At 34.9% G+C, this 144,179-nt stretch overlaps 5 protein-coding genes across 10 annotated transcripts; 4 read left to right on the top strand and 1 right to left on the bottom strand.

The window, feature by feature from the left end:
• Window positions 1–12,259: 12,259 nt before the first annotated feature.
• Window positions 12,260–17,659, top strand: LOC125660456 (uncharacterized). 2 transcript variants are annotated; one of them, XM_056148643.1, is made up of 6 exons: window positions 12,303–12,442; window positions 13,117–13,192; window positions 13,232–13,296; window positions 14,555–14,677; window positions 16,906–17,037; window positions 17,560–17,659. In XM_056148643.1, exons 1-6 carry the CDS (start codon window positions 12,388–12,390, stop codon window positions 17,598–17,600), a joined length of 492 nt encoding a protein of 163 aa, XP_056004618.1. In that variant the 5' UTR covers window positions 12,303–12,387; the 3' UTR covers window positions 17,601–17,659. The 2 variants fall into 2 exon arrangements, with proteins under 2 accessions (XP_048748251.2, XP_056004618.1); XM_048892294.2 differs by having other exon boundaries at window positions 12,260–12,442; window positions 13,117–13,296.
• A 4,949-nt stretch (window positions 17,660–22,608) lies between these two features.
• On the bottom strand, window positions 22,609–37,859 carry LOC125659114 (cytosol aminopeptidase-like). The gene is made up of 14 exons (XM_048890664.2): window positions 37,718–37,859; window positions 35,870–35,988; window positions 34,031–34,191; window positions 33,717–33,785; window positions 33,268–33,379; window positions 31,967–32,125; window positions 30,095–30,247; window positions 29,695–29,819; window positions 28,015–28,103; window positions 27,756–27,858; window positions 27,180–27,259; window positions 26,778–26,924; window positions 25,485–25,578; window positions 22,609–22,768 (listed from the first exon to the last, which is right to left on the bottom strand). The coding sequence occupies exons 1-14, from the start codon at window positions 37,829–37,831 to the stop codon at window positions 22,707–22,709; spliced, it is 1,587 nt and encodes a 528-aa protein (XP_048746621.2). The 5' UTR covers window positions 37,832–37,859; the 3' UTR covers window positions 22,609–22,706.
• A 185-nt stretch (window positions 37,860–38,044) lies between these two features.
• LOC125658819 (probable E3 ubiquitin-protein ligase HECTD2) lies at window positions 38,045–81,167 on the top strand. 2 transcript variants are annotated; one of them, XM_048890236.2, is made up of 20 exons: window positions 38,045–38,395; window positions 43,185–43,579; window positions 44,850–44,952; window positions 52,416–52,505; window positions 54,279–54,340; window positions 56,280–56,303; window positions 57,217–57,262; window positions 60,398–60,507; window positions 61,861–62,009; window positions 63,611–63,734; window positions 66,300–66,396; window positions 66,937–67,177; window positions 68,098–68,186; window positions 69,564–69,725; window positions 69,921–69,995; window positions 70,922–71,009; window positions 71,968–72,074; window positions 74,113–74,228; window positions 75,431–75,571; window positions 76,623–81,167. In XM_048890236.2, exons 1-20 carry the CDS (start codon window positions 38,183–38,185, stop codon window positions 76,741–76,743), a joined length of 2,553 nt encoding a protein of 850 aa, XP_048746193.2. In that variant the 5' UTR covers window positions 38,045–38,182; the 3' UTR covers window positions 76,744–81,167. The 2 variants fall into 2 exon arrangements, with proteins under 2 accessions (XP_048746193.2, XP_048746194.2); XM_048890237.2 differs by lacking the exon at window positions 56,280–56,303 and having other exon boundaries at window positions 38,054–38,395.
• A 2,983-nt stretch (window positions 81,168–84,150) lies between these two features.
• On the top strand, window positions 84,151–85,766 carry LOC125660232 (shematrin-like protein 2). The gene is made up of 3 exons (XM_048892066.2): window positions 84,151–84,571; window positions 85,002–85,092; window positions 85,309–85,766. The coding sequence occupies exons 1-2, from the start codon at window positions 84,151–84,153 to the stop codon at window positions 85,052–85,054; spliced, it is 474 nt and encodes a 157-aa protein (XP_048748023.1). The 3' UTR covers window positions 85,055–85,092; window positions 85,309–85,766.
• Window positions 85,767–91,362: 5,596 nt separating this feature from the next.
• LOC125658006 (ras-related protein Rab-24-like) lies at window positions 91,363–139,819 on the top strand. Of its 4 annotated transcripts, none has more exons than XM_048889018.2 (8): window positions 91,363–91,588; window positions 131,213–131,281; window positions 131,385–131,531; window positions 131,902–132,001; window positions 132,896–132,946; window positions 133,388–133,465; window positions 134,275–134,353; window positions 135,685–139,819. In XM_048889018.2, exons 1-8 carry the CDS (start codon window positions 91,460–91,462, stop codon window positions 135,686–135,688), a joined length of 657 nt encoding a protein of 218 aa, XP_048744975.1. In that variant the 5' UTR covers window positions 91,363–91,459; the 3' UTR covers window positions 135,689–139,819. The 4 variants fall into 4 exon arrangements, with proteins under 4 accessions (XP_048744975.1, XP_048744974.2, XP_048744977.1 ...); XM_048889017.2 differs by lacking the exon at window positions 91,363–91,588 and adding an exon at window positions 98,901–99,113; XM_048889020.2 differs by lacking the exon at window positions 91,363–91,588 and adding an exon at window positions 101,808–103,854.
• The last annotated feature ends 4,360 nt before the right edge of the window (window positions 139,820–144,179 follow it).

The raw sequence follows: 144,179 nt of genomic DNA, 5'->3' as shown, positions 1-144,179 counted from the left end.
GTTATCTGCAACGCGTTGTGTATACGTTTTAGGGTAATAAAATCCCGAGTATATATTACGATACCAAAATATATATACATCGGGTCCGTATTCTCTATAAGAGATTAAACTGAGAAGAAAAATTTTCTGTGAATATCAAAGAAATTGCATAGAATATAGAGAGATTTATGAACAATATCGTATGCTTCATGCGGCTTATTCCGTTTTACCATTTCTCTTTGAATTCAATTGTTTCTCTTTCATATATACATGTCTACATGTATATCAACATTTTAACAAAACATGTGCCCTAATTATCATAGGTATTTTTTACAAAATTAAAATATCACCATCATGCTACTATAGCATCTAACATCAAGACTTCCCCTTTAAGTACATTTTATATTGATTCTTAAACGGGGAAGTAAGAATCGTCGTCCTATATATATACTCCTGTTATTTGCAACGCTCTACGAGAAAATCGAGGATTTTACTGTGGCGCGTTGCATGCAACGCGCGAGTTATATAGAAGGACTTTCTTCCATCCAATAAACTTATTTAGTTTGATTCCCCCAAAAGAAACCAAGATCCGTTTTCTCTGATATTGTACCCCCCCCCCCCCCTCCACGAAAAACCCTCTTCCCATGGAAACTTCCCATTTATGTACATTTTATATTGATTTCTAACAGAGGAAATAAGAATCGTCAACCTATATATACTCCTGTTATTTGCAACGCTCTACGAGAAAATTGGTCATTTTACTGTGGAGCGTTGCCTGCAACGTCTTGATGTTAGATGCTGTAATAGAATGATGGTGATATTTTAATTTCGTAAATAATATTGATAATAATTAGGGCACATGTTTTGTTAAAATGTTGATATAGACATGTACATATGAAAGAGAAACAAATGAATTCAAAGAGAAATGGTATAAGTAATATTCAAAGAGAAATGGTATAACGGAATAAGCCGCATGAAGCATACGATATTGTTCACAAATCTCTCTATATTTTATGCAATGTCCGGCATTATCATGTTATTTGATTCGCGATAAAGTGTAAGAGTTATTTTTCCTTTAGTAAGAGTTATTTGCTCTTTAAATTTGGTTTATTCCGTTAAAGTACTATAGGAACATGCAAATTTTCAAACATTTGCATATGGCACAGGTGAAAGAAGTATAAATTAAAACAACCTTGTGGTTGGTGGTTTGGGATGGTATCCCAAAACGTATACGCAACGCTTTGCAGATAACAGTATATAGCCCTAAGTCCTTTCAATGACCAACATTTTTGCGGCGAAGATTTGTTTCTTACGCGATTTGACTTCATTGTACGACCAGAGGTGAGAGGCCGTGTGATTTTGAGCGCGATGCTCTAACCACTCGGCCCTTTTTGTACGAGCTTCCTGTGCTGTGTTGGCGCATGTAACAAAAGAATCAATCATTTATCGCAATTCACCTTTGAATTAGAACGCTTTACCCGATATATACTACTCAAAATTTGATAAGGATCATAGATATTTTTCTGTTTAAAAAATTAATAACTGCATAACTGATAACATAATTGTGTCCAAGTGAAATCAAAAACGTCTTCAACAAACTGTGTTAATGTAGTGTTAACTTAATCCACCTCCAGTACCTGTGTTAAGTCTTAAAGGCACTGATTCACGATTTTACCCAAAATTTTGTTTTTCACTTTTAATGATCAAAATCTACTGTCTAATATGTTTGAAAGATTTCACATGAAAATTAAGGTTATACATCATCACAGAAGCTCATTTTAGAGAGTTTATTATTTGTTTTGTAAACAAAGATTGCGATATGTTATTGTTTACGGAATTTTCAAAAGAAATGGATATCGATCTAAGTATTATTATATCTTTCATTTTTCCAGCATTTTTAGGGTGAAAAGTGTCATCTAAAAGTTAAAATTTGTGACTATGCAAAATTAAGATGCATTATATTACAAAATCAATATTTCACTTGTTTGTTTCTTTACATAAAAAGACTCGAGTCTTTGTTTACATAACACATATTTAAGGCTAAAATATTGCTTTCATTCATGCATTCAGAAGGTCAAAATTTTGGCTGTCAACATTAAATGAGTTATACCGAGCGAAGCTCGGACGGGCCGAAGGCCCGTCCGCGAAGCAAGGCTCTAAAGGTAACACGTATGTAAAAGAAAAAAGTCAAAATCAGCAAAAGAAAAAGAGATAATCTCTATATACGTTCACTGAAATTTTCGTGATCCATATGGGCGCCGCCATTTATTTTTTCATTACCTGCTTCAACAGTTATTCGTGTTTTATTTTGAATGCCAATAATAGAAGACTCTAACGTGCAATTCGTAATTTAAACACTCAGTTTGTTCAAAGTGAATAGTATAATTATCATTGTAACAGGTTTTAGCAAATAAATACATATAAAACCGTAATACGACTAAATAAATGAACGAGTTCATGAGTTTCTTTGAATAAGAATATACGATAAAATTACGGTTACTTTTTTACCATTTTTAATTTATTGGTTAATTTTACTTAGTTTTAACGGCCTTTTTCATTGCATACGGAATGTATTATTGTTGTTTATAATTGTTTGCTTTGAAAAAGAAAAAAAAGCCGAGGCTAAATGTTACGTCACAGTTTACGTCACCTTGCGTTTTATTTCCCGCGTTCAATGAATAGGCGGATCATGTAAAACTGTTGTCCCCATATAAACCCCTTTAATATTAAGATGTTACTGGGTGTTTAGCGCAAGGAAATTTCATTAAAAATATATATTTTTAAATGAATCATAATCTACCGTACTTAACGGAATTATGATTACCACTTGGGACAGTCTGATTAAAATCAGACCCCATACTCATTATCATATCGTTGGGTGTATATATGAGTATGGGGTCTGATTTTAATCAGACTGCACTTGGGACACTCCAATGACCATTACATGCTTCGCTCGGTCCAACGGTCACACCGTATACATATTATTTCTAATGTTTAACATCAAAAATGAAAAACATATTATCAAAAATCGTGAACCAGTCCCTTTAACACAGTGGTTAAAAATGGCCGCCGACTTCATTTTCTGTCCACCGCAGACCACAAATCCTGAAAATTTCAGAGGCTCAGACATTTTGAGGTGTGTACTGATGCTGAACTATGACGGTGTGTTGTTTATATTGTCATAAATTGATAGCGAGCGCAGCGAGCTCTAATGACTAGAACGCGGGAAATAATCCGAGCTAAATCTCAACCTCTAACAAGAATTTTTTTTTTTGACGCCAATCCCAGAAGTCCCTCGTACAAAATGGCGGATGGTTCGATTCGTAAAATAATAATAATAAAAAATCTTTGAAGTAGTGCAAACCTTTCTTATTTGAAAGGAAAGGATGACAATCATATTCTTCCCCCCTTTCTTTTTCTTTTTAAAATATTGTCTAAAGAAATGTAAACAGTCACAACTACCAGGCTACGTCACAACGCGCTCGTTGCATTTCCCGCTAAACTGGTTCCTACATTGGCGAGAAGAGCAAGACAGTAATCCTACGTATTGACAGTGAACGAGATCAGTTTTCCTTGTTTTCAATATAAATTTTTTGAAAATGTATTCAGATATGCTGCGCTCGCCCCAACGGTCACACCGTAATCATATTATATTCGTCAAATCTCATGAAATTTACCCAAGGGGAACAGCTAATGAAAAAACTAGTACAGTTGGATGATGGGGTCGGGGCCGGAAGTTGTCAATAAAACTCATATTATAGCGAGCAAAGCGACGCGACGAGCTCGCTCCAATGATTACGCAATTGAGTCACGTTGTTTGCTCTTCATCAGCTGGGGGTAGGGTGGAAAAATGATGGGGACTACCCATAATGCCTCCGGAAAAATGTCGCCGTCACTGCGGTATACTTCATTGACAACCTCGTAGATAAAACAAATGAACAGTTTGGAAAGTACCACAAATGATTTTAAATTCCAAACAAGCTTTCCCATACCTTCATACATTTTGTTGTGGATAATTGATTGGTTTGAAAGAAAAAATATCGCAGCTAATGATGACGTCACAATGCATTGTTTACATCAACCGCGTTAACTGTCCCGCGTTAAATGAATTGCATAAAGTCGTGTTGTAAGATGTCTTGGGTCTTCGCTCGTCTCAACGGTCACACCGTATACATATTATTCACTTATATGAAATCCTGCAACAGACCCCATGCTTAAGATGTAATTTTACCTATATTTTTGGCATTTGAAAGCCACAACTTTATGCATTGGCCCATTAATCAATCTCATAACTCCTATAAGGAATACAAAATAGAGCGTTGGGCATACACGGACCCCTAGCCACACCAGAAGTGGGATCAGGTGCCCAGGAGGAGTAGGAACACCCACCCACCCTACCCCCATCGACCTCAAAGAGCTATAAAGTACTGTTTTCATTTCACCTCTAGTGCGAAGGGTATGTCCGTCACGAAGAACGCCAAAAATTGTTATTTACGATATTGGAATTCATTGTACAGCCCCGACCCTGGCCCTCACCCTAACATGGGTGACACCAAAGACTTCCCCCTCAAACAGTCAAAGGGCTACACAGTCCTGTCTTCATTTCACCTTTAGTGCAAGGGGTATAGTCTTCACGAAAAAATCCAAGAATTATTACTTATGTGATTGGACTTAGTCCAGCTATATACTGTTATCTGCAACGCGTTGCGTATACGTTTTAGGGTAATAAAATCCCGAGTATATATTACGATACCAAAATATATATACATCGGGTCCGTATTCTCTATAAGAGATTAAACTGAGAAGAAAAATTTTCTATGAATATCAAAGAAATTGCATAGAATATAGAGAGATTTATGAACAATATCGTATGCTTCATGCGGCTTATTCCGTTTTACCATTTCTCTTTGAATTCATTTGTTTCTCTTTCATATATACATGTCTACATGTATATCAACATTTTAACAAAACATGTGCCCTAATTATCATAGGTATTTTTTACGAAATTAAAATATCACCATCATGCTACTATAGCATCTAACATCAAGACTTCCCCTTTAAGTACATTTTATATTGATTCTTAAACGGGGAAGTAAGAATCGTCGTCCTATATATATACTCCTGTTATTTGCAACGCTCTACGAGAAAATCGAGGAGTTATATAGAAGGACTTTCTTCCATCCAATAAACTTATTTAGCTTGATTCCCCCAAAAGAAACCAAGATCCGTTTTCTCTCATATTGTCACCCCCCCCCCCCCCCCCCCCCACGAAAACCCTCTTCCCATGGAAACTTCCCATTTATGTACATTTTATATTGATTTCTAACCGACAAAATAAGAATCGTCGCCCTATATATACATGTACTCCTGTTATTTGCAACGATCTACGAGAAAATTGGGGATTTTACTGTGGCGCGTTGCATGCAACGCGTGAGTTACAGAGATGGGCCTTATGCCGTCTAATAAACTTATTTAGCTTGATTCCCCCAAAGGAAACCAAGCCCCATTTTCTCTGATATGGTACCCCCCAAGAAAACCCTTTTCCCGGGGAAACTTCCCCTTTATGTACATTTTAGATTGATTCCTAACCGAGAAAATAAGAATCGTCGCCCTATATATATACTCCTGTTATTTGCAACGCTCTACGAGAAAATCGGGGATTTTACTGTGGCGCGTTGCATGCAACGCGTGAGTTATTGAGATGGGCATTATTCCGTCTAATAAACTTATTTAGCTTGATCCCCCCAAAAGAAACCAAGCCCCATTTCCTCTGATATGGTACCCCCCATGAAAACCCTTTTCCCGGGGAAACTTCCCCTTTATGTACACTTTAGATTGATTCCTAATCGAGAAAATAAGAATCGTCAACCTATATACATGTATATACTCCTGTTATTTGCAACGCTCTACGAGAAAATCGGGGATTTTACTGTGGAGCGTTGCCTGCAACGTCTTGATGTTAGGTGCTATAATAGCATGATGGTGATATTTTAATTTCGTAAATAATATTGATAATAATTAGGGCACATGTTTTGTTAAAATGTTGATATAGACATGTACATATGAAAGAGAAACAAATGAATTCAAAGAGAAATGGTATAAGTAATATTCAAAGAGAAATGGTATAACGGAATAAGCCGCATGAAGCATACGATATTGTTCATAAATCTCTCTATATTTTATGCAATGTCCGGCATTATCATGTTATTTGATTCGCGATAAAGTGTAAGAGTTATTTTTCCTTTAGTAAGAGTTATTTGCTCTTTAAATTTGGTTTATTCCGTTAAAGTACTATAGGAACATTCAAATTTTCAAACATTTGCATATGGCACAGGTGAAAGAAGTATAAATTAAAACAACCTTGTGGGTGGTGATGTGGGATAGTGTACCCCAAAATGAATACGCAACGCTTTGCAGATAACAGTATATAGCCCTTAGTCCTTTCAATGACCAACATGTTTGCGGCGAAGAATTGTTTCTTACGCGATTTGACTTCATTGTACGACCAGGGGTGAGAGGCCGTGTGATTTTTAGCGCGATGCTCTAACCACTCGGCCACGGAGGCCCTTTTTGTACGAGCTTCCTGTGCTGTGTTGGCGCATGTAACAAAAGAATCAAATTGAATCATTTATCGCAATTCACCTTTGAATTAGAACGCTTTACCCGATATATACTACTCAAAATTTGATAAGGATCATAGATATTTTTCTGTTTAAAAAATTAATAACTGCATAACTGATAACATAATTGTGTCCAAGTGAAATCAAAAACGTCTTCAACAAACTTGCACGTGCATTTCATGCCATGGGAAATACATTTCTGATCACAGTTTATGCTTTTGCTACCATTGCACGATTTTCACTCAGGCATCAGTGTCTGATTCTTTCTAAATTTTCAAACTCACTTGAGTGTTTACACTACGTTTATCAACACAATGCCCCCTCAACGTGTAAGGCGTCGTCTGACGACAGAACAACTGGGCAAATGTATTGGAATGCTTGACGCTGGCTATTCACAACGTGACGTTGCAAATGCACTAAACGTCAGCCAGAGCATTGTAAACAGGGTCTGGAACTGACAGCAAACTTTTGGTACAGCAGCACACCGACATGAGGGTGGTCGTCAGAGGTCGACAACCCAACGTCAAGACCATTTTGTGGCTCTTTAGGCCCGACGCCATCCATTCTGGACAGGAACCAGCCTACGTAACGACCTCCTGAACGCCTCAGGGGTGAATGTGTCCACTCAGACGATACGGAATCGGCTTCACAGTGCAGGTCTCAACTCGAGAAGGGCATGTGTTCGAGTCCCTCTGACTGTTCGACACCGGCGGGAGCGATTGGACTGGGCTGAAGATCATGTCACTAGGACACAGAACGTTTGGGTTCAAGTTCTGTTCACCGATGAGCCCAGGTATTGTTTGGACTTTACAGACAAGAGGCACCGAGTGTGGCGACGACAACGTGAACGTTTCCATGATGCCAATATCGTTGAACATGACCGTTGTGGTGGTGGTTCCATCATGGTCTGGGGTGGAATCAGCAGGGATGGAAGAACAGATCTTCATGTCCTGGAGAGAGGAACAATGACGGGGGTGCGGTACCGGGATGAGATCCTCGATGTTTGCGTCAGACCCTACGTTGGTGCTGTTGGCCCTGAGTTCATCCTGATGGATGATAACGCCCGTCCTCATCGCGCCAGGGTGGTGGAGCAGTACTTTCAGCAGGAGACAATTGTCCGTATGGACTGGCCAACGAGCTCGCCCGACTTGAACCCGATTGAGCATGTATGGGACATGCTGCAGGTTGCCCTTTCACGCCGTAGAGCACAACCCACGACTTTGGCAGAGCTCGGAAACGCCCTCGTGGAAGAGTAGAACAACCTTCCCATTGGAAACATCCGGGTGCTTATTGACAGCATGGCTCGACGTTGTCAAGCCGTCATTGATGCAAGGGGAGGCCATACCCGGTATTGACACTTCATCGACTAAGTGTAATGATGGACTATCCCCAAAAACTGTGTAATTCTTTCTCTGGTTTGCTGTTAACTTTTTGTAATGAAATGCCTTTTGGTGTTGTTATCAGTTTTCAAGCATTCCGTATTGATAAAAGTTCATGCCGTTCATGAATTTTCATTGATAACCTGAGTAAACACGTTTCTGAGTCAAATTTATGTCTTTTGTTATGTTAGTGGTAAATTACACACATATAACCTAGTGATCCTTATCAAATTTTGAGTAGTATAGTATTGTGTTGTGTTGACGACACAATTGAATGAGACGATCGAACAGTTTGAATGACATGTTTGATGTAATACAACAAGAGTTTTCATTTGTCGATTACAGCTCGCCCACTTTCTCGAGCTGATGCAGGTGACCGGTGATCTAATAAGATGGACGGAGTAGAAAAATACTACCTGGAGAACTGTAGCTCTCTGAAAAAATATTGTGACGGAACACAGCTACAAATCCAGCTCTTATAAAAACCTTCGATTTACGGGGCACAAAAAGCTGCGCACGGTTGAGGCCTGATATCATGTTATCGGTGTATTCTTGTGTTGCTGTCTCATAAATTCAATATAAAAAAATCTTAACACATATTCCTACTATACTTGTGTTCAAACATACCTTCAACTATTCATTAAAGACACACACGACCCGAAAACTCGCAGCTTCAAATGATTTCGTTTGTTGACGTAGCCATGTTAGGTAGCCGGTCAATTCGAACTCTGTTGCTATTGGTATCCATTCATAACATTGGTTGTAAGTTATGTATTCACTCTTCATTAATTATCAACACGGATAATTAATAGAAATTAAAAGATATAGTTTTTGTTAAGGTAAAATAAGCTCTTGATTAACGAAAATGCTTCATAAGCCCATTATGGTCCTTAACACTCGTGTGGCAGAGATGGAGACCGGCCCAGATAAATGAAAGCCGCATTGCCGTGAGTTTAGCTATTTGAATAATTATCATTTAATGGAACTGGGATAATATATTATTTAAAATATTTAGCTAAAATATTTGTACACATCTAGACGCTATTGTGCCAGTATTGAACCGGGATTCGAATTGACTGGCTACCTAACATGGCTACGTCAACGAACGAAATCATCAAAAGCTGTGAGTTTTTGGGTCGTATGGGCTTTAATAAATATTTGAAGGTATGTTTGGACACAAGTATAGTAGGAAACTATGTTAGAAATTTTTGATATTAAATTTAGTAGACAACAACACAAGAATACAAATTTTTCTCTTTCTTCGTTTGAAGTTTGTTTCCATATCTGGCCTTCATATTTTCCAATGCCGACTACTCTCGTATAAGGGAATTTGGGCGGACTTGTTTTACTATAACAGATTCAATTGTGTCGTCACACAACGCAATAATATATCGGCCAAAGCGTTCTAATTCAAAGGTGAATTGCCATAATGTGTAAACTGTCTATGTTGAATATGATGATCCATGTCTGGAGAACGATTCTACCCCCGTCATACGTACTCCCTTTGTGGGACCAAAATGCCCTCTTGGAGTTAGTGGTCCACAGAGGTGGGTGAAGCTTTTTTACCCTTCAGACTGAGATCCCCTTGATGAGGCCAGACCGGACCCTATGCGTGTGAAATATATTTGGGTCCCACTCTGGTGCCCCTTGGGGCCCAATTGCGACTAGAGGAAAAAACTTACCGTGACATGACTCTTCTCTATTCTGAGCTCTGGATACGGATGTGGTTTCGTCCGGGGATGATGGGTGATTGTCATCGGTGACGGCGGATGCCGTTGGTGAAGAGGTGCAAAACATTCAGAGAGAACTCACGCTAAGCTTCGGGGCGAAGCTTCCCCAGCGGGGGGAAAGTGTAGCGGACAGTATAAGAGGGAATTTATACTGCCTCGCTAGTGAGCTAACTTTTCTAGTGATGTAGTAGAGTACGAGCTTGAGTAAGTTAATCAACGGTGAGTGTGATCAACACTTGGATGAGTGACCCCTATACGTAACAATATCATTTTTCAAAGGTACCAACAGTAAACTGTGGATGATAGCTGGAAGAAACCTAAAGACACATCTCTTCATGTTGTACATTGTAGAAAAACGTTTATCATCCGAATTTACGTATAGACTTGCTGTTACGTTTCGAGCACTGGTAGGATTTGATACAACATTTATTTGTATTTCTATAATAAATCAAAGAAATCTGCAATTAAATTGTATACAGAAACAGCGATAAGCTAAAAAGGGCATATGCCTTCAACTAATAATGCATTAAGTATGAATATGAAATGGGCTCACTGCCAGCTGTAGAAACAAATACTTGTATTCCTAACCCCGCATTACCGTGCCCAGCTGTGTCGGGGTAGGTATTGAATGACGGTCGATTACTCCCGAGACTTGGGACCCTTGACTTCTTTCCGGATGCATGCCTTGAAATGATATTCCGCAACTACATTTCCGGGTGCAGAATAAGATGATTGCCCAATTTCATTGTATGGATTTATGAAAGGGATATATACAAGGTTGAGAGCATTGATGCAAAGAACAGTAAAACGGAGGAAAATCGAAATATTTAAGCAAATATAATAATTATAGTTCCACCTTTATGTACTTTCGGTCTCTGTGTTTTATTTTAGAAAAGATTGAATATCATAATTTCTCCATTAAATCAGCTTTATTAGGAAAATAGCCAAATCCAAACCGAAAAAAAACAAACTACCACTACTCTGAATCGCAATTCTGACCGACTTGTTGCCAATTTCTCGATGGTTAGCATATGTTTGGGATTCAGCATACTCCATTTACGTTAAATAATATGCTGGACAAATAATAATTCAGTTTTGATAGTACATTTTCCTAGCTTACTTTTTCAGAAAATGGGATCAAACTATTTTAAAATTAAGTCCGGAAAACAACTTCAAACAACAGTCTACATGTAGATACATGTACTATTGTACTGACTGTTGTTGAATTTTTCCAAACATCATTTTACATGCCAGGAGCCATCTTCTCAAGTCAAGGGTTTGTGATCCATCATGTTTGCGAGAATACCCGCTTTCATTGTACGAAGAAGTATTGAATTAATTATGCCCCCCCCCCCTCTTCAAAGAAGAGGGGCATATTGCTTTGCACCTCTCGGTCGGTCGGTAGGTAGGTAGACCACATGTTGTCCGCTCAATATCTTGAGAACCATTCACTTGATCGTAATGATATTTCATATGTGGGTTGGTAATGAGAAGAGAAGAAACCCTATAGTTTTTCAGGTCAAAAGGTCAAGGGTCAATCTACTCTCGACATAGGAAGACATTGTCCGCTCAATATCTTGATAACCCTCTACTTGACAGACATCAAACACGTTACACTGGTACATCCTAAACAGTAGATGACCCCTACTGATTTTGAGGCCACATGGTCAAGGGTCAAACTGGGCATAGGAATATACTAACCACTCAATGTCTAAAGAACTCTTTGCTTGATAGACATCAAACTTGGTACACTGGTACATCGTCAGGAGAAAATGTCCCCTATTGATTTTGAGGTCACGTGGTCAAAGAGCAAGTTTCAAACTGGACATTGTAATATATTGTTTTCTATATTTTGAGAATTAATTGCTTGATTGACATCAAACTTGGTACACTGGTACAGCATAAGGAGTAGATGAACCCTATCGATTTTTAGGTCACATGGTCAATCCACTCTAGACATGGGAAGATTTTGTCTACTCAATATTTTGAATTGTTGATACTACTATCAATTACATGTTGCATGTGTATAACCCTTTCCAATTTTGCACCATGGGCGGCATATATGTTTTACGAACATCTCTTGTTATAAAACTTCATGATTATCCACAACGTACGGGTAAAAACACGAAAATAAAACTGAGAGTAGCTTCAAAAAATGAAAAAATTTTGTAAATGAACTACATACATATTTTTGTATGGAGGAGGTAGAGATAGAGGTCCATTGGTCGCGATGGTTACCTGAGTCGCTGTGTTCTCGTGAGATTTAGATTCCTTCCCTATCACCCAACACCACGAGAAAGCATACAATTAATCCAAGAACAAATTGATGTAATTGACATGTACCAGATTTGTTTAAGAAGTTTAAAATGTTCAAAAGTATGCTACCAAACAATAATGGTGATCGAAATTTTCCCCAAAATTTGAACATATTTTATTGACACATAATATAATGAAATTGTTGTTGGACACAATTTTGAAAAACTTTTATCGCCATCTCCCTATATAAGTACTAATAACTGGAACTGTAACGGTTCAGACTAAATAACCTTATCAGATGTTGACGAAATAAATTGCGTACTATATACCTGCCTATTTATTGATAAGAGTTCCTTGCAGACACTAGTTAACGGTTGTCGTTTGATTGCTGTGGACCTTTACGTACACTGGAACCGTCTTACAATGATAAATCCCACTCTGACAACTGTTGCTGTACTTCTCGTTATATACAGCACAGGTGAGTTTATGTACAAGATCAAGATTTTAAGATTTTTATATATGGAATTTTAGTCTATCGACTGTATGTTTGGGGGTGGGGGTGGGGTAAATTTCACGTTTTAAGGATCTCGGCAAAATCGAGGGAAACCTACTTTGAAGCGGAATAAATCAGGAACAGTCTTGTTGCAGAACAACTCCAGGGAAATAAATTTCTCTACCCCACTAGTTGTAGCCCCCCCCCCCCCCTTGTAGTTGTACCACTAATCTGCGATCTATCATGAAAATACACCCTTCCCGTAATTGTGTACAGACTGTTCTTGTGAATAATGTTGAATACATATTATTGAGTGAGTATGAAAAGAGTGAACAGGCAATTATTTGGTTGGTTTTTTTTTTTTTGGTTTTTTTTTACAGAATCGAACTTTACACCAAAATACTCCTACTCTTTCTGCATAGAATATTTGATGATCAAATCAATTTCAAATGAACAATATTTTATATTTTATGATAAAATTCTTTTTTGTTACCAAATTTATATAAAAATTTCTAATTCAGAAACACCAATTTCTTGAAACATTCCAGATGTAAAAAAAAAAAAATATCCGTTTATTTGATAACAGAAAATAAAGTTTTCATGTCAAGAATTTAATCTGTTGATACATATCTATATACATTATTTTCTGTGTCTTTTAGCGGCAGACGTAACAGCTCTGCCGGACGTAAACTCAGCATCCCCAGGAGCCGATTCAGCATCCACCAGCATTAGTACGTCCACCAGCGTTAGTACTACGTCCACCAGCATTAGTACAACATCCAGCAGCGTTAGTACTACGTCCACCAGCATTAGTACTACGTCCGCTGAATCGGTAAATGGTACATAATATATTCATTACGTTAAACTGGAAATATTTGAATTTTAAAAACATTAGAACTACATGTATGTCTTGTCGATTCCTTAGTCTAAATAAAGTCTGTTAGTCGTATGAACACTGTCAAGCATGTCGTCTGCATCTCGGCCCTCATAAACCGATAAATTTGTAATGATAATAGTAGAGTCTATTCCATAACCCCCCCCCCTAATAAAATTATTATTACCCCTTATTAGGAGGTGGTATGGTACAGACCCTACTATCATTATTACAAACAAATTTAACAGTTTCTGTGCTCGGCCGCACGTGTGTAGAATGAAAACGAAGTTTTGTTGTTGTCCATTCCTGTCTCAGACAGCATACGTGTTAGTATACCCCATTCAATGCTTAGAGAAATTTATATTACCTTTAAGGTTTTTAATATCATCAAACAAAACACAAGGAATTAATTATTCCAAGTGCGAGGTTTTTTTAAATCAATTCTTCATTCAGCAATCGTACTTTCAATTTCTTCTAGTGACAACATGGCCGACTGGCACCTATACTGACTTATATACCTACGCTGTTTACAATTAGTTAGATATGAAAAGATATGAACTGTTTAAAACTTTGTTAATAATTTGATGCTTATAATATCTAATTGAAAATAAATTCAAGAATTGGACTACTAATTTTTTTTCAGTATTGCACACTCTTTTCTTTTACGTTGTAAGGTGTATGATCGGGTTCTTACAAGGGATACATATGTTTTTCTATTAATCTATCTGAGCTAATGATTGGAATGATTATCAAGTTGGCTCTATCTGAGGGTAAATTAGACCGTACTATATTTTTCTCTTATCTAGAGACTGGGACTGGGTAAGGGCTACTTCTTGCACCGTGTTTCTCCCCAAAGTCCCTATTGATAGAGAAGAGCTGGGTGCCTTCTTCAGATTCACTACACCCAGAAATTAACATCAATTCCCTAAGATTACTTGCCACTGATGCTTATAACTGTTATATATATATATAGATAGATAGAAGATATATATATATATATATATATATATATATATATATATATATATATTATAACTTGTTGAACATTATTCAGTTGAAATACAACATCATAACAACAAAACAAACTCCCAAATTAAAGCTTTTTGCTAAAATGTTGAACAGAAGGGTAATTCCATCCCACAACCCGTATCTAGTTCTACTACTGTACCAGGCGTTTTGTGATACTGTCGATCTACATGTACCTCCATTTTCTCTTTATGAAGAGTGTAAGGACGCTGAGGATTTCGACTGTGAGCTGTATAACCCCAAAGTGATATGTAATACCACTGGCATCTACTATCCCTGGTCCAGAGTCAGATGCCCGCTGTATTGTGGATTTTGTCATCGTAAGTGTCAAAATACGGAATAAGGACATGTCTGATGATTAGTGCCCAAACTTGGGTACCGAATTCATCCTCTCTCTCATTATAAAGAGATTTTTCAAACTCCAGAAGGATAGCTATTCATCGCTTCGCTAATGTTAGGTACAGGTATATATGGTAGGTCAAATGTTGTAATATTTAATTTTTTCCATCATATCCGATATAAACAGTCATTAAAGGCATAGGGCTAAGATATTGGTGAAATTTTGCATGTTCCAAAAAGGTGGCGAAATTTAAGATCATAACTAAAAATTAACAAAATGTTCTTCAGAATATTTACAAACACATTGGATACGATAGTAATTACAAAATAATTCCCTATTCTCATTTGCCTAAACTGGTACCCTGTTGACTTCACATCTCTTATGTTTGTGTGTAGCCACCAATCAGCGGGGTACCAGTTTAACATATTGTCCTCCAGATTTTTTTTATAAAGGGCTAAAACGTCAAAATGACTTCAATTTCAAAGCTCTGCAGCTATAGATAACTCATAATTAATACTACAAATTTGTCTTTTGGAGTACTTCTTGCAAAATATTGTGATGTCATTTTTTGAGATAAAGGGTAGACCCTATGCCTTTAAAAATTGCTTTGTTAAACACCACTCGAATTCCACGCACAAGTACTCTGAAGTTGAAATTAAAAATATGCTGAAGTTCCTCATTGAAAATATCTTCGTAGTCTTTGGTGATCAGGTCTTCCAAAAGTATGTTGGAATTCCCATGGGCACGAATATTTGATAGCTGACCTGCATGTTTTTATATTCTTATGAAGCAGAATTTATACAAAATCTTCTACATGAGAAGAAAACATCTCTTGCTGTGGCCTTCAATACGACATTTAGATATATCGACGACGTTTTATCTATTAACAATAACGATTTTCATTCATATGTCGATTCGATATATCCCTGTGAACTCGAAATAAAAGGCACCACAGAGTCGTTCAGTTCTGCTTCATACTTAGATATTTTATTAAAAATGAATATTAACGGTAAACTAACTCAACTATATGATAAATGGAATGATTTCAGCTTCTCCATCGTCAACTTTACATATCTATCTAGCAATATTCCATTATCACCTACATATATGGTATTTATATCTGTCAGACGATTCGGTACGCAAGAGTTCGTTCCGAATTTGATCAGTTTTTCAACCGAGGCGGGCTACTGACAAACCAGTTGATGGTACAGAGTTTCGTTTAGAGTCAGCATTTCGCAAATTCTATGGTCGTTATAACAATCTAGTTTGCCATTACAATCTATCATTGGGTCATATGCTGTCTAACGTGTTTCATACCGATTGTTAAGTCGTTCTTGCATGGCACTTTGTTTTTGACTATGGATAACTCCGTTTACCTGATCAAGAGATATGGGGCTCACGACGGGTATGACCGGTCGACAGGGGATGCTTACTCCTTCTGGGCACCTGATCCCACCTCTGGTGTATCCAGGGGTCGGGCCGTGTTTGCCCAACTCTCTATTTTGTATTGTTTATAGGAGTTATGAGATTGATCACTGTTCGTTATATTCACCTTACATGCGAGGCTTCTGTATTTTGATTTGTTATGAATGATTCCATTGGTCAACGTTTAGCCTGTATTGTATTGAAAATAAGCAAGATGTTACCGATATTCAACCACAAGATAAACTGGTCCCCAATGCCCATGCAAAACTAGTTAAACACAAAGTTCATAAGCGAATCTACATATAGCCTGTATAGGTAAACTGAGTTATGAATACGATGTAGCCTGTGACTTGATAATCGAACCATGGTTTAAACCAATGAAATCCGTTGTAACATATCAGAATAACAATCCCTCGGATACATATACACTGTACATGTACAAATGGTAAAGCATACATGTGCAATGCAAATAAAAATTATGCAATAGAAATGAAAACATTTACAATACAAATGGAAAATATACAATACAAAAGAAATATTATACATATACATGTAGAATATGATTATAAAATATACAATACAAATGAAATATTATACATATACATGTAGAATATGATTATAAAATATACAATACACATGAAAAAAAATATAAAATTTAAAAAGTAGACAGTACAAATGAAACATTATTATACAATACCAATGATAAGATTAAATATCGCAACTTTTGACATGCCATACTGATACGGTCATTGATCTTGGTATAACGCTTTAACCTTTTTAAAGGTCCAACGTTAACAATTCTTTGTAAAGACGAGATCCCAAACTGTGCTGATTACCAAGGGGACATGTGTACAAATCCATTCTATCGACTCTTCAGGGAGAAAAACTGCAGAAAATCCTGTAACATATGTAAAGGTACATTTTTTTTTAACGGTTTTATGTGTTAAGTATAATTTTAGCAATTCTAAGAATGTCAAGGACAAAAGCTGCTGGGTACATTCTATGTTAAACTGCTGGGTACATTCTATGTAAAACTGCTGGGTACTTTCTATGTAAAACTGCTGGGTATTTTCTATGTAGAAACTGCTGGGTACTTTCTATGTAAAACTGCTGGGTACTTTCTATGTAAAACCTGCTGGGTACTTTCTATGTAAAACTGCTGGGTACTTTCTATGTAAAACCTGCTGGGTACTTTCTATGTAAAAACTGCTGGGTACTTTCTATGTAAAAACTGCTGAGTACTTTCTATGTAAAAACTGCTGGGTACTTTCTATGTAAAACTGCTGGGTACTTTCTATGTAAAACCTGCTGGGTACTTTCTATGTAAAAACTTCTGAGTACTTTCTATGTAAAAACTGCTGGGTCCTTTCTATGAACAAGTTCTTCCGTTTTTATGCAGCTCTCGGATTTCTCATTGGCTATTTCCTTTGTTTTCAGGTTTTGATTCCATCCCGAATCTCGATTCCTTGTATGGGTGATTCATACCATTCACTGCTGAAAATGTATTTGACAGTACAATTAAATTATCCATAGTGTTTGAGTTGACTGTATAATGGACAAGCACGTTGAACATGGTGTATTTACAGAATACATACACGGGTATAATGACTTTGAAAACGAAACACTAGGTAAATATTTTGTCTTGTTTTTTATTTCATTAATTTGAAATATATCTCTGGTATATAATCTTTGATAAATGAAATTAAATTTAAAATACCACTGCTATTCCCCAAGAGGCTATATGTAAGATCAAAGGCGTTAAGGGTAGGCACAAATTCTTATTTGGTTTACGAATACCGGGTATGTCCATCGTTAGCGTTTATGGCGGCGCGTAGGCAAATGGTTCTGTGAAAAATATTCTGCCACTCTTCCAAAAGCGCTGTTCCCAGTTCTTGTAGATTCTGAAGCTGGCGCTTGTGCACATGTCTACCAAGCTCGTCCCAAATATGTTCGATCGGATCAATCAAGGACATTGGTGTCATTTCTTTGAAAAATATTTCGTATCAATCTCGCAGTGTATGCGCGCGCATTGTCCTGCTGAAAAACTAAAATGGTGTCTTGTCTATGCTGCTGGATCAATGGTGCCAACAGAGGCTGCAGAGTGTCGTCTATATAACGCTGAGCAGTTGAGTTTTCGTATAAAATGACCAATTGAGAGTAATGTTTATAGCGCCTCAAACCACTGACACGGTCTCTGCCAAATCTGTCTCGTTCAAGCACGTCAATGTAGTGGTCTATGTAACGTTTGTGCACACGTCGGTAAACTCGTATTCTGCGGTTTGTGTCAATGACATTGAATTTTAATTCGTCAGAAAACATGACCCGTGTCCAATTCGGTGTTCCGAGTTCACCGCTGTCGGGTCCACTGCACTCTGTAACGTAGATAATTGGGTTTAAGTTGTGAACCCTTGTAAGGTTTTTTGCAGAGAATCCCATGATGTTTCAATATTCGAGATCGCATGGGGGATTCGGGCTAAAATACGTCCTTGTCGTAAGAGGCGACTAAATGGGGTGGTTCTCAGATTATACCGCAAAAACCGAAGCTCCATGTCACAGCAGGTGTGGCACAATAAAAATTCCTCCCTGCTCAAAGGCCGTAAGCGCCGAGCATAGGCCTAAATTTTACAACCCTTCACCGTCTCCATATTCATGAAAGAAATATTCTCGAGTGGGACGTCAAACAATATAAAATATATCAATCGGTACATTAAAAATTCCCATCCAGTGACCTTGACCTTTAAAATCAAGATAAACTTTAACTGTGTTGTGCAAAGTACATGTAACATCCTTGCTAGTTTGGAATAAATTTACTTCAAAAGAAATACATTATATATTCACTGAAGCTACTATTATAAAAATCTAAATTCTGAGCCAATGATGTACAAGTGTTACAGAAATAAACACTGCAAGATATGACAACAGTAAGACGTGATAACTGTAAGATGTGCTAACTGTAAAATATAATTTTAAGGTAATTATAACTGTAAGATATATGATTTTGAGATACTTATAACTCTACGGTATGATTTTGAGGCATTCATAACTGTACAATATGATTTTGAGGTACTCGTAACTGTCCCGTATGGATTCAGGTCAGAATAGGTCCTAAGTACTCCTTGTTTGTCGTAAGAGGCAACTAAATGGGGCGGTCCTTCGGACGAAATCGCAAAAATTGAGACTCTGTACCACAGCAGGTGTGGCACGATAAAGATCCCTTCCTGCTCAAAGGCCGTAAGCGCTGGGCATAGGCCTAAAAGTTGCAGCCCTTCACCGTCAATGGTGATGTCTCCATATGAGTGAAAAATTCTCGCGCGGGACGTTTAAAAAACATATACAACCAACCAACCAACCAACCAACCATAACTGCAAGATATGATTTTGAGGTACTCATAACTATAACATAAGATTTTGAGGTACTGATATCTGTAAGGTATTAATTTTGATGAAGGTAGCCACATGTAGCATTGCAGAAAACGCGGTTAGACAAATATTTTAGGCAATGATTGCCACCTTCATCACCCAATGAAACAACAAAAGACATTTTATTGTTTATTCATAAACTAGAATTAAGTTCTAAAATATCATATGGTTGACCCATTGGTGTAAACAGAACAGTCAATGCACCCTTTGACCTTGATGACATTCCATATTTGGTCATGATTTTGCAGACAGGTGATACTAGAAAACCGGATTGAACTAGTTTGCAACAAACATGTATTCAATGTATGATGAAAGCAGTGTCAATTTCAAAAGAAATATAAGTCATTAATGCAAAATGCAGGTGTCAGTACTTGGCACAATGCCATACCACAAACCAGGCAGGTCACATTTCAACTCGTTGGAACATTGAAAATGATAGGCAAGACCAAAACATTGTTCAAGTTTAGAGGTGCTAATAATTGCAAGATATGAATTTGAGATATTTATAACAGCAAGAGATTTTAAAGTACTGATACCAGAAACGTATATGGTTTTGAGTAGCTGCAGAACTGTAGCTCTCTATGGTTTTGAGATGTTGATAGTTATTAGGGCTTTCCACCTTCCTGTGGAAAGTCCCATAGATATTGTTCTGTTTATTATTATTATTATTTGTCTTCTTTCTTTCCGCCGCGAGAAGCTTTTGACGTCTTAAGACTTATCGAAAATCAATGTAGACCATCCTATTCGACATTTAAAACATGCTCAGATTTGACCCTGCGTAACTGAACTTTGACCTTTAAAGGGACTGGTTCACGATTTTTGAAAAAAATATTTTGCATTTTTGATGTTAAACATTAAAAATATAACGCATTCAATGTTGGCAGCCAAAATTTTGACTTTCTGAATGCAAGAATAAAAGAAATATTTTAGCCTTAAATCTGTGTTATGTAAATAAAGACTCGAGTCTTTTTCTGTATACAAACAAACCAGTGAAATATTAATTTTGTAATAAAAAGCATCTCAATTTTACATAGTCACATATTTTAACTTTTAGATGACACATTCTACCCAAAGAATGCTTGAAATGTGAAAGATATAATAAACTTAGATCGATATCCATTTCTTTTGAAAATTTCGTAAACAATAATATACCGCAATCTTTGTTTACAAAACAAATAACAAACTCTCTAAAAGGAGCTTCTGTGATAATGTATAACCTTAATTTTTCTGCGAAATCTTTTAAACACATTAGACAGTAGGTTTTGATCATTAAAAGTGAAAAACAAAATTTTGGGGGAAATCGTGAACCAGTCCCTTTAACGAACTTGGAGGACTTTACGCGAAAAACCCTTGTTATCGATTCTTCTCGAAAACCGTGAATGATAGGAGCATCCAACCTTTTCTAGAACATAGAGGTGACTTGGTCCAATTGACATGGGCATTCAACGAAAGGATTCGAGGACCCTTTCAGGAAGTTAGTACCCCTCATGTTTTACGATTTCTGCGTAAGAAATTGTCGACTCCTAAAGTATTCGTCGTAGAGACACCGAACCCACTGGAACGGGTTTGGTGACCTTGACCTTGAAATATAGGTCAAGGTCAAAGTCATCCTAAAAGACCAGAAAATGGCACTTTTATACCCTCTTTCCCGCTTCAGATAGCAGTGAAATGCCATATGGGTCAGCATGGAATTCTGGATGGGTTTCCACATTATGAATTACAACTCTAAATTTTGACCCCTCTGCGAATTGTGGCGACGCGCGTTGAAAACCTTGTTATCGCTACTCCTACAGTACCGAAAGTCGTAGAGACACGAAACCTTCGCTGATGAGTTCCCAGTGAAACTCCCTTGCAGTGAGAAGTGAACCGAAGGGAACCGGAACCCCTTGAGCAGAGTTATTGCCCCTGAAAGTCTCCGATATCGTTATTTAAGCCTTTAACTTTGACGTTGATATACCTAGAGACACGGGAGCACTTGCAAAAAGACCGATTACCTTGACCTTCAAAATGAGGTCAAGGTCAAAGTCACACACATCTCGGTGCGAGTCCTTGGTGGTCCACAATTCAACACATGACTTGCGGTCTCTCAGTACGTCCTCCTAAAACCACACTATATCCATGCACATTGACGCCTGTGATACGTTCAAACACACATAAAAACAACATTGAAACCCTTGAAATTCCTTTATTTATTGTCTTTGGATGTTACGGCCTTTAAACAATGGCTTTCGTGGCCCTAAACAGTTTATAATTCACTTGGGCTTCTTCGTTATTAAGTAAGTCAGTCTAGTGTTGTGGTAGAGAGTCTGTCGCCATGATGGAAGTTAAGCAGCATTCATCGCGACGAGTAGTTGGATGGGTGACCGTCGGAACTTTTTTTTAAAAAGAATTTAGGCGTTCTCCGGTTAGGCGATAAAATTGAAGAAGTCTTGAAGATGCAAATTGTCAGGAAAAAGCAAAAACCACTGAAAAGGTGGAAAGTCCTCTAATTGTTCGCGAACAATTAGGATTACTAGTTCTGATCATTACTGTTATCAAAAAATGTTTACACCTTTCTAAAGTCCTAAACTTAAGAAGTCTGGGGGGGGGGGGGGGGGGGGGGGGGAGGGGGAATGTAAAATTGTGGAATAAAATTTGCATAACTCTTCCATTATATTGTCATTTAAAATTTTTTTTTATTTAATGAATTCGACCTTTCATAGTAATTCAGAGTTGAGATCATTCAATTCGTGACTAGGAGGTTGTGGGTTTGAGGCCCACTCGTACATTGGTCACGTCAAACCCAAGGCATAACAATAGGTATTGACTGCTCCATCCCCAAGCCCTCAGAATTGGGAAGTGAGAGTTGCAGGTTTTTCATATGACATATAAACCAAGATCTTGTGTGGCAGCAATAAAGAACCCTTAATGCTAATGGCTCTCAGTGTCCAGAAAAGGTCTAAATTTGTGACATTTTACTTACAGCTAGTGCTGTCTCAATGAGTGAAAAAAAAAATTCTGAGAGTGACATTAAAATAAAAACAAATTCTGAGAGTGACATTAAAATAAAAACAAATAAATCTTAAATTAATTTACAAATTTTAAAATTTATTATCACAATTTTTAAGGTACATGTACAACATTCATACTAATTCTATATCAAAGTACATTAATATTTGGCCCCATTAACTGGTAGAGTCATTGCTGGCAATGTTGATAAACTCTATCACAGTTCTGGTAGGTCTTCCTATAACAGAAATCAAATTCAATTATAAAACATGCAATTACATGTATAAGTAAACTCATTTCTTTCATATGATTCTGATCATCAAATATGTACAGGTAAACTTCATATCTCGAACTTGTTAGGACTGAAGAAAAACTTCGAAATATCCAAGGGTTCGAGAAATCGAAGTTAATGAATTTGACACCAATACTGTGTAATGTTTTATGTTGCATGATTGATTGGACAGGTAAATAAACATCCCTTTTAAAAGCGGTGAAAGTTTTAATTCAGAGTTGGGGATTTTTTTCATACGTCAGCATTTGCATGTATATTGTATATCTATTACTTTATTTGATACTGCAACACTTGCATTTTACGAATTTCGGTCATTATTATAGTGATAATCAGTTATTACGTTCGGTTCAGTATTACTGACATCCGGATGTGTGTTACATTTTGTAAATGATAAACCGATCACTGCAATAATGAGGACGACGGAAACGGGAAATATGGCTGCCTTGGATTCTGTGTCTTTTTCAACTTCTGTTATAGCCTAGAACTTTGTTTCGATTGTATGAACTTTAAGATTCCTTTTTATACCACAGCCAGATAATCCAACTATCCACCGGGTTGGATACCGTGTCCTTCGTTACATGTAGATTGCTTATCAGATACTGTTTAATTATCGTGACATCTTACGTATAAGTGTGCATTTCATTCTCACCTCCAAACACTCAGTCTGCAGAATTAGATACAGCTCCCAAATCAACAGCTTAGGGCTAATAGGGCGTGATTATCGGCAATAGTCCCATGAAGCCCGTGCTAGACCTAACAGAAACGTCCAACAGACCGTAAAATTAGCATAACGGGTTGATTGTGTACTTCAGATGTGAATTCAATGGAACAAACTTCTTGGACTTCGAGATAACGTATATGTTTTTAGCACTTGGGATAGTAAATCTACTTCGCGATAAGCCAGGTATTTGAAATTTCCGTGTTTGAGATATCGGATTTTTTAAAAATCATGAATATAGTAAAACTGGCCAGGACCGTCGACTCACTTCGAGACATCTGTGGTATTCGACATATTGGCGATCGAGATACCGAAGTTTACCTGTACATTAATTCAAAGTCTACATGAAATCTAAAGTCTTGGTGTTCAAGAATTTTCATTGTAAATATAAATATATGTGCAATCTGAGGTTGATATTCTGCAATAATGCATATCAAATGGTACAAAAAGACCACAGTTTTAAAAGTTTTGTACAAAAAGACTAATTTCCATTTATAAAAATAAACTTATTAATATTGATCTAAGTTTAACATCAAATAGTGTGTGCTAATGGAAGTCCCCGTAAATGTGTGCGTTCGTGAAACTTGTCAGAGGTGTCTGTAAATGTAATTCATCCATTAGCCAAAGGATAGACCAGAAACAGAATTAGAGATAAGCACAACTTATCAAAATAATCATATTCAATTTGACAGTCAAAGAAAATACACAGTAATATCCATGTAGTCAAAGAAATTTACATGTACACTGTAATATCCATGGGGAAAGAGGTCCTTGTCTATCATACTGCATGTGAATATAGTTTTGTGCATGGAAGGTGTTTTATATTTAGGAGATGTCTTGTACACACATGTTAGCAAAACTGCTCCTTCATTAGACATACTGTAAATTTCTTATCTTATGTGAGTAATTGTATATGTTAAATGGCTTGTACATGAATTCACATGTCATCTGTTAGTCAAAAGTTTTTACATGTATTTAATTAAAAGAAAATTAAAAGCGAGTAATTTTATTTCGCAAGTGATGCCTCTCAAAAAATTACAAGATGATAAATTTCTCGCATATGATTAGGAATCTACAGTACCTGAGCTGTCTGTTCTGAGATATAATACATCACTTTATTACACAAACCTGACATGTCTTTACCGAGGTACGATACATCTCTTTATTATATAGCTAATAAATAGTCTATTATAAAATCTGCGTAAAATCTAGAGAATGTTGGCGTTCAATATCCTGAGAATTTATTGAATGCTAACTTTGCATTGTGTAAATTGTATGCGCCCGAAACATTCCGAGTATGAGCGTTCAATATTGACGTTACCGTAACGATGTAAACAAGCCAAAATGGCAGACGGCGTTCCTCCGAATCTGACAGAGCCGGTATTTGATATTTACTTCAGCAAATTTTTACTGTACATAAATTATAATGTCCCCATTCACAAAATCACTTTGCTTCATGCATTAATGACGGGTTAAATATTGAACAGTTAACAAATGCATGCCGATATTGCACACCTTCACCTTAGATGCCAATATTGATGAATTCTCGTCTATTTTGGAGTATTTTGAGTGAAAAGGGATATAATTTAACAACTTAATACTGTAGCTATATAATAAAAGGGTTATTGAACTTATATAGGTGAATATTGGCATTCGTTGGCTGTCAAAATGCACTCGCAAGCTCGTGCATTTTCACAGCCAACTCATGCCAATATTCACCAATATAAGTTCAATAACCCTATAATATTACACATACCTGACATGCCTTTACCGAGGTATGATACATCTCTATATTACACATACCTGACAAGCCTTTACCGAGGTACGATACATCTCTTTATTACACATACCTGACATGCCTTTACCGAGGTACGATACATCTCTATATTACACATACCTGACATGCCTTTACCGAGGTACGATACATCTCTATATTACACATACCTGACATGCCTTTTCCGAGGTAAGATACATCTCCTTTATTAGACATGACACCCGCAATATCCAGATGTAGCCAGTTCTTGTTTGTCACAAATTCCTATCAAGAGATTTATAAGTAAGTCAAGCCTACAGAATTTCCAACTGTAATGCGAATAGATTTCAGTTATGATGTGAAATTTGATTTTTGTTTTATAATCTTTTGCCAATGGTTATTTTTCAACAAATAGAATTTGTATGATATCATAATAGTACATGATGTTGCAGATTTAAAATATTTACAATGAATGTGTTTAAAAATCTGGATAAAGAAGAAATATTTTAGAAACATATATGCCCCTCTGAGGCAAAATTGAGAAGTATCAATTTTAGAATGTCTGTAATATTATAGCGAAAAATATTGTTATCTGCTAGTCAGGGTCTACCACAAGACAACGCCATTGATTGCATTTTTGTTTGTAAAATTGTGCGCTTTATGAATTTTAATAATAACAATAATAAATAACCACTATATCAAGTTTGATCTCTATCAAGCAAAGAGTTTTAAAGATAATAAGCAGTATTTTATTATATCCAGAGTGAATTAATTAGCATTAGACATTTTAATCATTGAGGGTCATCTATTCTTTAGGAGATACTAGTTTATCAAGTTTGATGTCTGTCATGCAAAGGGTTCACAAGATATTTAACAGACATCTTCCTATGCAGAGTAGTTTGAACTTTGAACTTGATCTTATGACCTCAAAATCAATAAGAGTCATCTACTCCTTTGGAAAAAACAGTGTGCTATATTTGTTGTCTGTTCTGCCAAGAATTCTCAAGATATTGAGCTGACAATATCATCCTTTGTTCTGAGTAGATTGACCCTTGCAATTGATGTTCAAAATTCAAAGGGGTCATTTACTTTCTAAGGGGCACCAGCATAACAAGTGTGATGTCTGTAAATGAAAGCTTTCTCAAGATATTGAGCAGACAACACTTGGTTGATATACCAACAGGTGCAATTCAATATGACTTTTTTTTCAAAGGAGCATAAAATTTAATTATAACCCTGTAATAGCATATCATTTCATGTGGGCTGTATATAATGTACCCACGTGTTCGTAAATGCTTCAGTTTATGAAGCATAAATTACTCTAAACCATTTATACCAATCAATAAAACAGCTTCATTCCTTTAATAACTGGTTATTTTTATTCTAACAATACAATCTGTGTTGGACTATATGTCCCTACTAATTACAGTATATCATGCTCTAACTACTTTTGTTATGAATTCATTCAGTATGGTTCTACTGACCTTGAGAAAGGCAGCTGCTGTGCAGGCTCCAGCTGACCTTGAACCACCAATATTATTAAGGTCAGCTAGCTGGCATTCTTTTATTTGCTTTGTGTAGTGATTGAATAATGGCATTCTCCAAACTCTATCGCCTGTTTTTGTACTAGCCTGGATAAAAGATTGTCTATGCATTAAAAGTACATTATATATATATATATATATAGAGAGAGAGAGAGAGAGAGAGAGAGAGAGGTATAGTTTTGAAAATTGAGATTTGGTTATAAATCAGCTACAAGCAGCCCGAGTCCCATGAATTTATGAATTTTAAAAACATTCACTAATAGATGATTACAGTTTGTAGTCTCAAAGGTTCACCATTTTTATTTTCAGTTTTACATACTAGTAATTTTAAACAGTATTTACCTTCTGAAGTTTATTCCACATGTTTTCTGAGTTTGTAAACACCCCAGCAGCCCCTGCTCCAAGAGCTACATCTATAGCACCTGTAAACCATTAAATCATCATAAAATTTGTAAAGGGTGTTATGCAGGCTCGAAATAAAAGACTGTAATTCATGCATTGCATGTACACACACCAAGCACATGGAAAATACTGCATGACATCACAATTACTATAATTAAATTGACACATGTACTTATATACACAAGGGCCCACAGTATTTTCATAGAAGAGCAATTGACAAATTTGAATGCACCTAAAATTAGTTTCAATGCAAATATTACAGGTAAATTTTACAATTTTAGACAGAGAATATGAACTTACCAAATTTGGATTTTATTTCTGATCCCAGATATATAAAAAATAATCATCACCAGATAAAATGTTTTGCACATTGATCTTTCGTGATTGCACTACATTGTGTGGTGTTAATAATTCTACATGTGAATTAAATTATCACATTCTGGTTACCCGATTCAAAATGGGTCACTATAAGATAATATTCTAATCATAGTTTTCATAGAAAAATAATAGTCCCACCTGTTAGAGTTGCCATGTCTAAGATGAGAGATGGATTAAACTGTTCACTGTAACATAAAGCATCAGCCAGAATCAGTCTCCCCTCCGCATCTGTGTTGTCCACCTACACACGTGTATATCAAACAAAATACAAGTGTGATGTAGTGAAAATCAAAGGACTCGGAACATTCTCTTACAAATGTGTGAACATACTATCCAGAGAGAGAGAGAGAGAGAGAGAGAGAGAGAGAGAGAGAGAGAGAGAGAGAAAGAAACTTGCCTGTATTGTCTTTCCATTCATGGCAGTGACTACATCTCCAGGTTTGGTGGCAGATCCACTAGGCATATTCTCACAGAGAGGAATAAATGCTGTTTAAAAAGAAAGAACAAGAAATTTCTAAATTTCAGAGTCATTAATTTTTGTGGACTCTGAAAATTGCTATTGTATCACATTGATCATGCTCACATGTGTTATAGTAGATCTTTAGCTGCACATTTCGTAAGGTGCATACTTTACATTGGGAAATGTGTCTCTGATTTATATCAGCTATCCAGGTCCAATCAAAGATGGATGGGGATTTACCGTGTTGTATTCCATACAGCCTGAGCCCTCTGTCCTTTGGCCTTGAGATGTATGGAATACAACTCATGGTAAATCCCCATGCCCCTCTGTTTGGACCTGGATAACAAATTCATTTCTTATGTAACCAAATGATATCACATGTCATTATTTAAAATTCATATCAGATACATGTATCTTGTGTGTTTTACAAGTCAGGGGGAAATAACGTGACATCACGATACAATGACTTGTGACATCACGATACAATGACTTGTGACATCACGATACATCATGATACAATGACTTGTGACATCACGATACAATGACTTGTGACATCACGATACATCACGATACAATGACTTGTGACATCATGATACATCATGATACAATGACTTGTGACATCACAATACATCACGATACAATTACTTGTGACATCACGATACAATGACTTGTGATCAATACATTATAAGGTACAAACATCATTTAAGTTTTTTTGTAATTGTCAAAGCCAACCAGGTGAAATTGACAAAATGGCACAGTGTAGATTTAATATGGGATATTGCCATATATAAGCCATCAGGGTGAATTGCTTTCCCCATAAAATAAGTAAAATCCATATACATGCACACTGTTCAGTGACACTTGTCTAATCCAAATGTTGCCCAATCTGAAATCTTGTGTAATGAAATCATACAAAATTCATCAAAATTATGCACTACATTGATGAAACATACTCTATATCATTGACATTTCTATAGTAAATTGAAGATTTTTTCTAGAGCCAGGCACATCTGGATTATATGTTTCAGTGACTGTACATCTGTATCTTAATATAGTATTTCAAGCTATAGAGATTTTGATAATTATCGTCACATTCTACAGAACTGCAGATTATTGCATTTATCTGAAAAAAGTACAGCGCTGTATCACAATAGACCTTGAGATACCTAGTACAATCATGTTTTTTAAGATTGCACTGTACTGATGACTCTACCTTTTACATGAACAGGAAGTCCTTGTTTACTGATAACTCTACCTTTTATATGAACAGGAAGTCCTAATCTACTGATAACTCTACCTTTTACATGAACAAGAAGTCCTATCTACCTTTTACATGAACAGGAAGTCCTAGTTTACTAATAACTCTACCTTTTACATGAACAGGAAGTCCTAATTTACTGATAACTCTACCTTTTACATGAACAGGAAGTCCTAATTTACTGATAACTCTACCTTTTACATGAACAGGAAGTCCTAGTTTACTGATAACTATATCTTTTATATGAACAGGAAGTCCTAGTTTACTGATAATTATACCTTTTATATGAATAGGAAGTCCTAGTTTACTGATAACTACCTATTACATGAACAGGAAGTCTTAGTTACTGATAATTCTACCTTTTACATGAACAGGAAGTCCTAGTTTACTGATACTCTGCAGGCTGCCAACCACACAGGCTGCCCCTCCCATGTCTGCTCGCATGGCGTCCATACCTTGTGAAGGTTTTATAGAGATTCCACCACTGACAAATATAAATAACGAAACTCATCTATTTACTGTAATGAACATGTGCTTACAAATCAGATGGCTTCAGAATGCCGTCATTTCTGCTCAAAATGTGTTTTACTTAGTTTCGTAATTTTCAAGTGATGCTCCTAGTTTTCAGTCTTGGTATTCATTTCCATATTATGAAAGGCTAAGATTATGTTATTTTCACTGCAGTACTAATTTCAAAAGTTTATCCATTGATAGTGAATATTGCAAAAATATACAGGAAATGAAAATAGTGCATCTTACGTATCAAAGGTGACACCTTTCCCTACTAAGGCCATGGGGCTGTCTGATTGCTTTCCTTTGTACTCAATTTCCAAGAAAACAGGTGGCTCTGTTGATCCTCTTGCCACGGATAAAAATGACCCCATTTTCATTGATTCTGCCCAGCCCTTGTCCCTAACAACAAAGAAAAAAATTCTGTTATGGACACTCTTCATAAATCTTTTAATTCATAGGTGCTGGCTGCTACATATCTGCTAAATAAAACAGTGAAATTTATTTTCATAATCAAATACATAATTCATACAGATTCATGTACTTTAATTTGATTTGAACATATTTTATTGTATAAATATACAAAGAGATCGGTTACAAGTTCTAGCAACTTTTACATAAAGACAACCTCTCCAGAATTCTCCCGAATTCATGTACTTTAATCTAACTACAGGTGATTTTTGATAACAGGAAGTTCAAGGGACCTTGGTAAATGGGACTTGATAAAACTTTGCGAGATCGATAATTCGAGAGATCAAAATTCTGAAATTGTAGGTCCGACCATATGGTTAAGATTTAAAAGTACCCAGAAATGTTTACCAGGAAGATCATGGGATTGTTTTGACAAGTTTTCCTTCATGGACTGTTTAGCAAGGAGACATAACGAATTATCAGGTCTTAGTAGGGTTATTACCCGAGGGCGCATATCTGCCCGAGGGTGATAACCCTACTCAGACCTGATAATCTGTGATGTATACCTGCTAAACAGTCCAAAATAGTTTTAATATCCTGAAGAATCTGAATGTTAAAAAAACTATCACACATTTATTTGCCTTGTACCATGTATTTTTTTTAATATTCAAAATGTCAACAAATTTTTAATCTCTGCAGAAAATTCTGATAATTTAAAATTTCTAATAGTTTTCGAGGCGTGAAATAAATGTTTAATACCCACAACTACAAACATTATTTTGTTTTACACTCAATGTCCTACATTTATTAGATATATATGTTAATGAAAGCAAAACATTGAGGTTTGTGAAAGTTAAACGAGATAAAGCTTTCAATTGTGACATCACAGTACTATGATGCAAAAACATTATAACGTCAAACGTAAACGTTTCATAACGTATTTCAAAAAATATAAATTTATACATAAACATCAAGCGAAATGCAAAATTGCATTAGAATGGAAATATTTCTCTTCTCAATGTGTTATTTTTTACCGTTAATGTTGATGCCGAAGTTAATGATTAACGATCTTGAATATTTTCAATTATTTTTAATAGAACTTTCTCGCTTGTGCCAATAGAAGTTACCTTCTAGAGGGAGACAACACAGTTGTCACCTTGCACATGAGGGAGACACCATGGATTGTCTCCCTTCACATGACCAGCCCTCGACTTATGAAATTGACTGTATTATTCTGAAGGATAATAAACTCAAATGTCCACCTCCACAAAGAAGCACAGACAAAGTATCACCTATGCAAACACCTAATTACCACAATCACACTTTCCTCCTGCAATCAACAGAATCCAGGTGAGGTCCAAGCAGAAATAATTATAAGCTTGGGTAACGATGTGTATACCCTACCACCACTTTGAGAGATTGAGAGTGAAAAACAATGAAATATGTTTTACGGGACCCAACTTCATTTTGAGAGATCAAGAACGTTTGAGGGATCGATAGTAAATTTGCTTAGTTATATGGAGAAAAAAATCGGGACCACGATTTCACTTTGAGAGATTGAGAACTTCGAGAGTTCGAAGTTCGAGCCATCGAGAGTCACCTGTAAGAAATAATATTGTTACATGTTTAATGGTCTTGCTTCATTTTCCTTAATCTTTGCATTAATTAGCTTACCCAAATTAACGAATTATATGAATGTTTCCTGGTTACCTGACTATGACTTCACATTTTGAACCCAACTGCTCCTGGACAATTTCTGCAAACTTTGTTGGAGTAAGAAGATTAGATGGCATTTCCATCAGACGCCTGGAGAGATTTTGACCGTCTGCTAAAATGCTACCTCTTCTCCAGTCTTTTTCCACATTATTTCTACAAAGTTTAATTACAGAAATACATGTACATGAAACACTTATCATTCTCATAGAAGTAAACAAACACATGGCATTTTCTGATCAGAATTGTACACCTTTTACAGATATACGTGTACCAGAATCGTACACTTTTACAGATATACGTTTACCAGAATCGTACACCTTTTACAGATATACATGTACCAGAATCGTACACCTTTTACAGATATACGTGTACCAGTAGTTGCATTATATACATGTACCTGCACATCAATAACTGTTAGTGTCTTATGGAAAAAAAAAGTAGTCCATGGACCACAACCCTTATCTTGTTCATTGGACTCGTGGTTCCACATTAAAACTAAGATATTGGACAACTATATACTGTATGTCTTAGTGATGCTTACATACCATCCAAGAATTCAAACTGTAAATAATTTACTGGAAAGATTCCATAGCATTGTTAGAGGAACTCCTCGGATCTGACCTCTGACATTATAACATTGTTATCATTATTGGGACATTACCATGTCATTGTGATGGCATTGCAAGTTGTACTCAAAATAATCAAAACATATAGAAATGTACAGTATGTTTCAAAATCTTTTGGTTTGAAATTCCAAGATATATTTTTGAAAAGATTAAAAACTTTCAAAATTGCCTATGAAGCTAAGATATTCACCTCTATAAAGCATTATGTTCAACAGTAAAGTATCATATGATGGAATGTAAAAATTGAAATAGATACTGCATATGAGGAAGAGAAAAAAAACCCCAAAAGCTTTCAAAATTTTTAGGCAATGGTTTCCATTAGAAAATCTTTGAACAATCACATCAGTCCACCAAAATTGTACAAATGTTCTCCTGTAATCTAGCTACTCGGAGGTCAGAGTTGGTGGTACAAATGTATTTCCTTGTATAAAATTTACTCTTTTTTTATTGCTCATGGATGTTTTGTCAAATCTGGATAAATTTGGCCTCAAGGTTCTGGAGGTCAAAAAATTACAAACAGACAATGATCAGACAAACTTACTTGAGCTTAAAAATTACTGATATATATATAATTTTCAACCAATGTTGACTCAATTTCACTGAATGTTTAAAAAGTTTCACTGTGCAGATGATATTGTGACCTTGAGATCATCACTGATCCCCCCTTACTTGTCTTGGCTAAATCGAGATGCACAGGACACGCTGACTGGTGGTTTTCTACTTTTTTCAGCTTTCAGATCATCATAAGAGAATAGAGCAAGATGACATCCCTCTGCAGAAGCTATTGAGTGAAAGGTACCAACATGTTGCATCATTATAAATGTAGAAGATGTACATGTAATAAGTTTTATATAAGTTCCTCCTTCCTGTTTTTTTTTTCTATTCGTATGACATTTAAGAACAGAAAGACATACCGTGGTACTTTTTTAAATTTATAACTTTTCTTACTAATGTTTCTTTGATCAAGATACTCAATGATGAATGTCATCAATAAGAGATTAATATCATTGTAATTCTTCATTGGTTTCCACTTTGACAAATTAACAAGTTGCTCTCTTACATGCCCCTATTATCAATAAAAAGTATTGTCCTATAAAACCTTTACTTTGAACACATACCTTCAGTGTCTCCACAAGAATCCACTTCAATCTCACTTTCACCTAATTCTCTCAATTGAAGGACAGCCCCTGATGTATTCAAGTTAAATTCATTAAATCACAATGAATTTTAACATACACAAATTCTAAATATTCTTGACAACATTAAAAAAATTCAAATGGCAGATTTCCTGTGGTTTTCGCAAAGCATGTTACGCTTTGGGTTATAATGTGGCATACTTGTTGAAGAAGTCTAATTTTCAACATACACTTATGTACGTTTAACCAGTTATAATGGAAATATTCATCAGCTTAGAAAGCATAGTCATCCTTACTTGCCACAGCTGCTCGAATGGATTCTCTCCCTTTGTCTACTGTCTCCAATTCATCATAACCTTCTCCCTTTTTTCCAATGCAGGTAACCACCACCGAAGAAAACTCTGGATCCACTCCATGCAATGTCCTAGTTTTACCTGATTTTAGAGGTTTCTTTACCCTAATAAATAAGAAACATCACTGGAGTTACATTATGGACTGTTATCCAAATAGATGTTAATTTACATGTACTTCACATGCATGTCAAAAATCACCATTAAATGACATACTACAAATTTGGTTTATACCCCCCCCCCTCCCACACACCAAATTATCCAAATCTACTCTAATCTTCATAGCTTCCACTATGAGATCAATCTCTGGTAAAGATTTCAACAACAAAAAATCCACTTAGGTGTATAATCTTGCTAACAAACACACAATGAAACAAACACATGTACACAACAAACAGTGACAAACACAACAAACAGTGACAAACACAACAAACAGTGACAAACACATGTACGCAACAAACACTGACAAACACAATATACACAACAAACAGTGACAAACACAACAAACAGTGACAAACACAATATACACACCAAACACTGACAAACACAATATACACAACAAACAGTGACAAACACAATACAGTAAAACTCGAATATAGCGAACACGGATATAGCGAAATTACGGCTATAGCGAAGTGAAAACGATTTCCCCGGCAAATTCTTTATATATTCTATATAAAAATCTGCATCTATAACGAACACGGATATAGTGAATTTACGGATATAACGAAGTAAATTCCTATTCCCCTTGAATTAAAAATGAACGTAAAAATCACCTTTTATAACGAATTTATTTTTTTGATTTTAAACTCTTTGTGATTTTTAACAATCGTTTTCCATTGACATAAAGGATCCACACTTATTACAAAATTTCTGTTTGTATTTTTTCCAAAAAGGTTGTTAACGCAAAATAATACCTACACATACGTTTAGGAAATATATTGTCGGTATTGTTTACTATTCTCGTTAATTAAATTTGACGTTTGATTCCATTTATTTTATTGTACACTCCTTTATTTGTGTAAAGCAACAAGTAAATGACAATTGCAATAGACTGTACATGTATGTATTGCGCCAAATTTTGTTGACATTTCTCTCTCGACATGTTCTTGCATGACTTAATAATCCATCAAGATAAATTATGATATATAATTCAATGTGTATATTTCTTGTATAAAATATTTCTTCTCGAAAATATATAGGCTTAATTTCATTTAAAGACGATACAAGTGTAAGTATATCGATTGCAGCTTTCTTCTACAATTGATATACGTGTAGAACAAATCAGTTATATAACGAATTCGTTATATTTGAATTATGAATTCGCTATAAACGTATAGCGAATTACGCTTAGAGAGAATTTTTATTGAGGGTCCCCAGAAATTCGCTATATCAGAGTTTTACTGTATACACAACAAACAGTGACAAACACAATATACACAACAAACAGTGACAAACACAATATACACAACAAACAGTGACAAACACAATATACGCAACAAACAGTGACAAACACAATATACGCAACAAACAGTGACAAACACAATATACGCAACAAACAGTGACAAACACAACAAACAGTGACAAACACAACAAACAGTGACAAACATACGTGCACAACAAACAGTGACAAACACATGTACGCAACAAACACTGACAAACACATGTACGCAACAAACACTGACAAACACAATATACACAACAAACAAACAGTGACAAACACAATATACACAACAAACACAATATGAACAACAAACAGTGACAAACACAATATACAGTGCTTACAATTTCAACAGCTGAAGAATCTTCCCATCAACATTTTCATTGAATCTTTGAGCTGTTCTGGATAATTCAACGGATTCAGGTGAATCACTTTCATATACACCTAGCACCAGTGCCTTGTTCTGAAATTGAATTTTTTTTTTTATAAATTAAGAACCAGTTTGTATACACATTGAAATTCTCTACTTTAATAGAGCATACCCTTTTCAAAATGAAATTTAATAAATAAAACTATCCAATATTGACAGGAACAAACATATCAAATTAATAAATCATTGCTCTTTTTTCCCCATTGTCCCATGCAATATTGTATATGTAGCTAATTATATTCAACCTTATTTTTGGTAGAATACACAGTGCATTGAGATAAACTGTGGAAAAACAATGAAAATATGAAATTGAGAATGGAAAAAAAGGGTTGATAAAAAAAATACTTCTGTTGTTTACTTATTCATTGTAATACATGTACTTAATATTCATTATCATGCTATTTTTCTTCATCATTTGTCTGATCTTGTCAGTCACATACAAGTATATTTACAGGATACAATGAATAAGTGATTGTTTAGGAAAATGGAGGATTTAAAATGTGCATGCTACTGTATCACTTCAAGGTGACCTCTCACAATTCTACATATTCATGATTCAGATCTACATACAAGATCTATTTGTGGTTATACAGAAATAGCTGAGTAGTTACATTTGAATTGAACGGTCTGCAGGTATGTTTAAGAAGCTATCTTAGGACTGAGAAATGTCTTAAGATATATACTTAGGACACTTCTTTAAAAGTCTAAGTGCAGTTTCCGAAAGTATCCTTAGCCTAACTGATCATCATTGATATTTTAGTGATTGAGTGATAAAAAACCCAGATTACCTTACAGATTAATTTTCTGATGCTTGACAAAATCATGCCCGAGGATTCAGCAGTATATGACCAATTAGACTATAATTCCCTCTGTTCTGAGGACGGGGTCAAGAGTCAAGACCTTCACCTAAATGCTGAATACACATGAGCTGTCACAGTATCAGTATTATGTAACTGGAAGGGAGAAAAGGCAATAGATCAGATAGGATTTTAACCCGGGCCCCATGAATCTCTAGTCAGGTGCTCTACCAATTGAGGTATCTGGCCACAAGCAATAGAACCTGGCTGACCGCTACATTCTTCTCTCAGATTTCTTCACACTTTGAAGACAACAGACCACGATCTTTATCCCCTGGTAGGCATTTCCAGGGGAGGCTGGGATTCGAACCCGGGCTCCCTGAACCTCCAGTCAGGTGCTCTACCAACTAAACTCTCTAGCCACCGGCGATCGAACCCATCTGACCACTGCATAAAGAATGTATGGTACACATAAGAGATTGAACCAGCATTGTCCATACCTTAATTACAAACCCATCACTCTAACACTGAAATAAATACTATGAATCAACCGACGGTTTACTAACCTAGTCGGATCGCCCAGTACGGATATAGCCACTAATGCCAATGCTAACTGACTAATGGGCACTGCACTATGGATATTAGTCCGAAATATCTGACGTTTTCCTGGCTTTTTTATTTTATGATTTTGGTGCTGGAGGCGGCGAATTTCCAGTTTACGTAATGGCGCCGGTTCTGACGTTTTCCTGGCACGGTAAATATCAAAATCATTTTAAAAAAAAGCCAGAGAAACCTTATTCTCTTTAGAGAAGTCGAGAGGCATAGCCTTCATCAAAGACTATGCCTCTCGACTTCTCAAAAGAGAATAGGAAAACGTCCGATATTTTGGACTATATGGATATCTACATGAAAATGATGAAAGCTATTACATTGCCTAAGCTGTAGTCAAATTGATAACACTTTACCAGTTGTTTTGATGTAGAAAAATGTCGTCTGGTTATTGAACGTGTAATACATTTACGCTGAACGTAAATATTTAAGTTTAACCTTTCCACTCCTCTTACAATAGAAGCTGCCATGTTTCATGGAGTAAGTGAAAGTGAAAGTAGATTTAGAGGGTATTATTTTTATCAAAACGCACCAGCACAAAATTATATTTAAGATAATTTATATGAAAAATACACAAAAATTTAAAACTCAAAAATCTTTTATAAAGAAGTAGTTAATGATTTTTTGTTTCAATATATTTTAACTGACCGTTACAATTTTCGTTCTGTGATTTTCTAACAATCTCCAATGTAAACCAACTTCGAACAGATGAACAGTTCACACATTACCCATCAAATCAATACTTATGCAGGTGTTGATTCAGGCAGTGGGTAGAACAAAATGTCAGCATCGATTGTGATTACCTAGCTTTATGGTTTCTTATGGCGACTACTGATTCTAGGGAACCCAGCGTAGTTTTGGTAACTTGTCCAACCTGTGACCACTCTGTCCCTCAAAACAGAGGGAGTAGGAGAATCATTTGTCCAAAATGTGGAAATTTTTATGACCGTGACTCGGCGGTGGATGAACTTAGGCAGATCCGACGGGTAAACAGAGAGAAACGAACATCAAATGAAATTAAGGACAGAGATGAGGTGATTTTTCTTCTATAATTAACGTGCTTTAATTATAAATATAATATATATATATATATATATATATATATATATATATAAGTTGACGTCTTCTCGATTTATTGTGTGAGAGAGTCAGTATTGGCAAACGGATTGCCATGATATAATTTCAAGGAATACTTTTAAAGAAAAGTTGAAGTGTTGAGAACATACATGATATACACACACAAAGAATTAATAGAATCCTTCATTAGTACGAGTGTGGGATTGGGAAATTCCATCAAGGGAACATAATTTGCAGTCAAGCATGGGTCTTTTCTTAGTCCTGGACAGCGAATTTTGTCCCAAAGAGGAATTTTCCTATCCCTCATGAGTAAATATATAAATGAAGGATTTTATTTGATTCAGGAGCTTTGAGAAGATTTAAAATTATTGTAATACTCATTTGAACTAAATAATACAAAAGCTAATTTGACTGTCAGAAAGTCTGCATACCAGAAAATGGTTAATGATGTTCCTGTGTAAACTAAAAAAAAAAAACCACCAAAGGCTGTCCCTCAGAAAGCTATATTTATCAAATCAGAATTTGAAGAAAACAATACAAAATATATTTTATTTGTGCATTCATGTAACGTAAATCATAAAAGATATGACATCATCAGTGACATCATATAGCAATGTAATTAAGACAGAAAAATCTCATGGCTGTCTTACATGGGGCTGCAGTCTTACATAGGTAATGCCAGCTATTAAGTCTCACACTTAAAAACATAAAGGGGGAAAACTGCAACTAGTTTCTAGGTTTACCAAGGTCTTCTTACATTCAACTGCAAATCACATTTGGCACATCACAGTGTTGGACGGTATATTATCATCAGTGTGAGATCGACTTTACCCATGTGAGATTTTTCTGTCTCACACTGCTACGACGTCATTTGATTGTGACGTCATATATTTTGAATCTATGATTTACGTTACACAGTGAAGATTTACGTTACATGGTGTAGTAAAGATATTTTGCATTGTTATCTTTAAATTTTAATGAAGTATAGCTCTCTGGTGGACAACCTAATCAACCTTGGATTTTTTTAGTTTACACTTACAGTGTAAACCATTTTCGGGTAGGTATGCTCTTTCTGCCTATCTAATTAGCATGATTAGTTTTTGCATCGAATTTCAAATGAAGATTTTGATAATTTAGAATTTTCTCAAAGCTCCTAAATTTATGCACTAAACTGTGAGAAAAATAATCCTTCATTATTTACTCGTGTGGGATAGGGAAATTCCACCTCTGGAACAAGATTCGCTGTCTAGGACTCGGCAAAGACTCATCCTTACATGACTGCGAATCTTTTCCCCTCAGTGGAATTTCCCTATCCCACACTCGTACTAATGAAGGATTCTATTAAGCCTGATGGGAAATAGCTTCCATTAAAAGCCAGATATGACAATATATCTACTGTAAGTTAAATATTTAAAAACTGTCTTCCTCGGGCTAGTATTCACTGGTAATAAGGATAAATCTGCCCTGAAAGGCATTGATGGTAGATGCCTGGATATCTGTAGTGCTGGGATGTTGTTATAGAGCCTGATGGTATCTTAGGAAAGAATGACTGCTGATGAGCTGGAGTATGGTCATGTCTTGGATGAGGTACCCCTGGCAATGAGCCTTTGAGGTGAACATGGCTTAAACATGTTAAATGATATAACTATGGACCCTTTGGATGTTTCTATACTTTAATGATGATAGTTATCCAGTTTCAGCCATTAATTAATGGCAGCCTGATATCCTGCTGTCTAACATCACAGTACTGCATCAGACAGCTGGCATATAATACAACTGCACTTTTCTTTAAAATAAATTTTTTATTTATTTAGATAAAACCGGATTGCAATTTAAAAATTTATAGTATTATACCTCAGTATGAGAATTCTATGCAACGTGTAATCTGATTGGTCTAGACAGTCACATGCCAGGGATGACAAAACTTCATATCTCCCTCTCAAACATCATATCTCCCTATCATATTTCGCCCATTGCGCAGCTTCGTGCATTTTCCATAAATTTAACGTCAAAGTAGATGAAGTGTATTATGACGTCACAATAAGTCCGAGTCATTCTACTTTCATAGTTCATAAGGCACAAAATATGCGGGTCTCTGATACAGTTTTAAAATCGCCTGATTTTGGTTGATACAAAAACAAGCAAGTAGCATGCAGCATTCAAGGAGAATGGAAATACAAAACCTGGTTATCATATCACTATATTTCGATGTTTGTACCTTCTAATACGTTGAGGGCGCGGTGTTACTGTTAGGGCGATCTCAGCTACATACAATGTATAGATGAGCGGACTCTAATTTCAAATGCATTTTTGTAGTCTTGCTTTGTTTCGGTATGATAAACAATTTATTGCATGAATGTTCGGGAGATATGAAGATTTATTCACCCAAGAAAAATCATATTTCCCTCGGGGAATATGATTTTTCTTGAGTGAATTAATAGATCTTCATATCTCCCTCACTATCATGCAATAAATGTATAATGAACCGTTTTTGGTCACGCAAAAAAAAAAAACCCACCAAAAAAAAAAACATACTGAGGCAAAAGAGATTTTGTTTATAGTTATACAAGGAAAAAATTAGGCTGATTGGTTGGACAACGGCTAATTTTGATAAGATATCTGATCACATGGAAATGTCCCAAATATTGGTTAAGTTTGATTCCACATTCAACCTGCTTTTTTCTGACAATCCGCTACACCCAGATATATACAACCTGCATGAGTATGGAAACTGAATTAACTTTAATATTGTATGTATATCATTTAATGCATATTCAGCCATTTGAGACCAAAAAAAAAGATAAATAAATAAATAAACAAACAAGCTAGGCCACATACTCAAATCATGACAGTGATTAAAAGGAAAGTTAATTGTCTTAAACAATGAATTTGTTTTATAAATTAAAAGTAATAAGTGAATTTTAAGAGAACATCCTTTTCAAAAACTGGTTGGTCATTTTTGTGTAGATATTTAAACAAAATGATAATTCATGCATGAAGTGTAGTTTTAAGCTACTTTAGTACTATCTATTGATTATAATTATATGAATTTAGAATTAAATGAAGTTTGGTCCTTATTGCTCTTGATATATACTCTCCTCCCAAAAGTAAATAAGACCCACTGATATTTAGAATGCCTATTTAAATAAATATAAACATTAGTTATCATAGTTGATGATGTCACCAGTGTTCAATATAATTTCTTGTCAAATAAAACCATATATGTACTAGTTACCATACAAAATGATAAATTTCTCATTGTTACATGATCAATACTTCATTGTTGTCTGACATTTATGTCGGTCTGAAGAGTCTTAGAAACTGGATGAATTATTAATTGAGTTTCCAATAATGTTGGATTAGATTCTGCATGTAGACAGTATACCTTTAGCTCTTCATGAAATGTGCAACTCACATTTATCTGATTTATTTCACATAATTAGAAAGGGTTTTTTTTTGTAAATTGTAAAGTTTCTTGATATTACAGTTTAAGTACATTGCAATCATTATATAAAGGGCTGGGTGAACTATATTACAGTTTAATAACACAGTTATAAGCTCTCAAATTTATGTAGGCTGGACCACAGGCACCTGAAGTCAACGGGATAGCTTGTATACATATATACTTGTAGATATCATGCCCCCCCCCCCCCCCCCCCCCCCCCCCGATCCAATGAAAAAATACAATTATAGAACCAATGATACTATAATATTGGTATGTCACAAGTGGTCATCTCAAAAACTTACAGAAAATAGAAACTTAGTAGAATGCAGAATAACTTTAATGTAATCAGCAGGAAAATCACATATTTTGGATCCATTATAGGTTCTATATTTTATTTTCTCATAATTAGATAAAAAGGGGGCAGGGGTATGACATACATGTAAGATCTAATTACACCCTATCCATCTGTTGGCTAGACAGGCAGGCCACGGGATGCATGCATGGATATAGTTGTCATTGTATAGATAAATCAGCATGAACTAATATTAATGTCTTTTACCTTTGAGATTTAGCAAGATGAGTAAAATATGCCAAACCAAGGTCAAAGTTAAGGTCAAAACCACAAAATGAGTACATATAGTATTATATGTATGTGACATTCAAAGTTTCTATCTTTTAAAGAATCATTAGGGCCCTGTCATGTGGTGGGTACTCTATAGTAATCATTCTGTCTGTTCATCTGCCTGTCCGGTCTGTAAGTGCTACACATGTATCTATGTCACGCAATAATTAACTTTAAGTTTCCTTGAGGAGATTTTGCATAAATTTAATTTGTGCATAAAAATACTAAATTAGATTAGGCAGAGGAAGACCCATTATGATTTTCAAATTATATTTAGGCTTGGAATTTTTTAACATTAATATAATAGCACTTTTTATAGTATGCAATAAATTGAGAATAATCAAAAGATTTTCATAAAATTTTTAGGTAATTATACTCAAATTAGAAAGAGGAAGCCCCCTTTTGATTTTCAGATTGATCAGGTTTGTCATTACAAAGTTATGGGACTTAGATTTTTGTAATATTAATTAGATATTTTTAAGCACTTTCTTAATAATTGCACACAATATCTTTGAGTCCAGAAAAAAATGGAGGATGAATGTACCAACCACGCCGATTTAACTACTCAACCAGATACACAGTAGTTTAGTGGTAGCATGTGATGGATAATTATATATATTCATTGCGAGGTCCTTTCTGACAAATTGATGATATAACCAAAACTTTTGTAATTTTTCAGGATAAAGATAAATCAGGAGGAACTCTGAGTTCCATTGCCAACTTTTTCCAGAATTTGGGTCCTAGTCGCAAAGTAAAGCCAGCGGCATCACAACCTCGTTCTGATTCACAAACATCAAGCCACCTGTCTGAGTCTAGCTCAAAGGGTTCAAATACAGAGTTACCTCCCATTAACCACTCTCAGACTCCCAGTGGAAAACAGACTCCATCATACAATGTGAATGGCCCACTCAGTCCTAGAGCAGCGGACAAAGAAAAGTCTGCCGGGAAGGGAGATAATCAGCGGGTCAATACATGGGCCCAACAAGGGGACACGCACATCAGTCAGATCACTGCTAGTACCAACAATAACAAGCTGGTGTATCCAGTCCGGACCAAGACTGCAGAACAACTCAAGTAAGATAAATGTGTATTGTGATGAGTTTACACTATCAAACTCGTAATTTACAGGGTATTATTAAATATATATATATATATATATATATATATATTAAAAGAAATAGAATAAACAGTACACAAAGTTAAAAATTTAACGCAAGCGCTTTTCATTTTAAAAACACAATTTGGATATATATATATATATATATATATATATATATATATATATATATATATTAATTTAATTTTAAAAAATTATATTAAGATTTTTTAGCTATAATTGATCTTCATGGTTATATAGTACGTGTTTTATTTTGGGAATTTCACAGATATAAGATTTTATGCCATACTGTCATGAAATTTCATTTTTAAAATTGTGTTTTATGGTTTTATTCCTCTTCTTACCCCTGTAAATTGCCTTAGAGTAATTTGTTTTATATAAGGCATTTTATAAATTTTATCATTATTATTATTGAACAGAATTGTCTGAGATTTTGAATGATGTGATATAAACATATCTCATCACTTTAATAGACAGAATAATTTAGTTGTTAAATGGATCCAACATGATGGAGTGCTACAATCTATTAATGATAAAATCCTTTGATCTGCATGCTTATTATAATAAGTAGATTACTATGCAAGTGGATCTAACATCTAATTTCAATTAGACTGATGGGATGTTTGGGTTCCTTATATACAAATATTTGAGACCTAGCTGTAGCCAAGAATTGGAGATTGTTTTTGTTTTTTTTGTCATTCCAGTTGTCTGGAGACTGCTAGAGATTGGGGTTTCTTGTCATTCCAGTTGTCTGGAGACTGCTAAAGTCTTCCAGAAGCTCTGGAAATTATTGGAGTTTTTAAAATGATACCTGTTTCATACAAAATTGAAAGGTTTCTATCAATTTGATAGTAAATCATAATTATAATTACTGTAAATAGAGTTTTATTTCTGAAAGCTTTATTTTCTGAAAAAGTTGGCCTTAATTGACACGAGAGTATCAAAAGTTCACACACAAATAATTTTTTTGTGAGTCAATATGAAGGTTGAAGGATAATTAAATTCTCATTAAGTTTTAATAACCTATGTCATATTCAATATAAATACATTAAGTTAAATGTACATACTTATAAATTAATTGTTTTCAAGAGAGTACTTTTCAAACCTTGAGATAGTCTCTTGGCTATATGACTGAATCTTCTGTATAACACAGTATTAGAATTAGTTGCAGTGATTGTGTCGGAGGTGTGCTGTATCCAAACACTCACATGTTTAAAACATTTCTAGGGAAGATGTTCTTTTGGCCAAAGAATGTGGGAATTGGAAAGTAGTCCAAGATTTTTATGCGACTACTTTTGAGTCCTTCCTGGAAATTAATGCAACATTCAAGGTAAGGCTCCATTTTGTGTGAATTCTGTAACAGCTAATGGGATTCCCAGTTCAAATTGAGGATGGTTATGATTTGAAAGTCAGTGTACTTTGCTACTTAAAATGCAGTACAGTGGTATTAAGCTGTGTGGCAGCTCTCTCATAAAGCTGATATTACCTCAATCTACTGGTAATTAAAATTAGATTCGCGATCTATGATCCACTCATCTACTACTGCTACATAGTGTAGCGATAGTAGATGAGCGGATCATAGAATCTAATTTTAAGTAGATTGATATTACCTTTACAATGTAATTGTGATGTAACTTTCTTTTATGTAACACTTACTATTGAAATAGAAATATTGATCAGACTTGATAGAATCCTTCATTAGTACGAGTATGGGACAGGGAAATTCCACCGAGGGGACAAGATTTGCAGTTTAGGACGATCGAATCTTTGCGGAGTCCTGTACATCGACTCTTGTTTCAGAGGTGGAATTTCCCTATCCCACACGAGTAAATAATGAAGAATTATTTTTCTCACATGTTAACCACAGCTTAGTGCATACATTCAAGAGCTTTGAGAAAATTCAAAATTATCAAAATCCTCATTTAAACTTCAGTTCAAAAACTGATTAGATAGGCAGAAAGAGCATACCCATGATGGGGGTTTTCCCCCACATCCATTTATTGTGCTCTTTTGATCGATTTTACCTTTATATTCTTTCATCATAGGAAATCTAGTTATTGCATTTCCTAAGCAGGATTTAATACAAAGTTCATTAAATAGAATTACTGTCATATAATAGAATAATCTGTAATAAATGTAGAAAAACCTCATAGTTAAAAAAACTATTCTCCATGATGAAGTACGTGCTTTAAAATAAAACTAGCGTTTAATTTAGTGATACGCTGTTATAATTTATGTGCCTGGTACCTTTTCCTTTAATTATTACATATTTCTTTCACCCAAGTCCAAAAAATCTTGCTTTTCCCAGGATCTTTAAGGATTTTGATATTTCACATGATCGGAATTTCCAATTGTTAAGAATTAGCTCAAAAATATAAGATTTTTTTTCAGATTTTTGACAGCCCCATAAAAATCTACCAAATGAAAGCAAGTGATATAAACAGCACATTACATACTTGTAAACTTATGTATTGCATATTACATGTACTAACATGTACCATTCTTGAAGGTCAAAAGCATGCAGTTTTATTATATGTTTATAACAGTAATATTGAATATATAAAGTTGCTATGTCAGATAGCACTAAAACATCTATAGAATTATGATAGTTACATTGCAGATGAAAATAGAAAGAACTTTTTTTCAATGAAAAAGAAAGACCAACATATTGATCCAAAATATTAAAAACAAATTTCACTTAACAAATATTGCCTAATGAACATACTTCAGGTTTTAGCTGAATAAAGAAGTCGATTGATTTTCAATACATAACAAACATACAATATATAGGATACAGTGCTCAGTGGAGCACAGAAAAGCACTAGCAGTATTAACTTTTGTTTGAACTTTGTAAAGTTAATATCATCTAGCTGATATTTGCAAATATTTTGCCAGTGTAGACATTTTAATGATAGGATAGGACACCGTGGTAAATATTGAACTTCATATCCTCTGAGAATTCGATCTACACAAAAAGGTTCAATGATGATAAATGTCGGAGTTGTAAATCAATAAATGTATACTTTTCACTCAGTCTGCATCTATTCAGTACAAAAATAACTGTTTTAAATAAGATACAATTGAAGTAAAGATATGGTATGTATAAAGCTTACTCCAATTATATTGAGAATGGTTATTCTTTTTAAAAAAATAAATAAAATACACAAAGACATGAACTGACACTTTATGCCAGCATAATTAATTCATACGCCAGCTAGAATACTTCATGAAGTGTTATCGCAATTCACCTTTGAATTAGAACGCTTTGGCCGATATAGTATTGCGTTGTGTGACGACACAATTGAATCTGTTTGTAATACAATTGCGAAATGCAACAGAAACTCTCATTGGTCCATATGTATAAGTCCGCCCAAATTCCCTTATACGGGAGTAGTCAGCATTTGAAAACATGACGGCCAGATGGAAACAAACTTCAAAGGAAGAAAGAGAAAAAGTTGTATTCTTGTGTTGTTGTGAATGTTGTCTCATAAATTTAATATCAAAAAATTCCTAACATATTTTCCTACTATACTTGTGTCCAAACATACCTTCAAATATTAAAGCCCCATACGACCCAAACACTCACAGCTTTTGATTTCGTTGACGTAGCCATGTTAGGTAGCCAGTCAATTCGATTTCTGGTTCATTTCCATACTGGCCCAAAAGCGTCTAGATGTGTACTAGTACCCCACAAATATTTTGAATAAATATATCATCCCAGTTCCATTAAATGATAATTATTCAAATAGCTAAACTCACGGCAATGCGGCTTTCATTAGTCTGGGCGGCCACGCCGGCCGGTCTCCATCTAAAGGGCTTATGTAGCATTTTCGTTAATCAAGAGCTAATTTTACCTTTACAAAAACTATATGTTTTAATTATTCGTGTTAACTTACAACCAATTTTATGAATAGATACCAATAGCAACAGAGTTCGAATTGACCGGTTACCTAATATGGCTACGTCAACAAACGAAATCATTTGAAGCTGTGAGTTTTCGGGTCGTGTGTGGCTTTAATGAATATTTGAAGGCATGTTTGGACACAAGTATGGTAGGAAAATATGTTAAGATTTTTTAAATATTGAATTTATGAGACAGCAACACAAGAATACACCAATATCAGGCCTCAACCGTTCGCAGCTTTTTGTGACCTGTAAATCGAAGGTTTTTATAAGAGGTGGATCTGTAGCTCTCTGTTCCGTCATAATATTTTTTCAGAGAGCTACAGTTTTCCAGCTAGTAATTTTCTAGTCCGTCCACCTGAATTCGCTCGAGAAAGTGGGCGGGCTGTAATCGGCCAATGAAAACTCTTGTTGTATTACATCAAACATGTCAATCAAACTGTTCAATCGTCTCATTCAATTGTGTCGTCACACAACGCAATACTATATCGGGTAAAGCGTTCTAATTCAGAGGTGAATTGCAATAATGCATTATTAGTATTGAAGAGTATGCTGATGTGAAACATATGCTGCTCATTATACCTAGCTCATACATTTTGAAAAATTTAATTTTTTTTGCTTTCATTTCTGTTAGAATTCCCAGGGGTACTATATTTGTCAAGATTCATATGCACATTGTTCACATTCATGAGGAAATGGTGAAGATATCAAAGGCAAAAATATTGGAAATATAGATATTTAAGAAATAAATTTCATTTTTGAAACTATATATACATGTACTTGAGGGCATGAACTGCAATGCTTCACGCTGGCATACTTGTTAACACTTCATGAAAGTATGCTGGCCTGTGTAAAGCTAAATTCACAGTTCATGCCCTCATGTATTTTCAGAACTGAAATTTACATTTTATATTTACATTCTACTTATAATTTCATTTCTGTCAGACTTCCAGTGACGTTAAAACAGATGTATAATGTTTATTAAGATTAATATATACACACATCACAGCTCACAGATCATACTTCATCACATTCCTGAGGACAGGACTATAATTACAGTTGGCAAAGATATCGAAGGCAAAAACATTGAAAATGGAGATATTTTGAAATATTGCTTGTTTTGAAATAATAATTTCCAAACAACATTTTTTCCTTTTCTTTGCATTAAAAGGTTGGTTAACATGACGTAACTCAATATACTGACAGAAATATTTCTCACTCAATTTAAAGGAAATTAACAGTCTGCTGTGCTTATACACTGTAGTGAGTTATTTTCATAACAAATATATTGAAGTACTCCACAATCCAATCTGCCATCATGATCTGTGAATCTGTACTTATGCAGCTAGGTGCTAAGATATGTGTCTCGATACCAGATCATTACCTGCAACTCATTTGCACTCGATGTGTTTATGACAACAATTCATTCTAGAGGGCTTTTGTTCGCTGATTGCTGATTGATGTTGGCTTGAACAAGGTGACAGGAAATGTATCCCCATTATGGAAGTGCTGTTGCACAATCCCAGTACTAGCTGTTCAGTACTTTGGCTCAGCATACTTGTATGATATGTACCAGCGATTTGAACTCAATTTACTTTCACTTCATTGTGTACAATGTTTTTTTTAATAATAAATTGGTGGTACTTTGGTTCAGGCTGGCATGGTTTTCATAATCATTGGGATCATTTAAATCAAAAAGATATTTTTCAGAAATGCATGGGCGAAAGGCTAGATCAATTTTATTTCTTTTGATCGAACTTCAGATATTGAAAATAATCAGCTAGACTAACTCCCCTGAATTTCAGATTATCCAGACTGTATGACTTTTTGCGTATTGGTTTTCAATGAATTGTAGGTATTTAATTTGATTTATTGTGTAATTATTGAGAAATGCCTTGGGCTGTGATGAGGCTTTTCATAAAATATTTAAGACTAAGATGAAAATTTTCTTTAGTTTTTCATTTAAATACACATCACAAAGTTAAAACATAGATGATAGATAAGTTTTGATTACCTTACCCCGGTAGATCAGTTTTACAGATCTAATTTCTAAATTTGATTTCAGATGTAATTTTTTTGTGAAAGTGCCACTATTGTCTTCATCAGTAATGAAATTTCAACATTATTAAATTTTTGACTAGGCCTATATTTATACTTATCAAAACATTAGAAATTTCACATTAATATTGTAAATGAAAATTACATGAATTTTAGTAATACATATATTTCTTGGTGAGAACCAGTTGTATGATAATATCTATAAGATATAAATAGAGGCACAGATTTACATTTGTTTTTAGTACTCATCTCCCAACTCACCATTTGTAAACTAGCTGTATTGGCAATATGATTAAAATCAGATCCTCGATCCGCTCCTCTTTCTTCATCTTGTCGCTACTCATGTAGCGACAAGAAAGAAAAAAGATGAAGAAAAAGGAGCGGATTAAGGATCTTATTTTAATCAGATTGTCTGTATTGGTTATCCGTCTCCATGATGATAATTTTAAAATGAGTGTTATCTAAAAGTTGAATTAAAATTAAGATATATACCATAAATCTGGATATTTTTGTGTCTATTTATTTTTGCGAATTTGAGTAAAAAGCCTATATATTTATTTTTGTTTGTATTTCTTATTTTTGCGAATTTATGTAAAAACTTATTAAAAAATGTGTGAAAGATTATTTTTGAGAAAAATATTTTTGCAAATCCAACTGACTTACAAAAACGCTAAAGATTAATCAACAGCAAAAATAACCAGATTTATGGTAATCCAAATATATGATTTTGAAATTTTCTTAGATATCTCACTATAAATACATGTACATGTAGGTCAACTAGTACTATAATACTTCATGATATTTGAAATTCATCAGTATGATTACTAGTAATTAAGTCATAATAGTTTTTAAATTTAATCAGTATCGATTGTGTAAATTGATTGACATGTATTTATATAGTTACTTCCCTCTTATATACTAAATTCTGTTGCATTGAAATGAGATCATTTTTTCCTATATAGTGACGCTTTCTGAAATTACACAAGAATATGGTTTTTATACGCCCGTCTTAATACCGTATTATGGTATGGCGTTCATGTCCGTCCGTCTGTTAGCTTTTTCGTGTCCGACCCGTAACTTAAATACTACAAGGCCTAGAATCATCAAACTTTGTCTGTAGATACATCTTGGGTAGAAGGTGTGTCGCACATTAAAACCAGGTCACTGTGACTTTTCATTAAGAAGATATGGCCATATATGGCAAAAACTTGTCCGGCTCATAACTTGAAAACTATTAGACCTATAGAATCACCAAAATTGGTCAACTAATGCATCTTAGGTAGAAGGTGTGTCACATCCTACTTTAAGGTCACTGTGACATTTAATTAAGGTGATATAAAAAAAAATGTTTTAATGGGTACAATCTATACTGTTAACAATATGTGACAGGCATATCATGTGCCGTGGCGGTGCACTTTTTTAATTAAGTTGCAATTAGTTTTAGGTCACTTTTAAGAGCTATATTTAGATTATTTGGTGTCCATGTTATAGTGTACATAATTATATTACATAGAAATTTCATTTGGATCAAATTTGTAGTTATATAGTACGTTGCATGAAAATATTTCACCTGTACAAATATGCTAGCATTCAATGTTAACTTAAAGGTGAATACTAGCTGCAATCCATGGAAGCATAGATGTATTGTTTGATGCATATATTAGAATTAGATAATGTACATGGCAGGCAGTTGAATATTGATTTGTTCCGGGGGAGGGGTGTGTGGATTAAGGTGTTATTCCAAGCCTAAATATCCTAAATTTTTAATGTTAAAATTAACACTCTCATTTCTTGATGATATCAATAAGAAGTGCTTGCTGATGGACTTTAGAACTTTTGATAAATGCACATGTTTTATAAGCTCTAAATCATACCTTCAAGGCAATATCTGTAAAAGTGCACTTGTAATCATTATAAATATATAGTGGTAAATTAAATAGATAGTAATCATTTTAAATAGTGGTAAATTAAATAGATATAGTAATCATTATAAATAGTGGTAAATTAATTACACACAAGAAATTCATATGTCTCCATCAGCCGGAGTATCATGATTTATGTATATTTCCAATATATTTTTGCTTTTGAAATGTAATGATATAGCCATTTCCGCATGAATGTGATGCACTTGTGAACAATGCATGCACATGGGAAATCTTGATTAATACAGTATGTTAACATAATGGTTGCTAATGGAAATTCTGAAAAAAATGAAAGTAGAATGTAAATTACCAGTATTTAAGAAATATTTTATTTTATTTTTTGAAAATACATGAGGGTATGAACTGCAATACTTTGCGCTGGTGTACTTTTCGTGAAGCTAAATTAATGCGCTTCATTATAAGTGTATGTTGGTGTGAACTTTGTAGTTGACATCCTATTCATTTCCTATAATTATGATCATGTGTCAGATATGACATGTATCACAATAGAGCTGTCATGTCTTTGATAGTAACTATAGAGTTTTTAGTTCTCTGCTGTTCATTTTGTTATGGCAGTACATTTAGTATTTATAGTTTCAAGATAATAATCGCAAGATGTCCTACTGTAATTTCTATTTCATTAACTGCATGTATAAAAATAAAGGTTAAAAACTGAGCTCTTACTAGTAAACTTATACCACACTCGGAGTCATTCCAGATCGATGATGAATGTACGTAACATACAACTTTATCGTGATGATTCATATTATTTACTAATGGTACGATACATGTATCACACAGGCTTGTGATCAATGCAATCAAGACGTTACACCTTTAGTCTCCAGTTTAATTATCTTTAAAATGATTGACCACAAATTGGAATCTTTATTATCAATTCTGGTATTCACAGAGAGATCCTAGCAAGGAGTATAAAACAATTGAAGAGCCTGGCCTGAAGTTTGAGTTGGTGCACATTGTGTTTGAAGTACTTCAGAAACTGGTAAGTGAATATTATATAGTGCATGAAGATAAGGGTTACATTGAAAATTACCACCCTGAGGAAACCATTGTCAACCGAGGCACAGCCTATGATCAGATTCAACTAATTACATGAAAATATAATGAAATATCTCTTGTGAACTGTCAAACATATGGTAGAGCTCTGTAACACTATTTCAAACACGTGTACATGTATATACCAACATAGTACTGTTAAAGGGGTTATTTTCACCGAGTGCCAAGTATACACAATCTCCAGTTATAATTTTTAATATGCATATTAAAGCATATTGCCATGAATTTTATTGAAAGTTTTTACAAATTCTCTCTTTAGAAAAATATAAAAATAATCACAACATTATAGCAACCTTAAATGAAATTCTAAAGAAAGCGTTTCATGAGTATATTGTTTTTCTTGGATACAATGCAAAATTTCAGCAGAATAGTACATGTATTTTGGAAAAGTGTTCCTGTCAGTACTATAACAAGACCCTAATTCAGGTGTCATTTCTACTATACGTATGTGTCTTATGAATTATCCATACTCAATTTATCAGTATTCTGTAATTGTAACTGCATTGGGGATATTAATTTGAAGATGAAGGTTGTAGAATTAATGGTCTGCTTTAATGTATGTAATCTGTTAAATTAGCACTTTTTAAAAGACATACCAGGTAGCTCATTCATTGCACAGTACCTTGTAGATAGCAATTATTATTCACAAAGTGGAAAATAGCAATACCACAAGTCTAATTTTAAAAATTGGAATTCTTGATCACCATACTTAAACATGCTTAACATTTGGTGAAAACCACTGACTCTATATCCTGGATATTCTGAAGTACATGTCGGTATGGTGATAGGATATGCACATGTACCTTTAAAAGAAGTATAGGTTCCTAGGTACCTGATCACACCTCTGGTGTGTCCAGGGGTCCGTCTTTGCACAGTCTATCTATTTTGTGTTGCTTATGGGATTTGTGAGATGTTGGTCTTAATGTCAGCATACATGAAACTATTTGCAATCAACTTATACATGCACTGACCTTTTAACTATTTCATACTGCCGCAGTGGTCTAGAGGTGGAGCGTTCACCCTTCATGCAGAAGGTTGGGTTTCGAATCCTGGCCACGACAGACCTAAGTCGTTAAGACAGGTAGTGACAGTTCCATCACCAAACGCTCGACATTATGTTTGAATATCACGGGTCCTCAGAGATTACCTTAAAAACGGATGTCCTGTGTCACAGTAGATGTGGCACGTTAAAGAACCTTTACTGCTCAATGGCCGTAAACGCTGAGCATAGGCCGAAATTTGAAGCCCTTCACTTGTATTGTTGATGTTTCCATATGAGTGAAATATATCATTGAGAGGGACATTAAGCAATATACAATCAATCAATTAATTTAGTAACTATTTCATGCAAATTAGCATCTGAACTGTCTGATTTTAATACAGAAGCAAATGAATAAATTGTATATTTCTAGTCCTTAACAAACAAACAACAAACAACCAAAACCTCTTAAGTTTGTGTACCTGGCTGTGCACAGAAAGTTGTTGGGTTTGATTGTTGAAAGTTCATAGAAGCCTATATAGCTTTCCTTGGACTTTAACAACCCGACAAATTTCTGTAGAAAGTCGATAACAAACATAATAAGTAATGGTGTACAGCTGAATTTTGGAGCATGTAAATGAACTTTGATTTCAGTCAGATGCAAAATTATTAGTGATCACATTTGTGCATGAAATTAGATAAAATTTAAATGTATTGCAGCCACAAGAAATACAGAAGGTGGTGCTAAAGTCGGTCATCAACAGTCTACTTAAAGACAAGAGGTAAATATACTGTGAGCTAACTCAATAAAAGTCAGTTCAAAGTAACAAGTAGTCAGGTTTTATACAATAACACACTGCAGTATTGGTAAAACTGGATTAGTTTCTTTGTGCAGAAACTGATGAGTAGATGGTGCATTAATTGTCTTAATGTCAGTGTTATTTGACCTACAGGCTAGTGCAGATGTAACCCTGTATCTTTTTATGATAATTAGATGCATGCCATCCACAGATACAGTAAAACTCGAATATAGCAAAATTACGGATATAGCGAAGTGAAATAGATTTCTCCGGCAAATTCTCTACATATTCTATTTAAAAATCTGCGTCTATAATGAACACAGATATAGCGAATTTACGGATATAACAAAGTAAATTTCTATTCCCCTTGAATTAAAAATGAACGTAAAAATCAATACACTTATTACGAAATTTCTGTTGTATTTTTTCAAAAAAGGATGTTAACACAAAATAATACTTACACATACGTTTATTGAGAAATTTATTAACAAAAAGGAAAGGGGGAAAAAACAACAGTCAACGATTGACAGATATTTTAAAAAGACATAGACTGTTTTTATGTATTACACATAATTTTGTTGACATTTTTCTTTTGACATATGTGCTTGTGTGATTAAATAATCCATCAAGATAAATTATCATATATAAATCAGTGTGTACATATCTTTTATAAAAATATTTCATCTTGAAAATATCTAGGCTTAATTTCTCTTAGAGACAATGCAAACGCAAGTATATATCAATTGCTGCTTTCTTATATAACTGATATACATATGGAACAAATCGGTTTTATAACGAATTCGTTATATTTGAATTAAGAATTCGCTATAAACATATAGCGAATTACGCTTATAGCGAATTGTGTGAAATATACAGATTCTAAGGCTAACCCAGTTTATGTGTATACATGTCACATATCACTCAACTATCAGCTGACGATTTCAGCAAAAAAAGCTTTTACAACAAAAAATTTCTGTTCTAATTAATTCATATCTGTGCTTGCTTCCTAATTGATTTATCATTAATGTATGTCAGAATGTTGAATGCTTTTGACATACTTTGTAGAAATCTTGGTAGTCTCACCTCCACACGTGGTTTTTTGGCCATGACAATATCAGACAAGCGTGTTGATAAACACGATTTTGGGAGCCAGATTTTGTGCATTAAATACAAAGTATATCCTTTGTAAGAATATTTTTAGTCCACTTAATTATGAAAGATCTTTATTTCTATAACAAGAAACTGTCAATTTCAATCAATTGAAAAGTTGTGTGTACATGCCCCTTTAAGGACACATGCAACAATATATTTCTCAATGACATACATGTATAATATATAAATCTTTCATGACATATTTCAATACAATTCACTTGCATATCCTATCTTGTTTTTGCAAAAAATACTTGGGGTGTAGTATTACCAGGTCTGTTTTAGAGTTGCCATTAGTTTGATAGCTAGTTCCTGGTTGTGACAAACAAAAATGTATATAGTCAACTGTATTACAGAATGTTGTATATGATATGTACAATATTACGTTATTGTAGCAAAGAACGGGAGAAAAATCAATGCATGAATATACAAAGTATATTGTATAAAATTTAAACTTGTCTGGAAATCATACAAGAACTCTCCATATCAAGGAAATAAAAAAAACTAGCTTTAGAAAATATGTCAGAAATATCATGTTTGACGTTATAAATATTGCAGTTGTTAAATTGATATTGTAATTGATTCACTTTGGCAGCAGAGTTTGAGATGTTATTTATGAGTGCTAATCCAAGCTATATTAGTCCCTTGTGTTCAGTTCGTTAATACAGCAATTAAATTGAAATAATTTGTGTCAGATACTGAGATGTTTATTGAAGATGTACTTTTTGAATGCATATGATGATTTGTTCTTTATTCATTAATGCTTACTAAGGGACCACGATAGCAGAATTCACTGGTAAGGTATACTTTGATCAAGGATTGATTGACCCGGCATTATCATAAGCTGGTCAATAATTCCTGTATATTTCATTAGTTTTGAATTACCTCTGAAGCTGAATAATGTTTACATCCATGATTGTGTGGTTACTTGGTTACAATTGTATTAGGAAGATGACACCATGAAATCCCCGGATTGGAATATTGATATATATATATTCTCTGGCTGGGTATCGCTGATCATGCATGCCCCCCATTTGCAATTACACTCTTTAATATCTTGATTATTTATTGTTTTTAAAGAAATTTTTTTTAGTTATTATATATTCAAAGGATTATTAGCTCACCAGAGCACCTGATCACCTGTTGTCCGTCGTCCATCTTTCTGTCTGTTGTAAACTTTTCACATTTCCATCTTCTTTAGAACCACTGGGCCAATTTCAACCAAACTTGGTAAAAAGCATTCATAGGTGAAGGGCTTTCAAGTCTGTTCAAATGAAGGGTCATGCCCCCTTCAAAAGGGATATAATCACAAAACTGCAAAAAATGGGTGGGGGTCATTTAAAAAATCTTCTTTTCAAGAACCACTGGGCCAGAAGAGCTAAAATTTAAATGAAAGCTTCCTGACATAGTGCAGATTCAAGTTTGTTAAAATCATGGCCCCCAAGAGTAGGGGAATCAAAGTTTTACATGCAATAGATGGAGAAAATGTTTAGATATGGGCCAAGGTAACTCGATCAGGTGAGCAATATGGCCCATGGACCTCTTGTTAGCTAACTGCTTGACAACATAATTAATTTATTAGATATTAAAATGAAAATTTTTCATTTTTGATGAAACTTATAGTAAACACTGCATTCAGAGACGATTATATGACAATTATATGACATTGTAGTTTCTGTTGAATTTACATCCTATTTTTTGTATTCCAGGCCTCATACAAAGGATGACCTGAGGGCATATTTAGTACTTTTGCAGGTATTGTGTTTGTGGAATGTTAATGAAATTTAATTGCAATTAGCACGATAAATTCACTTCTACATTCTCTAACACTAATTGCAATTAAATTTAGAGAATGTACATATGTAGAAGTGAATTTATCGTGATGGGGACAGTCTGGGCAACTTTGATGTACTAACCAGGATTACGATTACTTGAAAATGATAATCACTAATTATTAAACATTGATTATTCTGTGGTTTCCTAATTTTTATTTTTTTGTTAATGTATACTAAAATTTTCATTGTTTTCATGTTTTTACAAACAGATGAAATGAAATGATTAACAAAATAAATCAATTTTGTTCATATATATACAGAGAATGTGAGAGTACTTTTTTCATATAATTTTATATGTTGTATCAACATATAAAATTTTATGAAAAAAGTACTGTCACCGATTACCCACAATCCCTTAATTATTGTCAATTATTCTCTCCATGGATACCTAGAGTAATGAAACATAATCAGCTGTAGACATCCAATGGTGTCTGCAGTCAACAAAATCGATTTTTTTGAAAAGTCTAATGAAAATTGATGCAATCACAGTATATTGAGGGTCACCCAGTACAAAAGGGTCACCAGTACAAAAGAGTCACCCAGTACAAAATGATTCATCCATTAAATTTGAATAGTTGTTGGTGTATTTCATTGATTAATGGCGGTCTCTGCACACTACTGCACAACAACATCTTCATTGATTAATGGCGGTCTCTGAACACTACTGCACAACAACATCATTGATTAATGGCTGTCTCTGAACACTACTGCACGACAACATCTTCATTGATTAATGGCTGTCTCTGTACACTTCTGCATGACAACATCTTCATTGATTAATGGCTGTCTCTTCACACTACTACATGACAACATCTTCATTGATTAATGGCTGTCTCTTCACACTACTGCATGACAACATCTTCATTGATTAATGTTAATGGCTGTCTCTGCACACTAGCTTCTACACGACAACATCTTCATTGATTAATGGCTGTCTCTGTACACTTCTGCACAACAACATCTTAAAGTTTATTGCATGACCAAAAAAACTAAAATGAAAAATGTGTTGTACTGGGTTGATCAATTTGGAAACATTTTAATTAAAATGTTAACAGTAGATTAAAACATATTCTTGCATTAATGCAGTTGGGGATGACATATAGATCTCATTTATTTTAGAATTACTCTTTAAAAAATTATTAATTTAATATATGATATGAGCTGGTTTGAGTCAAATTATGTTTTATGAAAAGTATGAAATTACTTAAGCAGTTCATTAAAAACATATGAACTGTTGTAGACCACTATATTTTGTATAAAGAAATCCACACATTAATAGCAACTTTATTTCTCCTGAGGGTTTAGCTCACCTGAGCCAAAGGCTTACCAGTGTCTGTCATTGCTTGTCAACTTTTCACATTTTCATCTTCTCCAGCACCACTGGGACAATTTCAATCAAACCATGGCCCCTGGGGGGTATGGTGGGGCCTAATTGGGATTAAGTTTTACATGGGGATATATAGATTTTTTTCTACATAGTGTAGATTCAATTTGTTCAAAATGTGGCCCCCCCCCCCCCCCCCCCCCCCCCCCCAGATAGGAAGGGGCCATATTGGGGGATCAGAGTTTTATATGGGAATATAAAAGCAAACATCTTTAAAAAATTTCTTCTCGAGGCCATAAATAGTCATATTAATATACAAGTATCTTCAAAGTAGTACAAAGTAGTGGTTGTTCATTTTAGGGGGTGGGGGCAATGCAGGGTAGGGTGAGGCTACAATAGGAGATAAGTTTTATATGGGAATATACAGGAAATAAGAATTTAAAACAAATTCTTTACAAGAGTAGCAGAGCCACACTAAATCATATCAAACTGTAAACAGTCCTAAGTTGTGTGGGTTCAAGTTTTATTTATGCAGGTGACTCAGGTGAACATTGTAGCCCATATTGGGCCCCTTGTTTTTAAAACCTGATGTAAATCAGTATTATTAAGAATCCCATGTGACATGGAGCAATATTGTCATAGTAACACAATTAACAGTTGTATTAATTTTGATAATTATCATCTGAGGCTATAGCATAGAACAAATCAATAAGTAGCATTAACTAATTCATATGGGATTGATATAGGTTGTCGAATTTGTTTAATGATTCCTGTTCAACTAAGTTGTGTGTTTATAACATAAATTGCAATTGTTATACACTTTATTTTTTCCTATATAAAACTAATACGATTTAGAAACAACATTTTGACTGTAAAATCAATTCTCACACTCATGATCTATATTGACCAGTCAACATGCAGTTTACGAACTGTTGAACGGGCAATAGTCTGCCCTATTTCTATTGGCTATGTAAGTCACATGATTCTCGGTCTGCTGTTATGTTTACGTAATGGCGAAGTTCACTGATTTGACTGATGATGAACTACAGAATTTATTAAATGAAACACAGAGCAGAAACACAAAAAATTTAATTATTGATTATTAATTAGGATATTGGGTATGTCTTTTTTAAACTAGTGGATATGTTGATAAGTGTACACAATCACATTGTCTAAAAGTTCAGAGTCAACAATCCATGTGCATCTAGTAAAAACAAAATAAAAATGAAGGTGTATAACAAAACAGTTATAGACTGTCCTTGGACAATAGTGCGGTTTTGTTTGACCCTCAAACGGATCTGTTGCCCTCAGTCTATGGCTTTGGGCACCAGATCTGTTCTTTGGTCAAACAAAACAGCTGTTGTCCTTCACTCAGGACTCAGGCAGTAAATGACTATAATGTTGGCTTAATAATATATACTGCATCAACTGCCATTAGAATTCAAGGAAGGAATTTGTTAACATTGATTTTCAATTGGTTACTTCAATGCAATGTAATTTTAATCTCCATGGGTTTTTTTATGTGAATTAATGAATATGTGTGAAAACAACTCACTAAGTAGACATTTTTTAAATTACTTGCAATGTATGAATTGAAATTTTCTAATTTTAAGCTGAGATTCTATAACCAGTAATGTATTCACTATATATGATATTCACATATAGAATGTATAAAAGTATTTAGTTATAACCAGGGTACATGTTATTTGTACATGAAAAATGTCTTTGCAGAACCCCCAGTTCGAAAATTTCTCAACGTATGTAATTTTTGCCCACCTGCTGAGACAGGTTGCTGCCTTAACAGATCATGACCACCATTTTCTTGTTCACTGGATGAAAGGGTACGTCTCAAGATGATAAAGAGAAATATCAACTGTTACCCATTTTAGCTCACCTGAGCTGAAAGCTCAAGTGAGCTTTTGTGATCACCCATTGTCCATCGTCTGTTTATCTGTAAACTTTTCATACTTTCGACTTCTTTTCCAGAACCACTGGGCCAATTTCAACCAAACTTGATACAAATCATCCTTTGGTGAAGGGGATGGGATTCAAGTTTGTTCAAATGAGTGACCATGCCCGTTCAAAGGGGAGATAATCACAAAAATAGGGTTGGGTCATTTAAGAATATCTTCTTCTCAAAAACCACTGGGCCAGAAAAGTTAAAATTCACATGAAAGCTTTTTGACATAGTAGAGATTCAAGTTTGTAAAGCTCATGCCCCCCCCTCCCCCTCCAGGGGTAGGGTGGGGCCAAAATAGGGGATCAAATTTTTACATGTGAATATATAGGTGAAATCTTTAAAAGTCTTCTTCTCAAGAACCACTGGGCCATAAGAGAAGATATTTAATTGAAATTTTCCTACTATAAAGTAGATTCAAGTTTGTTCAGATCATGGTCCCCAGGGGTAGGGTGGGGATACAAAAGGGATCAAAGTTTTACATGCTGATATATAGGAAAATCATCTTCTCCAGAACTAATGGGCCAATTTCAACCAAAGGGGAGATAATCACGAAAATGCAAAAATAAGGTGGGATCATTTAAGAATCTTCCTAAGAACCACAGGACCAGAAAGGCTGAAATTTACATGAAAGTTTCCTGACATAGTGCAGATTCCAGTTTGTTAACATCACAGCCTCCGGGGGTAAAGTGTGGCCACACTAGAGGATAAAAGTTTTACATACAAATATATACAGAAAATCTTTAAATACATTTACATGAAAGCTTCCTGACATAGTGCAGATTTTAAAGTTTATTCAGGTCATGGCCCCCAAGGGTGGTTGGGGTCACAATAGGCATCAAAGTTTTACATGCGAATAGGTAGGGAAAATCTTTAAATATGGGCCAAGGTGACACAGATGAGTGATGTGGCCCGTTGGCCTTCTGCATTTACTATTTCTGTGAGGCTTATAGAGCATGGTGGACACGTGAAAAACATGGAGTCGATATTGTCAGTCTATATATCTACAGTGTATCTATCTGTTGATCAGCTCGTGGCACATTTTTACAATGAATGAAATTTGCTAGAAAACTAGTTTTTAAAATAAAAAAACTGACATGAAACTCATGTTTTTGTCAACATGTTTTTAAGCTTTTGAACAAAAGGGCTACTGTTTATTTATATAAAGATTGAATGCCAGGAGGACGTTAATGTAATGTGCTTGACATGTCTGATATAGCAATTCTTTTTAATTTAGGTTAAAGAAGCAAGTTTTTCAGAAAATCATTAAGAGACTGCAGAACTTTATCTCGATACGACTTTTCCCACCAAAACCTCAGGATCTACCCCCAATGGTGAAATGCACCTGGTGGATTCCAAGCGCCACTAAAGTTTTGGCACTTTTCAGTAAGTGCAGTATAAGTCATTGTACATTTGTTTTGCAATTCTAGTATTTTCTTAAATATGGCATACGAACACCTTAGTTCCGTCACTGTACATATCAAGCTTTTCAAAAGTATTTCCCTAAGTTTAATAAACTCAATTCTTTGAAAACACTTAAATTGGTTTTATATAGTAATATGATATTTAAATACAAGTTGACTGTAAACTGGACACATTGGTTAACAATTTTTTGGAACATGCTAAATGTACATTAATATGTCATATAACTTCTGTATTCAAGTGATGATTGGATATACTCTGAACAATTTTATACTAATTATCTATTCTAAGGTCTTGTTAAATATGTTTGTAAAAACATACATTGTCTGTAAATTTCATCAATCATTTAATTCTCAGTTTATTCTTTTATAATTATGCACATGCATTTATCTTCGAGTGAAGAATGTCATGAAAATTATAAATCGAGCCTTAAAGGGCATGGACATGATTGAGCTGAAAATTTTTTTTCTTTTCTTTTTATTGTTTACAATGCTTACAATGTAACTAAAGTTTTTCTAATGGTCAACCAAAATTTGAATATCAGTTTTGTTACAAGTGAGATACAGCCCTCACAATGCTTTGTTATGTAAACAATTAAGGCTTGTGCCATGTTTTCATGCCCCCAAGATCAAAGATCAGAGGGCATATTGTTTTTGTCCAGTCTGTCATTTTGTAATTCTGTCATTCTGTCTGAAACTTTAACCTTGCTAATAACTTTTGAACAGTAAGTACTAGAGCTTTGATATTTCACATGGATATTCCTTGTGACAAGACCTTTCCATGGGTACCACCATTTTTGATCCTGTGACCTTGACCTTGGAGTTTGACCTACTTTTTGGAAACATTAATCTTGTTAATAACTTTTGAACAGTAAGTGCTAGAGCTTTCATACTTCACATGAGTATTCCTTGTGACAAGACCTTTCCGTGGGTACTAAACCTTTTGATCTTGGCATTTGACCTACTTTTTAAAAAATTGACATTGGTCATAACTTCTAAATGGTAAATATTAGAGCTTTCATAGTGCACATAAGCATTTCTTGTGACAAGATCTTTCTACTGGTACCAAGATATTTGTCCTTGTGTCCTTGGCCATCTTTGGAATTGGCCATTATTGGGGGCATTTGTGTTTCACAAACACATCTTGTTGTTTATTAATATAGATTGCATAATAGAAAATCTCATGTTTAAAACAAAATGAGAAGTGCTAAACACTAGAAAGTATTAAATTATGTTCAGAATTAACTTGTAAATTGAAAACTCTGCTTTAAACGAACTTTTACTGGTATATCTAGCCTATATGTAAACAAAAACATGGCACGAGCCTTGTTTACATAACAAAGAATTGTGAGCTCTGTATCTCCCATGTACCTCGACAACTGACTTTAAAATTTTTCCTGACCATTAGAAATACCTTAACATTCTAAACATTAGAAATGGAAAAATAAAATTTGAAAATTTTCAGCTCAAATCCTCTTTTATTAGACCAGACCCTGAATAATAACCATAATGATTTTGATATTTAAATTATAGATATTTTAGAACTGATTTAAATTCGTTTTACAGATGCTGCCAACAATTTGACTAGTCCCACAACTGTGCAATACACAGACTTCTATAACCCCATGCTGGATCATCTGGATTTAATGGCCGAGTACTACACATGGCAGAACCCAAGTTCCTGTGCAGGGTACTCTTAATGAAAATAACACTTCTATAATATTTCATTGTAAAATACAGGTTCCTGTGCAGGGTACTCTTAATGAATATAACACTTCTACAGCATTTCATTGTAAAATACATGTCCCTAAAGAGGCACCTCAATCCTGTGCAGGGTACTTTTAATGAAAATAACACTTCTATGGTATTTCATTGTAAAATACAGAACCCAAGTTCCTGTGCAGGGTACTCTTAATCAAAATAACACTTCTACAGCATTTCATTGTAAAATTTATGTCACCAGTGGCACCTCAAGATTTTTCATGCAATTCAAACTTTAATATTTACATTTCTGATCTTTTTTGGCTTATATCTTTACAATTTGTAATGATAGTCATTTCCTCGTGAATGCGCTGCAGTTGTGAACAATATGCGTATGAATCTTGATGAATACGTGTATGTCTATTTTAAAGGGAAAGGCAACCCAAAAGATTTTTACATGATAAATGATAGGATTAATCATATGATAAAGATATGTCATACAATTCTGTTGATATATGGCCTAGATAAGCTTCAGTACTAATTTGAAAACGTCAAAAATTGAAATTCCCGTGATCTATAGGGGCTGCCATGATGTGTGACTCTTTTGTATTCAAGACCACAAAAATCAATAATTTTGAGGTCACACCGTCTGTTCCAGTTTTGATGAGATTCTAAGATCATCCACAGGTGCTTGGGTTCAGGACCACCCCACCCCCACCCACCCTCCCAATAAACTACATGAGTTGATTTAATTTTTTTTTTTCTTGAAAATATTTCTAATGCATGTCAACAATGTCTTGCATACCCATAGAGTCCAAAATAATTCAAAATAAACCCTTTGAAAAAATGCCCTCACTGGTTATTATAACAGAACTTACCAGTGAGGGTATTTTTTTTTAAAGGGTTTATTTTGAATTACATGTATTTTGGACTTTATGGGTATGCAAGACGTTGACATGTATTAGAAATATTTTCAACAAAAAAATTAATTAAATCAACTCTTGTAGCTTATTCGGAGGGCGGGGAGGTGTCCTGAACCCTAGCACCTGTGAGATCATCAATGTTGTACATGTGGTAGATTTTACGAATGAATAGGTTGATGCCTTCCTGGCAAGCAGTTAATTACACTAATGCGAAGGGGAGATGTGAATAAAGGTTGGGTTGTTTTTTTGTTTTTTTTTCGAATTTCCCGACTCAATCAGGTAATTTGAAAAGAAAAGACTGCGTAAACTGGATCCATCATTTGCGTAATGACAAGTTAAGGTTCAAGACATTTGTATGAAGAACGTTTACCATCTGCCTTGTCTTTGACTCGATTGAACGTCTTCTTTTCTCAATTTCTTCTTGTGAAAGAACGGGCTCAAATCTATACGGCTCCAAACTTAACTGTTCGTGACTTGTCATGTTTACAGTGCTGCTGATGAAATAAACCAGAATAGACTGTGTGACGTCATAAATTACACTTCAATGGCCACTCTCTTAGCGGAGGGTAATTTAAAATACATGATAGATTAATATTGATTTAATTGTTAATCAAGGATTTTTTTCGTTAAAGACTGTCAATTACGATATCAATAAGTAATACTTTATTCATAAAAGCAAATATGTGGTTAGGGTTGCCTTTCCCTTTAACATCTGGGAATTCCAAGTCAAATGTAATTAGAATGTAAATAATTATGAAAAATAATTTTTATTTTTGAAAAATACATGAGCTAGAGTATGAACTATAACAGTTCACCTCCCTGCATACTTTTCAGGAAGCTTTAAATTCTAATTTAACTTCATAAAGTATGCCAACATGAAGGGTCACAGTTATGTATTTTCAAAAATAAAATTTATTTCTTAAAAAGACACAAACAAGGTGTATATAATTCACAATATTTGCACTGATAAATGCCAATACTAAGTCTTGCAGAATTAATGGTCATTATTACATTTATTGAGGATGACAAACCTAATAGATTTCGCCAATGGAGAATCCGAGATTTTACATAAACTCTTGATAAATCTGAGAATCTGAAAGAATATTCTTTGTTGTGATAAGTTATTAAAGAGTGTTAAGATTTCTGGGAGAGATTTTTATAGGGGGCGTATCATGGAAATATTATATAACTTACTCATTTATAGAATATAACTAAATTTAATGGAAAAGTGCTCTGTCTCAAATTGTACACCAGTAGACATACTTAAGATTTATATTTTCATCAAAATTGAAGGAAAGAAATAATCATGTCTAAAATATCTACAGGAGTAGGTTTCACTTTGAATTAAGTTACATGTATGATTATTTTGAACCATTAGAGATCATAAAATTACTTTATACATGTAATTGGTTGCATGTTCAATAGCTTGATCATTGCATAAAACTTTTTTGAGTTTTTGCACATGCACAGTTTTCTGCACCTCAAAATGTAAATGAGGTTTTGAATCATATTGTCTTTAAAATGAACCTGACTGTGTTTCATAGTATCAAAAGTAATATTACGAAGTGAATGTAACAGAAATACACGACATAAGTGTCTGATCATAAACCTGTCCGTTTGTTTTGTTTCAGATTTTCTTTCTGTCAGTACCCATTTATTCTGAGCATCAATGCCAAGCGAACCATATTACAGCGAGACAGTGAGCAGCAGATGATAATAATGGCCAGGGTAAGGATTTCTTATAAAGCCCGTCAGGGTAAAGATTTCTTATAAAGCCCATCAGGATAAGGATTTCTTATAAAGCCCATCTGGATAAAGATTTCTTATAAAGCCCATCAGGATAAGGATTTCTTATAAAGCCCATCTGGATAAGGATTTCTTATAAAGCCCGCCAGGGTAAGGATTTCTTATAAAGCCCATCTGGATAAGGATTTCTTATAAAGCCCGCCAGGGTAAGGATTTCTTAAAAAGTCCGTCAGGGTAAGGATTTCTTATAAAGCCTGTCAGGGTAAGGATTTCTTATACCCGTCAGCAAATTAAATGATAATGATGGCCAGGGTAAGGATTTGAAAGAAACCCCATTCACAAAGTGAATGTATTGGGACATTTTTGCCATTTTACCATTTTTCACCTTTTGTATACCGGGATTAACTTTCAAACAGATATATACATTTTCTTCACTGTATGTATGCAGTGCATGACCATTTATGGAATTAGAATTAGCAACACTGTTACACATTCTAATTATGTAAAAATTGTCTTCCCTAGAGAAGTCTTGTAGCCAAGGTACAACGAAGGCAGATGCCAGATGTTGGAATGCTATTTTTAAATCTGACGGTGAGGAGATCTCATTTAGTCTCGGACTCACTGAATGAGATTGCTCGCAAGCAGCATGATCTCAAGAAGAAGCTAAAGGTCACATTTGCAGGAGAACCTGGACTGGATATGGGAGGCTTGACCAAGGAGTGGTTTCTTTTGTTAGTCCGGCAGATCTTCCACTCCGATTATGGTAATGTAAATTAATCTCTTGATATTAGATAAGTAGTTTCAACAAATTGTGTACTGTCACTTATACGTCATTGAATTCTTCATTGTGTTGAGTTTTAACAGGCTGTATCAAATCTATTCATAAAAATAAGGTTTAGTATCTATGATTTTATGGAGAACACGTTTTCAAAATGACTTAAGTTTGTGCATTTTGTCAAATCATAGGGTTGGGTGATTAGGTGGGTGGGAGGTTATCAAAATCTCTGCTTGATGGTTTTTAATGTTTAAGTTACAGTGTAAAATGTATGTAATACCGAGAATTTTACTTGTAAATGAGCTTCCTGTGAAAAACAATAGACATCTAGAAATAAGAACACAATAAAAGCATACGATAATTATAGATATAATAACAAATGTATTATACAGGTGAGAAATTGCAGTCTAGGTTATGTAAGCTGATGGAAGATTAAATCACGGGTTCAAAATAATAGAATAAAACAGGCAGATTACATTAGAGACAACACACTCGGCTCATTGGCATCTGATTGATTGTATATTGTTTAGCCTCCCTCTCGAGAATTTTTCACTCATATGGAGATGTCACCACTGCCGGTAAAGGGTTGCAAAATTTAGGCCTATGCTAGGCGCTTACGGCCTTTGAGCAGGGAGGGTTCTTTATCGTGCCACACCTGTTGTGACACGAGGCCTCGGTTTTTGCGGTCTCGTCTGAAGGACCGCTCCATTTAGTCACCTCTTACGACAAGCAAGGGGTACTGAAGACTTATTCTAACCCGAATCCCCACGGGACCGTTGGCATCTGATATATACAGTATCACAACTTGATTGCATACAGAAATCACAATGTCATCAATATTCAGACACCAAGACTTAATTATCTATGTACGACTTACCAACACTGTCAGGAATATTATTCTTTTACAGGGATGTTTACGCATGACAAAAGAGCCAGTGTCCATTGGTTCAGTTCTGCACAATGTGAAAGTTACCAGGAGTTTAACCTTGTGGGTGTTGTATCCTTTTAACAAATATTTTTTGTGGTGTGAATTGTCATCATTTTACTAATTTGCTGATGAACATTATTAAATGTTCATCAACACATTTAAAATAGTTTCATCCTATTATTGATATGGGAAAAGAATATCATAAATAACAAAGAGATCTTTGTAAAACATGGTGCAAAATTGAAAAGGGTTATACACATGCATTAATTGATAGTAGTATCACCAATTCAAAATATTGAGCATACAATATCTTCTTATGTCAAGAATGGACAGAACATGTGACCTAAAAGCAATAGGGGTCATCTACTCCTTATGCTGTACCAGTGTACCAAGTTTTGTGTCAATGAAGCAAATTTCTTAGAATATAGGAGACGTTATATTACTATGTCCAGTTTAAACCTTGACTTTTGACCACATGACCTGAAAATCAGTTAGGGTCATATACTCCTTAAGATATACCAGTATACCAAGTTTGCTGTCTGTCAAACAAAGGGGTCTTAAGATATTGAGATGACAGTATCTTCCTATGTCCAGTTTAACCTTTGACCATGTGACCTAAAAATCAAAAGGGGTCATCTTCTGAAGGTGTACCAGTGTACGAAGTTTGATATTTGTGAAGCAATGGGTTCTCAAGATATTGAGTAAACAGTATATTCCTATGTCCAGTTTGACCCTTGACCTTTGACCATGTGACTTCAAAATCAATAGGGGTCATCTTCTCCTGAAGATGTACCAGTGTACCAAGTTTGGTGTCTGTCAAGCAAAGGGTTCTCAAGATATTGAGCGAACAGTTTATTCCTATGTCCAGTTTGACCATTGATGTTTGACCATGTGACCTCAAAATCAATAGGAGTCATCTACTCTTCACAATGTATCAGTGTACCAAGTTTAATGTCTGTCAATGAAAAGTTTCTCAAGATATTGAGCGGACAGTATCTTCCTATGTCCAGAGTGGATTGATCCTTGACCATTGAACATTTGACCTGAAAAACAACACAAACAACTTCTACTCATAATCAACCCACATATGAAATATCATTATGATCAAGTGAATGGTTTTCAAGATATTGAGCGGACAACATGTGGTCTACTGACATACCGACCGACAGGTGCAAAGCATTATGCTCCTCTTCTTTGAAGGGGGGCATAAATATTGTATGTGTGTTAGTATATCTTAAGAAAGATTAATGTTACTCTATTGTAATTGTATTATAGACCACTTGGGTCGCTAGAGGGGTTATGGCAACATGTAAATATTTCATAAAAATTATGTATACTTATCTTTGAGAATGGTAACTGATTGAATGATGCCATGTTGCAAGGGGGTACCCACTTGGCCTGCTGTTGTTTACTATGCTGAATATCCTCCCTTAACAAAAACTTTAGCTAATGGGCTTAGCAGTGTACAACAGTATTATTTTAGACATTCATTTCCCTCCATGCTGTTTTAAGAAGCTTTTGAGTCCAGCAGTGGTGCCTTATAACAACCCACAAGCCATGGTTGGTGTCACAACGATGAGTATAGAGGACCTCAAAACTGTGCAGCCTGTAAGTTTATTACAATAATGTTCACAGTGGCAATCTGAATGAAGAAGATGCTCTCTTTATTCATAGTCTGCGTGCAATAGATTTTGTATGAATCCTTCGACAAGGGACAGTCAATATTCATAGTTTTCAAACGCTTGTTTCTTGTACTTATCTACATACATGTAAGATCTTTTTATTTGGATTCTGATTTTTCAGGATGTAGCAAAAGGTTTACAGGACCTTTTAGAATATGATGGTGATGTTGAAGATGACTTTGGGCTGAGTTTTCAGGTTTGTGGGGAACATAAATGTAAAATTCAATGACATATGTATATAGCCTTAAGGTATAAGAGAGATACATGTTATTCAGCCTTGATACATGAGAATCATTGATGGTAATTCCACCCCTCTAGAGTTGTAGGTTCAATTTTATGTTCTATTGTTGATTCTTCAAATATATCTTAGCAACACATAAAAATGATGAAATATGTATGTTGCGATAATAATAAAGTTTTTATTATTAAGCACACATATACCTGTTATCATCGTTAGAAAATTGCAATTTTCAATAAACAGCATTATCAAAATTTCATAATAACTGGTTAAAACGATAAAGGAAATCTGTCACATAGCAGATTTGATAATTAATTTAATGAAAACAGAGTTATTGCCCTTGGATTCAATATTTTGAAACATATAATTGATTATTCATATATAACTTGGACTTCTGAAATGTTTCATGATTAACAAGGTTCTTCACAATAACTATTGAAAAAGACTCCAACAAAATTTATTTTCCTGTCATGCATTTAAATCCTTGACTTTGCGAAATCTTATGACGTCACAGGAGGGTGGAACTACGGGATACATGTAAAATAATCTTGTTCGAAAGGACTTCTCACAATGAGTGTTTGTTGAGCAGCTTGTATTTTGATTATAGGCTAGGCTTGCATTCCAAATTAATCTGATGAAAGGAAACATGCATTTCAATGTGCTGGCAGACATTGTGGCTTCAGTACAGCAACGCTAGCCCTCACTTGGCACCTAGCATCTGTTGTAAATATTTTCAGAACTCTCAGGAACAGCTGATGCCAATATCTGAAACAGTTTTAGAATGTTGATTTGAGTATTAAAGCACAGGTAGTTTTACTATTCGCTGTAAAAATCAACATATAATTCATTCATAATGTAGAGGACTTTATTTTCTGCTATTACAGGTGTCTGTGACAGAGTTTGGTGTGATGAAAACTATTGATCTCAAACCTAATGGATCCAATATTCCTGTTAATAATGATAACAGAAAAGGTATGATATGCCACGATTATCACTCAATGATGCGGTGAAGTCGGCTTTAAAATTATATTGGGCAATATTAAAACTGATTATAAATTGCCGTCATCATGTAATTCACTTGGATATTCATGGATCACATTAAAGTGTTTAAGTGATTACTATTATGAATGTCAAACCACAAATAGAAGAATCAATCGGTGGTAATAAAAACTGTAGAGGTCCTCATCCGTGACGAATACAAAATGTCCTGAGAAAATTTCAGAAGACGGTGGAAGATTTACGTGTATTATATACAATGTGTACAAAATGAATGTTCTAAACTCTATTCTGTCTGACAGCATTATGTGTTTAAATAATCCCACATCAAAATTTTATGCGTGCTTTTTCAGAAATATTTATAGACCATCAACTTGAACGCAGACTTGTGGTCCGCCATAATTTTGATGCGATATCTCACGTGATTTTTTATTTAAGTAACATGGCTTTCAAACTTTTGTACACAAATACGATCAGGCCTCGACGGGGGAGTTCGTAGCTTCTTGCTCTATCTTGTTGTTAGATAATGTGGTAATTTGGAGCAGGGATGCGGTATATTTGATCGTTCATATACATGTGGAAAAGTGTTTGAAAAGTTCCTGGATTAACAAATGGTCATTATCAAAGCGAAAGTAGAACCAAAAGACGCCCAAAGAACATTTTGATACAGTGTAACAAAAATTCTGTAAAACAACTAGTCCAAAAAAAGGGGGTGGGACTTTAAAACTAATTCGAAGAATGTCTACTTTCCAGGGAGCAAAAAATAACAATTTAAATTTCGAAGTGTGGAAAAAACGATTGGGTCGGGACAAATTTCACGGGTTGGTCGGAGTACATCAAACAAATCAATTTTTATTTTAAGCCTAGGGTCTATGAATCATGCTTGCATAAGTATTAAAGAACAGTTTTGTATGTAAATGATATATTTTAACAGAATATGTGCAACTGTATGTGGACTGGATCCTGAACAAATCAATATATCACCAGTTCCAAGCCTTCTACCATGGATTTCATAGTGTCTGTGCTTCAAATGCACTTATTGTAAGTTGATTAAAAATGATGAATGTTAAAGTAGAATACAGTTGAACTTTGGTATTTGGAACACCGATATCTCGAATACCATGGATATGCCAAAGTGATTCAGAAGTCCCAACCACTTATTATGCCCCCTTCAAAGAAGAGGAGCATATTGGTTTGCACCTGTCGGTCGGTCAGTAGACCACATGTTGTCCGCTCAATATCTTGAGAACCATTCAATTGATGATAATGATATTTTATATGTGGGTTGTTTATGAATAGAAGAGGACCCCTATTGTTTTACAGGTCAAAGGTCAAGGGTCAATCTACTCTGGACATAGGAATATAATGTCCGCTCAATATCTTGAGAACCCTTTGCTTGAAAGACATCAAATTTGGCACACTGGTACATCCTAAAGAGTAGATGACCCCTATTGATTTTGAGGTCATATGGTCAAAGGTTAAGGGTCAAACTGGACATTGGAATATACTGACCATTCAATGTCTAGAGAACCCTTTGCTTGAGAGACATCAAACTTGGTACACCAGTACATCTTCAAAAGAAGATGACCCCCTATTGATTTTGAGGTCACATGATCAAAGGTCAAGGGTCAAACTGGACATAGGAATATACTGTCCATTCAATATCTTGAGAACCTTTGCTTGACAGACATCAAACTTAGTACACTGGTATGCCTTCATGAGAAGATGACCCCTATTGATTTTGAGGTCACATGGTCAAAGGTCAAGGGTCAAACTGGACATAGGAATATAATGTCCACTCAATATCTTGAGAACCCTTTGCTTGACAGACATCAAACTTGGTACACTGGTACATCTTCAGGAGAAGATGCTCCTATTGATTTTGAGGTCACACTGGACATGGGAATATACTGTCCGCTCAGTATCTTGAGAACCCTTTGCTTGACAAACATCAAACTTGGTACACTGGTACATCTTTAGGAGAAAATGACCCCTATTGATTTTGAGATCACATGTTTAAAGGTCAAGGATCAAACTGGACATTGGAATTTACTGTCTGCTCAATATCTTGAGAACCCTTTTCTTGACAGACATCAAACTTGGTACACTGGTACATCTTCAGGAGTTGATGACCCCTATTGATTTTTAAGTTACATGGTCAATCCACTCTTGACATAGGAAGATATTGTCTGCTCAATATTTTGAATTGATGATACTACTCTCAATTAAATGATGTGTTTGTATAACCCTTTTCAATTTTGCACCATGGGGGGGCATATGTGTTTTACAAACATCTCTTGTTCTTTAAGTATTTTACCCTCGATATTTTAAATCCTTGGATATCTTGGAAGTTTTTTCTCGGTCCCATTGAGTTCGAGATAACAAGGTTTGGCTGTATTTTCTCAATTTACAATCTGATTTAATCTGCAAATAATTGAATCTACTAATTCCATTAAAACTTGCAGATTGAGCACTCATAAAAAAAAAAATTAATTAATATAACTTTTAAAAACCCTGATATATTTTTTTATTGGAATTCCACTCTAGACAAGTAATTGATACTGAGTTTTACTGTAATTTCAATCTTTGTACCTGTAGGTTTGAGTTTATGGTTTGTGTTTTAGATGTTGCGGCCCCTGTAGTTTTGTGTTTATGGTTTATGTTTTAGATGTTGCAGCCCCTGTAGTTTTGTGTTTATGGTTTGTGTTTTAGATGTTGCGGCCCCTGTAGGTTTGAGTTTATGGTTTATGTTTTAGATGTTGCGGCCCCTGTAGGTTTGTGTTTTAGATGTTGCGGCCCCTGTAGGTTTGTGTTTTAGATGTTGCGGCCCCTGTAGGTTTGTGTTTTAGATGTTGCAGCCCCTGTAGGTTTGTGTTTTAGATGTTGCGGCCCCTGTAGGTTTGTGTTTTAGATGTTGCAGCCCCTGTAGGTTTGTGTTTTAGATGTTGCGGCCCCTGTAGGTTTGTGTTTTAGATGCTTCAACCCCTGTAGGTTTGTGTTTTAGATGTTGCAGCCCCTATATGTTTGTGTTTTAGATGTTGCGGCCCCTGTAGGTTTGAGTTTATGGTATGTGTTTTAGATGTTGCGGCCCCAGGAGGTGGAGATGTTGGTATGTGGAAACCCCATCCTGGACATGAACGAACTACGGAAAGTTACAACCTATGACGGATACAGTCCGCAGGATCAAGTGGTCAAGTGAGTTTCGAGTTCATCACTGGTCTGACCTTGGTGTCCTCATTTCTTCCTGTGCTCATATTCTTATTTAACAACTTCTTTGCGTGTAGTATAGTGGGCTATACTTACTATTTAAGGGCTTGAGTGACAGTCAGTCTGTATTACCCTATCGTTAAACTCCATTTTCATCATCAGTTCCAGGCTTCCTGTGTAACAGTCACCGTATATAATGACAAATCACCTGATATGTGTTATGCTAACTTTGAATGGAATACTACTAAAGATTGCTTTCCATTGTAACATCGCTGTGAAAACAGCATTCCTGAAAACTCAACAGTGCTTAGGTACATCTCCTTAACTCATCAGTCAGTTGTGTGTGTTTCTTCAATAGTGATGCTGGCAATACTACATGTAGTTTTGTCATTAAATGGAGAACATCATTAGTTCAACTTTATAGTCTTCTTTCTGGGTATTGTACATAGATGTGAAAAGTACCAGGGGAAACTTGTTAGGTTTATCCTGAACGATCACTGGAAATCTGTTTAGTTAGCTTCATGGGTCCCAAATCTGACATCTTAACTAGAATTGTACATGAGATGGAATATTACAGAGAAAAATCTATAGAATAACTAGTTGAATTACTGGAAAAAAGGTGTTTTCAAACATACATATGTAGCTGAGGAACAACATTTCTTTGTGAAGATGCAGACCTAGCCAGAGAGATACATGTATAAAGAAAGTCTTCATGTTTTAACCACAGAATTAAACTTTAAGTCCCAAATAACTGCTTGTGACATGAAGTAATGCTGCTCTCTAACTCTGTACACCTTGTTTCTCTATAAGCAACATGTATCTCATTGCATGGCTCTAGCTACAGGTAACTGTCCATTTCCTTGCCTGAACTTCTCTGTTGCAGAATATTTTTTTAATTAAGTTAAACATCATATCCCAGGTGTGCTGAAAATTGTATGCTTACAGGGAAAAGCATGTACGGTACAATGTTGCACACAGGAAATGGCATAATATATATGCTATAGTGTTTACAGCAATGAGAGGGGCTTTAAGTGCAAAAAGTCATATCCTTGTTTGGATGTAAAATTGATGTAAAAAAGAATGATATATTGTTTTAGAAGATCTTGGATCTAGTGACTGATGATGTTTAACACTGCTAGAATGGTTAGATTCTTTATGATAATCATTGAGATACTATGATATATTTCTAGGAATTTTTGGGAGGTAGTGCTGTCACTGTCGAATGAACTACAGAAACGTCTCCTGCTGTTTACAACAGGAAGTGACCGTATTCCCGTTGGTGGAATGGCTGAAATGACTTTTAAAATCACTCGTGTTGGTGGAACAGATTTGTAAGTATGATATGGGTTTCCAACTAATTAGCAATGTAAGTGCTTGTACATTGCACAACAGGGTTTTAAAATATTGGCAGTTAGGGTCATTAAGTACTTTTATAAAATTGCAGTTTCGTGAAAGATGACTAAACTTCAATTAAAACTTTGAAGTTTTGTTCTAGAATCTAGAAATGATTAGAGTGATAACAATTTTCCAGGTTACCTATGTCTCACACCTGTTTATGATTAGAGTGATATTAATTTTACAGGTTACCTGTCCCACACCTGTTTATGATCAGAGTGATATTAATTTTACAGGTTACCTGTCCCACACCTGTTTATGATTAGAGTGATAACAATTTTACAGGTTACCTATGTCTCACACCTGTTTATGATCAGAGTGATATTAATTTTACAGGTTACCTGTCCCACACCTGTTTATGATTAGAGTGATAACAATTTTACAGGTTACCTATGTCTCACACCTGTTTATGATCAGAGTGATATTAATTTTACAGGTTACCTGTCCCACACCTGTTTATTATTAGAGTGATAACAATTTTACAGGTTGCCTATGTCCCACACCTGTTTATGATTAGATTGATATTAATTTTACAGGTTGCCTTTGTCTCACACCTGTTTATGATCAGAGTGATATTAATTTTACAGGTTACCTGTCCCACACCTGTTTATGATTAGAGTGATAACAATTTTACAGGTTACCTATGTCTCACACCTGTTTATGATCAGAGTGATATTAATTTTACAGGTTACCTGTGTCACACCTGTTTATGATTAGAGTGATAACAATTTTACAGGTTACCTATGTCTCACACCTGTTTATGATTAGAGTGATAACAATTTTACAGGTTGCCTATGTCCCACACCTGTTTATGATTAGATTGATATTAATTTTACAGGTTGCCTTTGTCTCACACCTGTTTATGATCAGAGTGATATTAATTTTACAGGTTACCTGTCCCACACCTGTTTATGATTAGAGTGATATTAATTTTACAGGTTACCTGTGTCACACCTGTTTATGATTAGAGTGATATTAATTTTACAGGTTGCCTATGTCCCACACCTGTTTCAATATGCTGGTTCTGCCAGCCTACAAAAACAAAAAGACAATGAAACTCAAGTTGATTCATGCCATTCAAAATGCAGAGGGCTTTGGATTGGAATAAACTATGCAGGGTATATTGGTAAAAGGCTGATTTCCATTGGAAAGCATTTGTATTCAATATCTGGAGTTTTACAGTAATGTCCATGTATCCAAAGCTTGTGATTAACTTAAATCATTCAAGCTACATGTAATATGCTTTACAAAAAGGTCAGTGCACAGGTATGAACCTTTTTTTTTTTCTTTTTTGTTGTTGAAAGGATTGGTATTTTATTCAGGAAGAATGGTTGAAATACTTGAACAGAAAATACCAGTACATTGTTTCATACATTTTTGTCTTAATAATCAAGGTATTAAGATTGAATTTGTTGTGGTGCTGGCACCAGCAAATGGCAAAGTATTATGACAGAAATGCATCAGGAATTAGTGACTGCCATTAGCAGTGTAAAAACAATTGTATTTAACGCCATCTTATTTGATGCAGGAAAAAGTAAACGTGATAATTATGTGCTATAGATATTTTGTATCGATCATAATAAGTACCATTATATTAAGTGATTGATAACATGACTTTTCAATATGAATTAAAAGAAATTACATATATGGTAATATTGAAAATATCATGTATCATTGATAAATGTTGGAGCTGGTGTAATATTTGAAATTTATAAGCTTACATTTTAATTCCCTGACATTCCATATCAATTCATAATTAATGCATAATATTGGTGAGGTATAGGAAAGTTGAGGGGACATTTCAGTATTTTTTGACCAAATTTAGTTTCCATAGACAATCCATATTTAGCTATATTGCAAATTTAGTGATTGTAATCATATCGACTTGCTCAGATGTAGTAAGTCTTCTAACATCGACCAGCGACATATTATGATATTGAATTGGATTATGGCTCAGCATTGAAATGCAATATTTCCCCCAATGAATACTGGTTATATTTTTTAGCAGAAAAAGATATTATATCTACTTTGCTACAATTTGTCTCGTTGTTTTGATTTTGACAGTTTAAGCAACAAACCAGTAGAATACAAATGGAGTAATATGGACTCACAACCCTATACACTTTCACATCACAGGCACCTGAAGTATGGATAGCATGTATAGATCTTACGTACACCCCCCCACCCCCTAGTCTGACCAATGAAAAAATAAATTAATTTATCCAAAATATTTCATTTTGTATAAAAATATATTAGTATCTCACAAGTGGTCATCTTCAAAGCTTTTAGAAAGTATAAACTGACTATGCAGAGTTACTTGTGAAGGTAATCAGTGGAAAAATCACTTATTTTGAATAAATCATTGATTGTTCTATATTTATTCTTTCCTTGAGTAGGGGGGGGGGGGGGGGGGGGTATGTACAGTGTACAAAAGATTTATACACACTTCAGGTTCCTGTGTTTCACTTTCACATGGTTGAGCTAAAATCATTTACACTCAGATGTGATTTGGTATTAGCTATTAAGGTATTTAGTGAGGTCTATCGAGGTACTTTTCAGCTATAAATAATGAAGAGAGAGAAAAAATTCAAGGTGTATGATTTCATGCTTTGAATAGTGCCCTGGAATCCGAGAGTTCTAAATCCTTCCCCCTGACACACTTGTCATTAAGCTGAAACATTGAGTAGCTTTTCTTCTGAACTACAATGTACATGTGCGTGTATTAGTTGGACTACATAATATTTCTTCATTATGTTGATTTTCATTAATAACCGTGTATGCTATGAGTTTGCTCTTTTAAAACTTTGCATTTCTGTTAAGAATTGTATCAAAAGTTGGTAGTAGGGAAATAAGGCACTGTATCAAATGGAAGCATTAGGAGTATCGTCGAGAATACCCATGGGTTCCCACGATGCATCTGGAGGAGGGGAGGATATATAAACATCTAGGGAAAAGACGAAAATTTAATACTGTAGCTGTGCTGAATGTTTATTATATAAAATAAAGCATGCATTCAAATGATTGAATATTTTGTCCCTCTCTAATTGATATGATTTAAAGAAATATGGAATTCATAATGTTATAATGATACATGATCGATGTACAGCAGAAAAAGGAATAATGATATTGAATACTTTAATTTTGGAACATATATATAAATTAGCACTTTGTACTTAAATCTTTTACTTTATGGATTTTTTTTTTCATACTGCATCATCGCAGGTGCCACATGAACATGGGTTTTGTAACTTTGCATTTTGAAAAAATATCACATTTCTTCATTTCTTTAATTTACAAAGATATCCGTCCAATGAAATATCTCCATTGTTGTTTTTATCACAAATCAGAGAATATATGTACAGTATTATACATATAACTCATTATTGATTTTATTACTGTCCATTAATGTTTATTTTTTATTTGCATCATATGTTGATTAATGCCTGAACTAGTCTTAGTATGACTGTCACCTGCAGTCTGATTATGATTTAATTAGTACAATGTATTTGTTAATTCTTGTTTACATGTATTGTATATTTCACACCAGTCCAGCAGGGTTTTGTACTTGTGAACAAAATCCTGAAAGTCAATGAAAATCATATGTTCATCAAGAAAACAGGTTAACATGCAAGATGTGATTTTGATATTTATAGTTGTTTTTTTTTTATTTATTTCTTTTTCTTTTTTTATCATTAAAATTCTAAAGATAAAAAAATATTGTTTGATGTTTATAATTTTATTTTCATATACAAGTGTCCAGAATAGACTCCTCAGAAAATGGTTAGCATCACTCGGATTTGTAAACATGAATTTTTGTATTTTAATTTTCCTATACTTAAGATTTATCGTACATTACTATTACATTAGCATCTCCTCAGGCTGTTACATTAGCATCTCCTCGGGCTGTTACATTAGCATCTCCTTAGGCTGTTACATTAGCATCTCCTCAGGCTGTTACATTAGCATCTCCTTAAGCTGTTGATTGAGTGAAAGATCACGTTAAAAATGAAAATTTCCCAAACCAACCAATTAACTGACTAAGAATAACTGCCACTCAATTTTTACAAAAATTAAAAATTTTGTAAACAACAGCAGACTAAAAGGCATACAATGTATATACATGTAATCGTTGTGTATTTGCATACATGTACTTTTAACAATATCTTTAGTTAGTGCATAATACATAAGCATGATAAATACACATTGAACATTAAATTACCATAGTTCAAACTCAAGATGAGAAAATTGTTTCTTTATGAAAATGATAAAACAGCAGTTTATGGTACAATAAGCTTTAAACTTGTAAATTCTAAATTACTTCATGTAGAAATCATTATGAAGTTCCCAAAGCAACAACCAAAACTCTCTATTGATGTTGTTTCCAGTGTTGATTGAGTGATAGTGTTGTTTAATTCTGGTGTTGATTGAGTGATGTTGTTTAATTCTGGTGTTGATTGAGTGATAATGTTGTTTAATTCCGGTGTTGATTGAGTAATGCTAATGGTATTAAGGTTGATTCTTTCCCCATTCATTGTTAAAAAGTTGATTCCATAGACTTGACATAAAACAATATGCAAATTGAAAGCAAAGATATGCCATTGATGGCCGGTCCATGCATATGGATAGCAAATACTGCAATATAACACCATACCCTTCATTATACCGGATACCTGGTATCGAGATCCATTGGAAAATAAGAATATGCATTTTGTAGAAAAACATAGATTGGCATATTGTGAATTTCTTTAAGAGAATGATAATCAAAAAAATACTGCAAGGACATTGGATGATAAATTATTGATATTGTTTGTTACAATTATACATGGAAAAGACCGAGTGGTGCTTAACATACTTGAGGAGTACACTATAATTTTTATAGTTTTACTAGTTTTGGATGCATTTTTAAAAAGTATTTCAATGTTACAACTTCATTTATAGTGAAAAACAGATTCAAAGTACAGCTCAATATTTGAAATGGACAACTTGATTTAATTTTTGTGAAATGTTGCTAGAAGAGTTTTAACCATTAAAATGCATTTTACATCTACTTCTCTTTAACACTCTTGTCAGGTTTCATTTCAGTGTGTATTTCTTACTTGTTTAGATTAATTGTCCTCTTTGCTATGGGATAATGACCTCTGTGCCCTAGAGGATGCAGACCAGGAAAGTTTTCTTGATTATATATAATTGTTAATTGTTCAATTAATAAGTTCATTTTTGTTTGTGTTCAAGGATTATTTAAATGCACATTATTATTAATTTCACAAAATGTACATGAAATATTGTTGAAAAAAAAATACACATCTATTTTATCTATGTACATTTGTGCAGAATCCTGTAAACGAAATCTGTGATATATGTTTTGGAGGCGATTGTATTTATTTCCTGTTGTAACAACAGAATATCACGATGTTGACTGCCCTGTATTATGTTGGCGAGTATTAAAGATATCTTGCACAATTTGATGTAATCTGCATGTACATGTACAATGTATGTTTGTTTTGCATTGTTAATAAATTTTGAATCAATAAAGTTGGGTTTTTTTATAGGTAAGGCTAAAAGAATTTTCTCCTCTGTTTCTTTCACAGTGAAAAAAATGTATACTTAATATGTTTTAGTCATCAAGAAAAAGAAAAATCCAGGTATGCTGTTAGACTAAAAACAAGAGGCAGATGGGCTTTAATGGTGCACCTGCGTAATATTGCAACAAATGTTTAAAGGACAACTCAATCAAACATGGTGTTACTCCTCCTAGCCCTATAGGCACCTGATCTCACCTCTGGTGTATCCAGGAGTCCGTGTTTGCCCAACTATCTATTTTGTATTGCTTATAGGAGTAATGAGATTGATCACTGTTCAGTATCTTCTTCTTTCTTTTAAGAAATTAATACGAGTTGTTCTTAGCTTCACCCCCCCCCCCCCCCCCCCCCCCAAAAAAAATCATGTTCTGGATTTCATATAGTATATGATTGTCACTCCCTAATGTCGCGATAAGCAATCCAGGGGTCATGGAATTTCCACAATTTTGGTACAAGTCATGCACATCTTCATATTAACTTCACATCAGTGTTTTGTCACAGTACACAAAGTAAAGAGGATTCACTAGATGAAATATATCATCACTCTTTTACCTGCTTAACACTATCCTAGGGACGGAACCACTGATTATTAATAACAAAAATGAACCCCAGAAACAGAGAGGAAATTTCACAACTTTGTTAGAGGGCTACATGCACTCCATAACCATACATAAAATATATGAAAGAAGATGGTTTATAAAGATCAAATGCATTTTTACCAAGTACAAATGCACCGTCTGGGCCCTGCCTTGTCTCGCCTAGGGCTAGGGAATAGACAGCAGCATGCTTTTCGTTACAATGTAAGCAGTATTTTTTCACAGTACACAGAAGTAATGAAAAATTTTAAATGCAATTTTTGTTTTATACCAATTTAGACCCCACTCTAGAGCTTATGAGTTTAATTCACACTTTTGATTAAGGGATTCATGCTCCTCGTATACATGCATGTAGTTCAACATAATCAGCATAAAGCCACACTCAAAGTTACAGAACCCTTGACCCAGGTGTGAATTTCATATTTTAGTAAAACGACTACTATATGTACTTCATTTCACTGTTAGATGCTCAGGAGTAGGGACAAATTTTTAAAGAAATAATTGTCTTTATATGAACCATAAAGCCCACACTAACACTTGTACCCAGGGCAGGGAATTTCACAATTTTGGTCAATATACATCCTTGTTCAACATGCCTATACAGTCTCCTTATACTCCCCCTTGGCACCTGATCCCACTTCTGGTGTGTCGCGGGGTCCGTGTTTGTCCTGGTTTTAATTTTATATTCTTTATGGGAGTCATTCCCTTCACTTTTTCATGTTCTTGAGTAAAGTTTTTTCCCCCACTTGCATCATTCTAATGATTTAGACTCCACCACTCCAGGCTTCGTAAGTGCAATGACCATGGAATTCCCGATTTTAGTACCCCTTACCCTAAACAAAATGACAAATAGCCATGTACTTTCAGAGAAAGTTTAATTCAGTATACAATGTATGTTCAAAAGTTGATACACAACAAAGGACAACCGATAATTACTGGTCGCAATAGGTGTCCCCAAAGGCCTAAAATTTCAGATCAGCTATTTATTCATACATTTATAACTTGACAGAATTGTGAGAAATATTCACAAAATCATGAACACAGAAAAACTCTGGCGTGATGATAGTCATTTCTACAGAGTTTACTAATTTGGTGTGGATGATTTATAGTTTGGGTTGGGGTTTTTTTTTTGGGGGGGGGGGGGGGGTTATTACATCGTTTTAATGTTTTCTCTCTCTGTTTAGTGAATTGGGAATCCGCTGGTTGTGGGAGAGATAGAATCGATTCTATTCAAATGCATATTCTAATGTAGAGATTTACATCTTGGCCTAGGTAAAAACACTGTCTGTATATCAAACTTGTTTGCGTATACTTTTAAAAAGGGAGCCTCTATAAGTATCAATGACTGCGTAGAAAAAAATCTGTAACAGTTTGATATCGTCTATATTCCACTGCAATGTATAGTTCCCAGTTACTTCACACAAAACACAATTTTTCTTACAAAAAAAATGGGTGAAACATTCTGCTTTTTCCAGAATTTCTTGTTTTCGTTACCATTCCACCCCCTCATTTCAGAAACGTCCTATACTTAGCGTGATAAAATAACACAATAGTTAATTAGTGCAAATGTATTTCATATTGTGGAGTATAAGTCTAAGATAGAAATTTTTGTTTTAATTTGAGAGACTAATCAGTACACAGTCTTGTGGTAATAAAGAGTTAATTATGATGAAAATAAAATAGCGTATTGATTTCATTAAATTAATCAAATACCTTTTGACTTTGTATAAGAATTGTCAGTGATGAATAGCCTCAAAACCTTAAGTTGGGTTGGGTGCATTACATATAAAATTGTACATGAATGTTGCATAAGGTACACTTACCCGCGGGAAGTCAATGGGCTGTACCCATGTCCATTAGAAAATCTTAGCGAAACTTAACATCACGCTGCACAATTTCATGCCAAAATCTTGCTATGTTTAGATATTTTTCGGTAATAGGCTCCGTCAATCTTTAAAACAGTTGAATTTCATTGCAACGGTCGACTTGGCTAACTAAAGGTCACGACTTTCCTGGTTGAGATTACGTATGGACTAGTATATAAACCAGTAAGCAAAGCAGAACTCCTTGCAGAACGCCTTTGATTCTAAAGGTAAGTAAATCTACTGGCAGAGAGTTCACCCCTTCAAGTTCAATCTACTCAGTACTAATATCAAAATTGTGATAAATACAACATTCCATAATTGAAATAAAAACAGATCAATAATTTGATGAAAATATATCGTGTGTTAAAATACTGAATCCAATGATAAACCAAAATGGAGGTGGTGACAGGCACTCGACAGTGCCGGATCAGCTATATTCTTCATTCGATTTGATGAATTGCATTCAATGTTTCAGATGAGATCCACATATTCCACCATCGCTCTCGTGCTCGCCATGGGTGTTGCCACTACACTGGCTGCAGGGTATGGATCCTCCGGGTATTCCGGCTATGGATCCGGTGGAAGTGGATATGGTGGCGGATATGGAATGTACGGAGGTGGATCATCCGGATACGGATCATACGGGGGTGGATATGGAAGTTACGGTAGTGGATATGGAAGTTACGGAGGTGGATATGGAGGTTACGGTAGTGGATATGGTAGACACGGGAAAAAACACCAACAGACAAACACTGCTGTATATATCCCATACGCCGTCCCTGTGCCAGTTCAACAACCACTTCCCCCTCCACCCGTCATGAATCCTCTGATGATGGCTGGTGCAATGGACAACCAAGACAATGGACTCTTTGGAAATGGAGCTAGTAGTCTACTCCGTATGTCATAAGATAAAAGAAATCATGGTTTAACCCTATTTAGTTAACGATCCTCATCTTAAATTCATATTCAATTCTTCAATCATTTTATTCAGTTCTACCTGATTTATGGACAGTTGAATACAGAACATGGGTTGCTCCCCGTGACATACCTAGAAGTATACGATAACCGTATATCAGATGTACATTTGTACGTACAAACGTACATATTAGTTCGATCGAGCTGAACAATGTGCAGTATATTAAAATATATCAATATTGTTATTTGTACTCTTTAAACCCACTTATATTTAAACAAGTTTGATAAGATTCACATGAAATATTTTCACAGCTGGTACAAAGTTACAACGTTTTAACCTGTGATATCTCTGTTTTATTTCTTTGTACAATACACAGCGTTTTAATCTGTGATTTCTCTGTTTTATTTCAGTGTTGCTGTTCCTCATCCCCCTGCTGTTTAATACCACCACCATCACGGGCTGAATAACCAATGGATAAACACATTTGATCACCCACACTACGTATGTTCATTGATGATTTCTCAACTGTCAGTTACTTTTAATTAATTTTCAAATTCACAAATATTTTTGAAAGTTTAATTCATCTGCCCCTAAAAACATATACTGTGACTTTCCTAAATGCAAGATATTTTACAATTTATATAACTATTCCAAATTGTAAATCAATGTTTTTTTTTGGTTTTTGTTTTTTTTAAAAAAGATCCTTTATATTTTCAGGACCTTTGTACATTGGTATTATATCACGTGATACGTGAATGAGCACACACTGTCTGGCAACTTACCCCCTGTCAATCACGATTATCTTCCTGTTCCGTGTGCTTTACACCTACCGGAAGATTATTGGCCACCTAATGGATCGTGAAGTTGTAAATAGTCATTAAATTAAATCATGAATTTTCATAAAGCATTGTTGTTTAGATTTTATTGACCCTAACCCTTTTTTTAATTTGGCAAGACCAAGGTCAGCAAAGGTGGTGATACAGATGGACGCTTTACATACAAGTGTAGTATTACCCATATTGAACAGTGCTGAGTAAACTAAATACGTTTGGTGCAATGTGCCCTCTGTTGAGAAAATGGGCATAGGTTCTTCTGAAAGTACATTTTGCATTTGTCAATATTATTGACGCTTACTAGGTCCACGCCTGTAAAATCGTATCAATATTTCAAAGCAAACTAAATAAAACAAAGCAGAAAATGAGCTTTGTGCAAGGAGTTACATGTATAACTCTTAAAAATGGATCAACTGTGACGAAAAACGAACTGTTTAGCAAGTTTCAAACATAACAAATATTAAAGTGCGGAGTCAGAATTTTATCCAGAGGTCATATGACTCTTGTAAGCCTGGAAAACCGTCAAAAAGTGACCTTGAACCATAGTCATATCATCACAAGCTATTTATTTTGAGCATAAAACTGACATACACATGTACGTGTATTGTCGACATCTTTTCGGCGACTTACTGCAATTTAGTCTTGTAATGATTAGGCCAACAAATGCAACAATCATTTTATTGGCTTAATTTTTGGCGATATGTTACAAGTAAGTAAGTAATTTATTTATTATAGTGACATGTGTTTTAAAATACAATATTTCACAACATTTTACAAAGTACATAAATTATTGAACACCTGGCCCAAACGGACCTATATGTCACTTTGAATCAATATATATGTATCATAACATTGTATATATACATGCGAATGGTGATATGGGATTATCAATTTCTATGTAATTTTTGCTGTCTGATTTTATAGGAATTAAATATAAAGTTTGCTGTCTGTCGTGGATAATTATTGATTACGTTTACAAATAAGGAATAATCTAAAATTAAAATTTTGGTATTGAGATACACCTATTCTGCTGAAGAAATCTTACGATATCTTACAACTCATTATAACTACAACCAAGATGAGAATATATATATATATATATATATATATATATATATATATATATATATATATATATACATGCATGCTAAACGCCGCCGGAATAGTGTAGTGATGTGAAAGAGAGTCAATATCTCCACTGATATGAAATGATATAATTCGGTAAAAAGACAGAACATCTCTGGAACAAGGGCTACCAGAATGAATAAAGCTATTTAAGTTAATTTGACAAAATTTATGTATAAATCATCCCGGAATGAGGAGAAGTAAAAAAAAAAAGAAAAGAAAATGAAGACAGAACGATGTAGTCGTCATTGAGTAATGGCGGATAACCATTAGAATATTCCTTGTATCTTTATTCGGTTAACGACTAAACCATCTATGGACCAAGGGCTACCAGGAAAATCGTGTCAGATTGAGGAGAGGTTGAAAAAAAAATCGTGACTAAATTAAAGGAGTCGGCATTGTATCTAGACGCTGATACTTCCTAAAGTTATAATCGTATTTTCATTCGGTAAACAGAAAATTCATCTATGGACCAAGGGCTTTCGAGTCATAATATAGGTAAAATCGTTTTATATTTCAATCTATTAAGAATAACACATTTTGAATGTTTCCATGTGATGCAACGTTTTCTACCTAACTTGAAATCACATCCGACCATTTTACCTGCCCTATCCGGAAACCTATAGGAACAACAGTACCCAATGATCATATTATTTGGTTTTAAATCTCGTTCTAATGCGCTGTACCAATTTCAGAATTTTTGGAAATTTTTATAAACGCACCATTTTCTAAATAAATGATTTCTCATATTTTTCGTCTCGAACGTTGTTTTTCATTCAGTTAAAGTTTGAGTAATTTAAAAAAAAAATTCTACTAAATTAGCAATGGCAAATAAACCATAGTCATAGCCATTTTCTTGTCGTTGAACATCTGATGATATATTCATACGAATGGGCGAGTTTTCCTGCTTGTAAATTAACGGATGTTGAATTTCTAAAGATGGAGTATGAACTGTAGAAAGTTTACTCTTATTCAAGTCTACACCCATTTCTCTACAAATACACCTCTACTATTGCATCCAAACTTTGTAATTATAAACAAACTCTGCAGTGCCTAGATATAGACCATCTTATACTTAATCCACTTCGTCGTCTTATTTTAACTATAGACCAGCTAGACATGTCATAACTGATTATGTTGATATAGTTGAAAATGAGGACCTCAAATCACTTAATTATTCTAAAAGGTCTTAAATACAGAGAATATCGATCTTTCAATTACCGACAGAACTTAAAAAAAAAAAAAAAAAAAAAATACCGACAGAACATAATCTCTGTCATGAATTCTGTCCAAGATTATGCCAGACGATGGGCCAAATATGAAAAAGAACTTGATACATTGTCAGAATGGTTTAAAAGTATAAGAGGAATATCAAAATCCCGCATTAGACACATCAAAACAAAAATACATACCATCTATCCTTCTGTGTTTAGTAAACCAGAAGTGATAAACGAATTAGATAGGTTACATAAGGAATATGTTTTGGTTCTATCTGACAAACCTTGTAACAACATTGTCTTTATTTGTAAGGTTTATTATTACAACTGTATTTCTAATTTCACTTTTGGTAATCGTACTTATACTACAACTGCCGTTTCAAAAGATGAAATTCTTCAAAACCATGCTACAGTTTTAGACACATTTAATATCCCAGTCAATGGGATGGATGGATATGAGTTACTGACTTACTGTACATATACTGGATTCCTAAATTTCATTAAAAAAACCTTACAAACACTTACAAACAAAGATACATTACTGGATCCGGTTAATGTTCTACCATGCCCCTATCTTTGCTCCTCACTAAAATATTAACAGCTATGAAGGAGAAACTTTAAACGTACTGTGCTACTACATATGCCAGAAGCTCTGTAAATCAAATGTGGATTCTAAAAAAACTTATAGTAAATTTAAAATTGCAAAACTTTTCTCAAATCAACAACATCAAAACGTACGACTTTTCAACACTTTACTTGACCATTCCTCACGATAAATTAAAGACTAGACTTTTTGACATCATAGACAGTTGCTTCTTCAACAGAAATGGAAAACGGAAATATTCATATCTAGTGATCAGTCATCCAAAAAATTACCTTGTTAAACACCACTCTGATTCCACGCACAAATATTCTGAAGTTGAAATTAAAAATATGCTGGAGTTCCTCATTGACAATATCTTCGTGGTTTGGTTTTTTTTTGTGATCAGATCTTTAAACAGTCTGTTGAAATCCCCATGGGCACGAATTGTGCTCCTTAATTAGCTGACCTGTTTTTATATTCTTATGAAGCAGAATTTATTCAAAAACTTCTACTTGAGAAGAAAAAATCTCTTGCAGTGGCCTTCAAATCCACATTTAGATATATCGACGACGTATAATCCATTAACAATGATAATTTTCATTCATATGTCGATTCGATATATCCCTCGAAGACACCACAGAGTCGTCCACTTCTGCTTCATACTGAGATATTTTATTGAAAATGGATATTAACGGCAAACTAACAACTCAACTTTACGATAAACAGGATGTTTCGTCAACTACCCATATCTATGTAACAATATTCCATTATCACCTGCATATGGTGTTTATATCTCTCAACCAATTCAATATGCAAGAACTTGCTTTGTGTATGGTCAGTTTTTAAATCGAGGCAGGTTACTGACAAACAAGTTAATGGTGCAGGAGTTTCAACAGTCGCATTTAAAGTCAATGCTTTGCAAATTCTATGGTCATTATAACGATCTAGTTTGTCCATAAAAACTATCATTGGGACAAATGCTGTCTGACGTGCTTCATACTGATTGTTAAGCCGTTCTTGGCACATTGATTTCGACTACGGATAATTCCGATTACCTGATCAAGATATAGGGTTCACGGGGATGCTTACTCCTCCTATGCAAGTGATCCCACCTCTGGTATATCCAGGGGTATGTGTTTGCCCAACTCTCTATCTTGTATTTCTTATAGGAGTTATGAGATTGATCACTGTTCGTTATCTTCACCCTTTTAAGCTATCTTAAAAAACTTATATTTGTTCCGTGACGTCTGAAATGATAAAACCCAATGATATCTACATGTGTAATGTATTTGAGCGAAAGGTAAGAAAGGTGGCTGATATCTTTTTATTACATTTCCAAGTAAAGGATTCATCATAAAGAATCGGAGCGAAATTTGTCGTTTGAAATTTGAACTGCTTTGATACAATTTTCATCGCCGTCCTCATAATATCGGAACATAACAATCCTCTGGAATCTAATATATTTTCCTCGTGTGCATTTTTGAGACCATGAACCCAATCTTCATCGTCCCTATTTAAATCCTTCTCCTTTCCCCCCTTCATCTTTGATTTCAATGGGATCGTTTTCCATGGCGGCAGCGGTGTAATCTGGAACAGATACAATGTCTTTATTATATAGTCATCTGTACCCGGGTTTATTTTTCTTCCAGATTTATTCATTTTTACGTTTTAAACTGTTTTTTGATAATTGTTTTAAATTAATGGTTTTCTTTGTGTCCGAAATATTATCAACTATTTTAAAACGCGTCGCTAAAATGTGATGATAGCAGGTACCCATACCATGTTGTTTTTTCACACCTCGAAGTGTTTGACTGGCTGTGGATGGTTTCATCAGATGTGTCTGAAAATGTACACGAAAAAATGAATATTTTTCATTCTGGCATAGCTTTTTTTTCATTTCCCAATTGATTACGGTTTTACCTATAATATTTAACTTCAAGGCCCTTGGTCCATATATTTTCTGTTTATGAAAACACGATTAACACTTTAGGAAATATCAGCGTCTCTTCAATGTCGAGTTCTTCATTTTAATAACGATTTTTTTTTTCAACTTCTACTCATTCTGGCACCGTGGCGACTTTTCCTCATTTGACTTTAATTAAATCACAAAAAGTAGATATTTCCTGATAGCCTTTGGTCCACAGATGCTTTATTCGTTGACCGAATAAAGATACAAGGAATACTTTAAGAGTTATTCTCCATTACTCAATGCCGTCTACTTTATTCCGACATCATTTCCCCCCTACCTCTCCTAAGTTTGGGACTCTTTTTACATATATTTTGTCAAATTACATGCACCTTAAAAATACGTGTATATGTTCTGATAGCCCTTGCTCCAGATATGCTATATCTTTTTACCAAATTAAATCAATACTGTATATTAATGGAGATATTGACTCATCTTTTGTACCTCACTACTAGATCCGGCGTTTAGTACTTGCTACTTTCCGCACAGGGGCCTCGTTGCAAATATTTCGTGACAGACCCCTGTGCTTTCCGTAGTTAAGTGGATGACACACTATGAACATGAAAGCATTTTTACGGTTGCCCTTTTAAGTTTTTTTTTTTATTATTTGAAAAATCAAAACCTTTTGGCTTGTTTCTCAATCTATTTCATGTATAAGACTTTGTTTGTATACATTATCGAATTATTTACAAATAAATATTGTTTAAACTAAAACATTACTTGATTAAATACAAATTATGTATGATGGCAGAAATATGCCACCCTTGGTTTCTATTCTCTTTATATTAGAGAAGTCGAGAGGCATAGCCTTCATCATCATACAACGAAGGGTATGTCTCTCGACTTCTCTAAAGAGAATATTGGTTTCTAGAACGATAAGAACTTATAGTGCATTTCAACAGTAGGTTACAAGTTGTTCAAAAGATTACGGCTTTGATGTAAACAATCTAGTGAAAAACACCGTTTTGGGGGATCTATTCACTGATTTAAAAAAAAAAGAAGTCATGTGTGCGAATTCGGAAATTATGTGTCTGAGCAATTTAGTTTCTTTTTTAGCGTCGTTATCTTACTTTCGGTTTTCCAAAAACAGTAAAAATCTGTAATGACAGATCATTAAGTGACTTAGTATAATAGTTGTAATGTAATGGCATCCAGTGGCAATAAAAATGGACAGCTACAGATCAAAATCGTTCTGTTAGGAAAAGCTTACGTTGGGAAAACATGCCTCGTCTCTAGATATGTCCACGAAAGATTTACCAGCAATTATCAAAACGTAAGTAGACACTTTTCTGTTTTCTTTCTTATCGTGTGTGTGCTCAATAGATGTACATTCGTATGGTTATTTAGTACCATACTGGTGTGTACAACATAATTTTATAATGCTTTCATGAAATCTAATATGAAGACCGACCATTCAAGTTGATGCACGTTCACAGTCTGGGTAGCCTTGATGTGTATAATAGAGGAAGGTTTGTAACGTTTATTATAGGCTACCCAATTTCAGCAATAGAAATAAGATTCAACAGAGGCATTTAACACTGCACTATGTAGCTTTCAGCTTGTATTCTTATAATTAGAAAGAAGTTATAGCTCCTCAGCTTTTAAGCATAACTGTGTAGGTACTGGTCCAGTACTTATCTAATCGGTCCAAACATGTTGTAAATTTATTACTTACACCTATCCAGTTGAAAAATTTGAATAAATTAGAAGATTTCACCAATTTATTAATGTAAACTGTCGACATTAACCAAGGCCTGCTGAACATTCAAGTTTTTCCATCACCATCATGACCATGTAGATCTAATAACATTTTAAAATTGATAAAAAAAAAACCCTCATCTCATTTCGAAAGTAGAATACGAATACTTGTGTCAAATACTTCTATTGGAGAAAATTATCCCTTTCCTCAGTTGTATTTCACAACCAATGGTCATTTTTAAATGTCTGTATGATCCAATCACTCCGCTCCCTTTTAATATGATCCAATCATACCACTCCCTTACAGATGTTTAAACTGACCACTGGTTGTAAAGTACAGTTGAGGAAAGGGATAATTTTCTCTACTTACACTATAGACACATGTATGATATCTTTAGATGGAGATCAGTTTTTCGACTTCAAAATGTCATTAGATGAAGTTTATAGGATGCATTTGTCCACTGCACTGCAGTCGTGTACATGTGAAATAACAATCACTGAGTGCTCAGTGGGCCAAAGCTAATATATCAAGCAACTTAGTATTATGTATACTAGGTTAATTCACAGTGTAATTGATACAGTTGATGTTGACAAATAAATGTCAAAAGATTGGGACTTCTGTTCACCATAGATCTATAGCATACATAAATTATGTACAAATGATACAAGAAATCTGTGTAACAAAAAGGTTTTACTTCTTAGTATTTCCTGCAAATTCATTTAATAGGAATATCCTTCTCAGGAAAGCTACCAATGAAAAAATGTTCACTGTATGTTGTAAAACAATAATGTTGTAATTGTAAAAAAGTTTTTTTTTTTAAACTTTTCTTTTTTATATATAAAGTAATTATATTTAAATGTGATCAAAAGTAATCAAAATATTTCAAGTCCAGGCAAATTTCTTCCCATAATTAGATTAAAAGTGGTCTTGTTTTCATAATTACAATATTACTTCTACTTTATTTTAATGGAATAAGTAATGGTAATTTGTTGAAATTGTTTAATATTATTATGTGTATTCTATTAGCACACGTCTACACCCAATAGGGGATGGTAACCAGTTAGTGATGTTTAATAGCAATCTGTCTCATTGTAATATATTGTACTGTGACAAACTTGGCTTATTTGGTGTACTCAAGAATATTTCATTCATAGAAAATTAACACCAGCTAGAGGTTAATGTGAAAATGAGACTAGGCCATATGTTTAGGGAGAGTTCAAAGTTCATGTTGCATGTACTGTTCTGCAGTTAGAGCAATATACACTTTTGTGTACAATACAATAAACTGAAATTAAATTTACAATGTTATACAATATTACAATGTTATACAATATTACAATGTTATACAATATTACAATGTTATACAATATTACAATGTTATACAATATTACAATGTTATACACAATTTGTAATCAAATGAAGTGGTTTCATCATTATGCATCATTGTATATGAGACCAAGATAAAGTTACGGAATGTATCTTTGCCATTTCAAATCTCTGATCATCACTTCTTCGATCGTCTTTGGAGATTTTTCCTGGGACAGAATGAGATATACCCCCTGCTGAAAAAGTCCAGATAATCGCAAGAACTACATATTTATATACGATATAATTTTCTTAATTTCTGGAAAAAAAACCCATTTGTATAAAGTGTGGAGAGGGTCCTTATTAAAGCCGAGCACCTGGCGTACATATCACCAAGGTTCGACTAATTACAGTGTATTACAGGTGGTGTTAATTTGGGCCCTCCTCACTATAATTCAACATTTGCAGTGCACACGAATAGCATTTGATATTCAGTATATTTACTATAATGTGGAGGGTGGGGATTTACGGAGGATGGGAGTGTATTAAACTTACTGCGAAATAACACATAATCTTACATGTAAGGCACGTAATGAACGAGTTTACCAGCTATCCACGCGCATTATACACGTCCTAGGACTGCGCGAGTCTAACCAATGGTCGCATCGTTTTATTTGCACTGTACAAAATGTATAACAACATGAATATGATACAATGTCGATATCTTCTTTCATGAAACGACACAGAATTATTACGATCATGAATGTAAGCACGTGGTGTACATATATGTTGCACTAATATTATATGCATGGTAAATTTGTTTTCACAGCGTTTCATTTATTTGCACAATAGATTCTAATCAATTGTTAGGTATTTGTTCAGGTGAGAAGGAACGTAGACTTTATGATGTTTTGGCCTCATCCGTCAACTAAACCTTGTCAATGAGTATAGGAAGAGACATATCAACTACCTTATCCTTTCCTAAGTAATATGAGTTAAATGTTCAGTTAAAGACACTTGCTGCAAACCATACGAACTTTTTACCGTACAAAATGAATTCAATCAAGTTCATTTCACAGGGGAGTGCTAAAATAGGCTATGGCTACTGCCCAATCCCTTTCACTATTTGTAAGTAAAATTGTTAAGAAGAAAGAAACAAAGTTGATCAAATTAGAGTACACGTGTTTATCTTCAGAGCTACCCCTATAGACATGATAGAGCCATGCCGACTTTAACCATGGGTCTCAGGCTTTTCTTTTGTAGAGATATGTGTTGTGTGTGTCTAGTTGTATTTAGGTATTGGGGTTTGTTCGTTTTAGCCACTAGCTAAATTCAATCTTTAGTTAAACAATTTCCTTTCGATCCAAGTGCCTGGTTGTTCATTACGGATAGCTTTACACACTAGTTTCACACAAGTACCTGGTTGTTAATTACGGATAGCTTTACACACTAGTTTCAGACTAGTACCTGGTTGTACATTACGGATAGCTTTACACACTAGTTTTACACTAGTACCTGTTTGTTCATTACGGATAGCTTTACACACTAGTTTCACACTAGTACCTGTTTGTTCATTACAGATAGCTTTACACACTAGTTTCACACTAGTACCTGTTTGTTCATTGCGGATAACTTTACACACTAGTTTCACACTAGTACCTGGTGTTCATTACAGATAGCTTTACACACTAGTTTCACACTAGTACCTGGTTGTACATTACGGATAGCTTTACACACTAGTTTAACACTAGTGCCTGTTTGTTCATTACGGATAGCTTTACACACTAGTTTCACACTAGTCCTTTTGTGTTAATTCTCTATCTTTTTCGGAGGAAGGTGCATTGTAAATCGGGAGTTTTTTTGTAGTTGTTGATTTTATTTCAGTGTGTAGATCTGTATCTTTCTGGTCTATCCTACCCCCCACCCATCAGAGAGCTACAGTTCAAGACAACCACGCGAGCTTGAATTTCTCGAAAAAATCTCAAACTTAAATTTGAGTTTACTTTTATTTAAACAGTCAGGATTTGAGTAAAATCTCCGACTTAAGTCCGAGTTTCGACTTAAGATTGCTTCGAGAAATCCAGGTCAGATCCTGGAGATTTTGACTTACATATGTACGCTTACCAACCATAATGTTCTGATATTGTTCACAAACTGGAAGAGGAAAACAAACTTTAAAGGATAAGCAAGACTGGCATGGAAAAAAATACTTCTTATTGATTTTTGTTGCACATTTGGTAAGATCTTTCCAGTTAATATATGAACCCTCAATACAAATCAGGGGCGGATCCAGGAATTGTGGTTACGGGGGGGGGGGGGGGGGGGCGCCACTTTATGAGGCAGTGGGTCCAGGACGAAGCTCCTGGATTTTACAGATTTTATGGGGCTTGAAATATTTCTCCTATTTAGTCATTTGTACTATTTTCTATCATTTTAATAAGATGAAATTAATAAAATGACCCACATTTTAAGGTGTTTTTTTTTTGGAAAAAATTAAGTTCTCCCAATAAAGTAATTCAAGAAATCAAAAGATTTTGTCATTTATTTCTCCGAGAGTGGAAGAAATTATTGCTTCTTTAATCGTTTAGTACATTTTCCGAAGCAAGATACCGCGATTTACCTTAAATTTGAAAATTTTAGGGGGGGGGGGGCGCCACTGCAAATTTGTCCAAATCATTTGGGAATCCTTATCATTGTAGATAAAGAGCGACTTTCAGGGGGGTAACTCTTCAATGCCAATGTGTATCTACAACGACAATTGGGAATCAAAGTTTTAAATGCGAATATATAGGGAAAATCTTTAAAATCTTCTTCTCAAGGTAGAGTCATTTAAAAAGTCATCGCAAGAACCACTGGACCAAAAAAGTGGAAATTTACATGAAAGCTTCTTGTCATAAATAAATGTAGATTCAAGTTTGATAAATCATGGCCTCCGGGGGTAGAGTTGAGCCACAATAGGTATCAGTTTTACATGGAAATATATAGGGAAAATCTTCTTCTCAAAAACCACTGGGTAAAAAAGTTGAAATTTACATGAAAGCTTCCTATTATAGAGAAAATTCCAGTTTATTCAAATCATGGTCCCTGGGGGTAGTGTGTGGCCACAATAGGGGAAACAATTTTTACATGCTGTTATATAGAAAAAAAATCTTTAAAAATATCTCTTGAACTATTTAAGATAGGGCTTTCATAGTTTGTATATACATTCTTTACGACAAGACTTGTGTAATTTTGTGACCTTGATCTGGAAGTTTGACCCACTTTTAATAAAAATCTGAAGTATTTTATACATGGATGTCCTGAACTATTTACGATATTTTTTTCATATGTAGCTTTCTGAGAAAATATTGGGACAGATCAGAGAGTTACAGATCCACCCCTTATAAAAACCTTTAATAAATATTTGAAGGTATGTTTGGACACAAGCATAGTAGGAAAATATGTTAGAAATTTTTTGATATTAAAACGAGACGGCAACATAAGAATACAACGATATGAGGCCTCGACCGTGCGTAGCTTTTTGTGTGTCGTAAATCGAAGGTTTTTATAAGGGATGGATCTGTAGCTCTCTGATCTCTCTCAATGTTTTCTCAGAGAGCTACAGTTCTGCAGCTAGACAAGACCTTGTTACAATCGTGTTTGTTATTGTAACCTTGACCTACTTTTTAAAAGACCGGACTTTCAGTGTAATCATTATCTCTTCAACTATTAAAGGCAGAGCTTTCATATTTTGTATATATGTAGATTCTTAATGGCTAGTTCTTGTTATATCTTGGTGTTTGGTCTTGACTTGGAAGTTTGACCTACTTTTCATTAAAATCTGACGTATTCAATATTTCCTGAACTATTAAAAAAAAGAATACTAGAATTTTCATATTTTGTATATAGATTTCTTTTGAAATTTGTTCAATGCATAGGCAGTGGATATGATCAAGAGTATATAGGTAAAAAAAAAAAGAAGAAAAAGAAACTTTATTCGGTATATACATCTACACATACAAATATACGTAAAGCTTATTTCCAATGGGTAGACGCATGGTTGTTGGCGCTAGGGGGCCATTTATGTGGGAGGAAACCGGAGTACCCGAAGCAAACCCACGTGTTCGAACGGGGGACCACCATACCCTCTTGCATACAATTAACCACTGCTAATCACGGAGATCGAACTCGGGATTTCAGCGGTGAGAAACGAGAGCGGTACCTCTGCGCTTCCCGGACACCTCTTTGTGTTTTCTTCATGTTTTCTATTATCTTTGATAATTACATCAGGAAGACGGGTTCTCTCGTGTCAATTACCTCTGGTATTGCATGTAATTAAGCCGATTTAATTTGATTTCCGCCTATAATTATACCACACGACAATTTCAGATCGCCGGGATTAAAGTGAACAATACCTTGTGTATCGATTACACCAACGTTTTTATTAATTTATGTTAATCAGATAAGAAGCACATTCAATTGGTAAACGACATCTTTACAATCATGGTTAAGAGTATCACAGAAACTGAATCACTGTAAAATTTAAGAAATCACTTAATCGTGATTACTATACTTGGAAATATCTCTTTTTCTAGTATGTACATGCATGTAGAATAGTTACATGTAAGTTGAAAACACACTCCATGTTGGAAAGCCTCCAAAAGCCATAAGGGATTATTTCCGTTGGGGGTCCAGTTATGCATGTAGATAAAACCAAAATTAAGTGGTATAATTTTGTCCATTAATAATTGATTTAACAACTGAGTATCGAAAGTGCAGTGATTTGATTTAAAAATAACACTAAAAATTGATAATGCTATGAAATTATGTTGATTCACAAAATGATGACATGGGGACACATTGACATGCAAGATGTTCATTTGTAGTAAATCAATGATCTTATGATGGAAGTGTCTTTTTTTCTTTTTTTGGTTGAAAAAGCAAAACTTAAAAAGATAACAAAAACTATTCCGATCACGTGTTATTCAATAAAATATAATCTGTAAAAATTAAGACTTCAATTGAAAGAGGAAATTATTTCCTGCAATATGTTTCATTTGTTCTTAAAGGTGAAATTTGACCATTTGATCTTGCTAGCACGAGACTTTACCCCGCACAAAATGCAGTGCTATTTTTTATGAAGTGTTTCCATCCGGTACATGCCTGTTTATTTATTATGAAAATGTTTGTGTTTATTTAATTCCAGTGCTAAAAATAAAACAGTAAACATGTTAGTCATTTATTTTATTTATAATGACACTTGTGCATTGTATTTTAAAATGGTACGTGATACGAAGAATTCTAATGATAATTGAGACAAAATGTAACTAAATGCAAAGTTTTCGGTCAAACGGTCACCCCTCTAATCCAGCTCTTTCATTCATTCCGGAAGTCGGCCGGTTTAAAAAAGTTTCGATATCTATTTCATTAATGATTACACTTTCTTTAATAAATACTGGGGAAAAAAACATATACTCGTTGAAATAAAGCATTTTAATTTTAATTTCATTCGAACATCTGCTATGTACTTGTGTTGTGGTACGGCTTCATTCCGAGTTGAAAACGGAAGAACAACCGATACAAATAATTTCCTTGATTTCAGTCCTTCGAGCCATGTAACCAAGGAAATTTGATAGGAAATAAAAGATAAGTTGCCAAAATTAACATTGTAATGTTTAATGAGACTGCAGCAATGGCTTCATCGGGAACACTATCTTGCTCTTTCAAAGTCGTGACATTGGGGAGGTGCGACGCAGGGAAAACTTGTCTCGTAACTAGGTATGCATGTGGCCAGTTTGCAGAAAAGAGTGAAAGTGTAAGTAGTAATACGTAGTGAGAATGTTTCTGTAAACATTCTGTTCATTATTATACAGGGTGTACCGATAGAATTTGAATTTTATCTCTTATCGAAATAAAATAGAGAAATTTGATTTGAAGAAACATGCAAGTTGAAGGTTTACTATTTTCTTTCGTTTCTTATTATTTCCTTAGATTTTTAGCTCACCTGAGCTGAAAGCTCAAGTGAGCTTTTCTGATCGCTTTTTGTCCGTCGTCTGTCCGTCTGTCTGTCTGTCCGTCTGTCTGTTAAACTTTTCACATTTTCGACTTCTTCTCCAGAACCACTGGGTCAATTTCAACCAAACATGGCCAAAAGCATCCTTGGGTGAAGGGCTTTCAAGTTTGTTCAAATGAAGGGCCATGTCCCTTTCAAAGGGGAGATAATCACAAAAATGCAAAAATAGGGTGGGGTCATTTAAAAATCTTCTTCTCAAGAACCACTGGGACATATTGCAGATTCAAGTTTGTTCAAATCATGGCCCCCGGAGGGTAGGATGGGGCCACAAGTGCGGGGGGGGTGTGTCAAAGTTTTACATACAAATATAGGAAAAAGCTTTAAAAATCTTCTTCTTAAGAACCATTGGGCCTAAGAAGTTGTCATTTACATGAAAGCTTTTTGATATAGTGTAGATTCAAGTTTGCAAAGGGTAGTTTGGGCCATAATAGGGACTAAGGTTTTACATGCAAATATATATGGAAAGTCTTCAGATATGGGCCAAGGTGACTCAGGTGAGCGATGTGGCCCATGGGCCTCTTGCTTTTTTGTAATTACACCCCATTTGAGAATTTTTTACCCATAGAAAAGCGTCACCAGATGATGGATGTGACAATGCATGACGTATGCATGGCTCGCAAAGCCACACTGTTGAGGGTTCCGTTAGAATCGTGCTAACGCTTACCGTTACACAGGACCTCTAGATTTACTAGTGTCCAAAACACCCGAAACTTTCGCTTACAACGTCGGACGCTTGATAGAGAAACAGTAGCTACTTATTTTAATGTCTTAATTTGACGTGACCCTGGACCTCCGACCGTTCGTAAAATTAGCACTCTACGACTAGGTTACCGCAATCGCTATCTTTTCTTTAGGAAATCTAATTACATGAGGTACAACTTATAGGAAAACAGGAGCTATGCATGTAAGGGGTAGAACAGAAACAATCGTGTTACAACCCCCCCCCCCCCACACACACACACACACACAGTCCAGGTTTTAATACAGTAAATATAAATTCAATATATGTATTTCACCTGTACTTGTATACGTACATAATAGGTATATCATTGTTTACCAATGAGGAAATCATTTCACCTCAAACATTTTTCATCCACCTGAAGAATCGCCCAATGTTAAGTTGACACGAAAATAGTTATATAGTATACACAAATACACACACAATCCCATTAGCAAATCTGTCTTTTTAACTTTTCTGTTGTAGAATCTTTGTCTCTCTCTCTCTCTCTCTCTCTCTCTCTCTCTCTCTCTCTCTCTCTCTCTCCATCACCTGCCCTTGAATTAGAACAGTTAACTTATATTATTGTAATAGTAGAAAATCAATAATAAAATCGAAGGTACATATACAACTGTAATCCAAATCATGTGAGCTATGAACACAATTCTATTCAAACAAAACGTGTTGTAGTGAGTGTGTGTTAGTGAGTGTGTTTGCCTGAATATTTATAAACTTCCTCCAATGATTTTGTTAAACACTCGAGATTTTTCCGTTGATGTTCAATCGGGTAACAATGTACTAGCTTTAATGTACAATATGATCAACAATTGTATTGTTCAGAAGACATTTGCATGTAATTAGGTTTCCGGTAGATGTACGAATTAAAGTATATCGTTGTTAACTTTACACATTTTAAACTTCTCTGTCAGGTCTAGAAAAGCAGAACTTGCATTTCAGCTGCCATTGAACAAAACAAATACACGTATTCAAATTCTTTTTGATAATTTAAAAATCATTATATTTGGTAACTAACATGACAAGATGAACCCAAATTATACATTTTATTACTTTTGCACTCTAGGGACCCACGGACGGGACAATATTGCCAAACTTTGACTATTCTCACATCTGAAAGGAAAACTGAATGATTAGGAAATCCTCTATCAAGGTTGTGAATTTCATGACCCCTCCCCCCCCCCCCCCCGGTCAGGAGTTTGGATTCTAGGGTGGGGACCAAATTGGTATATAATGTTAATGTCTGTATAGTCCGAAATATCCGACGTTTTCCTGACTTTTTATGATTTTGATATTTACCGTGCCAGGAAAGGACTAATTTCTGTAATGTTCAAAACTTTTCTTCTTTTCTTCTGTTAATACCAAATAAAAACTGACAGCATATTCAGAAAGAGCAGGAAGTCTTCCACCAAAATTGTAAATTTCTTGGTTCATGGATTATGGTTCAGACTACAGCAGGGCAAAAATCGTCATACACATGTAGTACATGTATAAATTACTCTCTTTCTTTTGTTCTGTTAATATTGAATGTAAACTGAATGCATTTTTAAAAAGACGATAAAGTTGTCTGCAAAATTTCTAAAGTTCATGACCTCCAGCCAGGAGAGAAGTTAAGGTCATAGTGCCAGTAAATGTAAATGGCTATTATTAATGTCACAAAATCTTCGTCGTTAAGTAATACTTTTGATAATTCACTTTTAAACAGAGGATAAATCTGTAAACAAAAACTTAATAAAGTGCCCTGGAGCAGGAGACCAGGGACAAGAAGTTTTGGGAGTTTTTTTTTTAAATTACCAATGGTTGAAATTTGTTTTTTGTTTTGCGGGCATTGAATGTAAACTGAATGCATATATTAGAGAAAGTATATAGTTATATACAAGTTTTGCATTTCATAGTTCCTAGGGTAAAAGGTCAGGGTCAGGTGGGACGGGGTTAAAATGATTGATGGCTGGAATTTGTTCAGTTTTTGAAGTATGATTTAAATTAAATGCATAGTTAGAGAAAGCGTAAATATGTCTACAAAAGTTTTAGATTTTATACCCTCTTGTGAAAAAGTGCTGGTCTTGAAGGGGATGAGTGCATTTTATTGCTTTAGATCTTTATTTTGTTACCCGAGTGAGCTGTAAATGATATAAATGTTTAATATAAATGATGTATTGGACAAACGTTTAGAAATCTATTAAAGTTTTGCCATGGTGTAGTCACCTATTTGAATGTGGGTGAGTGTATAGGGCTCAGCTGAATAGAAACATATCACTGTTCGTTATCTTCACCTTGCATACATCTACTGCTTCGATAAGGAAGGGCGCACATACACAAATGTATGGGGTAATGCGCTGATGACACGATGAATGTCTTTAACACAAAATAAAGTTTGATATAACAAATGACATTTTTTACTGATTTTATTTTTACGATATTTGCTCACTGTATTTTATTAAATCATGCTATCATTTTATAAAGTACATTGTGCAACTACATTGTAAGTAACATTGATATTTTTGTCAATTGAAAGACTTACTGTTTGGTTGTGGATGGCCAGGTGACCATTACGGCCAATGGGCCTCATGTTTCATATTTTAAAAGATTATGTTAGAAAATTTTTTGAAATATCTTCTCAAGAACAGGGATTCTACAATTTGTCATATTAGTATGTAGGTATCCTCATATGGTGTTCAACCTATGACCCCAGGGGGCAGGACAGACCACAGTTTGGGTTGAAACGTTTTACGTATAGGAATGTATGGGGAAAATGTATTAAAATGTTCTCAAGAAGGACAAGGCTTAAATTTGTCAAATTATTTTACAAGTTTTTTTATGTGGTGCGTATTGCAAATTGTTCAAATCATGATGTCAAAGGTCAGGGTGGGGCCACATTTAGGGAGATTGTGTATTAAAATAAATCTTAAAATATTTTTTTCGCTGTCAGTTGAAAACCACAAGCCTAATTTTGTTAAAGTAATTTGCAAATATCTACCTGTAACGTAAGTTAGATTTATTCAAACCGTGACCTATGAGGTCAACCGTGACCTATGAAGTCAAAGCAGAATCTGAATTGGATGCATAAAATAAGAAAAAATCTATGATAAAAATTCCTTCTAAAATCTGTATTTGCAATTTGTCAAATTCATATGCGCTTAGTGTGCTCATGTAGTTTACATTTGTACATAGGAATGTATAGTTTTTTTTTTTTAAAAAGAGGGTCTTCCAATAACTTCAAGAATAATGTTTGTCAAATCAAAGAGCATCCCACACAAAGTGTAAACACAGGTGTCCTCATACTATGATCCTGGTAGAGTACAACAGGGGAAGATATATGTATAGGCAAGATTAATCATTGGAGCAGTGTGACCCATTGACTTCTTCTTTCCAGTCCCTTATTCTTTACTATCCCCGTTTTTCTTTGTTTTTCCCAAAGAATTTCCTTAAATAATTTCATCATACACATATTACAATCAGTGGATTTGTTGTCATATTTCAGAAAATCATGTTTACTTTCCTTGTGCACAGCCATCGACAGGGAAACATAGTATCTGTACACGTTAAGTATGTTTTAACTGATGAGCATTCACTCGCTCAATAGTTTGTGTGTATTAAGTGTGTGGTAGACGGGTAATGAAATCATCGTGAATGGGGAAATCTGATGATAGTGAATTACCTGTTAAAACAGTATTGCTAGGATATGCCTTTACTGGGAAAACATGCCTTGTGGCCAGATTCGCCCATGACAGATTTTATAAAACAGAGGCTGTAAGTACCACATTGTATGTAAATCAAACTTCATGCGCTGCTTTTGTTGATTTTTGTATTTAAAGTCTTACATATAAGGATTAGCAATAATTCATGATCTTGGAAGATGGTACCAATTTTTCGCTCAATACAAACCTTCGACCCTCTCCTTAATTTACTATATTGATTTTAGAGAATTGTCCACCATTATTTGAAAATTTATTTCAAGTGCTGCTCACAAACCTCAATATATATAGGTCATGTTGTTTTATAGTCACATTTGTATATGTAGTTCTTCACGACATCCTGTGATTCACAGTAAATTACCCTCTTCCATTTCAAATTTTCATCTACTACAACAATGTACTCGACTATTTTTTAATTCTGTTCTCTGATTTCTCATTCCAACAATGAATTTAAACTTGCCATATTTCTTTTAATTCAAGATAATTCACTCTGGATGTTTGTCAATAACGTAACACTAAGCTATTCATATGTATCTGCTCTCTCTTTGGTAAACGATGTCCGCTACTTGTATAAACATCCGGGGGTGGGGGATGGGTTGGTTGGTTGGTTGATACATCCACTCCATCTTGCCTCTCGTAAAACCAGTCCCATATTTTGACTTCCTTTTTGAAAAAAACTCTGAAGAAATGTAACAACATAACTGTCTGACATGTATGTAGTGCATGGGATATTAAATATATGCACAGGGTTTATTTGTTTATATGATGTTGATGTAACATAACTATAATATAAATATTGTACTTCATTGACACAGTGTATTATTTCACATTGATATTTATGTTGGCCGATAAATAACTCTCAGTGCTTCGGCCTTGAGCGTCATGCGTAGATCATAAAATCACTTACACTGAAGCTAGAGACGTCTCAATATGAGTGAGAAATGCTCTAATGGGATTTCATTATTTGATGGAAATATTACATTATACTAGTCAGTTGTTATTTACATGACGACGATTTTGTAATACATCCTGTAAATATTCAATTTATGTGATTGTTTGTTTGTTTGTTTTTTTGTTATTGTTGTTGTTGTTTTTTTGCATGCAGCAATTAGCTTATTTCATATTTCATATTCAAAAACTTTTACGCGAGAAGAAAAAATCTCTCGCTGTGGCCTTCAATTCGACATTTAGATATATCGATGACGTTTTGTCTATTAACAATAATAGCTTTCATTCATATGTCGATTTGATATATCCCTGTGAGCTCGAAATAAAGGACACCACAGAGTCGTCCACTTCTGCTTCATACTTACATATTTTATTGAAAGTAGGCATTAACGGCAAACTGACAACTCAACTGTATGACAAACGGGATGATTTCAGCTTCTCCATATTTATGTAGCAATATTCCATTATCACCTGCATATGGTGTTTATATATCTCAACTGATTCGATATGCAAGAGCTTGTTCTGCGTATAGTCAGTTTTTGAATCGAGGTAAGCTACTGACAAACAAGTTGATGGTACAGGGGTTTCAACCGTCTCGATTGAAGTCAGCATTTCGCAAATTATATGGTCGTTATAACGATCTAGTTTGTCAATACAACCTCGCATTGGGTCAGATGCTGTCTGACGTGTTTCATACCGATTGTTAAGCCGTTCTTGGCACACTGATTTTGACTGCGGATAACTCCGTTTACCTGATCAAGATATAGGACTCACGTTGGGTGTGACCGGTCAACAGGGAATGCTTACTCCTCCTACGCACCTGATCCCACCTCTGGTGTGTCCAGGGGTCCGTGTTTGCCCAACTATCTATTTTGTATTGCTTATAGGAGTTATGAGATTGATCACTATTCGTTATCTTCACCTTACATATACAATATGAATTTTAAATATTGTGATATTGCATTCTACCATGGATATTGCAAAGTCCAAAAGAATGCCCTGTTCATTATTCTGCGATATACTTTCATACGTAAGAACGGATTATGAGAAAATCGATAAACATCTCACGTGCAGTTTGTGTTTCGCTAATACAACAATAAAGTCGATAACTGATGATTCAGTTTTATATTAATGAAAAACACAATCAATTTATGTTGCAAATCAAATTTATAAATGACGGAAGAGTAATTTTAATTCAATACAAATCGATCGTTTTTACTTCGAAGTTGATTGACGTAAACAAACATGGTGATGTACAAATTATCCAACTTCCTCATGTGTATATTTATCTTGGATTGTGTATTCAAAGCAGATGTATAATCCGTCAACATCAAATTAAATGCATGAAATATTGTATACCCTACCATCTCACCTTTTTCGTCAGCACAAAAAATATGTAAGCCTACGACAAATCCGTTTCTGAAACTGCCATGACGTCACGTTGACCTAATTCGAACCTGTATAGGTAAACGATCGGCTGTATATTTTTGAGTTGTACTAGTTCACACAGGCACCTGAAGTGTGGATATCTTGTATAGATCTTATGTACCTACCCCACCCCACTCCCACCCCCCGCATCCCAATGAAATTATTTTATACAGAACCAAACATTTATCCAAAATATGTTATATCCCCACTGATCACCCTCAGAAGTCGTTCTGAATAGTCAGTTTGTACCTTCTGTAAGCTTTTGAGATGACCACTTGTGAGATACTATTCGGGTTGGGGGGGTGTTGGTGTTATGAACATAAGATCTATACAAGCTTCCCACACTTCAGGCATCTGTGGTAGTTCATGTTTTCATGGATGGTGCAGGATAACATCACAGGTTGAGAAATGTTGTTTGAAACGCCTCCATCGGCATTTAGATTTTTAAACAACATTTCTCGACCTCAGAGGTTATCCTGCAGCATTCACGAAAACTTGATCTTTATTTCTTACGTACATTTTATTCAATTCCGCACCCTGTGATACAGATGACGTCACAATAATCCATATCAACTACCTGTCCGCGAAAAATGCATATCAATCTGGAAATTAGGTATTCGCTAGTAACAATCAATGTTTTTACCATGGTATATCAATGTATCCAGATTTTTACCATGATATATCAATGTATCAAGGTTTTTACCATGATATATCAATATATCAAGGTTTTTACCATGATATATCAATGTATCAAGATTTTTACCATGATATATCAATGTATCAAGGTTTTTACCATGGTATATCAATGTATCAAGGTTTTTACCATGGTATATCAATGTATCAAGATTTTTACCATGGTATATCAATGTATCAAGATTTTTACCATGGTATATCAATGTATCAAGGTTTTTGCCATGGTATATCAATGTATCAAGATTTTTACCATGGTATATCAATGTATCAAGATTTTTACCATGGTATATCAATGTATCAAGACTTTTACCATGGTATATCAATGTATCAAGATTTTACCATGGTATATCAATGTATCAAGATTTTCATGACTACAGTGATTTAATGTACTAAAGTTTTTAAATAGTAAATTCATGCATGAAGGTTTTTACCATAGTCGGGCAATGTACCAAATCTTCCTTGATCTACCTTTAAAATGCAACAGAGTAACCTGCCTGTGATAGATAGAATATCATCATGTAAAACCAGCCCTCGGACCCCAGCTATCAGATAAAATTTCCTCCTAAAACACTATACTGTATGTATACAATATTTGAGTATGTTACACGCTGAAATCCATTTCATATGGCATATCAGTCCGCGGACCCCATATTAGCTCTCGGACGAAATATCAGCCCTCGGAGCATATATCAGCCCTCGGACCCCATATCAGCCCTCGGACCACATATCAGCCCTCGGATCCCATATTAGCCCTCGAACCACATACCAGCCCTCGGAGCACATATCAGCCCTCGGACCCCATATTAGCCCTCGGACCCCATATCAGCCCTCGGACCCCATATCAGTCCGCGGACCCCATATTAGCCCTCGGAGCACATATCAGTCCGCGGACCCCATATTAGCCCTCGGACCACATATCAGCCCTCGGACCCCATATTAGCCCTCGGACCACATATCAGCCCTCGGATCCCATATCAGCCCTCGGACCACATATCAGCCCTCGGACCCCATATCAGCCCTCGGACCACATATCAGCCCTCGGACCACATATCAGCCCTCGGACTGTTATGGGGCCACTCGGGGTGATAGGACATACATATATGATATGGATTTTTAGCATACTTCACTAGGATTTTCCAGAACAGTGTTTTTCGTATGTTCATGTTACTCGATATACTGTGAGTGGGCATGTAATGGTTAGCTACCGGTATACAAAGTAACCCCCCTTGACACCGCTTGTAATTTCACTGGGTAGTTCCGGTTCACTAGGTAACATAAGTAAACAACACTGACTGTATGGCGAAACATCTTGATACGATCGTTGGAAACAAGCGAATAAGGTGCATGATGAAAGGTTTTTTTTTTTGGGTTTATGAAGATTTTAATGTAATATTTAGACAAACTTAAAAGGAATGAAATGTAGTTTGCAAACACCGTTGGGCATATTTATGCAAAAGTTTATACAGCAAACACACATGCATAGATTTGTCACAACACACACGATTGTTTTAGTCCGTTGTTTCACCTAACATTATTTGGAATTCCAACTCCAGATAAGATACAATCTAATTGTGTTCTTCATGTTGTGTTGTCATAGAAATATTTATAAGAATTATCAAACGGCTATATCATTCAAGGCATTCAACAATTTAATTCTCTAGGAGCACACCATCGTCGGTTACCCACGGGTGCTTCTATTCGATTCTCTCCATCAGGAGGGAGTGTGGACTCAAAACCGTGGTTTGCGACAATGGGAGCACACAAACTTATGATTTATTTCAATTTGCCTGGGATAGTTGAAGCCTATGAGATTGTATACAGCCGCCTATGATTGATTGATTGTTTTGCTGTTTTCCGCCACACTCAACAAGTTTTCAGTTATCTGGTGGCGTCCAGTTTTTTATTGGTCTAAGAGAGAACCCAGATACAATGTACCTGGGAAGAGACAACCGACCTTCCAAAAATAAACTGGCAAACGTTCTCACTTACCGGCACGAGCGGGATTCGAACCCACGCCGACCAGAGGTGAGAGACCGTGTGATTTTGAGCGCGGAGCTCTAACTACTCGGCCACGGAGGCTTTCCAGCCGCCTATTAAGTCCATCGCTCTCATGACTATAACGAGTGTTCATTCTATGGATACTTTCTCTTGGTCTTTATCGTTTCTTATAGGCATCTATTGTAAGATGTTTTCACCACAAAGTGGAGGCTGATTCTTTCACGATTTCTTCGAATATCAGATCTGGGTATAAGTCATTAAGTGACACGAAGCTCATTTTTCTCAGTAGATCCTGAAACAGTGCTGAGTAAATTATACTCTCTGATGCATAGAAAACTATTTTCTACAATCACGTTTTGAAGGAAATACTTTGGAATGTCAAACTTCCAAGCACCACTTATTGGGCTTATTATTCTCGGCGCAAAGATCGCATATTTCACGATGTATACTTCATCTAGAGACACATAGCGTTTCTACTTGATGGGTTGATAATTTATACACAACATCTGGAGTATTTGTCTCCTTAAAATATTGATAAATGTGCTGCAAATGTAAATTCTATAGCACTTTGAACATGGATAATGTCTGATTGGCATTGTTGGTTATTTACAATATGATACAACACTAACCAAGGGGTTGCGGATGTTTAGTATTTCACAAAAAAGTGACAACACCATATAAATATACTAGGAATACGCCATCGTCTATCTAAATATCACTAATATGGATGAGTCCTGCGCGGGTATCAGTCCTGTTATGAAATTCTATTTTCAATTCTCTCTTGCAAATTAAGACATACTTGTACCAAACCCTTATGTGGACGTCCAATTTCCTGATTTTCATGTGTACATTTAGTAGATTTTCTGCATAGGTTAAATCAATAATGTAACTTTAACGGACGGAACCTGTTTGATAGTGGTTTAAAAATGTTAATATCTTCATGAAATTGATTGATAGATTTGACATCTTGGAATGCATTACAATTGTAACATACTTTTGGACGGTAATTTTAGTATATTAGTATATTTAATGAGATAGTTTACAATTAGATCACATCATGATATTTGCCACAAAAAAAAAATCAAAAAAAAAATCAAGACACTGTTTAATTTTCATATTCCTCGGTATGCGATTGCAACATGCATGTGCCGTAACTATGGAACTTTTCCAGTTGGTTTATTAGAGTTAACTTTCCTTTGCTATTAGAAATAAAAACTAAACTTTCTGTGACACTAAAGGTAAATCGAATTCTCGATATTGATGCTGATAAAATGTTCAGGAAAACATTTTTCCTTGATAGACGCAGACTATTCCATTTTATGAATGTTGAAAACTGGATGACTACTATAAAATTTATATTCTGTAGAAAATCGCTTTCTGTAGAATAATTCGTCTATTCATCAAAGCTTCTTCAGTTGATAAAATTGAGAAAAAGAATCTATTTCAGTAATTTAATGGAACTCTGTTTTAATTTATATATTTCATTATGACCTTTAGATTGAATTACATGCACATTGTATTGCATGCGATGTGGGGGGGGGGGGGGGGTGGTCTTGCTTCCCAAACGGGAGGTCCGAATTTACTTCTCTATCCCTTTTCTATAATGAAAGGCAAACTAAGGCATAGTGGCTGTTTCTTCGCCAAGCGGCGGAACTAAATATTACTTAAAAACGTAGGTCCTGTGCTGCTATATGCGTTGGCATGATAAAGAACCCTCACTACTACCACATTTAGTGTCATACTAAGGTCTAAACATTAACATGCATCTCCTAAAGCAGATGAGTTATCTACATAAACAATATGTATTAAAACAAATATGAAAGTGGGCCATAAATTGAAGATATCGACTTCCTATCAGTGATAGATAAATCGCGCTGATAAAAAAAACAATGAAACAATAACGAACAGGTAATAACTACTTATACAATGTAGTTGCGACTTTCGTTTTAACACTTTTCATTATACAGCTTTATAATGAATTGGGCTAATTCCCGCGACAGTGGTTTTCAAATGAAACTTGTGATATTAGGAAACAACAACACCGGCAAAACGTGCTTGCTGAAACGATATCTTCACAATACTTTTCAAGACGGTGCCGAACCGGTAAGCATGTTCTTTGAACCTCAATCCAATCTGTTTATTTGCTCAGTCTAAAGGATCTAATTTTAATTAGGTTGCTACAGTCGTACATTTTGTCTCGCATTGTGCATATTTCATATCTTGTTTCTTACCCACTGTCTTTTATTTACATATACGGTGTCTTCCCACATAGCTAAAATTCTTAAATCTGTACGGGTGATTGGTTTTATGGTACCTTCACACTCTCGGACTTTTCTTCCGGGTCTTTACATATTCCACAAATCCGTAAAGTACGCGGATTGTTACGATTTAGACACTTTAAAAAACTATTTAAGAATGTTTTAAGAGTATTTACGGACTATTTACGGTTCATTACGAGTGCTTGCGATGCACTTACGGCACACATTTACGAATTGTTACGAGTGAACGTGGATAAATACTAGCAATTTATGACATTGTACGAGCTTTTTAGGGATTGTTACGAGTATATTACGGAAATTTACGATTTAGCTTTGCTTTTACGTGTAAATCACGACCTGTTAACGTGTTGATAACATGCTGTTACGAATAGTTAGGAGTTAGTTACGATTGTTTACGTTTTTGACTCAAAAGTTTTCGCAATTGGCTTTGTATCATCATTAGACAACTGACATTACTTGTAACAGCATGTATGTATATTGTATGCAAGATGTGTAACTTCTTTGATGTCTTGATAGCAACTGAAAGAAACTGTCACATTTTGCGTCTTTTATACCTTTCCTTAATCGCAAAGTTTAAGCATGTACTCGTAAAGTAATCGTGTCTATACGTAAAGTGCTCGTAATGACTCTGAACAATCCGTAAAGCGATTGTAACCCGACGTGAATGAAATCGTAAATATCACTTAGGCATTCGTAATAATCCGTAAACAACTCGTACACTATCTGTAACATATCGTAAACTAACCGCAAATATTCGTTAAAAAAACTTTTTATGGGTGTTTTACGGATTCTTACGAACAGTTTACGTGTTCTTGCAACCAGTTTACCATACTTACGGATTGTTAGTTATTTACGGGTTATTTACCGAAAATGAAATCTGTGGACAATCGTGAATTTTTTTTTGACATGTCAAAAAATTTGCCCCTACTTTCACGGATCCTTACGAGTTGTGACGAGTTATTAACGGATACCGACGAGTGATTTACGAATGCTTGCGATTGACTACGAGTCAAAGATCCGTAAGGAGTTGTAAGAAAAATCCGTGAGTGTGAAGGTGGTATTAACTAGACGGGAATGGTGCACAGGTAAGAGTGTCAAAGAACAAAGGAAAATAATTACAGGTAACCTATAGTCTGTTTTGTAACAAATCACAGGTAATTTGGTTTAATATTAAAATTGGGCAGTAAAATTCCGTTTCAAAAGATAAATAATGAAACACATAAAGAAATGCATGTACATGGAACACATCAGTCTAAATGAATGAGATGAGATGCCGTATTTGCATAGTCCATCACTTGGGTTTCACCTCGGCGAAATCTTTCTTGAATTCGCTGAATTTGTGTGTCTAACTGTCTGTATTTCCTCTTTTTGATATATTAATAAGATGTATGTCTTAAACAATAAAAGTATATTTATAATATATACATGTATATATATATATATATATATATATATATATATATATATATATATATATATATACATGTATATGATTTGCTCTCATAGGCCTGAGAGATTTTTCTCGTGGAACAACTGCTCCAATCATTTTTTCTGTAGAGGATAACAAAACGAGGGAACAAAAAGATAATTATAGAAGTATTTAAAATCTTACGTGACATTTTCCTGTCCCTGTCGTTGTATTGATTGTATCTGATTATTTGGGAATTTATTCTAATTCTAATTATACCGATGTTGCAGTCTCCAGTTTTACGGGCATAGCGAGCGATATTGATTAATTTGTGAGTACCTTCAAAAATTGTAGGTGGAGGTGTGACGATAACAATCGCCCTCTTATTGTTTAGGGCCTCCGTGGCCGAGTGGTTAGAGCATCGCGCTCAGTATCACACGGCCTCTCACCTCTGTCGGCGCGGGCACTGGCGCTTGCAAGTGAGAACGTTTGCCAGTTTACTTTCGGAAGGTCGGTGGTCTCTTCCCAGGTACATTGTATCTGGGTTCTCTCTTCCACCAATAAAAAACTGGGCGCCACCAATATAACTGAAAAAATGTTGAGTGTGGCGGTGTAGCGGTGATCGCGGTCGACAGGTGTAGCGGTGATCGCGGTCGCTGGTGCTCAGGGTCGCTCTAAATATAGCGGTAGCCCTGTTGTTCGACGCTCGCATAATTCGACCCATAGGTAATTGTAAACATTTTATATGGTTGTAATCAGCAATTAGTGTGAAGTTTGGTGATGAAAAAAAAACCAAAAGACAATAAAACAATTGGTATTATTGAATTATTTTGTTTTAAAAACCAGAAAATGCTTTGGTTTTTTTAATTCTACATCTGAAATTGTGATCGGCATATGAACTCCATTTATGCACATATTTTAATAAGAAGACGTGCATTTTAACTAATATATTAAATTATATAACTAGTGCAGCTCCTTTAGCAAAAAAAATCAACAGAAACTTACTAATAATTATTCATTTTACATGCAAGAATCATCGAGATCGGCATCCCACCAATGTCGTCCTGTACTCGAGCGATCGAGTCTCGACTGATTTGTATCATTATGATTATGATAACACCTTGAAAGTAAGATAGTGGTTTAAAAAGAAAAAGTAAGTAATATTGTTTTTATTGTCTATGATTTAATTACTAGTATGAATAAATGCGAATCATGATCACACTGTACCAGTTTAATTCAAAACAAAGTTGTGACTCGAATTTCCTCTATTGTGTTTTTTAATATCGAAAAGCCATCAGCTATGTCAATGAAATATTTTTATGTAGGTGCTGAAATGCTTAGGTATTTAGTTTTAATTTTTTGCGCAATTACTTATGAATTATGAATTTAAAGCAGATTTTCGACATAGTTTGTGGTCAGAATAATCCAAGCCCCATGACTAATTTTCATTTGTAATTAAATGAGCACAAAGCACAACTAGCCAATCCAATAAACTTATCATGGTTATGTAACACTAACCTGACTAAGAAGATAGGTGCCTGTTTTTGACCGACTCAGGTTTACATTTCTAGGTAAACATCATATCTATAGATATATCTAGTGTTTTTCAATGATGATATCAGACATTCAGTATTTGAAAAGTGGATAATTTATGTTGAATTAATGTTAAGAATGGAGATGTGGAGTTCATATCCCATTAAAATAATTTACTTCACGTAGTTCAAAACACGTGAAATTAGTTTAAATTCATTTCTTTGAAAACATGCCAGAAGAAAATTTATACTAATGCAATAATCAATTATCTTTGGAATGAACAATATGAATTATTTACCCTGTGAAAAACGAATAGAGAACATCCTATATATTGGACATTCTCGAGCATACAGTAAAAATGTGCATAATCATTTGCATGAAATTTCTATATGGTAGAGCCTTGATATTTAGGGGTCAAAGGACAAGTATTATGACATCATTTACTGATCCTTTTAATTCTTTCTGCATTGAATTTGTCAATTCTCCAAAACATCCCAATTTCCCTCATTGTGATACATTTTAATCTGTGATCCATTGCAATCAGTCTGTTGATTTTTTTGTTGGATTTGAATTGTACATTTTTTTCGAAGTAATCTGTAGAGTAGCATAATTTCATGTGAATTTGCAATTTTTGAGCTACGTCTGTTCTTTAATAACATCAGGTTGCACTCAAATACAGTGGCAAATCTATACCTTACTGTGGGGTTTGGGGGGAGGTTAACCCATTTAAAAAGAATGATTTAAAATGGTGCATTTTAATGCATTTCTTCCCTTCATTTGTAGTCACCACATCTTTTATATGTTTGGGTGTGGTAAAACAGAAAAGAAATATGCTGGTGTGACGTGTTGTCAGTATATTTTTCTGAATTAAAGTAACAGAAAAGCAGTTTTCGAAATTCGTTTAAAACTTAGTACAGACTGGGTTTATGCCAAAACTAGATGACATAGACCTCATCGAATTGACATAGATCGCAACATTGAAAAAAATAACACAAATTTAAAACATTTTTATTGACTTTTAAAGTACTTATAAAGCATATTTTCTTTCCATTTCCAAAAAAGTGTTCTCTTTTCCTCATAACGTTTATCAGACGTTGACTTGTGGGATAACTCAATTGCTTTAAACTAAGAAAATTAACATACACGTTTTGTTATATCCCAATTACAATTGTTATAGACCAGTGCCATTTGACATAGACTCGGTCTATGGTTAATTTCAAACACCAAGAAACATCCTAAAGGTCAGTTATAAAACAGCATCACGCATATTTGTAATATATCAACAAGTAATTTTGAAACAGTGCACTTTCTAATGTTGACTGTCTGGTATCACCCTCATCTTACTGGAGTTTGATAGGTTATATATCAAAATAGCAAAACCGGCTGAAACCTCAAGTGAACTTTTATGATCAACTGTTGTCTGTCTAAACTTTTTACATTTTCGACTTCTTCTCCAGAACCACTAAGCCAATTTCAACCAAACTTGGCCCAAAGCATCCTTGGGTAAATGGCTTTCAAGTTTGTTCAAATGAAGGGCCATTAGCCTTTCAAAGGGGCAGATAATCATAAAAATGCAAAAATAGGGTGGGTTTCATTTAAAAATCTTCGAGAACCACTGGGCCAAAAAAGCTAAAATTTACATTGAAGCTTCCTGGCATATTGCAGACTCAAATTTGTTCAAATCATGGCCCCCGGGTGTTGAATGGGACCACAGTAGGGGGTCAAAGTTTTACATACAAATATATAGAATAAATCTTTAAGAATCTTCTTCTCAAGAACCACTGAGCTAGAAAAGCAGAGATTTACATGAAAGCTTCCTGACATAGTTGCAGATTCAAGTTTGCTCAAATCATGGCCCCCGGGTGTTGAATGGGACACAATAGGGGATCAAAGTTTTACATACAAATACATAGGAAGAAACTGTAAAAATCTTTTTCTCAAGAACAGCAAAGTCATGATTATTCATAGTTATATGTAAGCATCTTCAAGTAGTGAAGCAGTTTGCTCAAATCTTAACCCTCCAGGGGTAAGTGAGGAACACAATTGGCAATGGGCACCGACGCTCATAATTAATTCAAAATAATTATTTTCCCCATTTTTTCTCTCCTGAATTCTGAAACTACACTTAAATTAGCTATTTCAAATCAAACCGCCACCCATTTGCACCTTGTGCAACTTTTACAGACCATACCCTAGTCAGTTCTGACAAAATATGAAACGGTCATTCTGAAGAGCGACCCCAGACACCGACGCTCATAATTAATTCAAAATAATTATTTACCCTAGTCAGTTCTGACAAAATATGAAACGGTCATTCTGAAGAGCGACCCCAGACACCGACGCTCATAATTAATTCAAAATAATTATTTTCCCCATTTTTTCTCTCCCGAATTCTGAAACTACACTTAAATTAGCTATTTCAAATCAAACCGCCACCCATTTGCACCTTGTGCAACTTTTACAGACCATACCCTAGTCAGTTCTGACAAAATATGAAACGGTCATTCTGAAGAGCGACCCCAGACACCGACGCTCATAATTAATTCAAAATAATTATTTACCCTAGTCAGTTCTGACAAAATATGAAACGGTCATTCTGAAGAGCGACCCCAGACACCGAAAATCAATCTTATTGTTTACATGTTCGGATTGCTGCTGTAGTCAGACTGTGGGAATTCATGCACCTGTTTTTAAATTAACATACAAAGGGAAAGGCTTTGTTGACCGAATAGATTTACGTCTCGAGTGACGTATTTTGTAGCCGTGACATTACAAGTCAGTCGCCACTATCCAGGGCAGTCACGGTCACCCTGGAATGATTCTATACAATGTAAAACTTATACGGTACCAATTTTGATGCACCAGATGCGCATTTCGACAAATAATGTCTCTTCAGTGATGCTCAACCGAAATGTTTGAAATCCGAAATAACAATGAAGTTTTAGAGCTATTATAGCCAAACACAGCGTGCCAAAAAAGTGGAGTCAAAAATCGTCTAAGGATAAGAGCTATGCATGAGGGAGACAATCCTTAATAATGATTCTATACAATGTAATTAAAGAGGGTCACTGAATACCGAAACCATCGTAATTTTAGATGAAATTTTAATAAATACAGTCTTATTCCAATATCGCATGTTACGACTTTGATCTTCTCTGTCCTGATGATTAAAGATGCCATGGAGATGGCGTCTGTAGCTTTGAGTGCAAACACTTCTGCAAGGATATATAAATATCCAAACATTGCTCGAACAGTCACCCTTAGCATTGTCAAATATATCGCAACTTAATCAACTATTGTATCGGGAGAAAGCGTCACTATAAGATCAATTCATCTGATAAAATGAATTTTAATGATCGCATTGGAAATAGAGAATATACGGGAGTAGGCGACATTCGCCTTAATGACTTAACTATCATACTTTATGGGTAAGCGAAAATTGTAATTCATGTAGCAGTCACGATATGTTCCCTCGGTTTATTAACAATAAGATTAATTGAACAGACAAGTTTTGTTTTAAAGTACACGTTCAAAACATGTGGCTATTATTCATTTTCACTCCGACTTTTTCGCTCATACTCTGACAATGACAATGGTTTATTCCCGTAAACTGACAGAATGTACAGTGTAGAGAAATATTACAGTAACACAGTTTTAAAAATACATATATACGTGAGAAAAATGAGTTACAGTATCTGATAATGAGCTAACCAGGAGAGCTAACTCTCTTAATGATAGTTTTTATAAATTTACATAGTTTCATCAATTTAATTTTGTTTGTTGTGTTAAAAAGTTGTTTAAACTTATACACATTTTGGTTGTAAATAGAAGTACTTTGGTACATAGAGTAATCTTGATTGCAGTATAGATGGATCATTACAATTAAATAAATAGTGATACTCATCGCCAATTTCATTTTTCAAACATAACTTACAAATTTTATTTTCCCTTGGTATATTATACCATCTTCCAATTTCAATAAGTATTTTAACATTACAAGATCTGAATCTACAAAAACGTTTCAGATATTTACAAGGCAAGGATGATAAGTACTTTTCTAGGCAAAAGGACGTCTTAAATATTCTATAATTCAGGCCTTTGGAAGAGAGCATATATTTAGACAACTAGGTACCGCGTGCACTAAATTGTTCTTCATGTTTATGCGTTGCCTGCTCTCATTTGTTTTCATTGATGAAAGGCGAAGATAGCGAACAGTGATCAATCTCATAACTCCTATGTGCAATACAAAATAAAGAGTTGGGCAAACACGGAGCCCTGGATATACCAGAGGTGGGGTCAGGTGCCTAGGGGGAGTAAGCATCTCCTGTCGAACGGTCACACCCGCCGTGAGCCGGGACACCAACCAATCAAAGCCTGCGCCCCTTATAGACTTCACAGAGTTATACCTTTTTATACTGGGCGACGTGTTAGCTAGTATTGTATCGTTATTGCTTTTATATTCATGAAAGAACATATTGAGGGACAAGTATCCTCGAAGACAGACTGTCAACCAGCAGAGATACATGCTTGATGGTTAATGAAAGACGAAGATAACGAACAGTGATCAATCTCTTAACTCCTATAAGCAATGCATGAAACTCAATGACATCTTACAAAGATAAGTCGATTGACACGCATGTACGACGCGATTGTCAGTAAGATTCTCTCCTAAAAAGGTAGGTGTGCTATTGTCCAATGATATCGAATGCATTAAGGTTGAAGAGCGTAATTTCTTGATTAGGTGCAAAGCTAATGACCATCGAAATTAGGTTTGGTATGCATTCCACTTCTTCATGATTTAATTTCAGTTGTAACGCAGCATTTGATTGATTGAGAAAATACTTTATTAGCTGTGAACTTTTGTGATGGAACCTGTTTACCATCCATCATGTCAGCTAACTTTTTCACATTTTCCACTTCCAAAAGTTCTTCTCTAGAATCACAATGCCAATTTCAACAATTGTACACGGCATGGTTTGATGATTGATGTTCATATTGACACGAAAGACTAGGCTGTCATCCAAGAGAAAGATAAAAATGAGATCGAGTATTTCATAAATAAGCTGAAAGCTCAAGTGTTCTCAAATGCCATTGGACTAGAAAAGCCATAATTTGCATACAAGCTTCCTTTTATTATGCATAAAGTACTCTTGGATCAGAATGAAGTATTTTTTTTTTTTTTTTTTTTTTTTTTTTTTTTACATAAGATTATAAAGGAATTTCGATTTTTTTAAAAAGAGAACTTTTTTTTTATGAAGAACCATAAAGATGCACATTGTCACATCTTATCCTGATGTGGTGTAGATTCAGTTTTCTTTACACCATGACCACCGAGGCCAGATTGGATTTATGGGATCAACGATTTATATAGATGTAGGAATAAGTAGGACAATGCTTTTAAAATCTTCTCGAGAACCACACAGATACAATATGGTAAAATGATATAAAAAATCGTCATGTAGTATCAAGACACCCCCTCCCATCCATTCAAGTTTATTTACACGATGATCGGATAGTTTTGGACTGGAACACAAGAGGAGTTTAGAATTTGATCTTGGAATATGTAGCATATTCCTTAAAACACCTTCTCAAAAACCACCATATGAATTTTAGATGTCAAATTATTATTCACCATCCTAGTATAGTGTAGATTCCTGTTTGTTAAGATCATGAGTATTTAGGACGGGACCACAGTAGGTGCATAGCGTATGAATGTAAAGAAAAAAAATCCTTGAACATCTTTTCAAAAACATCAGGGGCACAATGTATAGAATTCGTGTGCAAGAATGCGTATCAATGTAGGTTTTAGTTGGTACAACCCGTGCTAATTGCATATCAATGTTTGGGTTATAATTGGGAGTGTGTTTTACATTGGAAAATGGAACTGCTTATATAAGCTGATACATGTATGTAAGCTCATGTCGCTTTTTCTTTCAATAAGATTACCAAGGTGCGGATCGCATAAATGCATTGTTACGTCATAGTTTTGCATAAAAACGTAAACAGGAAATGTGAATTGAAAATTAAATTACAGGGAAGGAAAGTCATAGCAAGGAATATCTGGGTGTATAAATGGGTTTTAGATTCATAAACCAATTCGCAGTTTGATTGGCGTAAACTACCCTAAGTAATTTTATATCCTTATATCAAATTTTGCGTTACTTTATTCCCTAAATAAAAATATAAAAAAATCTGCGTTAACCCCCCCCCCCTTTTTTTTTTTTTTTTTTTTTTTTTTTTTTTTTTTACGTTTTATTATTTACAATGTAAGGTAGTAGTAGACTTGCGAATTAATACGAATTACTGTACAGTGTATGTACATGATAGTGTTAAAGGTCTGTTATCCCTCTATACGCACATTTACATACATGTATCCTTGATTTTCCAGCAGATACGTATTAATACTTTTGGATTGATGGGAATTTGGGAAATTGCCGATGCATATATATCGCGTTATTCATGAAAGATTCTAAACATTTTGCTTATTTGATTATCAATTGGGGACATGATGAAATTCTTAATTAATAGTATGGTAACCATCTGGAATTTGTTTGATTTTGAAATCTATGACTTGTATAATTTACTATGAGTGGAGAATTGTTTGCCGAAACTCATACTTTGATTGCAAGATTAAATGTGAAGATAACAAACAGTGGACGATCCCGTAACTCCTACAAGCAATCCAAAATAGAGAGCTGGGCAAACACGGACCAATGGATATACCAGAGGTGGGATCAGGTACCTAGGAGGAGTAAGCATCCCCTGTCGACCGGTCACACCCGCCGTGAGCCCTATATCTTGATCAGATAAACGGAGTTATCCGTAGTCAAAACCAGGGTGCCAAGAACGGTCTAACAATCAAACACAAATGTCATTGAACGGAGGATGCGTATACGCGTTAGTTACACCGTCTTTAATATAATAGTTCAGTACCCGGAGGCTGTAGCATTAATGGATGAGACAGTGAAGATAATGTGCGAATGCATATTTCATTCCTATGTCGATTTGATATATCCATGTGAGCTCGAAATAAAATAAAATAACAACAGAGTCGTCCACTTCTGTTTCATACTTATATATTTTATTGAAAGTAGACATTAACGGCAAACTGACAACTCAACCGTATGACAAACGGGATGATTTCAGCTTCTAATTCGTCAACTTCCCATATTTATGTAGCAATATTCCATTATCACCTGCATATGGTGTTTATATATCTCAACTGATTCGATATGCAAGAGCTTGTTCTGCGAATAGTCAGTTTTTAAACCGAGGTAAGCTACTGACAAACAAGTTGATGGTATAGGGGTTTCAACAGTCTCGATTGAAGTCAGCATTTCGCAAATTCTATGGTCGTTATAACGATCTAGTTCGTCAATGCAACCTATCATTGGGTCAAATGCTGTGTGACGTGTTTCATACCGATTGTTAAGCTGTTCTTGGCACACTGATTTTGACTGCAGATGACTCCGTTTATCCGATCAGGATATAGGGCTTACGGTGGGTGTAACCGGTCAACAGGGGATGCTTCCCCCCCCCTAGACACCTGATCCCACCTTTAGTGTGTCTAGGGGTCCGTGTTTGCCCAACTATCTATTTTGTATTGCTTATAGGAGTTATGAGATTGATCACTGTTCGTTATCTTCACCTTGCATGTACTTTATTTACTTCGTTGGTAATACAGTTGTCAGGATATTGTGATATTAGTGGAGACAAAGAGAAAATAACGAACAGTAACCCAAATTAATCCGATAAAATCATGAGTAGTCGAAACATAATTAGAATCCCGTCACGCTGTTAAAATTAAATAATTACAAACGTTATGATTTTGTCTACATTTTATTGATTTATGGATTCCTCAGAATTGTTAATTCAATATCTTAAAAGGTAATTGGATAAGTAATATCAAGGATAACTTTAATTAATATAGACTTATGTACATCTGTATGCAGAGTATATTCCCAATGCACTCTGTCTTCTTCATGTCTACTTTCAATCGATTTTCACTTTATCGAGATAAAACCAATGCGAATAGCAAAAAGGTTGCAACGACAAAACATATCACAAAGAATGCAAAAAAAGTTCTGTCAATATTCTCTATCCTCTCTGCCCTGTCCTCATCAGATGTTTCCAAGTTCTGGCTCATTGTACTGTTTTTCCCAAGCATGTCGAGTGGGGGTAAATTCAATTCTTCAACACAGTTTTCTGTCATTTTCTTAGGTTTAATTTTCCGTATAGAGGTCCACGCATGCTTGATCTTTTTCACATATTGACACTTGGTATTGTTTTTGGTGTGATAGCGATTGATGCTGTACGTAGTAGCAAACGTTATAAGAGTGCTGTACGTGAGCATAGCCATCAAATACATACAGAAAACGGAGGTGGTATTGCTGGTCTGTGGCATTTTATCCGCTATCAATGTCATATAGACAGCGAAACTCAGAAGAACAGTCATTGCAAAAGACATACGTTCTCCGCTGTCCACTGGGAGTTTGAAAACAATTACATTGACCAGGCCCAAAAAGACAACCGGAGAGACGACATTTATCATATGAAACATCATTCTTCTTTCTAAAGCAATCGTTATTACAACGCGCTCTATGTTTTTACTTTCCAAAAATTCTACCTCGGATTTTATTTCCCCAAGTATCCATTCTCCGTTGGTTTCGAAGTCCACAATATCTACTTCAGCGAGTCCCATTCGAAGTTTTGAAGCAGACGATAAGGTGGACAGATATATTTTACAGAGGTGAAGGTCGTTAGGATAGAAAGCAATGTTTGATGTACATGTCGTGGTCAATACTTCCATGAAAAACAACCGAGCTTGTCCACTGCTGGAGAACACCACTTCTTTGGTATCTGGATCCCCTTTGTATATAAGAAATTCCTCAGCACAGTTCAATAGGTAGAAATTTGGTGACCAGATTTTAGACAATGGAAAGTTCAATATATGTATATTTTTGTTAGATTGTGGATCCCAGGATAAAAGGTCGTCTTGCCACTTTAAAGCCATGGCAGTTACCATTGTCATCTGTCCATCCACAACATCAAACTTATTTAGAGCTTTTAGGCTAAATTCCATTTCTAGCTTGATTGTTTCACTTTGGTTTCTCTTTGGAATAATAGATCTGGAATATCCTTGAAGTAAGGTATTGGTTAAATTCACTGCATCATTGTAATCTTCACAAGAAATGCTAGAAAGTACACCAAGGATAAAAACATATCTGCAGTTCAGTGGTTTCATTTGAAAATTTCCCATCTCTAACGACAGTAAAGCGATCGCAGAATAAGCACGTTAAACCTGCGAGGAGTAATATATTAAAACTATTGCTTATCGATTTTCGTATGGAAATTAACTATTGAATTTATTTTCATTTATGATGTATTTGCAGCATAGCGTAATCATTGTTGGTGGTTTGAATGAAATATTACCGATAGTGAACTTATAGGAGATATTTCATACCTTAAAATCTTCCACAATACTTAGCTAAACTCTGGATATACTAGTTTTGATATTCAGAAACAAATATCGTTCATTCTAAACTTTTACAGCATACGGAGAAGCACATGTATAACGAACTGCTGATAATGAAAAAAAAATTGTTATTATGAAAACGTTATACGTTATATTTAATCACTTCGTAATATGTATTTTTTTTAAAAAAAATTTAACGTAATGGACATCAGTTCACTGTAAGCCTGAATTCATTTTAAGCGTGTTCGCTGTAACCGTATTTTACTATACTTAGTTAAACCCTGGACTGTGAAAAATATTGTTCATAATGAAGGAAGATGATTGGCTGTTGTCATAGTACAGAATGTCCTCTAATGGTATGCTTCGTGTCTATATCATAGGAATGCATTCTCGGGTTATGAACTATGTGATTTATAACCTTTTACATGGTTAAGGAAGAAAAGATTTCTGCGTCTTTGACTAAAACTGAACTTTTTGTTTCATGCAGGTCACAAATCGTAATACAGGTATATGTTTAAAAGAAGTAATATAATATATTTTCGATATAGATTAGATAGGTGGTCAATATTCTACCATGAATTAAGAATTTTTGGGATTTCAAAATGTTACCATAAATTGTCGTTTATTCTTAGCTGTTCATATAGGGCTCACGCTGGGTGTGACCGGTCGACAGGGGATGCTCACTCCTCCTAGGCACCTTATCCCATCTCTGGTATGTCCAGAGGTCCGTGTTTGCCAACTCTTTATTTTGTATTCCTTGTAGGAGTTATGAGATTGATCACTGTTCGTTATCTTCGTCTTGCTGTTGATAACATATTTATCAAACCAAGTAGTGTCTGTGTATTTCAGACGGATATTAATTTTTAGAGTCAGCGTAACTGGTTAATGTTAATCATTATACTCTGATTTTCATTAGAGATAACTCTTTCATGCCATCTTACTACAATGACAATAAGCAACCCCCACATCATTTGACATATGCCACAACATATGCCAGAAGCGGTGTATATCCAAAGTGGATTCTAAAACATTCTTGAGAATTTTTAGTAAATTTGAAATCACAAAACTTTTCTCAAATCAACATCATCAAAACGTATGACTTCAACACTTTACACCATCATTCCTCACGATAAATTAAAGACTAGACTATTTAACATCATATATAGTTGCTTCTTCAACAATAACGGGAAAAGGAAATATTGGTATCTAGTGACCAGTCATCCAAAAATCGCATGGCGGGTGTGGCCGGTTGACAGGGGATGCTTACTCCTCATAGGCTCCTGAACCCACCACTGGTATATCCTGAGGTCCGTGTTTGCCCAACTCTCTATTTTGTATTGCTTATAGTAGTGATGAGATTGATCACTGTTCGTTATCTTCACCTTTCATTCTTAACATAGGTCGCGGGTTTGCTTACGTCATCGTTTCTGGGTACGCATATCCTCGACTCAACATTCAATTGTTATGTAACAGTTGTCTGAATAAAGTATACATGTGTCATTGACTGAATATAAAGAACGTAATACTTTACCGGTATCACATAAATATTACCAACAGTCATTTTTATCCTGTTACTATGTGTAGTTTAGCAATGGACAAATTGGGGGTGGGGGGGTGGGGGGGAGACAACTGGCGATATTGGGAATGCTTTTATAAGTGTTTCTACAAGCCGGGAAGAAATCGAACGGGAGTTCCTAGTTCATGAAAGTTTTATTCAGAGATTTGATGCGTTTATGACGGACATTTGAAAATTGCGAGTTCATAATTTTATTCCTCCCCATCATACAAATTTCGTGAAGATCGGACAACAATGAATAATTAAAAGCTTTAGGCAGGGATATCCTATAAAGAAATGTTTCAATATGTCCTGCTGCAAATGTCTCTAAAACATTTCCAGAACTCCTGGGAAAAATGAGCATGAGTTGCCTCTACTTGAAACACCCCCCCCCCCACCCGAAATTTGACGTGTATTTGGTAGAGAGAGAGAGAGAGAGAGAGAGAGAGAGAGAGAGATCACATTTACAAACGAATGCCCGTATTGGGGAACAGCAAGGAAACAATACATGTGTTTTAGTAACGTTGAACCTTACAACTGCCCCTCTCAAGGAGTGTTTGAAACTCGCTGTAAAATTAGCTAGACATGCAGGATTGACTGCTTGTAAAAGTTGTTAGCCCTGCCAAAGACCTACTAGCCCTTAGAAAATAACTGCATTTAAAAAAAAACAACTTTTATATGTATTACTATATGTATGCAAGGTGAAGATAACGAACAGTGATCAATCTCATAACTCCTACAAGCAATACAAAATAGATAGTTGGGCAAACACGGACCCCTGGACACACCAGAGGTGGGATCAGGTGCCTAGGAGGAGTAAGCATCCCCTATTGACCGGTCACACCCGCCGTGATCCCCATATCCTGATCAGGTAAACAGAGTTATCCGCAGTCAAAATCAGTGTGCCAAGAACGGCTTAACAATCGGTATGAAACACGTCAGACAGCATTTGACCCAATGCGATGTTGTATTGACGAACTAGATCGTTATAACGACCATAGAATTTGCGAAATGCTGACTTCAATCTATCTTCTAATGAAATACGATGGACCTAATTCGTTTCTAGTACATGTACATTTTATTTCATTGAAATTTTGATATACGGTAGATTATGCAGTAAAATGTACTAAATTGACGAGGTCTGTCCATTTCGTTACAGGTATACTAATGAAGTTGATTCATCTCAATTTCATTTAGTGGGAATTTCATCACATCCGATCGGGCGTCTTTATTAAGAAATTTATTCGCCCGTGATATCTATGCCTCTCGGGCGGTCGGGCGCACGGTTATTTCAAACACTGCAACGAGCTGAAGACTCTAAATGTAAAAAGAACAAGAGAGTGAAGTTGTTTTGAAAATTAAAAAATAGTAGCTGACGTTTCAAGTGAATCTGCAATACAAGTTAAAAATAATTATAATTTTAAACCGTGTTCATGTTTTGGAGGGGTTGTTTGGCTTGGGAAAGTGAGTATTTTGATGTGTTTGTGTGTGTTAAATAAACATACATATATGGTAAAATAGAAACAACTTTAGTTGTATTTCTGGTTAGAATATTAAGACATGATTAAACTATATGAAATTGAAAATTTAACCTTAATGGGATTCAAAAATAAAATCACACTATTATATTAGTTTATTCATTGTCACTGCGATCATGTGATCGTAAAAGAAGAAAAGAATTTTAATGTTATTAGCCGCGCAACACAATCAAGATATATGGCGTGATATATGTACACATTTATATATATTAAAAAATTCAGCGATATGTATTTTGTAAATAATTGCTCATTTTGTCCATATATATTTGATTTCCCCTTCAAAACCAGGAGTCAATAATGTTGTTTTGAGTTCTTTTTGAAGTGATGCATGGAAAGTAAACGATTAACGTTGTTGAATGACGTGGCGAATATTTGTAACGTGATTTGTTAAAAATGCACTGCTTTGATGGTTTTTATCAAACTTTGACATCTTTTCCTGTAAAAAACGAACTCGATTACCCCATATGTTTTTCATAAATATTTTTCAAATTGCCTTTATTTCGCTTTGATATTAATATTATCAAGATGAACAGCACCAAATTCTGTCTATTTTAAGTTGAATTATGCAATGAATAAAGTCAATCACTATTTTCTATATAATTCAATGAAAAACAGTGTCGCTACCGTTAAAACAATGGTATTTTGAAGACGTAATTACTAAAACAAACTGTGCTGTTGACTGAAAAACAATTTTCACAGAGTAGCACATACATTGTCAAAATGCATCGGTCAAATTTTCATGTGGGGTTTTCGAGTGAGAAAAAAGGGTCTGTAAACCCGCGACCTACGTTAAACACCACTCTGATTCCACACACAAGTACTCTGAAGTTGAAATAAAAATATGCTGGAGATCCTCATTCACAATATCTTCGTAGTCTTTGGTGATCAGGTCTTCCAACAGTCTGTTGCAATTTCCATGGGCACTAATTGTGCGTCTTTGTTAGCAGGCCTGTTTTTATATTCTTACGAGGGAAAATTATTCAAAACTTTGAACATGAGAAGACGAAATCTCTTGCTATGGTCTTCTATTCAACATTTAGATAGCTTGTTGAAATTCTCATGAGCACGAATTGTGCTCCTTTGTTAGCTAACCTGTTTTTATAGTTTTATGAAGCAGAGTTTGTTCAAGCGCTTCTACGGGAGAAGAAAAATTGTCATGCTGTGGCCTTCAAGTCGACGTTTAGATACATTGACGAAGTTTTCATCTATTAACAACAATAATTTTCATTCAAATGTCAATTCAATATATTCCTGTGAACTCGAGATCAAAGACACCACAATGTCCTCCACATCTGCTTCGAACTTAGATTTTCTATTGAAAATGAATATTGACGGCAAATTAACAACTCAACTTTATGAAAAACGGGATGATTTCAGCTTCTCCATCGTCAACTTCCCATATTTAGGTGGCAATATTCCATTATTACCTGCATATGGTGTTTATATTTCACAATTGATTCGATACGCAAGAGTTTGTTCTGCGTATGATTAGTTTTTAAATCGAAGCAGGCTACTGACAAACAAGTTGAAGTTACAAGCGTTTCAACAGTCTTATTTAAAGTCAGCACTTTGCAAATTCTATTGTCGTTATGATTGTCTTACTTACCAATACAATATATCATTGGGTCAAATTCTGTTTGACATGTTCTATATCGATTGTTAGGCCGTTCTTGGCGCACTGATTTTGACTACGGATTACTCCGTTCACCTGATCAAGACATAGGGCTCAAGGCGGATGTGACCGGTCGACATGGGATGCTTGCACCTCTGGTACGTCCAGGGGTTCGTGTTTTCCCAACGTTGTATTTTGAATTCCTTTTAGGCGTTATGAGATTGATCACTGTTAGTTATTTTCACCTTTCATTTTCAGGTTTGAGAAAAGAAATTGACAAATACTTTTTTGCCACTATCCTTAATCATGATCATCTTCTATTATCCTATGGATAAAGTTGAATGTTCTGAAATCAAGCATCGTTCTTGTGTTTAGATACTTCCATTTTTTACTTTCGGTCATCACAATAAGAAAAATGTACAAGCACATTAACATTTGGAAAATCGACGTAGAATACATGTAAACATAGACAATTATACGAGGCAAAATTTCCTTCCAACCATAGGTTCCCTGTCAAAGTGCCGTCTAGAATAATGAAGTTCTTGTCAAAATTTGGCATTTTATGGAATGGAATAATTGGAAATACAGAAATTTTATCTTTTATTCAATTTGTATTATTTGCATGCGAAAAGAACACTGCTGTGTTTTGAATCAATTACACTTAGAAAACAAATCGATTTATATGATGATTTATTGTAAGGTGACGAATAATTCGCTGAGACGTAAGACATTTAGCACATACAGTATCGCCCAACATAATTGTATTATACCTTACAATAAATTGGGCGATTCGACGCTGTATGTGGACTATGATTTATCAAACAATTTTAAGTCTATGTGGGGCCTCCATGGCCAAGTGGTTAGAGCATCTCGCTCAATATCAAACGGCCTCTCACATCTGGTCAGCGCGGGTTCAAATCTCGCTCGCGCCGGTAAGTGAGAAAGTTTCCCAGTTTACTTTCGGAAGGTCGGTGGTCTCTTACCAGATACATTGTATCTGGGTTCTCTCTTCCACCAATAAAAACTGGGCGCAAGCAGAAAACTGAAAAATGGTTGAGTGTGGCGAAAAACGGCAAAACAATCAATCAATCAATAAGTCACTGTGTGTGTCGCAAAAGACAAGATTATTCCCTTATATTTATAATGTCATAAATGGTAAAAGTAAGTCTGCTAGCATAATCACTTCTAGGACATTGACAGCAAATAGCGCTTAATTATATGTTTGAAGCCGAAGAAGACATGCTATTTACATAAATCTTTCTTCATTTTCAAATTTTGAACTACTGTTATACAGGGAAAATCCTTTTCAGTCTATTTGTAAAATTTTCATGAAGTGTATTGTAGCCGAAGATTTCTTGAAACATTGTCTTCAGTGACCAGTGTAGGACCACATTAAGGAATAAACGTTTTGCATGATAATCTTATGATAAATTGTTTTTGCTATAGGAAAGAAAGGAAAAACAAACGAAAGGACAAAGCACAAAAATAAAAAGAACAAAATAAAACCAACAAAAAGCATAAGGTTTTTGAAGTTCATAAGCAGTTATCATTGGATTTTTAATCCATAACCTTCCGAGGTTCAAATGTTTATGGGAAAAGATCAGTTAGAGTTCATTTACAACATGCTACTTAAGGCCACAATTTTTTAATTTGCAAGTAATTTCATAAAGTGGGGATTAATATCGTGGGGATTAATATCTGTACAGTTGATATCCATGTTCCCACAGGAAGGATGAACCTAAAAAAAAAAAAAGAGGGGGCTTAGAATTTACACATTGGAGCATATTGAGTAAATCATTCTGAAAAGTCTTCTCAGAAACAACAAAGTGACAATTTGTGTATATGACATACAAGTATGTCATGCTGTATAGATTGAAGTTAAATACATTCTTTAATTTGCTTTGCGGTTGCAATAAGATTTTTAAAGTTCACATTAATCAGGTCCAAGGATTGGGCTATGTGGTTCGTATACTGAAAATGCATTGCATCTTAGAAAGTCATCTTTACCCTTGAACATTTATTAGAGAAGATTTAGGTACAGTTAGAAGTATAGATACGTTTACTAAACTCGTAAACTTTCGGAAGGTCGGTGGTCTCTTCCCAGGTACATTGTATCTGGGTTCTCTCTTCCACCAATAAAAACTGGGCGCCACCATATAACTGAAAAATTATTGAGTGTGGCAGAAAACATCGAAACAAAAAAAAAAAAACAAAAAACTAAACTCGTGAAGCTCATGCATTAACATTATGGTCCGTATTCATTTTCAATACAATGAATTTAATTCGAGCAGTAGACGCAACAACCAAGATTGAGATCCATTATCTTCAACCACATGTACCTTGTACAAGTCAATTCCATAAATGTACATTTATAACATCCATGGAGATTACAGTACTGCATACATTTACGATTATTATCAGGAGTTTTCTCCTTCTCCATCGTTACTGTCGATAGTTTGGAAGAATGTATGTCAGTGTTTAAAATCAATGTAATAGGTACAGTTGTTACAATTGTTTTGTATTTCATTGTCTTTTCTTCAGAATATTTTATAAATCCCTTTTTCTGTATGAAAACAGTGAAAGATTACTCAAGATTAGGCGTTACGTTTCATATGATAATCAAATTGATGGGGAAAATTAATAAGTTTATATCAAATCATAAAGGTATTGCATATCACACTGTTATTATACTGGCTTTCTGAACATAATTGAATGCTTTTTATCAGATTTATGGTTATCAGAAAAATCATTGTGTTGTTGATATTTTCCAAATATAAACATTTCCAGCTGTACATGATGGAGTACGTCTTGTGTTCTCTTCCCATTATTGAAATGAAACACGACAGCTATTGTTAATAAAACGAAATACATTTGATATTACATGTTTTCATTAAAGTAACCAGCGGATATTCCTGTATTGATGGCCAGTATTGTTTTGTTTTGTAGACAATCGGAGCAGCTTTTGTGTCTAAAAAGATCCAGGCTCTTGGGAAAAGGGTAACGCTCAATATATGGGTACGCAACAATCTATGTAGCGTTGATTTTATTATACTGCCACAACATAATAGATGCGGACGGAATAGATACATTTACATTATGCAGATACTTTTTACTATAGGACACAGCCGGTAGTGAAAGATACCAGTCCATGGCCAAAATGTATTACCGAGGGGCACGGGCAGCCATATTATGTTATGACCTTACAGATAAATCAAGTTTCGAGAAAATTCGATATTGGGTAGGGGAACTACAGGAAAATGAACAGGTATCATCTTTTTATGAAATAAACACGATATACTGAATAATGCTTAAAGAATATTTAATTGTATGAAAGTTATCGTAGACTCATAGTACGTAGCTCAAGTTTTGACTGCATTTGGGATTTAAATGTACCGAAAAAATGGTTTTCCAGGATTAGGTGAAATTCATTTCAACAGAGGATGCTCATTCCTCCTAGACACCTGATCCCACGTCTGGTGTCTCCAGGGGTCCGTGTTTGCTCAACTCTTAATTTTATATTCCTTATAGGAGTTATGAGATTGATCACTTGTTCGTTATCTTCACCCTTTTCCTTGACTTCCTCCTTGTTTTGTTTCCATGTGGTATGACTTGTTATGTATTTACCTATTTTGTAGTATTGCCGAATGTATATATGTGGAACAAAAAAAGATTTGATTGACAATGACCCAAACGCCAGGGCAGTGTCTGAGAATGAGGCTCAAGTGATAGCAGAAGGTACGTTTTCAATTTGCAATTAATAATTATCGGTGGTAGAAAAAATCCAACAAAATCATTCAACTGTGTCGCGGAGTGCAGATAATTATGCATTCGTATGTATTCAAGTTAATTTTTAAAACAAGCAAAAATCAAACAAAAAAAGACAGCTGGAAAAAACACCATTTGAAACGGAAAGTATCGCAGTTGTTATGTATTATTACATAGACTTTCATTGCGTGACAGTAGGCAAGTTTTGAGAGTTATGAGATTGATCACTGTTCGTTATCTTCACCTTGCATACATGTAGCTGTTTTGTAATGGAGGAACATTTGGCATTCCATTGAATGCTTGATGGTACTATCTATTTCGTATTGCTTATAGGAGTTATGAGATTGATCACTGTTCATTATCTTCACCTTATGTTTGTAACGTACATATATGTACATGTGTATTACGGACTGGAAAGGTAGATAATGCTAATAAAAGTGATCAAAATAGTTTCTGTTTATTAAATCGACCGATGCATGTAGTACACATCAGAATAGCCATAGTAAGAAAAACGTGTTGAAGATAAGTTATGATTATTAAATTCTCGGGATTTATTAATATTATGAACTAATTTTCACTCCGACATGATCGATACTTTTAACAAAGATAGACGGTTTTTTGATAAATTTTGATATTTGTCGGATATGATTCTCTGGATTCCTCATAAACTTTATGTCTCTGTTTAGTTTTTGTTACATCTGATGATCTAGAGGCAATGTATCAATGTCTTGAATGTTTCCTCTCTCATGTGTTTATCTTTTGCGCCTCACCACACGTAAGACTTCAACAAAGGGATACAACTATTGAGAAACTTTGCAATTGTGTATTGAGATAATTATAACACATTGTCTATGGACATTTCAGACCTGCAAACGGCCCTCTTTGAGACGTCTAGTCTAACGGGAGAGAACGTAGGTATGGGATACAGTTGAAAATAAATTAAATATGTTCTGTTGAGATTTCATCATCTTTAGATACCAGATTTTATCTTCGAGGGGTTATCAAAAAGTTATTGGAATTCAACGCTGTACTTGAATTTTGATATTGAGCATACACATATGAAATCCTGAAATGTCAGGGAGATTACGCAAGGCAAGAATAAATATTATACGAAAAATCCGTTGCAAATTCTGATCATAGTTTAACGTCTCCTAAAGTCATAACCGTAACTTGTTGCTGGGACAAAAATACATGGTATAAATAACTGAATTACGCAAAAACATATCAGGCGATTGTTTTGCATTGTTCGGGAACTTACACGGACCGATAACTTATTGATCACCCCTCGTATATCGTTAATGTTGTTATTTCCATAGGAAATCAAAGTACTTATTAATGTTAACGTTTTATCTTTAGATACGGTATTTCAACGAATTGGAGAGGATTATGTGAAAAATATGCATAGCTACCCGGAAAATCAACCCAAAACTAAAGGTACCATATTCTTTTTCCCATCGTCCCCAAGGCCTTGATACACTGTACTATATCATGCATATTAAGACCAATCGTGTAAATATAAAGATACAGCTTTATTGTTTATGTTACGTCGAGAATTTCTCATTCATATTGAAACGTCACCAACTCTAGGTGAAGTACCACAAATTTAGACCAATGATTTAAACACCAATCAAACGTTTGGTGAAGGAGAAATCACTTATCTTTGGTTACAGCTTGGGTTTGACGCGGCCATGGCACGAGCGGGACTTGAACTCACGACCTCCGGGTTACCGCTCTACCACTGAGTTATCACTATTGTTATTCTAAGAAAAATAAGCATATTTTGTGATGTAGCACCTCCATATTGTAGACTAGAATCGATCATATTTTCTTTGAAATCTATGCAATTGTAGGTTTTTGGTGCGTTTTTAGCGAGTAAGCTTATTTTGTCTACATAATAGATGGTTTATAACATTTTGCAAATAGGAACACCACCCATTGTCAGTGTATTACAATAGGATACTTTCTTACGAACACCTAAAATGTGTAATTTGGTGGAAAACAATTGTTTTATGCCAAAACATGCGGTATACTTATGTCACTCGTTGGTTGGGTTTTTTTTCCGTAAGGTAAGATTGGGAAAGTACATTCGAGTTGATAAAGATTGATATCCGGGACTCTTGAGTCCATATGAGGATATCTTTAGGTTTGACAAGGATGTTTCCTTAGAAACTTAATGCAACGTTTCTTCCTATGGGAATATATTACAACATCGCTGTTTAAACTCTGTTTTTATGTCTTTACAGATGATGATAACGAAACATTCCAAGTACATAAAACAGAGAATACACAAACCTCTTCTTCTTGTATGTCTTGTTTTAAGAGGTAAGAAATTTATAAAAACATCTTTTCTCCTATTAGAATGCGTATGTTTGAGTCACTTTTACTAGGTCACTTGATTTACACAGGTGATATATTGCTATTGGTCTGCGTCGGTTGTCGTACGATAACATTGAACATACTTAACTTCTTGAAAACTACCCGTCCACTTTTCTCCACATTTGGTATGAAACATCTTTGAGACAAGGGAAGGATGCATAAATTGTAAATTTCAGGATTACTGCACCCCTGGGGGCCTTAAGGGTGGGGCAAAAACTGCCAAAACTTGACCAGTATTCAAAACTTTTCTTTCTAACCACACAAATGTAAGAAAAATTAAATCCATAGTCATGTAGAGCAGGGTGGCCTAAACCGAATTTGTTAATTTCATTTCAGGGATAGAGGTTTTGACTCCAGGGTGGGGTCAAACTTGTCATATGATCTTTATGTAAATAACACCTTCTTTGCTGCAATTGATGCTAAATTGAAACTGAATGGACATTAAAGGAGCAGGTAGCCCTTTAACAAATTTGTAAATTTCATGATCCAAGGGGTAGAGATTATGGGACAAGGGTGGGAATAAAATGGTTATAATGATTCAATGTGTGCATTAATAATTGAACATTTTAAACGTCTTAATAAATAAAATTCCAATTATTTTCATGTTTGGTATGAAGCATCTTTGAGACATGAGGACTATAACTTTAAATTCCAGGACTCCTGCACTCCCTTAGCCTTATGAGCGGCGCAAACACTGCCACAAATGACCAATTTTCAAAAATCTTCTCTACAATTGCACACCTGCAAGAAAAAGTAAATTTATAGCCATGTAGAACAGAAAGGCCTCTTTCAAAATTGTACATGCTATGGTCGTTATAATGATCTTATTTACAAATCCAACCTGCCATGAGGTCAAATGCTGTCTGACATGTTTCATACAAATTGTTAGGCTGTTCTTTACATATTGATTTTGGCTACGGATTACTCCGTTTACCTGGTCAAAATATAGGGTTCATGACAGCTGTGACGGGTCAACAGGGGTGTTTACTCTTCTTATTAGGCACTTACAAATGTAATTCCGCCATAGGAGTTTCCAGAAATTCATATTTGTCATAGTCTCAATTTTTTTTATTCTTTAGTAAGTTTGAGTGCGATTTTTGTCTTCACCCTATTCTTTCTTGTCCATGGATCAGTAATATTGGGTTTGTTTATTGCAAATCACGTGGAGATTCAAATAAAGAATTTCAAAAATATCCCACTTTGGATATGTTCCACAAAAAATATGGGAATCGGTATATCGATCTGAGTTTCACAGAGCAATTTGTATTTGTTTACAGGTGAAGTTAATGGAAGAAATTAGTGACGATAATACAAGAATTAATGTGGTGTTTTATGAGGATGAAAGCTATGGAAGTGAATGAAAACGTTGGAGGGCATACTTCGAAGCAAGATCAATGTATTTATTGTTTTAACTTTGCTAAGCCTATGTGCTTTTATTGTACATTCGTGTGGTATGAACATTCTAAACATAACGAATTCATATGCTAATTAAGATTGTTGTTGCATATTAGAAAATGTTTTCATCAAAGAAGAAACAAGCACGATTTATTCGTTTCGTGCCATTAGACAAGTGACGATTGTTATTGTTTATTGCTATTTATTCACCAAACATACTTTATTAAGATGTATGTTGTTTTTGCAATCATACAATGACGATTGATGGATAAATAAAATGAAAACTAAAAGATACAGCAAAAGTTATATCGGTAAAATAAAGGTAAAGCAAAATAAAGATAAAGACATTTTAGGATACTTTAGTTTTCAATTTGAGACCACCTTATAAATGACATGTTGATTGAACTAAATTTCAGCTTTCTGAAAGTGTTTCACGTATATATTCATTTGCAGAAATCCCAATATACCGTTATTGACTTTAGCATAACTAACATTACTTTAGCAGTCGATATTAAATCAATGTTATAAACGGCATTCAGAATTCATGCTTGTTTCTTCAAGTGATTAGTACTGCTAATTAGAGTCCAAACATCACAGAAATAGCATTGTCTAATCATTTATTATTTTGTGCCTTGTTTTGAGTAATTGGCAGTTACACCAACAAGCGGTACATCACCTAATTATTTGTCATTTTTGCCTTGTTTGTGAGTTATTGAGTCATACGAACAAACGTTATATTGCCGAATTATATGTCATGTTTTGCCTTGTTTTTGGGTTATTGACAGTCATACCAACAAACGTCACATTTAACCAGACTGTGATTTTGTTTTCAATGAGCAAATGTTTTAAGCTGGTGAGGCTTTACAAAAGATCACCCGAGTCACTCAAATGACCTATTGCGATTGTTCCGTCGTCCATTAACATTTGGACATGGTTTTTGTAAACGCACGTGACCATTTTTCATAAAATTTGCATGAACAACTCTGAAGCAAATGGAAGTTAAATTGCGAATATTATTGTTACTGTACCCCTGAGGCCTGAGAGGTAGGATCGAAACCAGAAATATGACACAATCTTTAATAATTTTCTTTACTCAGGGACATCTAGCAAACAGTACATTATGTGTATAGTAATGGTAAACCTGGATGTCTCTGCCAAATTGTGAAATCCATGGCCCCTGGGTCAGGAGTTTTGGTGTTTGGTAAGACTTCATGGTTCATAATAATGAAAATGCATCATTTGTGTGAAAATCTTTCTAGACTCCTAGGCATCAAGAAATCAAACTGTGTACACAGTAAAATATAAGAAACCTTCACCAAAATTGTGAAATTCATGGTCTCTAGGTAAGGTTTTCTGTTAATTTTCTCAGCAACCAAACTAAGTATAAAGTGATATTAAGGAAAGAAGCTTCCATCAATTTTTTTTTACTGAGTTTTTGGATCTGGTACTAATATGGGAATTAAAACCTTTGAGAATAATGCAATCTTTAAAACTCTTTTTCTTTATTTTTAAATTATATTTAACCGACAAGCTGTGTATATAGATAAGCAAAGATGTCTTGACCAGAATTGCGTAATTCATGGCCCCTGTGGTCAAGGGCTGTGGTCCTAGGGCTGTTAGGGCTATTATTTCTTCGTATAATCAATTTTTAAATCTAAACGGGCAACTTGCTAAAACGTTGATGTTACAGAAGTTTTAACATTATCGTTAAAAACTTGGGAAGTTTTGCAAATTTTATAGTCGTTATAATGATTCAATTTACAAATACAACCTGTCATTAGATCAAATGCTGTCTGAGATATCCCATACCAATTATTAAGCCTTTTTTAAAATACTGATTTTGGAAACGGGTTATTCCGTTTACCTGATCAAGATAGAGGGCTCACGGCGGGTGTGACCGGTGAACAGGGGATGTTTACTCCTACGTACTAGTTACAGAGGTTTTTTTTTTTTAGAGCGGTAGTCATGAAGTGAAAATGCTGTATAGTTTAAAATCCCATTTCATTCTTAGACATGGAATAAAAAACGGAAAGCTAAGGACAAATTATTATTCCCTGTAATCGAAGATTCGGGGGTACATAGTATTTATATGTTTGTCCGCACACATTTTAATCTTACCCATAACATTTGATTGACTGGTGATATGGCTTTCATTTTTCATGTGTGTATTTCATGTGACAAGATCTTTCATTTTGTACCAAGATTTGTTTTTACCTCAGGATCTTGACCTTGGAGTATGACCTACCTTAACAAACTTTAACCTATGCCATATCTTTTGACTGGTTAGTGATAGGGCTTTCATATTTCGCATGTACATTCCTTTCTAATTACTTTGCTGCCTTACAGGGACATCAGTCTTTTACAAACATTTGTTTTCAATTTTGTAATAATAATTAAGACCGTTTTTTGATAAGAGTTCTCCATTGAAACGTTGTAACAGTTAAAATGTAAGACCCATGGGTTTCTCATTGAATTATAAGTACTGACTTGCTTTGTATAGGAATTTGATTATTAGTGTTCTGCTCATTGGAAAGTTGTTTATATAGTTGTGATATAATTGTTTATATGTAATACATACTGTGTATAGTTCACATACTCTTAATTACAAGACGACATTCAAAATTGAATATATTTTGGAAGGTTTGTTTACTGGTGATATGCCTTTTCGTAGATTTATGTCTTTTCCCGTAGATTAGTTGTAAGATTCAGTTTGCTTGTAACGTACCAGATAAGTCTTCGATCTCCAAATAAGTTACACAACATTCACTTTTTTTCTCGTTCGAACTTTTGAAAATCTATTCTTGACGAAAACATTTTGCTCCCGAGAAAGAAGATACAATGTAAGGACATAGTGTTTATTATCTGTCTGTCCATCTCTTAGTTTGTCTGCAGCCTTAACGTGGTCATAACGTTTGAATATCCGCCAAATTATTGAAATCCATGGATTGACTGTCCACAGTATTTTACAGTTTTGATCAGATGTGATTTTGTGAATATTTCTGTATGCTGAAACATTATGTAAATAGTGCATGTCGACTATATCTTTGAAATTTATTGGATAATCCATGAAAACCGAGACTTCAGAAGTATAATGATCTGACGTACACACAAGATAGGTATATTGATTGATTGTATATTGTCTAACGTCCCTCTTGAGAATTTTTCACTCACATTAAGCCGTTCTTGGCACACTGTTTTGACTGCGGGTAACTCCGTTTACCTGATCAGGATATGGGACTCACGGCGGGTGTGACCGGTCAATAGGGGATGCTTACTCCTCCTAGGCACCTGATCCCACCTCTGTTATGTCCAGGGGTCCGTGTTTGCCCAACTATCTATTTTGTATTGCTTGTAGGAGTGATGAGATTGATCACTGTTCGTTATCTTCACCTTGCATAGAGACGTCATTGGAAGGATCTTTTTCGTGCCACACCTGCTGTGATATGGGACCTCGGTTTTCGCGGTCTCATCCACCCCATTTAATCGCCTCTTGCGACCAGCAAAGGGTACTGAGGGCCTATTCTAACCCGGATCTACACGGGAATTCACAAGAGAACTTACTTTACTTCTAGTTTGAATGTAACTGGTGAAGTTGATTTACCGAGATGGAATTTGTCACAATTGTACATGATCATACTCGGGGGCTAAATGTTTCGCAATCACTTTTTGTTTTAAGATATAATGTAAGTACTTTGAATACACAAAATTAAGTGAAGTGTCTAGAATACATGTGGAGATCTTAAAAGCTTTTTTCTCATATTGATGTGAATGAAATTTTCAGCATAATACAGACAAAAATAAATTTGCGTAGTATTCTTTGTTGCTTTTGAATATACATAAGATATATACATGTTCTGTCATTGCTGTTTATCATATCGTTTATATATCGTGTGATCGTTAGTTATATCATATATAATACTATACATCATATTATGTAAGATGAAGTTATCAGCACAGAAACTGTTAATTATGACGATGTAATTTAGCATGCTGAAGTAAAAGTAAGCGTAAAATATAGTCTTTCTTATTCATAATTTATTAAATGAGAGGCGTTTTATCGAATTATCAAGGTGATTATGGAACTAGGTTGTTTTTATTCATTCTTTACGTCATAGTCGATAATTTATCATTCATACAGAGATTTACCAACGGTAGACAAAGGGACAGACAGTTATACAGACTGAGTGTACCTGTGCAAGGCGCTCATAAGCGTAACAGTTATGGTTCTTTTTCGTGCCGACCTCTCGTGATATGGGGTCTCTTTTTTTAAGGTCATATCCGGCGGATCCATGACTCATTTATGATGGTTATCGAAGGAGCGGCCACTAGTTATGTTTACCGTCTTAAAGTTTAAACGTCACTAGTATCGGGAATGGAATTTAGGACTTTTCGGTTACGAAGAAGGCACCCTTGTCATAACTATATCACAAATTGTGTTATAGTGACTCCTCCTGGAAGTCTGACTCTGTAGCCCATGGGGAAGACCAATCTTCCCCCTAAAGACGCTAACCTTTAGTGAATTATGTATCCCCAGTCTAACTATTTAAGAGACATTAAGATAGTTATGAGACGATGGATTTTGACCTTTTTGTTCACCAAAGTATCCTTATTATGAAATACGCAATGTTACAATAGCAAACAACAATGGCGCAATGATACGCGTGCAGTAATGTGTCCGTTATATGATAACGCTATTGACTGACAACAAAAAAGTCCCCTCGTAATTTAAAAAAAAAAAATTATTCTTAGAATTAGTCAAGTAATATCTAAAACATTGAGTAGATAAAATATAGACGGAGTAAAATCTCAAACTACATCGCATTTTGGAACCCCAGCCCTCCCCTCCCCATGAAAATTTTAAGAGGTTCAGTAAGCAGAGATTATGAAACGCTAAATTAACGTACATATAATATACTGTAACTATCTACAAATGAATTTAACACCAATTTGGTTGAATTGAATATATCTTTAATTCATTTAGAGATGGGTGCAATTTATTTGAAGGTACATGTGGATACAGATATTTGAACAAAAGTTAATTTAGTGTCCCATAATAGATATACTACTGATATTTCTACAGCTTAAATGTTTTTGCATCCCCAATTTATCTGTTTAATAATTGCCATATGTGGATAAGGTAAAATTTATACGGTACCAATTTTGATGCACCAGATGCGCATTTCGACAAATAATGTCTCTTCAGTGATGCTGAAGCCGAAATTTTTGGAAATTCGAAATAACAATAAACTTGTAAGAGCTAAAAATAAAACTAGAGTGCCAAAAACTGGAGCCAAATTCGTCCAAGGATAGAGCTATGCATGAGGGAGATAATCCTTAATTTTGAAATGAATTTCTAAATTTTATCCCAGCAATTAAATATACATCCATATAATCTGCAGTATGTACACTTGCATCTTACCTTTTTTGTACTCACAATACAGTTTGTACAGGAAAACTTTACCCCCCCCCCCAACAAGACTTCTTAATTATTTTTCATAATCAGATGTTATTTTGTGGCGAGTGGCTGTTTCGGAAATAAGCCCTTGTGATGGTGAGACGGCGATGATTATTTGGATCATTAATAAGTGTCACTTGCTTTATATGAAAGTGAAATTGGAACCCACTGACTGACTTTCGGGTTAATATATTCGTTGGCTCAAACAAACATTAATTTTTCCTCTTCAAACATTTGAATAAATATAAATGGCTACATTTTATCATAATTTAGTTAGCTGCAGAACTGTTGCTTTCTAAACAAATATTGCGACTGATCAGAGAGCTTCAGACCCATCCCTTTTAAAAACCTTCGGTTTACGGTGGGTGGATCTATAGCTCTCTGATCTGTCCCTATTATTTTCCCTTCTCTATATCTACATGTTTATGACTTGTATGTGTGTAGATGAATGTGTGCATATATATATGTTTGTATGTTTATATATATGATTATTTTGTGTTCCACTTCCATTCTGACCTTCATGTAGGGAGGGGGCTAAAATAAGTTGTCCCTGCTACCCATTCCTATTCATTTTTGAATAAAATGATGTTTAGATCAAATTATTTCCCCAGACCCACAGTTCTGCAGCTAGTATTTATTAATGTTACCTAATCCTGGATATTCATTGATTTTCAATTTAGCTTAAGTAATTCTAGTCTCAGATACTGAAACATCCAACTCATTGAAGCAACAATTATTTTCCAGTATTTTAAACTGTCCATCCAATTAAATGACTCTTGAAAAAACGATTTCCTTCATTAAGTCCCTGGAAATGCTAAAACCAAACTGTTATATTAAGATACTATTCTTATCATGAGCAGAATGATGACCTTGCAATCATTAAAGTTAAACTTTCTATGTTGTTTAGGATATTTTTTCGAGATTTTCAACTCTATGCAGCTATTCTTTGTTCCATTTTTTTCCAGGTTTTATTGTGATCACAGTACCGTTGATAAAAGAGATATTTACAAAAGAGTATTTTGTATAAACGTTACTATGATTGATAAGATTATCTCTCATAAATTTGAAACATGCAGCACACCGTTTCTTACATGTATATTTTTGTGTTTATCTATGTTACCAGGTTTGGCCTTTCTTACGGATATATCTGCTGTACGGTTGAATATTTTGACAAATTTTGTCGCTACAGAATCAAAATATGCAACCTTGTTTATTCTAAATATTTCTGGAAATGGAAATATGCTGATTTTAGTCTTAACTAAAGTTGACAGCTTCAATTGGTGAAAGAGAATGTATCTAAATGACATTAAAGAAACTTCACATTGCTTTTCATGCGAAAGCTGAATACACTATTTTGCGGACAGTTCCCATTTTAATTTTCAAATAATGTTTGACTGACATTTGATACTTGAAAAAAAGTTGTTTAAAATGATCGCTAATTCAACAGAATAGTCTACACACCATAAGCATCATTAGGTGTAAAATTGCCCTGCTAATCTTCCAGCGTCCTGTCATTAAATATTCTCGGTTGATAAATCTTTTCTTCTTGCATCTACTTTGACACTTCTATAATCTTTGATCGATGGAGTATGAATTATACAATCGGATATATTTACTCATCTTCCTGAATGTAATCTGGCTTAATTCCTGTACTGGCATTCAAATCACCACATCAAAGAATATCCACATGTAAATCACCAAAGATCACAATCCCGTATCAACAGTCTCGTTTAAAATGAGCATTTTGCAAATTCTATTTTCATTATATAATTATCTAATTAAGAAATACAACCTTTACTATGTCGAATTATGTCTGACATGTTTCATACCAATTTTTAGGCCGTTCTTTACATATTAATTTGACTACAGTTACCTGATCAAGATATAGGGCGTATTGCGGGTATGACCAATCTACAGGGACTTCTTACTTCTCCTAAGCACCCGATCACAGCCCTAGTGTGTCTAGGGGTCTGTGTTTGTCCTACTTTCATTCGTATTCTTATGATATTGATCACTGTTCGTTATCTTCAACTTTTCTTTCATTACAGTCTAGAATATGTCCATCAAAAGTTCTGATATGGATTGAAATATACACCACAGATACATACATCTTCCTGGAAATTAAATCAAACCTCATCTAACTTATAACTGATAATCTGGTTATGTATCTTTTTAAAGTAGGTATCCTGTTGTTGCATATGTTTTTAGTATGAAAATTCCACCAGAAAAAACCCCACAATTAGTCTTCAGATTGGATAAAGACATTATACACCAAGTGAGTTTTCACTAAAGCAAAACAACATATTTTTCGAGTGACTTGATAAACAGTGGATCATTGGTGTACCAATTACGTTAGTGCAAGCTCGATGGGTGCAAAGGGCGTGGCTGTTGATAATGAAAATTTAACCTCTATCTTTAGTATGCATTACAGTCAGAAATTCAGGTTTGTACCATGTATTTGTGATACCAAAATCGCCTAGGATGACTTTTGGGGTCAAAGAATAGCAGAGGGTGGTTACTGTCACAGGAAAAAATTTTCCAATCTCTCTCTCTCTCTCTCTCTCTCTCTCTCTCTCAATGAAGACAACTAGCTGAAAGTATCCACTTCAAAGTGCATCGTCAAATGTGCACTTTAATGATGGTTTTAATAACATTAATCTCTTCTAAATCAAAGTGTATCTAAGAAATAAAGTAGGATGTTGCAAGACTTCCGTGGCCGAGTAATGTATTGAAATACAAAGGCGATGCACTATATGAAAGGTGAAGACAACGAACAAGTGATCAACCTCATAACTCCTATAAGCAATACAAAATAGATAGTTGGGCAAACACAAACCCCTGGACACACCAGATGTGGGATCTGGTGCCTAGGAAAAGTAAGCATCCCCTGTTGACCGGTCACATCCGTCGTGAGCCCTATAT

Source organism: Ostrea edulis, chromosome 9 (genome assembly GCF_947568905.1).
Source record: "Ostrea edulis chromosome 9, xbOstEdul1.1, whole genome shotgun sequence".
NCBI lineage: Eukaryota > Metazoa > Mollusca > Bivalvia > Ostreida > Ostreidae > Ostrea > Ostrea edulis.
This window is presented reverse-complemented; position numbering and strand designations above follow the sequence as displayed.

Excerpts from the sequence above, each read along its gene's own strand:
- LOC125658006 (XM_048889017.2), top strand. The coding sequence starts at position 98,970 with ATGTTTAATGAGACTGCAGCAATGGCTTCATCGGGAACACTATCTTGC. Across the intron at positions 99,114-131,212 it reads TTGCAGAAAAGAGTGAAAGT|ACAATCGGAGCAGCTTTTGT; the intron begins GTAAGTAGTAAT and ends TTTGTTTTGTAG. Across the intron at positions 131,532-131,901 it reads AACTACAGGAAAATGAACAG|TATTGCCGAATGTATATATG; the intron begins GTATCATCTTTT and ends CCTATTTTGTAG.
- LOC125660232 (XM_048892066.2), top strand. The coding sequence starts at position 84,151 with ATGAGATCCACATATTCCACCATCGCTCTCGTGCTCGCCATGGGTGTT. Across the intron at positions 84,572-85,001 it reads TGGAGCTAGTAGTCTACTCC|TGTTGCTGTTCCTCATCCCC; the intron begins GTATGTCATAAG and ends GTTTTATTTCAG.
- LOC125660456 (XM_048892294.2), top strand. The coding sequence starts at position 12,388 with ATGATAAATCCCACTCTGACAACTGTTGCTGTACTTCTCGTTATATAC. Across the intron at positions 12,443-13,116 it reads TCTCGTTATATACAGCACAG|CGGCAGACGTAACAGCTCTG; the intron begins GTGAGTTTATGT and ends TGTGTCTTTTAG. Across the intron at positions 14,678-16,905 it reads GTATTGTGGATTTTGTCATC|GTCCAACGTTAACAATTCTT; the intron begins GTAAGTGTCAAA and ends ACCTTTTTAAAG.
- LOC125659114 (XM_048890664.2), bottom strand. The coding sequence starts at position 37,831 with ATGGCAGCTTCTATTGTAAGAGGAGTGGAAAGGTTAAACTTAAATATT. Across the intron at positions 33,380-33,716 it reads TTCTTGTGGAGACACTGAAG|CTTCTGCAGAGGGATGTCAT; the intron begins GTATGTGTTCAA and ends TTCACTCAATAG. Across the intron at positions 26,925-27,179 it reads TGTGGAATAAACTTCAGAAG|GCTAGTACAAAAACAGGCGA; the intron begins GTAAATACTGTT and ends TCTTTTATCCAG.
- LOC125658819 (XM_048890236.2), top strand. The coding sequence starts at position 38,183 with ATGGCGACTACTGATTCTAGGGAACCCAGCGTAGTTTTGGTAACTTGT. Across the intron at positions 38,396-43,184 it reads AAATTAAGGACAGAGATGAG|GATAAAGATAAATCAGGAGG; the intron begins GTGATTTTTCTT and ends GTAATTTTTCAG. Across the intron at positions 56,304-57,216 it reads CACGATAGCAGAATTCACTG|GCCTCATACAAAGGATGACC; the intron begins GTAAGGTATACT and ends TTTGTATTCCAG.